At 37.8% G+C, this 144,179-nt stretch overlaps 2 protein-coding genes and 1 pseudogene across 2 annotated transcripts; all 3 read left to right on the top strand.

The window, feature by feature from the left end:
- Positions 1 to 54,831: 54,831 nt before the first annotated feature.
- On the top strand, positions 54,832 to 55,928 carry LOC118850958 (annotated as a pseudogene).
- Positions 55,929 to 63,250: 7,322 nt separating this feature from the next.
- Positions 63,251 to 64,532, top strand: LOC118850539 (S-formylglutathione hydrolase-like). Its single transcript, XM_036760003.1, has one exon. The coding sequence runs from the start codon at positions 63,366 to 63,368 to the stop codon at positions 64,212 to 64,214; it is 849 nt and encodes a 282-aa protein (XP_036615898.1). The 5' UTR covers positions 63,251 to 63,365; the 3' UTR covers positions 64,215 to 64,532.
- Positions 64,533 to 68,395: 3,863 nt separating this feature from the next.
- LOC118850957 (contactin-associated protein-like 2) lies at positions 68,396 to 143,803 on the top strand. The gene is made up of 6 exons (XM_036760568.1): positions 68,396 to 68,427; positions 76,923 to 77,032; positions 77,104 to 77,274; positions 121,714 to 121,932; positions 142,877 to 143,113; positions 143,796 to 143,803. The coding sequence occupies exons 1-6, from the start codon at positions 68,396 to 68,398 to the stop codon at positions 143,801 to 143,803; spliced, it is 777 nt and encodes a 258-aa protein (XP_036616463.1).
- Positions 143,804 to 144,179: the final 376 nt, after the last annotated feature.

Genomic DNA, 144,179 nt, shown 5'->3' with positions numbered 1-144,179 from the left:
ACAGGTAGCTAGCTAGCTAGCTAGCTAGCTAGATAGATAGATAGATAGATAGATAGATAGAATAGATAGGTAAGTAAAAACAAAATACAGGCAACATAAATACAAAATACAAAAAAAAAATTGGAGAAGAGGGAAGATAATCAGGAAAATCCTCAAAAGGAGAAAATTCCATATATGGAAGACAGCTTATGCAAAGGAATGGTTGAGACAGACATTTGGGGAAAGATAATTGTGAGATGGAATCTAACAGTCAGGTTTCATCTCTAAAACCTAGCTGATTGCCAATCCTCAGATCCTCAGAGAGCAGGCAGGCACTCACTGAATGCTCCACAACTAATTTATAATCCATCTGTGTGCACCAGTAAATTACTCCTGCTGAGGTGTGTTGCCTCTTCTACTCTGACTTTCTTCCACTTTAGTAAGGCCCAATTAGCTAGTTCTGCTAGATCCTTCTGGAGTTCCCCTTAATCCTCTCTAGTCCTGGCTAATTTGAATAATTCTGTGTCATCAGCAAAGACTTGACAGTTGGGCCTTAGCAGAATCAGAAAGTGGAGTTGCAATTAGGGTTCCCTAATCACTGTGCTTGTCTTTTTGTTGCAAGGGAAAACATCAGAGCCCTAACTAAACGAGGGGGGAATTATCAGTTTGTCTAATATGCCACATTTTAAAATATTCAGGGTTAGTAAAGACTCTAATGTTAGGTTTTAATAGTTGCCATACATTATATCCTGGTGGACACTATTAAATATTCTGGATTTAGACATTTGCTTGCCAAGAATGGTAGAGGCCTGGAGAAAGCAGATATACAATGAGAACTAAAGGATAAGGGATTGTTCAGCTGTTGAGATTTTGTGTGTGTGTGTGTGTATGCGTGTGCTGGTTCATGAGACTACATGTGGTGGCTTGTTTTATTCCATTGTTTTTGGCTCCTTCTTGAATGTTCAAAACTAATAGCTTTAAATACAGAGCCCTCTGTGATTTCAGAAGGATGTTGCTGCATCTGACATTTTTAAAAAACAGATGGCAAAAGCAACAACAGTAACTTATTTTTGCCATTTAAGAGATGTGAAGATTGAAGCTGAAAGTGACTATGGGGTTTGTGCAAGGTCATAGTGTTGGTTCATCCCTTGGTTGGTTTTGGTGGGTAATCCAGGTATTTTGTTTGCTTTTCTTTAGTAGTTACGTAGAGTTGATGTTTCTGACTTGCATTTCCATTTTTGTTTTGTTTCGTATTTTTGGACCAGCCAGTCACCCATCTGCAAAGAACACAAGTACAATTATACAAGTACAATTCTGTTACCCTTGTTTTAGACAGGAGTAGCCTTTGGCCATTAATTGATAAAATCATTAACACCACTACTACCTCCCGTTACTCCTCTCTCTCTCTCTCTTTCTCTCTCTCTCTCTCTCTCTCTCTCTCTCTCTCTCTCTCTCTCTCTCTCTCTCTCTCTCTCTCTCTCTCTCTCTCTCTCGCACACACACACACACACACACACACACACGCCCTCGTACTGACTCAAGTTCTTCAGTCGAAGTAAGTTAGTTACTCAGGGAGTGATCATTTAACATTATGGAATCCCTAAGGCAACATTGTGTGCATTATAGTGGCAAGATAAATTATATCCCATCTGTTTACACTGCCTATGTTACTCCAACATTTAATGCATGTGGTAGTTTGGTACAGTAGAAAGAGAATTAGATTTAATGCCTTAACAATTGGGTTCAAATCCCATCTCTATTTCTTACAACTTGCATGATGCTGTAAGGAGGTGTTTAGTCTCTCAGGACTAAAACAAAAGGCCACACTTGAGAATTTAGAAGGCCACATGGTGGCCTTAAGGCTGCAGGTTTCGAACCCTTGAACTAGGGTGATTGCCTGGTCCAGCCTCTTGAGCCCACAGCCAAACTTGGCAGCATCATATTGAATCACATGTTGATTCTTTTTAACCTATCTGACACAAGGGAAATGAGGTGATGCTAAAGAAGAAAGAAGGAGGCACCACTGAATCCTGTCATTTTGGAGATCTCGTGGCTGCCTGAGTTGGAGTACTGCAGTATGTGCTGACACATTTAACTATGGAGTCCAATGTAATTCTGATAGAGCCAGTAGAGAAATATGATGATAAGGAAAATGACATCTGGTAGAAGGGAACTCATGAGAGCATAGCCTCTATCTGCAGTGTTATCTGCATTATCTCCCCTAAAAAGGTGAGCAGCATTCTTGCCTCATTCAATTTTAAGGTCCCTTCTCAGTGATTATTCAGAATGCTTAAATCGATGAACAGGGTACTAATCTAGGTGCATGTCCTAATACGAATTATATATTTTTCATCCACATTTTTTCTAGCGTGGATGCTTAAAGCAACCTTTCACATTACTAGGAATTTCTCTGTGAGTCTTTCTGATATTCTAAGGTTTAACAGAATCAATAAAATGTCACCTACAAAAAGGAGTATTTGGAGAATCTCGCTATAAACAAGGAATAATTTTTTGTTTGGTCTTTATACAGGATACCTTCCATGAAAGTAATGAATAACTTTGGTGAATAACTCCTTCCCCTTTTTATGCCCTCACTTGATATCAATACTCAGAAACAAGTATAGTTATCTCTCTAGCCAAATCTGTTGTGGAGTTGACAAGGGCTGGTGTTTGCTTAGAAGTCTTCTTTTAATAAGGGCAATATCTGAAATCTTTTCCATTCTTTTACAATCTTCCCTTCCCTGAGCTGTCTTGAGGTCCAGCTAAAAGTATTCAAATGTTCACTAATTTTTAAATTATTCAAAAAAGATACACACACACATACCCAAATAAGATCAACCAACCCACAGATAATATGATATGGTTACTATAGACAAAAACAATTTCAATGAAATATTTTTACTTGTTTAGAAATATTTTTTTTGGCCCATGTGTATCTGGCACATTAGAGTGAGCAATAACAAACGGAAAGGCCAAGTGATACATTGCTATCCATGGAAAGCTAGAAGACAGCAATACTATCTCCCTAGGGAAGTCTTCTAGTGTATCCTGTACATACTTTATGGAAGACTTTCCGGAGTATGTAGAAAAGAATCACACGTGATGAGAAAGTATGAGTGGATTATGATCTATATTACTGGTGAGAATCTTCGGATTTGTTCATTTGCTGTTGCAAAGACCACAGAATGGTAGTAAAATTGTGGGCTTTTTAGGAAAATCATCTGACTTCTCTGCCCTACCCCACCCCACCTATATCCCCAAACCCAGGCTAATCAAGTTGAGTACTACCTTAACAGCCTGTATGAAACAGTCCAGCATCGAGAATTTTGGCTTCTCCTTGTTAAATGACATAAGTGAATTCCAGGCTTTGTAACTGTGTTTGTAACTGTGTCTTCATTCAGTCTTTATGATCTCATACTGCAAAATTTACTCATCTTGTAAGGCCCACCAAGTGCATACTTCTCAACTCAAGGCACTATGGCATGCTGGGGAATGGCTTATTTAATTTCTCTTGTACTGTTTTGGGAATAGTAATGAAATTTCTTAGTAGTTTGCTTGATATTTGCTCAGATCAGTCCTGTGTGTTATAAGCTCTATATTGCAAGTTCTTCCAGAGAGAAAAAGGACAATGAGAGATAAATAGCTAAATATAGTTTGGAGTATATTTGTCTTGGAGTCATTGACCTTAATACTTTATTTTATGCTCTTTTAAAACCATAGAACATTATATTTTTCATTCTTGCAGAGTTTCTGGTTCCTAAATTTAATCTGATCTCTTCAAAGAAAAATATCTCTAAGCATAAAGCTAGGTGGCACATTGGATAGAGTGCTGGGCCTGGAGCTGGGGGAAAAGCTGAGTTAAAATCCAGCCTCAAACTCTTACTAGCTGTGTGACTCTGGGCAAGTCATTTAACCCTGTTTGCCTCAGTTTCTTCATCTGTAAAATGAAGAGAAGGAAGTGGCGAACCACTCCAGTATCTTGGCCAAGAAAATCCCAAATGGGGTCACAAAGAGTCACACAGGACTAAAAGACTGAACAAGATATTTTATACATACATAATATTATTAATGTTGAGACAACTATTTTTTAATGCTTAGTCACCTTATCCAAACAAAGCACTGAAGGTGTAATTTGTATCCTTGGTGATATGTACATAACTGCATGGTCACTTAGCTCAGAATTAATGATGACCTTTGAGATCTTCTCTAACTCAGTTTCTAATTTTTTGATGCAATCAAAGATTCATGGAGGTAGTAAAATATTGAAATATAGATAGATGGATATAAATATAAACACACACATGTGTATATTTCCATGTATAGTTGGTGTGGTGATGGCTGATAGAGAACCTATGTTTTCTTGATGTTAATTACTAGGCAAAAATTAGGAAAAGCAGCAGAGAATGGATCCATACTTTGTTACATCTCAGTCTCAGAGGCTGCACTGAGTGCACAATCAACTGTGAACAAAAAACCAAACCCCACACAGGAGGAGTTTAATGGCATTCTAAACCTCAGCTTCAGTTGGCAGTTCAGCTAGAGAGAGTTTGTCTTCAACTGAAGTATATGGTCAATGGCTTCAGCATAGCTTGACGATAGTCTGTTGAGAACACTATGGAAGTGTTCAGCCCATCTCTTCTGAGACTGTTTCCCCTCGACCCCTTCACCCTGATTTCAACAGTTTAAGCTTCTGGCAGATCCTACTAAGCTAGAAAAGGTTTGATATGAGAGTACTGAAATACCTTAGACCAGCTCACTGGATATAGACAGGATCATCAGTGAATGAATGACAGGTCTTTTTTTAGCTACAATAATTAAAAAGGTTTTTCTATTACTACTAAGCTAGAGAGGGTGGTACACTTTGTTACTGGAGGTAGTATGCATGCAGGTGAAACTGTGGACTTTTTCTTGCATTTGAATATATCCAACTCAATGTAATAATTCATGCTTTAATAGTATTTTACTGTACAGCAAGTAGTTCTTTTATTAATAAATCAAAATATGGAGTACAGATTTAGGACATTTTCTTCAACCTGATTCCTATCCTGGGAAATGCTTACACAACTTAACTCTAGCTTGGTAAATGCTTACTATAAAATGATTGGCCTTCTACAGTATCCCCAAATAGAGAATGAAAAAGAATGTAGGTTATTTTTACTTCCTGATTCTTAAAGCTGAAAGCCCTTAGTGGTCTGGGTTGTTTTTTTTTTTTTGAAAGCTAGGATATGTTCAGAGTACTAATAAAGTCTTCATATTGTCCAAGAACCAAAACTTAATGAAAAGAACCAACTTCTACTTTGGGAGGATACGTGTGAATGGTCATACTTGTACATGAAAAAAAATTGCAACCTACCAACAACCAAAATATATCTGGCAGTCAGAAGGGATGTAGCAGAAATCGCCAGTGTGAACAAAGAGGGTAGTCTAGTAGAAAGAGCAATGGGTTTGAGCCAAAAGATCTGTGTTCAGTTTTACCTCTGACATTTTAAGTTATTGAATTAGTGAATGAATGAATGCAAAAGCAATTATCAAGCACTTCTTGTGCACTATGCATTGTGGGGACACAAATACAAATACAAATACAATCTTTACCTTCAAGGAAATTACACTATGATGGGGGAGGCAAAGTATATAGAGGAGTGTTAGAGCCAGAGAAGGATATTTTGTTTTGAGAAGTTCCAGGGGTGATGAATGGAACCATAAGGAGCCAAGTTGAATTGACCTAGGCTGCAAAACTGGGAAGAGATTGGGGGTCAAGGAGGGGAAGCAGGAGGTAGGTGCATGGCGATATGAACTGAGTTGCTTCCTTTGCCAAATGAGAGGGTTACTAGATGATGTCTGAGGGTCCCTTTCAATTCTAAGTCCTATGAATCCATAAGAATAGGGCAAAGAGGAGGAGGAAAGGTCAATAGCAGAGGTACTGAGAGAGAATGAGTTCTTCCATTTCTAGGGCAAGATATGACTTTTTAAAAAAAATAATTTTACCTGTGAAACATCTATGTGAAGATGAACAAGTAACTTAAACCTCCCCCGAAACTCATAAAATTGGATTTTGAAAACTGGTAAGACCTATTTCTGAGGGTTGTTGTGAAAAAGATACTTTGGAAATACTTGTGTTAAATGGTTATGAGTCATTTTAAGTAAATATTTCCTTTTGATGCTTTGATGAATCTCATTAATGTAGATAACCTTCCTGTAGTGTAGATAGCATGTGCTATAAAAATCTCCTTGACCGGCCCACTTATAGATTATTGAATGTTAAAGCTAAAAGGGAACATAGCATTGTTTTTTTCCAGTCTCTTTCCCTTGTTTCTTTCTGCTCTACTAGTAAAAAGTAAGGTCCTTGAGGATAGGAACAAATTTCAACTTTGTCTTTCTATCTCAATTGCTTGGTACAGTGCATTGCACATAGTGGGTGTTTAATAACTAATTGAATTGATGGAATCATCTGTTTCATAATATTTTGGGATCATAGAATCACAGAGTGAGATCTAGAAGGGGCCTCAGAGGAGGCTCCCTAGTCCAGTCTCATTTTACAGATGAGGCATCTGGGAGATCAAGTGACTGGCCTAGGGTCACACAAGTAAACAGAGACAAGATATGGACCCAAGCGGATTATTCCCCAATACCATTCTGGACTTCTGTTGAATTTCATTATGCCACATCTAGGGTATTGATTATAAAGTAGACACTGCCATTTTTCAGCTCCACAAAATCAATCAGTAAACATTAAGCACCCAGCATGTGTCAGCACTGTGCTAAGTGCTAGGGTTGCAAAAAATTTTAAAAAGAGGCAAAAGATAATTCTTCAGGGTGCTTACAGTTTAATGGGAGAGACAACATTCAAACAACTATATAGAAATCAAGCTGTCTACAGGATATATAGGAAATAAAATGAGAGGAGGCCCTGGAATTAGTCCGGCTAAAGGTCATGTCTCATGTCAAGGAGAAATGCAAAGAAATACAAACACAATTTTCCAAATATAATCTGGACTACAGCAAACTAATATTCACCATCTGTACACATAGAAGCAACCAACTTTTACTGCTTACATGTATGTAAGCATTTTTCTATTGTATGGTTTCAAGAAATTATAACCTGCATTTTATCTCCTTTGAGTGTCCCAGTAACTCTATGAGTTAGGCAAGGTTTTAGGCGTCTCATTTTGCATTTGACGAAATGGAAGGTCAGAGAATGTGAATGACTCGCTTAGCATCACAGAACCCACATATGTCCAAGCTGCTTTTTCTGATTCCTAAAGTCTAGCACTCTTTGCACTACATCATCCTCATAGAAGAAGTATAGAAAATGGAGACCACACACAAAAACAGTCAAGCTTTCTATCTCACTTCCAATTCAGAATTCTCATAGCCCCAAATAGAAGTATCCCCCCCTCCCCGCCCACTGATTACATATTTTCCACCGCAGAATCGTTCTAGCAATTTCTCTATAGTGACTGAATCTCTGGGGTTACTGAGTAAAGGTTTAATCAAGAGAAGATTCTTTGTTCTCCAGGCCACAGTGGCTTTGTTTCTGCTGTATAATCAAAACCTCTTTCCCCTCTAGGATTGAACGAGTATTCATTCTTGTGTAAACAGTTAGTTCTCAGTTTCCAAAGCAGGTACATTTCTCCTGAGGTTTTTTCCCTTGCTTTAAATTTACTTGTTGACATTTAGTTTCATGTGTAGCCTAATAGGAAATTCAGGACAAGTAAAATTGAACCACATGCCTACAATAAGTTTTAAAAAAGGGCAGGGGATTCCATTTAATTTAGTAAACATAAATGAAGAAAATAACCCTCTCACTTTTTGACTCCATCCTTTTGATGGAGAGTAACCTAGTTTCACTACCAACTGGAAGAGACAGTGTTAGACAGATAACACACAGGAGGCATGGAGGCTTCGGACTCCAGCCTCTAACAGGTTCACTCTTGATCTGGTCAGACAGGAAAGACAGCTTCAAAGGGGTTAATAATAAGCTTATTGTAGTCTAGTTTTCTCTAACACAGCATTGCTAATAATGGAAGCATCACAACCTCCTACAGAATTCCCTAATCACCCTTCTCACAGGGTCTGGCAAGAAGGGGGGACAACTGTTCCTATGTCTCGATGGGGTCAATCGAGAGAGGCACAACTTGTGCATCCCCTAAATCTCTTCAATCCTCAATGGGGGCCAGTCGAGGCAAACACAGATTCCCTCCTCCCAAGCCTTGATGGGGGCCAATCAAGGCACACAGCACTCCAGCTATGCATTCAACCATAAAGGTTCCCCAGCTCACTAATTAATGCCTACCTGTTTTCTAGGGCATCAGACAAAAAAAGACACGTTACCAGCAATAGCCTCACAAGTTTACATCACTATGCCCTGTATCTCTGTGCAGTCACAGTGGATGTTCACAATTTCAGCACACATGTTTATATCATTTATCATTAAATAATGCTGCACAAGTGTGGTAAAGATGTTTTGAACCATGAGCCTAGGAAATTGAGCTTGTTATGGCTATGTATCCTGGGAAACTGAACTTTAAGAAATAATAACAAAAATACACCATACACACACTAAAATCCACCTTGCACTAAAACTCACCTTACTGACCGACACAAATGAAAATGACACAGGTCTTAGTAAGCATTTATTAAATGTGTACTACACGTCAGACACATGCACTAGACATTGGGGATACAAATGCAAAGAATGAAAGAACCCCTACTCTCAATGAACTTATATTTTAATTGAAAAAACAACTAAATTATTTAAGTGTGTACAAAATAAATATAGAGAATAAATACAAAGTAGTTAAATAAAAGGTAGTTTGAAGGAGGCATTAGTATTTGAAGAGATCAAGAAAAGCTTCAGATTGAAGGTAGTATTTGAATTTCATCTTAGAGGAAGAGTCATATAGGGAAATGCAAGAAGCAGAGTAAATGGAGGATGTTTAAATTAGCTCAAGTAAGAAAGAAACAAAAGAACTTTTGTCCGCAGAGTATATGACTGATCACCTGGACAGAAAGAGGAAATAGACAAAGAGTTGAGGAAACAAGTCATAAGCCAGGCAAAGAACCATGATATAATAGTAACGGGAGGCTTCAAGTATCTAGACATTTGTTGCATCTCTGTTTGTGTGATTCACTTAGTCAAAATGTATTTATTAAATCCTTTACATGCATTAGGCACTTGGATAAGTGCTAAGGATACAAGGAAAGGCCAAAACACGTGTGTCCTCCAGGAGTAGGTGGGGACAGACAATAAGCAAAGAATTGTGGACATACAATATGTATAGCGTAATCTCAGACAGAAGGTGCTAGTAGGCAGAAATGTCAGAATCAAGAACAGCTAATAACTCCTTGACTTGTTTTAATGATTTTCATCCTTCAAAATGTGAAGGAAACAAGCAGAATTTCTATATTAGACCTAATTGTCACTAACTGGGAGGAACTGATCACTCAAGGTGAAATGATAAGCCCCTTGGGCAGAAGTAGCTCTTTCCTTCTAGTGTTGATGATAGAAAGAGAGAGGGCAGCAGCAGGATGTAGACTAAAGCAGATTTCAGAGTGTTCAGAAGGATAGGTAGGATATCATGAATTAAAATTCTACAGGAGAAGGCAGCCCAGAATAGATGGGGAATTCTCAAGAATAAAATTCTGAAGATAACAAGGGAAGCATTTCCAATGAGGAAGGCTAATAGGAGTTATATAAAGAGACTTATGTGTTTGCAAAGGGAATTCAACGACTCACTTAGATCTAAAAATGACTATGTACAGAAGATGAAATTCAGAACAGGTAACAAAGGATGAATATAAGAGTGTGGGCATAGGCTGGTAAAAATGGTGACAGTACTACTAAAAGTCAAAATGAGCCGAAGATAGTAAGAGAAGTCAAAGACAATAAAAAGGGATAAAGGATGATTAAAGAAGGGAGAGGACCCCTTTCACCCCTTTGACCCAGCAACACTACTTCTAGGGCTATAACCCAAAAATATAAAAAATATTTATAGCAGCTCTCTTTGTGGTGGCAAAGAATTGGAAATCAAGGGGATGTCCATCAATTGGGGAATGGCTAAACAAATTGTGGTATATGAATGTAATGAAATACTATTGTGCAATAAGAAATGAGGAACAGATGGACTTCATTACAACCTAGAAAGACTTATATGAACTGACGCTGAGTGAGGGGAGCAGAACCAGATCATTATACATGATTACAGACACATGTCTCTGTTAGGACTAATTTTGATAGACTTGACTTCTCTCATCAATACAAGGTTCAAAGGCAGCTCCAAAAGACTCATGATGGAAAAAGCTATGCAAACCCAGAGAAAGAATTATGGAGATTGAATGCAGATTGAGGCAAACTATTTGCTCTCTTTTTTTTCCTTCCTTTTTGGTTTCGTTTCTTCTTTCTCATGATTCATTCCATCAGTTATAACTCTTCTTTACAATTGGAGTATTATGTAAATAAGTTCATTGTCAAGGTATATGTAGAACCTACATTGGATTACATGCCCTCTTGGGTTGGGAGGGGGGAGGAGAGGGAGGGAGAGAGAGGAAATTTAGAACCCAAAACTTGTGGAATTGAATGTTGTAAATTAAAAATAAAAAGAATTATGGAGTCTGAATGCAGATTGAGGCGAACTATTTGTTCTCTTTTTTCTTCCTTCTTTTTGGTTTCATTTCTCCTCTCTCATGATTCATTCTGTTGGTTATAATCCTTCTTTATGACTGGACTATTATGTAAATAAGTTCAATGTGAAGGTAAATGTAGAATCTACATTGGATTACATGCCGTCTTGGGGGAGAGGAGGGAGGAGAGGGAGGGAGAGAAAATATGGAACCCAAAAACTTGTGGAACTGACTATTGTACGCTAAAAATAAAATAAAAAATTAAAAAGGGATAGGACTGTCTCTTGGGGTAGAAGGAAAGATGATAGCTGAGAATAGAAATAAGGCAACACTGCTTACCTTTTTCCTTTTACTTTTCACTGGAAATGACAAAACAAAAATGGCTACCAGAAAGTTGATGTCTAAGATAAGTACACTAATTCATTCAAGTAAGTTGATAGTATGCAAGTACTTAATGGCCCTTGGTGGATTTAAGTTACTTGGCTATGCTTTTGAGCACCTAAAGAACTGGTTAAGGTAACTGCTTAGTCAACCAGTGATATTTGAAAGACTAGGATAAGGAGAGAAGAATTATAGAACTGGAGGAGGGGAAATATTGTCTTGCTTTTCAGAAAGGGGAAGAAGAAAGTTTTCAAACTACTGGCCAGATTGCTTCATCTCAATTCCTAGGAAAACTCTAGATTGGTCATTAAAGAGTTGGTTACTAAATGTCTAGAAAAAAACTAGTGATTACTAGGAACTTTCATGACTTCATCCAGAAAAGTTCCTTTAAGGTAACTTTATTTCTTTATTCAACATGGTTATAAGGTAAAGAGATCAGAAGGATGCTGCTTATCTAGACTTTACCAAAGCACTTGATAAGGAATTCCAGCTGTTCTTGTAAAAAATAAATGGGGATTAGATGGTAACATTATAGATGATTTTCAGCCTGGTTGAATGGATAAATTCAAAGCCCTGACCAATCAAAGGACTTGTGATAAAGAATGTTACCTACCTCCTGAAGAGAGATAATGAATGAAATATGCAGAATGCGACACATTTTTGGACCTGGCCAGTGTGGGAATTTGTTTTGCTTGACTATATATCTTTGATACAAGGGTTATATTTTTTTGTTAAGGGTAAGGCATAGAGGAGAAAGAGAATAAAATATTTGGTAATTTAAAATTGAAAATTTAATTCTTAAAACAGTAATTATTAATGGTTCCATGTCAACCAGGTAGGATACCTACAGAATGAGTACCTCAGAAGGTGGTGGGTCTGCCCTAATTAGAGATCTTTGAGCAGAAGCTAGTTGGGCATAGGGTGGTAGAAATCCTTTAACTATAGGTTATTCCAGCTAGCTGCTGAGATCTCCTCTCATTCTAAAATTCACTGTTTCTATGAAAAATAAATAACCTAGCACTTTCTCAGAATTCATGAACTGTAGCAAAGTAGACAGATGCCTACCAGGGTGAACATAGAGAAGATGACCAAGATAGTGAAAGTATTTGAGTGTGCATCATTGGAGGATCATATGAAGAAATAGAGGATTTTCATCTGGAGAAGAGAAGACTTAAGGGAGATATGATAGCTGTCCTCAAGAATTTGGGGGTCATATGAGTGGCCAGCAAGCCCACCTTGTGTTTAAACAGATGAAGGCTTCTACCAAAGAACTGAAATGCTTAAATATTAGGGATTCATGAATCAGGTAAGTGAAAAAGAAAACTACTAATTATATTCTGTCCTGAGAAGCCTCAAAGAAAGAAGGATAAAATCCAAACCATGAAATGACCATCCACTCATTTTTCATCTCCTTCTGTCTAAGATCTGAAGCTGTTTAATCATTCAGTGACCTGGTGCCAGGCTTTAAAACATTGTCATGTGAAAAAGAAACTAGGCTGTTCCTTTTGATTCCAGAGGGCAAAATTAAAAGCAATAGGCAGAAATCACTGAGTTAGATTTAGATTGGACGTAAGGGAAAAAAGTTTCCTGACATTTCGAGCTCCCCAAAAGTAGAACTAGCTGCCTTGAAGGGCAGTGAGTTTCTGCCATAAGATAACTTCAAACAGAGACTGGATGCCCATTTATCAGGAAGAGATTCATGCTTCAGGTAAGGTTTGAACAAGATGATCCCTGAGATTCTTTTCAGCTTTGAGATTCTTTGCTTCCTGATACCATTAATCTATAACACATTTTCCCCATCCCTAAGACTAAAGGAATGAGGGGCTGGAATCTCACTTAAAAGCAATTAAAGTAGAGAAGAAAAAGAGGTTTTTTTTTTCCTTCTTGTTCTGCTCTGCTGGCCTTTTCTGATTACTTCCTGTACATATAATAGTGTTAAAATGATCATGACAGTAAATTAAAGCTTGAGGGAAATATAGAATAGAGGTCTGGCAAAATGTGGAAGAGGTGGCATGTTAATAAGTGACTACATGTAACCCTTACATTCCATATTTTTTTTCCTGTCCTTCATTGCTTTGGGGTTATCATTTAAATTTTTTTAAAAAAATAAATGCACAAGTAGAAGCAATATATAAAAAGAAAAAGGTCTCATTTAGCTACCTTGAGCAGTATTTTATTTTATATCCAAGGTCAAGTCTACCACCACAACCAAATGACTCTTCTGGAGCTGAAAGCACCCCTGGGGCTTTTTAAGTCCATTTCCTTACCTTGAAGCTAGGCAACCCAGACAGTTCCACTCAGGTCAGTAGGGGTTGTTTGCAAAGATTCTTGAAAGGGAGGGAGGTTCCACAGTTGTGGTTAGCAGGGAAGAGAAGAGGTTCAATTTGAAGTCATTGTGTTAGGGAGTCTATAAAAAGACAGCTGGGGTCAGGAGACTGTATCACTGAGGAGGCTATGTCTGTTTTGTACTTAGAGTTATGGCTTGGAAAAGGAAGTGACTGATCTTTCAAAGGCTGCCAGTTTGGAAGACCCAGGAGTCTAGAGTGAATCATACAAAAAAGGCCCAACTTTGGTTATAAGACACTGGGTGTCATGATATGCCTAAACTGGGCCCAGGCCAGGGATGCCTTATCTCAACTGTCACATACAAGAAGGTGGAAAAGAGAGAGATTTCTCCTGTTAACAGGTAGAAGCCTGGATCCCAGACTTTCTTCCTTTCCGTCTCAGGTTTCTCTGACAAATCCCCTGTTATTTACTCTGTCTGCTATGTTGAGTTGGAATAAGCAGGATCCAAGTTCAAATTCTGCCTCTGAAGCTTTCAAGCATTAGGAAATCACTTAATCTCTTACAGTCTTATCATTCTCATATAGAAAATGGGCATAATAATATATAAAATGCTTTGCAATCCTTGAAACCCTATATCAATGCTACCTACTCTTGTTGTTTTTGTCCCGTTAGGTTGGGTATAAATTGTTGTCTCAAATGCACAGTTTAACTTTACTACAGTGAGGCAAAATCAGGGCAAAAATGCCTGGCAAGTCAAGAATACCAATAATCCAGTTTTACATTGTTTAGTCAGATTTGGCCTGGTTAAAATTTTTAGCCCAACACAATATTGTAGCTAACAGCTGAAATGTAAAACACTTTAAGCCCCATGTGTCACTAGCCACTATTCATCCCTCAAGTTCCTTTGTTTGAGCTCCAAGTTCTTCCCTTTGGTTTCTAGCCAAACTGATGTTTACAGCAAAGCTCGGTCTCCTCTCTGAGTTCCATGACATCCCCTGTGCTCCTTGACTGTTTCTAAATTTTCTGTCTACCTCCTTGGATACACCATGCTTCTCTCTCCATTCCTCTTTTCTTTCCTCCTCTCAGTCATTTTTAAAGCATTTATCCCTCCTCATCAACCATTTCTTTTTCTTGGACCCTGTACCACATTATACCTTTTGGGCATCACCTGGTCACAGTTGGCCTAGCTGACAACTTTTATTCCTTTCAAAGTCCACAGTCCAAAGTTCACCATTTTTATTTACATCATTATTATACACATTGTGGACAGATAAATTCTAATAAGTTACCTGCTGCACTTCAAAGAAAAATCACAACACATATTTACATTATGATAGCTCTCTGTGTTGGGGAATCTATCTTCTCTAAATTCATCTTTGGTAAGTGAGACATTCTGTAAAGGCAGTAGAAAGTGTCTTAGGAGTCATCAGGACTAGATTCAAATTCTCCTTCTAACACATCAGCTTCTCAACTTGACTTTGACATATCTGGGCCTCAGTTTCCTCGTCTGTAAAATGAAAGAGTTGGACTAGATCAGCAGTAAAGAACCTGTGGCCTTAAGGTTGCAGGTTCCCCACCCCTGGCCTAGATGGTCCAACTCTGATGTCCTGTCCAGCTCTATGTCTATATTGCTTTATTCCCTGGCACATAAAATTTTGGGTGTCAGACTGGTTATATCACCAAAACATGTTTTGGTTATATCACCAAAACATGTAGAAAACCTTGTGTTAACAATACATGAAAATGTGTATGCTCCCTAGACAAGTCTCAATATTAGCTTCTAAGTGAGGCTTTATCTGCTAAAAGCATCTATTTGTTTGTGACATTTTAATCTTTGATATTTTGACGGGATACATATTCCATCAGCCTGATGTACTGCCACCTCCCAGCATGACACAGTAGAACTAATTCAGGATTAAATGTGACTATAGCCCTTTACAATTCCTACAAAACATTTAATGGCAGTTTGACAGTAACCCTAGGAAGACAAATAGTCAGCACACTCTGATTCTCTGATTACAAGCCATTATGAAATCATTACTGGCCATGCTGAAATAAAATACCTTTAAGGTATTTTATAAGGCTTCCAGAGAAGCAAAACATGTTTGATATGGGAAACCCACTGGGGACTTCCTCATTGTTTGTTTTCCTTCTGGTATATGCTGAGGGTCTGCCCTTTTTTGTGCCAATATTTTACCTGTTAGCCAAATAATTTGGATTATAAAGTTTTCATAAGTCACTATCTGTGGCTTTCAAGGGCTTATGGACCATTTTCCAAAGGAAAATTACATATGGTAGTTTCATGGTTTATTTTTACAATGGGTTCTTAGCTGATGTTTTGCAAGGAAAACAGACAACTTTAGATGTTCATTTAGATATAAAAGGGAAGACTTAGGGGAGGTGACAGGTTCCCCCCCAAAGGAGATTATGTGACCCCCTAGTTGGTTATGTGACAAAGGAGTTTCATTCTGTAGAACAGTGAGCTGTGCCCAGGATAAGATGCTATGATTCTATTGGAATTCTATTAGATACACCTTCCCCTGCAACATGTGGCTTATATTAAAATGAGTGGGGCCTATGATTGAGGTTATTTCAGTTTATACCTCTCTAATTTTTCCTTTTAAAAGGATCTCATTTTAGAGATGCAGCCTATATTTTGGGAGTGGTCAGGTGGGGCTGGTCTGGTCCATGGAAGGCAACATGCTGGGTGCTGAGAATACAAAAATGAAAACCTCTATAGCCTAACCACAAGGAGTGTAACAGTGTAGAAAGGGCATAAGAAATGTCATTTGTATGAGAGCTTTAGTACAAGTTAGAATGAAGTAAGTTTGTAGGAAAGATGAAGTAGAGTAGGGATTAAAGGATAAAGAGATTACTTCTTGATGAGGATCAGGGAAAATTACATAGTGTTGGTCAGAAAGATCTGAGTTCAAATGTGCCTTCAGACACTTACTAGCTGTGTAACTATGAGCAAATCATTTGACATGTTTGCCTCACGTGCCTCAAGTGTAAAATGAGAAAATGACAACACCTACCTTGCAGAGCTGTTGTGAGGATCAAATGAAATGTCATTTGCAAAAAGCTCTTAGCACAGTACCTGGCATACAGTAAGTGCTATATAAATGCTTATGTTCTGCCCCTTCCCTAGGTGACCTAGTAGCTTCTGGCAACCATAATAATGCCAGACTTAGTGTGGAAACTTGGTCAGTGTAAACCACTGCAGCTCAGTACACCTCAAGGTATGTTCCAGTTTCAGTCAGCCTGAGAGCAGTTTACAAGGGGACACCACTCTTTGGGCCTAATTTCAGATTGCTCTCCATAGTCTTTCATAGTAGTTTCTCATTATCAGAGACTCTTAGCATCAGCAATTTAGGCAACAGCAACAGCAACAACAGCAATAATAGCTAAAATAAATATATACGTACACACACATATACATACGTATGGATATACACACAATATAGGTATATATGTATGTGTGTGTGTATCTTTACCTTACATACATTATCTTGTTTTACTTGTATAACAACCATGATAAATATCTATTCTTGGTTTTATTATCCCTATTAATAGATGGCAAAGTTGTGGCTCATACAGTCTTAGAGACAGTATGGTATAATAGGAAAAGCACTAACTCTGTAGTCAGAGGACTTGGTTCAAGCCCCATACACTACTTTAAGTATATTACCTTGGGCAAGTCTTTTAGCTTCACTGAGCCCCCAGCTATGATAACTGTAAAATGAAGTGATTGCATAAGGTGGTCTTTGATATCCCCATATCTATGATTCTATGATACTATGAGTTAACAAATTAGATATTTATAAAGCATTTAGCATGGTGTCTGGCACATAGTAGGTGTTTAATAAATGCTTGCACCCGTCTGTTGTTATAACGCTTGTACACATAAAAAATGCAACATTCCTTTTTAGTTTAATGCTATTTATTTTTTGCCACATTTTAAATTCCAAGCTGTCTCCTTCCCTCCTTCCCCATCCCAAACTAGTGAAGGCTACCGTTTGACACAGATATATAGATAGAGAGAGCTATCCTTGTACATACATATATATCTATATACACATGTAGATATAGATATATTTATATACACACAATATATGTATATTGTATATATGTGTGTATGTGTGTGTATATATTTGTAAAACTATACTATGCATAGTTCTATTTATCAGTTCTTTCTCTGGATGTGGATAGCATTTTCCTTCATAGTTGATTTGAATATTTATAAGACTCAGTATAGCTTAGTAAGTTGTGCGCAGTTATCCTTCAAACAATACTGCTATTACTGGACCCAACTTTCTCTTGATTTTTCTCACTTCACTCTTCATTTTTTCATACAGGTCTTTCCATATTTTTCTAAAATTAACCTGCTCATCATTTCTTAAAGCACAGTAGTATTCCATCATAATCATATACCACAACGTGTTTAGCCATTCCCCAATTGAATTCCCCTCCATTTCCAGTTCCTCGACACCACAAAGAGAACTGCTATAAATGTTCTAGAACATATAGCTTCTTTTCTTTTTTCCCTGATCACCTTGGGTAACAGACCTAATAGTATTTTTGCTGGGTCAAAGATTATAAAGAGTTTCATAACTCTTTGGGCCTAATTTCAGATTGCTCTCCATTATGATTAGATCAGTTCACAACTCCATCAAGAGTGTATTAGAATCCCGATTTTTCCATATCCCCTCCAGCATTTGTCATTTTTCCCTTCTATCATTTTAGACAATCTGATAGGTGTGAGATGATATTTAAAAGTTATTTTATTTTGCATTTTTAATCAATAATGATTTAGAGCATTTTTTCACATGATTGTGTGCGTGTGTATCTGTGTGTGTATATAAAATCTTTGATTTCTTCCTCCAAAAGCTACCAATTTGATCCTTTGACCATTTTCTCAATTGGAGAATGATTCATATTCTCATAAACTTGATAAAGTTCTTGATATATTTGAGGTGTGAGATCTTGGTCAAAGAAACTGTCTATAATTTTTTTCCAAATTTTCTGCTTTCCTTCTAATCTCAGCTACATTCTTTCTATTTGTACAAAACCTTTTTAACTTAGTGTAATTGAAATTCTCCATTTTGCACCTCATACTGCTCTCTATCTCTTGTTTATTCATAAATTTTTCATCCAACCATGAGTCTGATAGGTAATATTTTATTTTATTTTAATTTATTTTAATAATGATATCTGCCTTTATGTCTAGGTCAGGTATCCATTTTGACCTTATCATGGTAAATGACATAAGATATTAGTCTATACCTAGTTTCTGCCAGACTGCTTTCCAGTTTTCCCAACAATTTTTACCAAATAGTGAATTCTTATCCCAAAAACTTAAACCTTTTAAGTGAAATAAAGAATACTTTAAAAAATATAAAATGCCTAGAGTAACAGAAAAGGAAGCAGATTATCTAAATAAACCTATTTTGGAAAAAGAAATTGAATAGGCCATAAATGAACTTCCTTAGAAAAAAAGCATCACGACTATGGATTCACAAGTGAATTTTACGAAGCATTTAAAGATCAATTAATTCCAATAATAAATAATCTGGAATAATACACAAAGAAGGAATCCTACCAAAATCCTTTTATGAAATAAATATGGTGTTTAATACCTAAACCAGGAAGAAGAAAAACAGAGAAAGAAAATTATAGACCAATTTAATTAATGGATATGGATGCAGAAATCCTAAATAAAACACTAGCTAAGAGGTTACAACAGTATATCACAGAGATTATACTGGGTGATTATACCAAATGAGATTTATACTAGGAATGTTGGGATGGTTTAACATAAGGAAAACTATTAACATATATTAACATAATATTAACATATCAATAACAAAGTAACAAAAATTATATGTTTATATTAATAGATGCAGGAAAAGCCTTTGACAAAATACAACACTCATTCCTACTAAAACCACCTGAAAACATAGGTCTAAATGGATTTTTCCTTAAAATGATAAGAAATATCTACCTAAAACCATCAGTAAGAATTTTTTGAAATGGAAATAAGCTAGAAGCCTTTCCAATAAGTTCAGGAGTGAAATAAGGATTCCCATTATTACCAATATCATTCAATATTGTATTAGAAATGCTAGTAATGGCAATAAGGAAAGAAAAAGAAATCAAAAGAATCAGAAGGGGCTATGGGGTAAGAAAACTACCTCTTTTTGCAGATATTTTGATGACATACTTGGAAAATCCTAGAGATTCAACTAAAAAGCTAGTTGAAACAATGATTTTAGCAAAATATCAGGATATAAAATAAGTCCATATAAATTACCAGTATTTCTGCATATCAACAAAACCTTGCAAGAAGAGATATTAAGAGATATCCCCATTTTGAATAACTCTAGACAGCATAAAATACCTGGGAGTATTCCTGCCAAAAAAAAAAAACCAGGAACTACATGAAAATAATTATAAGACAGTTTTTATACAAATAATGTCAGATTTAAATAATTGAAGAAATATTATTTGTTCATGGGTAGGCAGAGTCAATGATATAAAAACTACGTAAACTTACCTACTTATTCACCACCATCCCAATTAAATTACAAAACACGTTATTTAAATTGCTTTGCCAACTTTAAAGTGCTATTAAAATACCATCTATGGCTAGAAAAGTAAATCTGTCTATTTGCTATTCTAATTTTCCTATTCAAATACAGATTTGAAGTTGTATTTTCATTACAGGTCAAGGAAATAAACATTTATTAAGTCCATGTTATTTTCAAAGCATTTTATCTGAGAGTTACAAAGATAAAAGTGGCAGTCCCTTCCTTCAAATAGCTTACATTCATCTAGGAGATATAACAGCCATGTAGGTAAACAACTGAGACAGCTACATGATGTAGTGTATAGAGTACTGGGTCTGAAGTCTGACGACCTGAGGTCAAATTTGGCCTTGGACACTTATTTGCCATGTGATCTTGGTCAAGTCACTTAACCCTGTTTGCCTCAGTTTCCTCCTCTGCAAAATCTGCAAAATAAGCTGAAGGACATAGCAAACCACTCTACTATCTTTCCCAAGAAAATCCTAACTGGAGTCAAGAAGTCAGGCACAACTGAAAATGACTTAAAACCAACAAAAGGTAAACAACTAAAAGGTGATTTGAGGGAGAAAGTTATAACAGGAGTGGACAAAGGAAGGTTTTATGAAGGAAGTAGTGCCTAGACTGAACCTTGAAGGAAGAAAAGACTTTTGAAATGTAGAGGTAAGGAAGGAATACACTCCAGACATGAAATTTATACAGATACCCAGAGAGAGGAGCACCATTTTGGTCTTAAAGTAGGGTGTGGGAAAAGAAGTATTCTCAAATAAGAATGGAAAGGTAGGTTCAACCAGATTGAGGAGATTAGCTTTTGTCCTAGAAGTAAAAAGGAGCCCACAAAATGTTTTGAGCAAGAACATACCATTATAATAATAATTGACATATATAGCAGCTTAAAGTTAGCAGAGTGCTTTGCATGTGCTAGTTCAGCAATCCTCATGACATCCCTATCAAGCTGGTACTACAGAGTTTATCCATTTTATAGATGAAGAAACTGATGATCAGAGAGGTTAAGTGACTTCCCCTGCCACCGAGCTAACATGAGTAAGAAGTGGACTTCAAACACAGCTTTGTTTGTCATTCTTTCTACCAGTCTGGGGGAAAGAAAGAGAGGACAGGTGAAAAAGTAGCAGAATTTTGAGGCAGAGAAATGGGAGACCAGGAACTGTACCATGTAGATGGTCTTGATTTTCTTTATAAAGTAGGGAAGAGGTCTTTGCTGAAAAACAACAGCACCCAACAACATTAGGGGCTCAACAAGAGAGGTGAAAGTTGACAAGCTAGGAAATTAGAGAAAAAGCAGTGAGGGCTTAGCCAACATCCTGGTTTCATGATTTTCTCTACCATAAGCCAGCGGCAGATTAGTTGGCAAATCATAAGATAGAATAAAGAGGTGAGGAATTCAAAGGTAGAGGAATGCATACATTTTGGCTATAGAGTAAAAGATTTTGAAGAGAACAGAATGTAGGATGTGAATAAAATATAAGCTCCTTTGGAATATAGACTTTTTTTCAAATAATCATCTTTCTTCCTGTAGAGGAGGCCTGCATAACTTACAGCCCATGGCTGCTTGCAATCTGCCAAAAGATTTCAAACAGTTCACAAAAAATGTAGAGTTGACACTGTGCACTGTCATTTTTGTCATGTGACCTGCAGTACCCACCCATCATCAGTCTATCTCTAGTCTAACCTATCTGCAGCCCTTAGAAGTTTAGCCTATTTTAATTTTGACCCATACTTACTACCAAGTTGTGCAGGTCTGCTCTAAGACAGTATGTTGCCTGTAGTAGATGCTTAATAAATTCTAATTGGACTAGTTTGGAGGAGAGAAAAGTGAAGCCACAGTAGTGGTGGGATAAACAGGAAGGTAATTATCCTGTGGTACTAAAGGTCTTATGATGAAAAAGAATCATTTTATGAGAAAAGAGGCAGAGGGAGAGATGGAAGGACAGGAGATTATTTTATAAATGCCAAATATGAAATTAGAACAGGCATATTTCATCACACTTTAAATTAATAGAAAATTCTATTTTTACTACTGCATGAATCAGTTTCATAGTTCAGAAAATATTTCTTTTTCTAAGGATGATTTGACTTTTTTATATTTCTTTAGTCAGTGTTAACTTGGACTCAAACTTACTGTACTTTCACTTACAGATCCAAATAGTGAAAGTACATAGTTCAGTTCTATAGCCATGAAAAATAATACTCAGTTCTTATAAGATGGTAAAGCACCTTTCATCTCAGGAGTTAAAGAGTCTTTATAAAATCATCCTGTTAGTCTTCTGAGACAAGTGGTGTAATCTCTACCCTTCAGAGAGAAAATCCAAAGCCCTGAATAGCCTTGATCTGCAGTCACTGGAAGACCTGGGAATGGACCTGAATTGTGTTCTTTCCCTGGGATCAGCTGACCCTCAGCATCTACTTTTCTCTTCATTCTGCTCTCTTGAACCTGTCCCACCTCTAGCCCTTATGGGGCAGACTCACTTGGAGGAAATTCTCTCAGATGGCACTCAGTGAAAGTGCTCCGATACCACTGAACACTCCTGATCAGATCACTCAGGATAGAGCTGCAAGTGCCTCAGGCTCCAATACAATGTGGCACTTTAGCCAAAGGCACAAAGACACCCTGAGGGGGAACACATAAACCACTTACTATTGGCTGCCTACCCTGAGGTGTTGGCGGACCAGGAAAACCCACAGATACCTACGGGAAGGAAACATCCAGGAACCTAGAATACCACAGCTACATCGCCCTTTTGCACTCCCAAATGCCTCCTCCTTTAGCCGTTTGTGCCCCTTCTCCGTCTCATCATTTAAAGTGTCCTAAGGAACTGGTTTCAAAATATTCCAGTAAATGAGCAAATTGCCCTTCCCATCTGAATCCTGAATATGCTGGTTTTTCTCTCTAGATAAAAATGCAAGTTTTTCTCAGTGCAGTAACCTGCCCTTTCTCCCTTCCTCATTCTACTGTGCTGCTCTTAACACACTGTGCCAACACAAGTTTTGCTCCATGATATCCACCTGATACTGATTTCAAATTTGGCGGGGGGGGGGGGGGGGGGGGGGGGCGGGAGGGGGGGGCGGGGGAAGGGAGGGTGAGAAGGGAACATATCTGTAATTTCATTGGTATAGAGAACTCTCAATGGGGATGCCCCCTCTACGCACATGTATGGACACATCTTTTGCAATTTATAGCCTTTGAGAGTTGCTTAGGGCACTGAGGAAATAAGAGACTTGCCCAGGGTCACACAGTCAATATGTGTCAGTGGTGAGATTTGAACCCAGAGGTCTTCCTGACTCGGAGACTGACTCTATAACCACTGTACCACACCGATTCCCATTTAGTTATTATGGTCCTCATTTATCAGATAACGAAATGAGGAACCAAGAGGCTGATTTGTCCACTAATCACAGAGTTAGTGAATGTCTGAAGATTCAACTCCAAGGTTCTTGACTTCAGTCCTTCGCTGTATCCACTACACTTTTTACCTTTCAAACAACAGAGTCATAATTAGATCATGAGACAAAAGTTTGGCTCCAGAAACTGAATTTAGAGGGAGCTGACCTTGTTTGTAGTCAGTAAGAGAAGAAAAGAGCTCATTTTAACACATAGTCAGCAGAATAATTAGCTAAAATAGGAAGCTAAAGCATGGTGGTGGGCTGGAGTGAATGTCTTCCTTCCTTTGTCGTGCTCCCTTTACCCCTCTTCACCTGAGGGGAAGCTTTGTGCTTCTAAGCGTGATTATAACAATTCCTAGTTATGCATGTGTCAACCAATTACTCTACCAAGTGAACTGAAGCACTGAGATATCGGGCATTACTGACTTAAATGCTTCAGTGACTTGTAAAAGTTATACCTGTTTCAGAACCCCCAGCTACACATTTTTAAATGGCTTTCTTTGCATAACAAACTCTTTGTTTAATGTAAATTGGTACACACTCCAGAGATTTATTCCCTGACTACTTTCTTACTTATTCTTTTAGGGATAAAAGCCCCTAATGTGATCAAATTTGGTGGGGGAAAAAATCAGGTATTTTGTTCCATAGTGTCATATATTAAGAATTAAACAAAATCCTACTTGTTTCACTATTTTGCTTTTCAAATCTTTCTGGACCATTCTGTCCTCAAACACTTAACTAACTATATGGCCCTGAACAAGTCACTTAACCACTGTCTGCCTCAGTTTCCCCATCAGTAAAATGTGGTAACAATAGCATTTATCTCTCAGGGTTGTTGTGAGGATAAAATGAGATATTTGTAAAGCACTTTGCAATACTTAAAGGGCTATATAAATGCTGGTTATTATTATTATTTCTCCAGTTCATCTTCCTCACAGCTGCCAAAATAATTTTATTAAAGTTCAGGTCTAATCATGTTATCTCCTACTTCACTCAATACATTCCACTGGCTCCCTATCACTTCAAGGTTCACATATAAAATACTTTGGCATGACCCAGCCCATTCCTACCTTTTCCAGTCTTCTTATATATTACTCTTGTTTGTACCGTCTGTGATCCAGCCATACTTGCTTACTTGCTATCTTTCACATACTTGCAATACTTTTTTCCTCCCGTCTCTGTTCCTTTCCATTGACTCTCCTACATTCCTGGAAAGGTCTGCCTCCTTACCTCAATGTCTTAGAATACCTGATTTCTTTCACATTTAAACTCAAATGCCACCTCTGCAGGAGGACTTTCCTCATCTCCTGCATGGTACAGCCTTCCTTTCTCAGGTTACTTTTGATCTACTCTGTGTATATATCTGTGTATATATCTAACTATATGCTGTCTAGAATGTAATCTCTTTGAGGGCAGGGACTACTTTTGTCTTTTTTTTTTCAGCACTTAACACAGTGCCCAGCAGGGTAGGAAATTAGTGTTGATTGGTTGATTGTATCTCGGCATCAAGTAGGTCAGAGGAATCAGTCTCACTGACACTCCACAAGCTGTCAACAAAACTCCCAGGTGGTCTGAACCAGATTAAAATATAATTGGTAAATGTGAAAAAATAAATTAAAAATACAAAATATTGTATAGGCAATCCTAGGTGTATTTTTAAGAGATTTGGCAGCTTGGTCTGGTAGAAAGAGGGAAAGGATGACCTTGAACTCAATAGCTTAAAACCTAAGATTCTAAATCTTATCTGCTACTAACTGGTTGTGTAACCTTATGTAAATAATGTAAATTATGTAAATAATTTCACTTCTCTTGGCTTCTCTTTCCTTACCTGTAAAATGAGGTGCATCTGAATATATAATCTTTAAGATTCCTTTTTAGCTCTAAAAATTTTCCACAGTGGGGTGGTAGAGTTTTTCCAACACTAAAAATGTTACATTACTGAAGAGCTATTAGAAACATGCTGATATTTTCAAAGGGATTTTCATCAGTGTTCTTTCTGTATGCCTACAGAACAATGTTCAAAGAATAATGAAATAGAACTTTCTTCTGAAATGGCTGATAAGAGTATAAATTGGGTTCTCTACCTTTTCATAAGCTATTTCAAACCAAGATGAATGTAAAATATAAAGGTGAATCTTGCAAAGTCATCTTATTTCAGTTTACATTACCTACTTTCTAGTTGAATATTTTGGTTTGACATATACCTACTACCTACTACCGCAAACATGTACACGCACTTGTGCACACACACATATGTGCACATACACACACACATTTGCCAGATAGACTGATTATAAACGGTATTACATCTTACTTTCTTCTTACTCTTTACCTTTTGTTAACAAAAGGAAGAATATACTTAAAATTTCTGTTAATTTAATAATAATACATCCTAACAATGCCCATTGAATTCAACCAGAGATTTGTGCTATGGAGTATTGTCTATATAGTTACTGTTATGTGTTTTTTTTTTGTTTTGCTGTCTTCATTCTACATGATTTCTTACTTCTTCATCTGTTATTCAGAATTCTTCATAGTTTTCATTTTTTTGCAGGGAGAAGGCAGGGCAATTGGGGTTGAGTGACTTGCCCAAGGTCACACAGCTAGTAAGTGTGTCAAGTTGTCTGAGGCCAAATTTGAACTCAGGTCCTCCTGACTTCAGGGCTGGTGCTCTACTCACTGCACCACCTAGCAGCCCCAATATTTATTGTTCTTTATGGCATAATAGTCCCTTACAGGTGTTGTAGAGAGGGGTAAGTTGATAAGGAGATGTCTGATTAGCTGATTTCTCTTCCTCCACCCCAACATTTAGTGGCAGACCACCCACTCACTGATGGCTAAAGGAGCAGCCATGACACTCATTGTGTTCCCTTAAAAAGTCTATTAAAATGCTGTAGCATATGTGTTCAATATTAATATTGACTCATTGTCTGAGGTCTTTTAAGCATAATGGAGTTTCCCTTTTTATCCCTACTGATGTCAATTTTTATTTTTGATTTGTCTGCTAGCATGATTTTAACTCCTGCTTTTTGATTCTATGTTTGTCTTTGCTTCTTAGATATATTCTCTTAAAATATTGTAGAGTTGCAGGGTCATAGAACTGGAAGGAACTTTAGCAGCTTGCTACTCCAACCCTCTCATTTTACTTAAGGGGAAATTGAGGCACAGAAATGCCAAGTGATTTCCCATAGTTTTGTTTTCTTTTGTATTTTCTAGTCTCTCTCATTTTACCAATTAACATTCAAAATTATCAGAATTAGGTTTATATTTTCTTTATTTCTTTAGTCTTTTTTTTTACTTAAAAAACCCACTTATTTCTCACCAAAATTAATTCTTTGTCCCAGTGATTAGTTTTACTTAAACTACTTTGGTGCAAACATATTCTCAAAAGCTCTACCCACCCCAGCCCCCATCTTGTTTGCCACTCCTTTCCCTAGTTGTGGAATTTGAATTGTTATCAATTTCTTTTATTTATTTATTTTGTTGTTGAGTCATTTTTTGGTCATGTCCAACTCTTCATGACCCCATTTGAGGTTTTATGGGCCAGGATACTAGAGTAGCTTGCCATTTTCTTCTCCAGCTCTTTTTACAGATAAGGAACTGAAACAAACAGCGATAAATGACTCACCCAGGATCTCACAGCTAGTAGTGTCTGAGGCTGAATTTGGACTCACAAAGAGGAATCTTCCTGACTCCAGATCCAGTATTCTAGTCACAGTGCCACCTAGCTGCCCTTTATTTAGTTAGTTACCTATTTCTTCTCTCCTTTTTCATCTTCTCTTCACCTTTTCAGATAAATGGTTAATTTAAAATCTCCCCTCCTCTCCTCCTTTCTACCTTTTTTATCCTAGCCTTTTATTTTCATCTTAGTTTTCTTTTTTCTATGCTTTTTTCTTCATTTCTTCATGTAAGCACTGAGAACTGTTACGCAATATATCATACTAGACATACAGAAGGATTCTAATATAGTCTCACTATTTATAGCCATTAGCCTTTTGAAGTATCCATAATAAGACATTCTCAATTAAATCTTTATGTCCTGGTTCCATCTGACTTGTTTTATTTGTTTCAATCCTAAGCATTAAGACCTACATTGGATTGAAAAGAATGACAGTAAATCACTTGTCAGCTCCTAATAAGAATGAATATGAATTTTTGTATTTTTAAAAGAGAAAAGGCAGAAGTATTTTGGTATCAGAAGCATATACTGGATCTGACATTTTTTGATGTACATTTTTATGATCAGTGTAGGGCTGTGGATCACCTATTAGACTTAAAGTTGGAAAAACTGGATTCAAACCCCATCTCAGACCTGCTGTGTAATCCTAACAAGCCATTCATGCTCTCTGTGCCTCAATCTTTTCAGCTGTAAAATTAGCAGGAGAGAAGTTATGATCTCTAATATTCCTTCAGTCTCTCCATCTATGATCCTGCAATCTAAGTGTCCCTTAGAGTGGTTTGGAGAGTGAATAAGATAATAGAGTAGGAAATGAGTGTGAAAGTATAAGGTATCACCATTACTAATGCTACTAATGCTGCCATAACCACCATCAGCCATTAATATTTATTAAAGTCTTATGGGCAAGGGAGGAAAGACAGGAAGTAGAGTAATGAGCTCTGGATACCAGCAATGTCTTAGCCTTCTATTCTTTGTGGAAGTATATAAGCAGGAAATTTTCAGCAGAGAAGACTGTCAAAACTCAGTTTAAATGCTAGTGAAACTCATAAAGCATGAAGTTTGTTAAACTCTGAAATTTTTAATTCTATATTAATCTTTGCAAATTTTGGCCATTTGTCGTGTTCTATTTTGTATTGTGGTTCTTTGCACATATGTTATAGCTCCCTGGAGACTGTAAGATCCAGGAAGTCAGGGTTCAGTTCTTATTTTTTCCTATATCTCTACCAATACTCAATATAGTCTCATGCATGTATCAAATACTTAATAAGCATTGATTAAATGGAATGGTAATGTTTGCTTTGTTAGCTCGCTTTAAGTATGCTATAGGAAAATGTATCCAAAAAATAATTAGTACCATAATGTAGATAAGGCACATAATAAGAAACCTTGAAATGATGATGTTCATTTGCTCTGGATCATAAATCCATGTTGATCAGAATCACCAGATCTCAGGGTTGGAAGGAGCCTTGGAAGCCATTTAGTTTAGCTGATACCAATACAAGAATATTCTCTATGACCTTCCCAACAAGTGGTCACCCAGCCTCTACTAAAAGATTATCTAATTTAATTGCTTAAATAGAAGCTGTAGTTGAACACAAATTTAACTCTTTGTTCTTTTTTTTCCCCGTTATAGACTCTGCAGCTAACTAGAGCCAGCAGCAATCTCACAAAATTAACTTTATTTTTATAGGATATACGAATAGCATAATTTATGCCACAATTACAATGTGTACATATGTGTATATATACACCTTATGAGTTAAATTATTTTTTATTTTTAAATAGTATTTTATTTTTTCCCCAATTACAAGCCAAGATAATTTCTAGCATTCATTTTTACAAGATTTTGAGTCCAAATTTCTCTCCCTTCCTCCCCCCCTTCCTAAAATGGTAGGCAATTTGATAAAGTTGATACATGTGCTATCATGCAAAATGTATTTCTACATTAGTCACAGTTGTGAAAGAAGAAACATCAAAAGAGAAAAATGAAAAGAATAAAATATATGAAAAATGTGTGCTTCAATCTGCATCCAGAATCCATCAGTTCTTTATCTTGATAAAAATGGCATTTTCCTTTGCAAGTCCTTTGTACTTGTCTTGGATCCTTGTGTTGCTGAGAAGAACTGAGTTATTCATATCAAAATAAAATGTTGTTGATACTGTGTACAATGTATTCCTGGTTCTGCTCATTTAATTTTGTATCAGTTTGTACAAATCTTTCTATGTTTTTTTCTGAAATCTGCCTGTTCATCATTTCTTATTGCATAATAGCAATTGATAGACATCTCTTCAATTTCCAATATTTTGTTACCACAAAAAGGACTGCTGTAAGTTTTTTTGCACATGTAGGTCATTTTCCCTTTTTTATGATGTCTTTGGGATACAGACCTAGTGGTGACATTGCTGGATCAAAGGGTATGTACAATTTGGTTGCCCTTTGGGCATAGTTCCAAATTGCTGTCCAGAATGATTGGATCAGTTCACAACTCCACCAACAGTGCATTGGTGTCCCAGTTTTCCTATATTTTCCTCTGCATTTATCATTTTCCTTCTCTGTCATATTAGCCAATCTGATGGGTATGAAGTGTTAGCTCTGAGTTGTTTCAACTTGCATTTATCTAATCAAAAGTGATTTAGAGCACTTTTTCATATGCCTATAGATAGCAATGATTTATTCATCTGAAAACTGTCTGTTTATATCCTTTGACCACTTATCAATTAGGGAATGGCTTGTATCCTCATAAATTTGACTCAGTCCTCTATATGTTTGAGAAATGAGGTCTTTATCAGAGACACTTGCTATAAAGATTGTTTCCCAGCTTTCTGCTTTCCTTCTAATCTTGGTTGCATTGGTTTTGTTTGTGAAACACTTTTAATTTAATGTAATCAAAATTATTTCTTTTACATTTCATAATGCTCTCTATCTCTTGATTTGATCATCAACCTGTAACTCGCTTAACTTATCCTTTAAGAATCTGGATGCTATCCCACTTGTTGCATGCCTATTTAGCATTGATATTACTTCCTTGTCTATGGTACCTTTTAGCAAGATGTAGTTTCCTTCCTTATGTCTTTTAATTAGGTCTCTTTCTGCTTTTGCTTTGTCTGAGATTAGGATAGCTGCCCCTGATTTTTTTTTTACTTCAGCTGAAACATAATAGATTCTGCTCTAGCCCTTTACCTTTACTCTGTGTGTCTCTCTGCTTCAAGTGTATTTCTTGTAAACAATGTATTGTAGGATTCTGGTTTTTTACGCACTCTGCTATCCATTTCTTTTTAATGGGAGATTTCATCCCATTCACATTCACAGTTATGATTGCTAACTGTGTATTTCCCTCCATCCTATTCTTCCTCCTGTTTGTCCTCTCTTTCCTTTCACTCTTTCCCTCCTCATCAGTGTTTTGCTTCTGTCTACCACCTCCCCTGATCTGCCCTGTCTTCTGTCAGTTCCCCCGTCTGCCTTTACTCAATCTCCCTTCCTACTTTCCTGTCCAGTAAGATAGATTTCTACATTCAACTGATTGTGTATATTATTCCTCATTTGAGCCAATATAGATGAGGGTAAGGTTTAAGCAATGCCCATCACCATCTTCCCATCTTCCCAACTACTGTAATAGGTCTTTGTGCCTCTTCATGTGAAATAATTTACCACATTCTACCTCTCCCTTCCTTCTGTACCCAATGTACTCTTCTTTATCATCCCTTAATTATTCTTATGCCATTCCCTCAAATTTACCTTATACTTGTCCCCTCTGTGTATGCTCCTTCTAGCTGTACTATTAGTGATACAATTTTTAAGAATTACCAGGATCATCTTCCCCTGTAGGGTTTTAAACAGTTTGGCTCCATTGAATCTCTCATATTTTCTTTGCCATTTTTACCTTTTTAGGCTTCTCTTGGGTCTTAGTAATGGAGATCAAATTTTTTGTTCAATTCTGGTCATCTTCTTATGAAAGCCTGAAATTCTTCTATTTTGTTGAATGACCATTTTTTTTCTCTGTTGGAGTATTATGCTTAATTTTTCTGGGTAGGTGATTCTTGATTGTAGTGCTAGCTCCTTCTGAAATATCATGTTCCATGACCTCCAATACTTTAATGTTACAGCTGCTAAGTCCTATGTAATCCTGACTGTGGCTTCCCGATATTTAAATTCTTTTTTTTACCACTTGCAGTGTTTTCTCCTTGACTTCATAGTTCTATATTTTGGCTGTAATGTTCCTTGAAGTTTTTATTTTGGGATCTCTTTCCTTAAGTGATCAAAGGATTCTTTCAGTGCCTATTTTGCCCTCTGATTCGAGGATATAAAAGCAGTTTTTCTTGATAATTTCTTGAAAAATGCTTTGTAGGTCCTCCTTTTGATTATGGATTTCGGGTAGTCCGATGATTCTGACATTGTCTCTCTTGGATCTATTTTCCAGGATGGTTTTTTTTTCCCATGAGGTATTTTACATTGTCTTCCATTTTTTCATCCTTTGGAATTTGTTTGACTGATTCTTGTCTTATAGAGTAATTAGCTTCCACTTGCCCAATCCTAACTTTTAAGGAGTTTTTCTGAATTAGCTTTTGTACTTTCTTTTCTCTTTAGCCAATTTTGTAGTTTCTAAAGAGCTATTTTCTTCAGTGAATTTTTGTATCTACTTTTCCATTCGGCCAATTCTACTTTTTAAGGAGTTGTTTTCTTTTTCTAAGCTATTGACTCTTTTTTCACAATTCACTTGCACCACTCTCATTTCCTTCCCCAATTTTTCTCCAGCCTCTCTTATGATTTTTAAGCTCCTTTTTTTACCTTTTCCATGAGTTCCTTCTGGGCTTGAGACCACTCCCTGCTTTTCTTTGGGGTTTTGCCCATAGGTGTTTTGACATTGTTGTCCATTTCTGAGATTATGTCATGGTCATCCCTGTCACCAGGGATATCTGATTCTTTTTGTTATTGTTTTTTGCTCATTTTTTTGGCCTGTTTCCTTTCTTTTAAATTTGATCTCTGTTCCCAGGGTGGAAGCAGCTCTATCTCAGGCTTCTTTTGCCAATGACTACAGGCTTGGCTATTTACCTTGTGCCACATTGATATTGCCCTGAGGCCTGCAGAGGACCCTCATGTCTGGTGCTGTTCTGAGGGGGTAGGGTGGAGGGTAGCTGGTGCTGCTGGAGGCCCTAGAGTTCTGGCAACTTACCTGGTGCTGAGCTGGAGTCCTAGTGGTGGTGTCTGGTGTGTACTGAGCCCAGTGGGGTGTTTCTGCATTTCCTTGGGGCAATACTGAAGCACTTGGCAGTCTGACTGTTGGAGGCTGCTTGTGTACCCAGGGCTGTGCTGAAGCATGTGGTGGTTCTTGGAACTGGAGTGTACTGGTTCCCTTGGCTATGCTGAGGCACCTGGGGGTCCTGGTATTGGTATTTGTAGCTCCACCACACTGGAGCCGAGGATCTCCCACTGGCTTGGAAAGGTGGGGCTTGCAGGGACACTTCTTGTCCCATACTGCCCTCTCCTTTTACACATGTGAGGCAGATCTTTCTTGCTGATCTACCAAATTTCTTAGGTTCAAGGATTGTTTCACCCTGTGAAATCATTTTTTGCTGGTTCTGCTGTTCCAGGACTTGTTTTGGGGCACTATTTTATGATTATTTGGAGGTGAATATGAAAGAGTTAAAAGAGATTTACTGCTTATTCCTCCATCTTGGCTCCCAGAAGTTTATTACTTTAAAATATTTTTAGGCCTACATTTCAAGTTTAAAAAAATCTCTTGAGAATCAGAATAATGCTGCTGATCACTTGGCTTTGCTTAACTAGCTGTGTGAGCTTTTCTTCTCCAGGCCTTATTTTGTTCATCTGTAAAATGATGGGGTTGGCCAAGGGGACCTCTGAGTTCCTTTCTAGCTCTCAGTCTATGAACCGCTTTTCTGTGTTACAATGAGGAGGCTAGGTTTGGGGGTTAAAAGTAAATGATCGTGATATAAAAACAAAAGGCAACAATAAAACTTCCATAAAGAATTGAAGTCGTATCGATGAGCAGAGAGAATAGCCTAAGGATAAAGGAGCAAGCAGGTTACTGTGTTTCTGCTGAGGAGGAGAAAGGGCTCTAAGAGCAAGGTCCCTGTACCTGGCATCCATGAATGTGCCCTCCCTGTATATGGTCTACAAATGTCACACATTGTTCACCCTTGGTTAACGGTATGGCTGGGAGCACTCTGGAGTAGAACAAAGCAAATCAAAAAAGCTGATACCTCTAATTATTTTACTCATAGCATTGCCCAGATCCTCTGGTGCCTCCTTACTTTCCATTCTCATTTCTGCTCCTCAAAAATCATTGATAAAAATGGGAGTTCCAGTTATTCTGCCACCCAGAATATAGTTGTTACATTAGCCAAGTGATTGATTAAGAATAAATCTGGTTTCTCAGAGATATCTGGGAAGGTAAATTGCTTCTTCTGAATACTAAGACAGGTATGGGTATCACTCTCCTAATGTGAAGCAGAAAACTAGCATATGGTCTCAAGAGAAGGTGTGATAGAGTGGACAAAGTGTTGATTTTGGAGTCTGAAAGGTCTTTGTTCAAATCCTGCCTCTAACACCTATGAGCTGCATGACCATGGGCTTCATTAACCTCTTTGAGCCTCAGTGACCTGATCCGAAACAATCGGAATAATAATACCTATACTGTTCACCTTGTTTATGTAAGGTTCAGATAAAATAATATATGAAAAGTATCAATACAAGTTATCATTTGTTATTGCAAAAGATTCATTCTTTTGTTCATAATGACTGTTAACATCATAAAACCATTCAAGTGGCAACCAGGGAATAGTAAAATAACTATTTTCCATATCAAGTCAATTATCACAAATCTCTGACATTTTTTTAAAAGGATTTACAACTTTGCATATTATATAAATTATGGGCTTTACTGTATGAGGAAAGTGCTCTTTAATAGCATATCATGGAGTTTTTAAAAATTGGTTCTTAAACATATTTAATATGAAGAATTAATATAGAATATTTGCATTGAAACATTTATGCTTTGAGTTCTCTATGAAACAATACACTATCTATATACCATGTGGGAATCAGTTTTCATAGGTACAATACTTATTCACCATTAATTTCATCCTTTTCTGCATTTTTTTATGCCTTAGGTTGTAAAATGTTTTCAACATGTAAGTTACATCCTTATGATGTAAATACATCAACTATATAAATACTATAAAACACTTCAACTGAATTAACAGGGCATTTCAGCAAAACAACCCATTTGTCTGATTCTTTTCACTGGCTTTGATCAGTTCACTAAAACTGTCAGTCATTTTGTAATAATTATATAGCATTGTTATTAATGAATGGACATTTTCCAATACCTTAGAAGACATTTCTCAAATTTTTCTGAAAGTCATTATTTCTCATTATATCTATCTATCTATCTATATATATATATATCTATATATATATATATACACACACACATATATATATACACACATATATATACACAAGTGTGTGTATGCATGCATATTTGTGTATCTATAAACATGTGTATATATGTGTATATGTGTACACAATAGATATTTATATGTGTGTATATATCTATCTATATGGATAGATAGATATATACACACATAAATTTCTTTGTTGAATCTTTGCTGGTCTGTCTAGCAAAGGATTTATAATTGAAGCATCTATTGATTGGCTTCATTTGGGGCACATTAAATGGGGAGTTGGGCAATTATCCAATTACTTGATCAATGTTGACTACCAGTGGACATGATCAATGTCAACCACACAACTAATTCCCATTTTCAAATGGCTAATGCTTCATTGTAGATGGCATTGGAGAGTGAAAGGGGGTGCATGGGTTCTCAAAGGATATGCCAGCAGATCCCGAATTCTGTCAGACTGTCCCACGCTTCAAAGACTTGGCTTAAATAACCTATGATAGACTGTGCATTTATCTCTGAGAACTTGTAAAGCTCAGCTCCAAGAGACTCAACTTGATCACTGGCTGATGAATTTTCCAGCTTTTCAACTGACAAAGAACATTTATTAAGGCATTGGGTGGAAGCAGAATGTGATCTCCTTCACACAGAGGAATATTAACAACAACTAAACCCCATGTCCTTGAGGTTTCAAAATATAAGTAATTTCTACTACAAGGCACACAAGAAGTTCTTCTAATATATTTAATGACTGAATGATTCAGACCCCAAACCCATTTTCCCTTAGGAACAAACTTCATTGGTTTTAAAAATTTGGAAAGCATCACATATTTCTCTTCATTGTACCCAACCAGACACAGCTACAGTTTGAAATATGAGCATAATAACTTCAGTTTCAGGAAGATTTCTAACTATATTTTGTATCATTTACCCTGTTTTAATATTTGTACATTAGATTTAATATCTTGAATGTGTTTATACTAGAGGGAGATTATATAAAGAGATTTATATTCATTTTATATTATCTTAATTTTGCACTACTTTTGAAATCTCAGTTTTGTAGCTATTATAGCATTTCTGTTTAATTAGGAAAATAATTATTTTCCTGTAACGATTTTCTTGTATTCTGAGTTCAGAAAGTTGATTTGTCCTTTGATGCTCAAAGTCCCAAAGATCTAGGTTAATCGAAACACTGATTTTTCTTCCTTTTACTTGTATGCAGTTTTTTCCCCATTTCCATCTATTCTTGGGTGCCAGAGATTTTCCTACCAACTTTGTGACCTTATCTGAAAATAACACATTCTGTTTCCCTCTGATCGTTATGAATATGTCCATGTTAGTTCAGATTTTTCAAGTCATTCATTTGCCCAATTTTCATTATAGAGCCAGAGAAGAGAGAGAATCCTCCCTGTACCCAACTCATAGTTTTCTGCTAAAAACAAAAATGAAAAACAAAAGCTAGCATCACGCCCAAGAGAGATTCCCTATGCACTACCACTGGCTCTTGCACTTTCTTATAATAAGGCAAGAGAGCATGAGAGGTATTCTCAGAGATCTTGGCTTGCTAGAAGAAAAAAAATGCCTGGAGATAACATACAGCCCTCTTCCTATTGTGCAGTCCATGGACGTGGATCATATAGATAGGACAAGTTAAACACTGCTCATTCCTAGAGTGCAGGTTCATGAATATCTCATTATTTCATATTGCTGACTCCTTCCCCCTCTCAGCATAAAACCATAGGAGATTTTCTGTCAAACCTCAGAATATTTAAAGTCTTATTGACTGGTATTTAACATGCATCTCTTAGTAAATCTGGAAGATTGTTTTCCTCCAAATACAATAAATATTTGTATATATCTGCTTTGTTTAGACTAGAGCATTGTGCCAGATAATCAGGAATATATAATGTTTAATTACATCATGGCCTTTGCTCTAGACAAAAACTAATATCTGTAATGCTTAATACTATGTAATCAGTGAATGAAAAGAACTCTGAGGGCATGTGCAGCATGATATCTAAATGAGAATTTCTTTACTAGTCAGATCAGTGAAGGCTTCAGGAAGGAGAGATTTGAGTTAGTCTTGAAAGGTGAGTTTCTGGAGAACATCCCATATGAGCGTTAATTGAAGGAACTACAACCTCACAGGTTCTTAATCTCACACTCATGAAACTGTGATAGATGGATAGATAATAAAGAGATGATACTTAGAGACACATATTTCAGTATAATTGGTTTCCCTTGTAATTTTATGCATTTTGCTTTATATATTTAAAGATTTTCTTTGAAAAAGGCATCTTTAGGCTTCCTCAGATTGTCAAAGGAGTACATAACACAAAAAAATATTAAACAAACAAGCCTTGAGCTAGAGAATGTTTAGATAATAGAGAGGACCTTGGAGCATATGCACAAGGCCAGCCTAGCCCTGAGGATGCACTGATTATTTCTTATTTATCCCATCGGTAGTGTGTCTGTCTATGGTTGTTTGCACGTTGTCTTCCCCATTAGACTGTGAGCTCTTTAAGGACACAAACTGTCAGTTGCTTTTCTTCATGTTCCCAGGACTTAACATGATGCCTAGCATATGGTAGGTGCTTAATAAATGCTACTTGACTGACTAGTACTCTAGAACATAGCTTCAAACCTAGATGTGAAAAATTGCTTCATAGCACCTATGATAAATATAGGCCATTAGGCTTTCATTTGGAGTGTTATTGAATAGTATTTAACATGAATCTCTTCGCAGGCTTGATTTTTTGGTTTTTCAGCCTACAGCAGCATAGTAGCAGCAATACATTTTAAGGGAGGCAGAAGTACCTCTGTATGTATAGTACCATGGACAGCAACGTGACTGGGTAACGTTAGCAAGTACTATCAAGCCCTGACTCTGTTGCTAAGTGCTTGCTGGTGATAGATACTAAGAAAGACAAAAACAGTCCCTCATGGATATTACAGTTTGTTGGGGGAGACAACATGCAAATAACTATATATAAACATGCTATATACAAGCTAAATTAGAGACAATCTCAAAAGCAAGGCACTAGTATTAAAGGAGATTGAGAAAGCTTTCTTGAAGAAAGTTGAATTTTAGGTGAGACTTGAAGGAATTTAGGGAAAATAAAAGATGAAGATAAGAAGACAAGCACTTCAGGCATGGAGGATAGCCAGTAAAAGTGCATGGAATTGAAAAATGAAGTGTGTTGCGGGAGAAACAACAAGAATTTTGGTGTTACTGCTTCATAGGATACCTGGAGAGGAATGAAATATAAGGAGGGAAAGAAAACTAAAACGTAGATGGAGCACTATGGTATTATTTCATATAGCATCACAGAAGAATAAATGTTAAAATGATAATTCAGTCATTTAGAAAAGATGAGATTGTTTCTAGTGTTCTCTTACAGAAAGGCAGTCTTGAGTAAAGGTGAGGGCTGTTCTCAGTGTCAGGAAAGCTTAGGTTTGATTTGACCTTTTACACATTAGCAGCTGTTTGAACCAGGCAAGTCATTTACCTCCTTAGTATTCCCAGGCAACTTCTTAAGGCTATAAACTGAAGATCACGTTGAAAAAAGGAATTTCCTCCCTGTTATAACAACAAAATCACAGGTCTGGTCCCCCCCCAAAACAATCCCTGTGTAAGAAGACAATCACATGTATGATAGACTTCCAACAGAATTGTTAAACTAAATAAAAATGTTTTTATTTGAATTCTTACTAAAGCCTTCTTCAAAGTATAAGATAAAGTAATGAATTTCAGATATCTAGAAAGTTCACTTCTGTGGAATATCTTATTTCCCAGTGAAGACAGATAAAGAGGACATTTACTCAGGCATTACTTGCCCCCTGGCTTTAATGTAGTTAAAGCAAATTATGAATTTCCTTTATGTGCATGTGTATGTTTAGTTCTTTTTAGTGAATCTTACTTTCATAAAATCTTGGTAATTTTTTTTCAGCCACTCTTGCTTCAGGTTTAAATTATTCTCACATGATGTTGATTGCCAGTGTATCCTGCATCAAATATTGAATCTTCTGGTGACTTCTCATTCTGGCTCCCAAATATATCTCAGCTTCAGAAAATCAAAAGCAAACATCTTTTTGTCTTGTGCCATCTGGATGATCTCTTTTCTATTTATCCTATTCAAATGACAAAAGGCTTTTAAATATAAAGAAAAATCCCTGATATGAAAAGCATGGGAGTAGGGGGAGGGAAAAGGGACCCCAGGAAGAACAGACCAACCTTTAATGCCTTTTATAAAGTGGAAAGATGTTTGTAACTAAAATTCTCCAAAGATATCTCTCTGTCTCTCTCCTGCCTTTCTCTTCCCTCCCTTATGCTATCCTTCCTCTTCTCTCTCTCTCTCTTTCTCTCTCTCTCTCTCCCTCTCTCCTCTCTCCTTCCTCTCTCTCTCTCTCCCTCTCCTTCCTCTCTCTCTCTCTCTCTCTCTCTCTCTCTCTCTCTCTCTCTCTCTCTCTACCCCCTCTCCTCTCCTCTCCTTTTCTCCTCTTCTCTCTCTTTCCTTCTGCCTCCTCTCTTTTTCCTTCCCTCTCTTTTTCTTTCCCCCTCTTTCTTTCTCCTTTTTCCTTTCCCCCCCCTTTCTTCACACTAAGAAAAGAATAACATTAACTACTTAAGAGAAGGCTTTCAAACTCAAATAGAAATGAAGGTCACTAAACTGTACACATGGATCACCGTGGGCTGTATATTGACTTAGTTTTACATTTTAATATTATTGACATTTTATTGAATTTATATTCATTATTTTAAATATTTCCTGATTACATTTTAGTTTGGTTTTGGCTTCACTCAAGAGTGTCATGGGCCTCATGGGTCTGTGGGCTGCATGTTTGACACCTCTGACTTAAGAGATCATGACATGGGCAATTTTGATTCATTTCCAATAAATTTTCACCAGCAGAAAATTCTTGCCTTAAATCTATATTATGAATAATTTTTCTATATCCTATGATCAGCTGTTCATATTTAGCATTTTCTGTTGGGACTTATTAATTAAAGAAAGGGAACCTGAGTAGTTGATTAGCATATAAGTTTGCTAAAGGATCTGTTTCCTTTTTTTCTTTGCATCCCCAGGACCTAGCACAAGGCCATACACATAGAGGGTACTTAACATATGCCTGCAGAATCTAGTTGAATTATTAAATTCATAGATATTTATTTCTTCAAGCATGGGACATAATTTCAAGATAGCTATAAAAATTTCTAACAGGCTCTCCAGGGCTCCTAATTTCATTGCAATGAATGGATTTACTTATTAATTACCTGAACAAGATATTATTTAATCAACTGAACAATTATCTTTCTACCTACAAGGCAGCAGTGTCATCTCTTCTCCCACCCTCTTTATTTCCTGTCTCTACCCCTTGGAGTACTGTTCTTTTTATAACATTTTTTTTACTTCCAATTGAAGTTCAAAAGAATAACAAGCCACTTTTAAAAACATCTTAAAGCAATTGAAATAATCTTTAGAGATGTAAATCGAAGCTTGGCATTTACCTCCCCGCCTTAAGCCTAACTTACATTGTATTCCACTCACTGAATACTCTCATGTGCTGCCTTACTAAATGCCACAGAAAGACTGATTCTTCACCAACCTGAGTAGTGTCTCCTGAACCACTCTACCTTGGATAACTTCATGAAGTACTCAAGAGGTAGCCGTGTATCAATGTGGTTATAAAATCATAAATCTAGAACTAAAAGGGACCACAGAAGCTATTTACTCCCTCATTTTACAGATGTGAAAATAGAAGCTCAGGGTGGTTGTGATTTATCAAAGGTATACAGATAATAAGTATCAAAGCCAGGATTTGAATCCATATCCTCTAAATCCAGAACTATTGATCTTTCCAATACCCAGTAAGTATGAAGACAGTTTTGATACCATTCCCATTGCTCTTACCCATCCCACTTCTGAATTTTGAAGCAGCAAAGAGGGGAGGCAAGGTTGCAAGAGACCTGAATGAGATGAAATGGGCTAAATTTTACCCAGTGTTAGCATCTTCCTTTTCCCTCCATTTTCTATACAACTCCCTCATTTTCTCACCTGAAGAAGTTACATGCTTAATTAAAGGGGTGAATTTGTTCATCCAGGCCACTAGGGAACCATTGAGAGCATTACTGCCATATTTAAGGCCCTTAGCCAAGAGAAGATAGTCTTATTAATATAAATGTGTCAAATATAGTAATTTTCTCAAGGAACTTTAAAGAAAAATCAAGTTAGAACTGTAATAATATCTGAATTGCAAAAGCTCCATTTTAGAAACTATGTCAAAGAAACTTAGCCATATTTATGAAAAGATAGATAATTTTCCATTTTGGTATCACTTGCTTCAGATGTTCAGTGTGGGTAATAATTCCAGTTTATATCATACTTTACAGTTGAATCAGCATTTTTTCTTATAACAGTCTTCTAAGGGTAGTAGCGCAAAAATCATCCCCATTTCATAGATGAGGAAAATAAACTCAGAGGTCAAATGGCTCAATGAGCTAGTAACTACAAAAGCTGGGATTTCCAGAGTTTTGAATGGAAAATGATTTTGCCTTCTGATAGATCCCATAATTAGAAGCCTTTCCTGCTTGGGCATTCTGAATTTCCCTTCCATTCAATATTCCCCACAAAGTATTTTCCCATATGGAATGATCTCAGGTCTTTTCATTATCTCCTTTGCCATCCTCTGGACACACTCCAGATTTTCTGCGGTTCCCAAAATGTACTTCCCACAGGTGATCCCAGTATTCCAGATGTGATCTGATCAAGACAGAATATATTATCACTTTCCAAACTCTAGATACCAACTTATATAAGTACAACCAAAGAGTACATTATGGTTTGTTAGGGTTTTTTGTTTTGTTTTGTTTTGCTATTTAGTTTTGTTGAGCTGGCAGACCTTTTGAACACAAGCTTCTGGCTAGCCATTTGTTTCCCATCCAGTACTTGCAAAATTGATTTTTGAACCCATGTGTCAGATTTTACATTTGACCCTATTAAATATCTTCTTAGATTCTATCCTCTCACGCTCCTTTTGTAACCTGATGTTGTCATCCAATATGTTAGCTCTGCCTATTAATGATAGGCAGTATATATTAGTACAACCTTGGTCTTCTGTAGATGAGAAAACCAAAGGCTAGAGAGATTAAGTAACTTGCCAAAGATCTCCTAGCTAGCGGTAAAGTTAGAACTAGAACCAAGGTCTCTTAATTCCTAACCCAATGCCCTTTTCTAGATTTTAATAGAGGCCAAGCTCTGTTTTATACATGGAGGACTATTTTGTATCTTGCTTTGTTTCATGAATTGCCATACTCAAAGAATTCATCACCACACGACCAGTGTATAGGCAAGAAAGGTCATGTAGCAGTATTTGCATTCAATATTCACCACAATTACTTTGTTCCAGGGTAATCTCAAAAACAGACAGTGAATAGAAATAGGGTGGTCAAGAGCAAGAGCCTATTTGGAGAAGGAAATGAATTTGATTTTAAGGGTTCTGAGTTTGAAGCGATGGCAATAAATGTAAGTGGAAATGTCCACATTGTATTAGGAGATTCAAGTGATTTAATTGTGGAGATCTGAGGATGGGAAAAAGCCTTGGAGAATGCTGACAATGACAGAGCAGCAAGAGTAATCTGGGAAGAAGACAAAGTGGTCAAAAAAGAACCAATTAGAAGGGTAGGAAGATGCACAGAATAGTATAGGGTCATAAAAGCCAGAGGAAGAGAACTTTTAAAGAAGGTACTCAGCAAACACAAATGTTAGAAAGAAGCCAAGGAGAAAAATAAAGAAATGCTTTTGAAGGAGAATAAGAAATAGAAGCCATTACATTCTATAGCTAGCTTATCTCTTATTTCTTTTGAAAAAGCTTTTCAGTGTTGGGATTGGGGAATAAAAGCAGTTTCCAGAAATGAAGGAGAAAAGAGGTAATGAAAAATGGAGGAAGTATGTTTATATCATTCATTCCAGGTGTTTGTCAATGAAGGGGTAGTGAGAAACAAGGTGGGTGCACAGAGAGTACCTCTTCATACAGGTTTTGCCAGATAGACATGAGATATGCATATTTCTAGCCAGAGGGTGATTTTAATATCATAGGATTTCAATCTGGAAGGAACCTCAGAAAACACCTAGTCTAACCCTCTCTTTTTCCAGATGAAGAAACTGAAGCTCAGAGTGTTTAAAAAAAAAAAACTTTCCCAAGGTCATAGAGTTAGCAAATAGCTGAGCTGTGATTTGAATTTCTACTCTGACTCCAAACTCAGCGTTCCACCTGCCTGGTTCCAACCAGCCTGGTTAAGAAAGGAAGGATTAAAGATGCTTGAGCTAAAAAGGGAGATAATCAAAAGACCAAGGTCCCAGTGAACGCAAGAAGGGAACAGAGTAGAAGTCTCAGGGGGTAACCTTGGAGCCAAAAAGTCATCCTTCTTTCTCTGAGACTGAAGGGAAGGAAGAAAGAATGGGTAGAGAGAGGTTGACTTGCTTTGTTGGCTATTAGCCCTTTCCCCCACCTCCAGCATTACTAAGGGCCGCCAACTCTCTACCTTTTTTAGTATTTCAGGCACACTATATGCCCTCTTCCATATTCATATGATAAAGTGTAACCGCAGCTAGAAGAGAGGAACTGCATACTTCTATTTCTTAAATCACTAATGCTCATGCACGTAGGTATAAAAAAGTCTAAAATTTTTCTAAGTCACAAGGAGAGAGATTTGTTAAACCGATTCAACCATCATGTATCCCATGCCTACTATGTGCCCAGCACTGCAAATTGTTTATAATTTTGAGGATATTCAGAGAAAAATACTTTAAGTAAGACTCTCAATTGGTAATATACTTCTAATGAGAATTTTTAAGACAAATACTCCACCCTCTCTTCTTAGCTAATAGTTTAGTTTTTCAAACCTTATTTCTTACTGCCATCTGGTGGTGTTTTCTTTCAGATTCAAACATGTTGGAGCTTTGCTGAGGTTTCCAAATAGATAATATAAAGTAGTGTGAGACAAGAGGTTTTTCAGAGTTTTAAGATGCTATACACACCAAGTTATCTATAGTTGTATGTACATACATAGATACATATGTATATTTGTGTATATAGAAATGTGTGTATTCTATGTCTATGTGTATATACATATAGACACACACATGGGTATAGATTTAAACATATAGATACACACACAGATTTGAACTCAGGAGGAGAAACTCACACATGGGCAGCTTGGTGGCACAGTGGATAGAGTGCCAGGCCTGGAATCAGGAACGCTCATCTTTCTGAGTTCAAATCTGGCCTCAGACACTTGCTAGCTCTGTGATCCTGGTCAGTTTCTTTATATATAAAATGAGATGAAGAAGGAAATGACAAACCACTCCAGTATCTTTGCCAAAAAACCTCAAATGAGGTCACAAAGAGTTTGACATGACTAAAAATGATTAAATTATATGTATGTATGTATCTATATACATATATGCATTTTATATTTATGTACATATATAGATATATATACATATGTGTTGTACATATGCATGTGCACATCTGGACTCTCCACCAAATCTCCTAGGATGCTTGCAGGTAATAAATAGTTCTCCCCTTTGCTATCATTAAGGAAGCAACATGGATGGAACACTAGAAAAGACACAAGTTTGAAGTTGAGATGACTTGGGTTAAAATCAAGACTCTGTCCCTTATTGCTCATAGGCCCTCAAACTTTCTGAGCCTCATTTTTTTCATCTATAACATGATGGGCTTAGATGACATGACTTCTGACTTCCCTTCCATTTCTAGATCTATGATTTTATGATCTCCTACAGCTTTCACTAGACTGGATTGAAAATAATCCTCTTCTTTATAAAACATTTCCATGTGACTGAGATTTTTCTCTATGTGTGGGGAGAGGCTGCATTTTACAATGTGATTTTGATTTTGTTTTCTACTCCCTTCAGTTCAGTTGATTAGGGTAGAAATTATGTGACTCCAATTCCATTGTAGGGTGACAACAGCACTATAAAGATAGGAAAGGAGCATTCCCATCATAATCATCTGTGTCTCTGTGCCTGCCTACCAAGTCATAAAGAAAGGGAAGAGGAGAGAGTTTTTAATATGAGTATAAATGACCCATAATTGTTGGGATCAGCTAATGCATATGGAAACAATATTGTTTTAGTTTGGCTAAATTTAATTTAAGGCATTTTAGGTAGTACTTCTATGATATGTGTTTGGAAAACAAGCCAGCCCTGATATTAAACACCCCAATGATCCCTGATGCTTTTTATTCAGTAATAAGTCAGTGCTTAGTTTTATGACATCATGTGTTACCCACGACAGTCATTTAGTCGGTCAATTTCAGGGTAGTGATAAAACTGGGAGTAATGGGAGTGCAGAGTTGATGCTCCATGCACTTTGTGAGGGGCAGCCCATAAATTAAAGTTCCCAGGTACACATTCAGTTTTCATTTAATAGCCATTATTAAAAATAATATCAAAGTAAAACTGGACTCTGACCCACATTTATAGAAAGCTAATTAAAGATGTTGGGAACAGCCTGTTTCCTTTGGCTTATTTATGTAAATATATTAAGTATCTGTGAATTTCAGGCAAGTCTGATTTTCCCTCTACCTTCATGCTACTGCATAAAGCAAAGCCAGCTTCATGAGAAAATTGCAATTTTTGAATAATGAACTCCAGATCAAAAATATTTTGTTTAACAAGGAATATGGCTTTGGATGATAAAATGTCAGCATTTTCAGAATAGCTTGTCCTATTCCTAGGAAGCATGAAGCCTCAAAAATTCACTCTTATGAAAAATAACCATACATACACAAACCACACCTATTGGTAATTGGTCCACATCTTCACTAGAGGGCCATAACTGTGCTGAAGAAGAAACACTATGCTCTTGGAATTTTCTTGATGAAAGAATTTGTGCAAGTATTTTGATTTCTTACTTTTTAAAACACCATAAATTCTTTAATAACTTCAAGAATAATTTTGAAGATTGAATCTACATGAGATGTTTCTCTTTGGCTTCTTAAATAAAAGCAGGTTTCAAATTAAATTTCCTTAATAGAATACCTGCCATTCAACAAATTAAATTCAACAGAGATTTCGGTGTGTCCCACATGAAAGGCGCCACAAAGTGGTAAAGAGACAAAGAAAAAAAACACATTTCCTGTTCAAAGAGCTTAAATTTTAATGAAGTTGTGATTGTTGCCCTACAAATGTAGAGAGATCGGTGAACAGACACTCAATTAGTGCTTGTTTAATGAATTGCCAAGTTTCAGTACAGTGATAACAGTGATATCGCTGGGACTGGTAGAAGGTAGGGGCCAAGCCTCTGCTGCTGGTGGCATCTATAGAGCAGGTCTGATTGGTCACTGAGATTGAGTTGGTAGAGTAATGATTTCCAGACAGAAAGGGGTGACTGTCAGGGTTGGGCTTTAAATAGAGGATTATGGTTCTAGGTAAGATTACCCAGGATAATAAAGGCTAAGTAAGATCTAGCTGTTGAGAGGGCATATAACTAGAGTGAAGTGGAAGGCTCCTGTTAGAAAAAAATTGGAAGTAATGAGATCAGCAGTGTTGGTGAGAAGTATGACAATACTTGCTTCTGGCTTTACTTTTTTTCCAAAAACATTTCCCTATCCAGTGCTACAAATTGCAATAAAGATAGTATCAACCCTGTCTTTTAGTGCTTATATCACTCCTTTGGTGGTAACACCAGAGCTCTACAAAATTTGTTTTGGATGTAGAAGATAGCCCTGAAATTTAAAAAATAAAGACACTGTTGTTAAGCATTAGGCACCATAATGTTTGTGTTATAGCAACCTGGAGCTGGAATTTGTTGAGCCTCAAATTGTTCATTATGATGCAATATGTGTTACTTCAAAGGAATCATGATATAACACATAAACAACTACTCTTGGAGTCAGAAAGATGTGGGTTGAAGTCCAGCCTCTGACAAATGCTTCCTACCTGAACCTGACATTTCACTTTATCTCTCAAGACTCCAGGCAACCCTCTAAGATGATAAGCTACACTAGCAGAAGTTTCTCATGGGGAGCTCCCTATAACAATATTTTTTTAGTAGTAATAGTAGTAGTAGTAGTAGTAGTAGTAGTAGTAGTAGTAGTTCAGTCTTTTCAGTCATGTCCAACTCTTTGTGATCCCATTTGGGGATGTCATTTCTTGTTCTAGATACTGGAGTGGTTTGCCATTTCTTTCTCTAGTTCATTTTACAGATGAGGAAACTGAGACAGATGGTTAAGTGACTTTTCCAGGGTCACTCAGCTAGTAAGTGTCTGAGGGAAGATTTTATCCCACATCTTCCCGACTCCAGGCCCCCAGTTGTACCCACTGCTCCATCTAGTTGCCCCCTCTATAACAAGTTAACAATCAAATAAAAATGTTCATCCTAATGGCCTAAATGGATCAACATATTTCTTTAAGTACTTAGGTTAATACCCAGCAGACATCAAGGAGATTAGAATTACACAGATTCCAATATATTTTGAGATTATTAAGGTTTGCCACAGCTTCAACGCGGTAGATGGACTTGGCATCCTTATTGAAGTATACCTCCAGCACAGTCACAATCACAGGCCATTAAAGCTAGAAAGGACCTTGGCCTATCAACCCACTCTTTATCTTCCAGATTTAAAACAAACACAGAGAGAGACAGAGACAGAGAGAGACACACATAGAGAGAGACAGAGACAGAGACAGAGAGAGAACCCCAGAAAAGGTAAATAATGTCCCAAGGCTAGTTAATGTTAGAGAATCATCTCCAGATTTTTTTATCCCATCCTTTTTCAGCTATACTCACTGTTTCTCCTTTCGTCCCACTAATAGTAGAAGAAGTAGTTGTAAAAAGGTTCGCAATGGGGGATGGAAGGCAGAGAGAGTGATGATTAATTAAGCAGATATAGAAATAAATGCTACCTTGAGAGATTTCTCTCTGATTGTTTCTAATTATACCAAGTAAACCAAAATGGTCTCTACTTTGATTTAACATCAGAATTGCTTACAGATTTTTTTTCCAACAACAGCAAGTGGTATTTTGGTCACAGAAGAAAAGTTTGGGTGCTGGATTGCTTTTGAATTATGTGTATAACATGACCTTTCTTTAAATTTTACTGATTTATACTTGGTTAAGCCACCATTTTGTCCTCCTGGAGTTAGTTTCATTCCAATGCTTGAAAATGTCATCTGATGTAATAAGGACATGATTAACCACCTGCATCTGAGAAGTGTTCAGAGCAAGCAGTGTGTGAGAGAAGAGGTGCAGCCGTTTTCTTTGGTTACAAAAAACATCACCAACAGATAAAGAAGGAAAGGCAAAGAAGAGAAACCAGTATTTGCAAGATAAGAGAAGCTTAAAGTAAATCCATTTTCCCTTGTCTTTCCCATCTGTAGTGTGAACTTCTTGAGCACTTGCTGTCTTTTAAATCACATTCTCCTGGACATTTCAATAGAAGTAGTAGGTAGAGGTGAGACCCCTGTAATAAGGACTCTCCACCTCTGTGCTGCTTTGCCAATAAGCCTGTTTGTCAAAAAGTTTAGGAGTGCATATAATGATTGATTTAGAGCTATAAAGGATTACTGAGATAGTAATTCTGTTCTTTTCTTACCATACTTACCATTAAGAGTTATTCTTGTGAGGCTACCACACCCTTCAGGAGTCATATAATCATTAATTCAGAGCTGGAAGAGGCCTTATACATCATCATGTAATCCAACCCATTAATTTTACAGATGAGGAAACTGAGGGCAAGAAAGGTGAAATGACATCCTCAGGGTAACTAGTGGAAGATCCGAATTCAAACCAAATCTCTCGCTCTTTCAATATTGGCTTAACTGCATGAAGAGACCACTTAAAGACCTTCATGACAGCCAAAGTCTTCCCCTCTGTTCTTCCCCTTATCCTGAGTGGATATTGGAAGGAGAGAATAGAAGAAAATATTTAACACGTTTAACATACAGTAGAATATAAAAGGAAAAGCCTGGACAATTTGGGGTCTGACTACCCTCTACTATAATACTCTCTTAGTCAGTTCTATTTTGATTTTGAAATGATATGGGATTGTAAAATAGGATGTTGTGAAATGTCTCCTAACACAGAACAGTAAGGTGGAAAGAGTGCTGAACTTGGAGTCACAGGACTTGATTTCAAATCCAACATGGCTGTTTACTGCCTGTAGACCCTCGAGCAAGTCATTGAATCTCTCCAAGTCTCATTTTCTTTTATGTAAAATGACTGGGATTGGGTCTATGAACTTATGTCTTAAGTTTTTTCTCTCTTTTGATAGCTAAATAACTTAACAAACATCCTTCATTTAGAAGTGTGGCATTTAAGAAGGTTGAGGGACATAATTTTGGGGATTTTATAAGTAATGCCCGCATTTTCAATGAAAGAGCCAGTGGCACTCTTGGTTGGCAAAGGCCATCATGGTGGTGCTCAGGGCTTGTATACCTTTGGAAGAAGGGTATTCCTGAGGGTGCCAATCAACTCTGATTGGTTAAAAATTAATGAGAGAATGAATATTACAGTGAGAGGTTGGACCTGAGCCTTAATTATATCATTTACTTCTAAGTTACCCCCAGCCTTGTGCAATCTAGTCAAAGAATGTATCCCCCACCCAAGCCTAAACAGAAGGGAGTTTCACCTTAAATTAGAAGTCTGATCTAGTTGGGTGGAGTAGCAATACTCAGAATGAGGAGGATTTTAATCCTATGTCCCAACAGCCCTGTCCTAGAGAGAGGAAATGGGACAGGGGAAGCAAGCTGGAGTCCCCTCAATTTTAATAATTGACTATTAACATGAGAAATACTCATTTCTCTCAGAAGGAACAACTGGGAGGGGAATATTGTACTCAAACCTGTGTTCTATTCATTAGCCTTTCTTTCCTTCAAAAACATTTCAAAAGTATTTGTTAAAATAACCAAAATAAGATTCATGTCAAAGATGGAGGATAGAGTTTAAATGCAGTCAGAAAGGAGAATGTTGATTAATGATAATCAGGCCAAAAGTAAGCCACAGATGCTTCTACTTGGTGTCAAAGATGCTGCCTAAGCATGAATAAATGCTTGTAGGAATTGCAGGATAAAAGCTAAATACCAAGTAAATGACCCTCCTTTCTGTCTGCTGCTAGCTCATGTCCTGGGTAGAGAGACCTATTTTCCTTCAAGACTGGAAGTATCAGCTCAGCCCAACTCCCAAGAAATTGTTCCCTCTGGCAGAAAGAGGGAGGCCCTTCATCAAAGTAGAATGAACCACTGCTGTCAGGCTGCTCAACAGCACTGTAACTTGCTAAATTGTTCTGTCTCATGGAAACCAGAAGTGGAAATAAGATAGGTTCCTTGGCACCCCCCAAGCTCTCCCTTCGTGGAGCCTTCAATGTTTCCCTTTCAACAAGCTTAGAATAGTGGTAGCTTGGAGTTGGCCACACCCTTAACAAACAACCCCGGAAGTACAGGGACATAAGAAGTACAGATGTTATTACATATGGCACCCAGGAGAAGCTTCCATTTATCTAGTTGTATCAAATTTTTTAAATGGGAGGTTAGAAGAGGATCACCTACAGCAACCAGGGAACTCTGGAAAATATAGCTCTGTCTTTCTTTTTTTGGTACAAACCTGTGATTTTGTCAGTGTAGGGAACTCCCAGAGTGGAAATTCTGACCACCAGTGAAGACCAACAAAACTATAATTGTTAGTCTTAATTGCCTGGAGTACTTGGTCAATAAGCATCAAGCATTTACTATATGCCAAGCACTTTTGAAGAGATAAAAATACTAAGAAAGGCAAAAGCATAGTTCCTGCCCTAAAGGAGTTTGCGTTCTAGTGGAAGAGACATTATGAAAATAATTATGTGCATAAAACATATATACAGTGTAAATGGAAAGTAATCGCAGATGGAATGGATTTGGGAGAGAGAAAGGAAGAGGGAAGGGCAAGGCTTCCGGTAGAATGTAGGATCTAGGTCTTAAAACCCAACAGGAAGAGCATTCCAGGCTTAGGGATGCCAGTGCATATACACTAAGTCAGGAAATGGAGTATTGTATATGCAGAACAAAAAAAATCAGTATCTTCGGATCATAAAGTACACAGAGAGCAATAAACTGTAAGAAGACTGAAAATGTAGAAATGGTCTAGGTTATGAAGAACTTGAAAAATCATTCAGAGAATTTTTTATTCTGGAGGTAATTCAGAACCACTAGATTTTATAGAGAAGTTAAATGATTTTCTAAAGGTCACACAGGTGTCATCATCAGAGATGCTAGCTCAGCTCTGGTCTTCCTGAATGCAAGGCCAGAAATCCACCCACCATACTGCATTCCCTTTCTTGTGTGAAATAAAAGCCCCCAAAAGCAAAATGTTGCATCTTAAAACATAGGTGTAGATGAAATTCATTTTCTTGCCATTTTAAGTGGATGGTACTTTTTTATTTTAGTAAATCTTATTTCTCCTCTTGGATGTTATTGCTGTGACAAGAAGCTTATTCTTAAAAAAAAGGCAATGATTTGTGAAGAACACACTTGCAAAAACCACATAGCTAATATATGTGCAATAACAAAAAGGACATGCAGATGATTAGAAGAGTGAAAGTCACACCCCAAATATATAGTCTGTAGGGGGGACCACATTACTGTCGAATCAGAATAATCCTTAATGGGATTTGATGCTTCATGGTGGCTAGTGAGGGTCTGGTCTCTCACCTTTTGAATTTCTCCTGTGGAATCTCTCTTCGCACTCTGATTTTTTTGTTGTTAAATACACAGTGGGACAGTTTCTAATATCTTTCAAAAGGTGTGAAATGAGAGTGGAGGGAATTCTCACTTCACTTCAAAGTTAAATTTTGTGAAGTTTAAATGTTACCAAACAGGAGTGAGGAAAGAGTTTAATTCCTTTAGGAATTAAATATTAGGTGAGTACTAGGGTGTTTTCCCCTCTTACTGTGGTTCATTCATTTTATATTAGCTGATGGTAGCACTCAGGTATTCTCAATTATATAGAGTTAAGTGTCTTTTGCAGTTAATCAAGCAAACACATATTGAATGCTTGGTGTCCAATGCTATTTGGTAAATGCCACAGATAAAGGACCTTAGAGTTGAATGAAGTAGACAACATATCCATAAACAAATACATGCATGGTACACAGACAGTAAATGTAAGTAACTTTAGAAAGGCTGTAGAATTGGGGGCATGGGAGAGAATAGAAGGCCTCCTGCAGAAAGTGACATTTGAGAACAAATGGATGAGGAGGAGAACTAGCAACTCCGGTGTGAGGGCCTACCAAGTGCTTTTCAGGGCTGCCTATCCACCTTTTCTGTCCACTCAACTCTAACTTATGGCTCCAAGAAGGAAGATTCATTTGTGGCAAAAGAGAAATCAGCGGAAGAGGAAAAGCATCAATGAATCCTCAGGTTCTTTTTTTTAAATAGTATGCTAAAAATGACATTAACAAAAGTACTCTTTCCTCCAAATTTTGAGGTATTACATGACAATTGTAAGTATGGTTTACTGTTTGAGAAGGATGTTGGAAGACTGAGAAGGTAAAGTGGATTGAAATCAGTAATAAAACTGCATTTCCTCCACACCAAATGTACTTGAAATTTATTCTCATGCATCTGTACATAAATGTCCTTCTGTTTCAGAAACGATAAATACCCATAAACCTCCCATAATGTTTGGCAGAGGTGAAATGTTAGATTGGTTCCTTTAGAATCAATTCATTACTTGGTTAGTGCATCTTCCAGTCTGAATTTTAAAGCCTTTGTTCTTTGTCTGGAGTCCCTTAGGTTGTGAAAAGGTCAGAATGCAACATGTTTCAAAGCGGCTGTACCCCGGGTGGCTGCCAGACTGTGGGGGATAATTACTTTCAAAAGCCAGATTATGCCAATATCCACTCACTCCCTGACATTAGCATCGCACACAACACCATGCTGTGGCAGTTCAAACTTTTCCTTCTTTTTTCATCTCACTTAATCTTTAAAGGTGGTGAAATCCTCAACAAGTTTGATTCTTGGTGTGCAATCCTTTTTCCCCCTTTGATTTGACTACAAAAGGACAATTTCATCTGAAAAATGGAATCTTGGTCCTTGACAATTTTTAAAAGTCTTTAATATCTGCGTGTTTCTTCTTTTATACACTGGTAATTTATTAATTCTTTGACGTCTGAAAAGATCTTTACCTACTAGTGGAAAAAGTTATCAATGCATTATTAAATCAAAGAGAAATTTTTAAAAAAGGAGGTGCCTTTGAGATTTCTTCCTCTTACATAATTTGGGAATCATTTAGTAATAGTCTGCTCCTGTTTGTTCTAATGAACATCATTATATTCAACCATAAATATTTAAGTAACTCCCCTATGCAAAGCAGCATGTTAAGCTGTATACAAGTATCTGTGTGTATACACACGCACACACATACACATATATATATGTACATATATACATATATGTATATATATATATGGCCAAAAACATTACCTTGTATACTCGTGACAAGTATATTACATATACAAACAAAAAAGCACAAAGCAATCCAAGGAGGGAGATAGCACTCACAACTCAAAAGACCCTGAAAAACTTCACAAAAGTCATGAAACCAGAGCTGAGTCTTAAAGGAAGAAAAATGAAAATAAGTAATAAGTGCCATCCTCAAGTGGGAGATGACTGGTACCAATGCAGAGACAGGAAAGAGAATGTTGAATTTGGAGAACAGATGATAGATCAGTGGACCAGAGTGGATAAACTGGGGAGCAATGTGAAATAAGTCTGCAGAAGTCATTTGGAACACATTTATGGAGGGTCTGAAATGCCAAGCTAAAAGGATCGCGTTTTCTTCTAGAGATATTTTGAGCAAGAGAGTGATGTGGTCAGAATTATGCTGTAGGGGAATTGTTTTAGCACTTATTTGAAAGGCTGATAGGAGAGGGACCAAGATCAGGAAAAATTGGGAACATATTGTAATAACAGTCCAGGCAGTGGAGGTGAAAAGTTCCAGAGTTAGGGTGGTACTCATGTGAGTAGAGAGAAGGGAATGGTTATGAAAGAAGTTGTAGGAGTAGAATTGACACTGTTTGGTCACTCATTAGATGTATGTTGAGGAAGAGAGGAGAGCCAGGGATGAGCTGATGAGCTTGAGCTTATGAATCTGCCTAACCAAGGTAGTAAAAATGGGAAATGGGAAAGTTCAGAGAAAATGCGAGTTTAAGGGGGAAAGTAACAAGCTCTGTTTTGAACATTTGCATTTGAGATATTGAGGGATATTCAGATAGAGATGTTCAGGAGATAGTTGGCAATAAAGGACTAAAATTGAGGAGAGGAATTAGAAATAGCAATGTAGATTTGAGGCTGGATCACTGCCTTGTTCTGTCAGAGGAGCTTGCATAGCTCAATGAAATGATGAGCTATGCTGTGCAGAGTTACCCAAAACAGACAGATCAAAGTAGAGAGTTCTGACAAAAGGTGATCCACTGGAGAAGGAAATGGCACACTACTCCAGTAACTGCCAAGAAAACCACATGGATAGAATTAAAATGATAAAGGATATGACACCAGTAGATGAACCCCTCAGGTAGGAAAGTGTCCAACACACTACTGGGGAAAAGTGGAGAGCAACTACAAGTACCTCCAGTACTAATACAGCAACTGGCCAAAAGGAAGCTTGGCTACAGATGCCTCTGGTGATAAAAGGAGAGTTCAGTGCTATAAAGATCAGTATTGTATAGAAACTTGGAATGTAAGATCTACGAACACAGCTAAACTGGGCATGGTCAAACAGGAGATGGAAAGATTAAACATCAACATCTTGGGTATCAGTAAACAAATGGATGGGAATGGGTGAATTTAATTCAGGTGATCACTACATGTACTGCTATAAACAAGAATCCCTTAGAAAAAAATGGAGAGGCTCTCATAGTTAGTAAAAGGGTGAGAAAAGTAGTATTGGAATAAAATCTCAAAAATGACAAAATTAAATCTATTTGAATTCAAAGCAACAATATCACATTCAACATCATAGTAATACAAGTCCGTGCTCCAAACACTGATGTCAAAGAGGCCAGAGTTGATTAGTTCTATGAAGACTTACAACATCTTCTAGAAATAATGCCCCCTCCCCCCAAAAAAGATGTCACAGTTATCATGGGGGATTAGAATGCTAAAGTAGGAAATCAAAAAGATAATTGGGATAGCAGTTAATTTTGGCTTTGGGGCACAAAATGAAACAGGGCAGAGACTGAGTTTTGTGAAACATAACTCTGGTTATAGCAAGCACTCTTTTTCAACAACCCAAAAGGCAACTCTACACATGGTCATCACTAGATGGTTAATATCAAAATCAAATTGATTATATACTTTGCAGCCAAAGTTGGAGACGCGCTGTGCAGTCAGTTAAGACAAGATTTAGTGCTGAGTATAGCTCAGATCATGCGCTTCTTGTTGCAAAATTTTGACTAACTAAAGTAGGGGAAACCATCAGACCATGTGGTATAACCTAAATAACATTCCTTATGAATATGAAGTGGAAGTGACGAATAGATTTAAGAGATTAGATCTGGTACATGGAGTGTCTGAAGGACTATGGATAGAGGTTCACAGCATTGTACAGGAGGCAGCAACAAAAAACATCCCAAAGAAAAAGAAGATTAAGAAAGTAAAATGGTGGCCTGATAAGGCTTTACAAATACCTGAGGAAAGAAGGAAAGGGAAAGGGAAAGATATGCCTGACTGAATGCAGAATTTCAGAGAATAGCAAGGAAAGATGAGGTTTTCTTAAATGGGCAATGCAAATATATACACATATGTGTATACATATATATATATATATATATATATATATATGAAAACAGTAGAATGGGAAAGACAAGAGATACCTTCAAAACATTTAGAGATATCATAAGAATGTTTCATGGAAAAGTGGGCATGATAAAAAAAGTGGTAGGGATTTACCAGAAGTAGAAAAAATTAATAAGAAGTGGCAAGAATGCACAGAAGAGCTAGACAAGAAAGTTCTTAACATCACCAGTACATCTTAGAGAATGAAGTCATGTTGGCCTTAGAATACACTGTTAACAATAAGGCTAGTGAAGGTGATGGAATACCACCTGAAGTTTTTGAACTCCTAAAAGATGATGCTGTTAAAGTGCTGCACTAAATTTGCCAGCAAATTTGGAAAACTCTATAGTAGCCCTTGAATTGGAAAAGATCAGTTTGCATTCTAATCCTAAAGAAGGATAATGCCAAAAAATATTCAAATTACCAAACAATTGCGCTCATTTCACATGCCAGCTAGGTTAGGCTTAAGATTCTACAAGCTAGGCTTCAGCAATATGTGAACTGAGTTAGGCTGGTTTTCAAAGAGGCAGAGGAACTAGAGATGAAATTGCCAACTTCTTCTGGATTTTAGAGAAAGCAAGAGAGTTCCAGAAAAAAAAATTCTACTGCTTCACTGACTACACTAAAACCTTTTCCTGTGTGGGATCAAAACAAAACATGGTAAGTCTTCAAAGAGATTACAGTACTAGACAAGCATCCTTGTCTCCTGAGGAACCTGTATGCAGGTCAAGGAGCAACAGTTAGTACCAAACATGGAACAGTTGATTGTTGTAAGATTGGAAAAGGAGTATGAGAAGGCTATATATTGTCACCTTATTTAATCAACTTAAATGCACAGTATATCATGCAAAATGCCAGGCTGGATGAAGCAAAAGCCATAATTAAGGTTGCTGGGAGAAAAAGGAACCATTTCAGATATGTAGGTGATACCACTCTGATGGCAAAAAGTAAAGCAGAATTAAGAAGCCTCTTGATGAAGGTGAAAGAGGAAAGTGTAAAAGCTGGCTTGAAGCTAAACTTCAAAAAAAAAAAACTAAGATCTTACCAACTTTTCCATCACTTCCTAGCAAGTAGAGGGAGAAGAACTGGAAGCAATATCAAATTTTATATTCTTGGGTTTAAAGATGACCGCAGATGGTGACTGCAGCCATGAAATTAAAAGAATCTTGCTCCTTGGAAGGAAAGCTTTGTCAAATCTGGATAGCATACTAGAAAGCAGAGACATGACATTGCTAATAAAGGTCTAGATAGACAAAAATTTGTTTTGTTTTGTTTTTCCAGTAGCAATGTATGGCTGTGAAAATTGGATTGTAAGGAAAGCTGGGTAGCACAGAATCAACACTTTCAAAGTGTGGTTCTGGGGGAAACTTTTGAGAGTTCTTTTGCCAGCAAGGAGATCAAATCATTAGTACTTAAAATTAATTTGGAGTATTAACTGGAATGTCAAATGCTGAAGCTTAAATACTTTGGCCACATAATGAGAAGACAGGATTCATTGGAAAAGACTCTGATGTTTTTCTCTTTTTTTTTAGAGGGGGGAAGGCAGGGCAATTGGGGTTAAGTGACTTGCCCAAGATGACACAGGTAGAAAGTATGTCATGTCTGAGGCCAGATTTGAACTCAGGTCCTCCTGACTCCAGGACCAGTGCTCTACTCACTGCACCACCTAGCTGCCCCTAAAGACCCTGAGGTTAGGAAAGATTGAAGTCAAAAGGGAAAAGGAATGGCAGAGGATGTGACAGATAAATTGTGACATAGAAGCAATGGACATGAACTTGGACAGACTTTGAGAGATAATGGAGGATAGAAAGGCCTGGCATGCTGTAGTCCATGGATGGGGTTTTGAAGAATTGAACATGACTCAATGATTGAATAGCAACTGAAAAAAGTGAATTTGAGAGTCTTCTGCTTAGAGAAGATATCTGAAACCACTGGAATTGATGAGATGACTGAGGGAAAGAAACATAGAGAATGAAGAAAATGTCCAGGCACACATAAGCTAGGGATTTATTATCATTGTTTTTTTTTAAAATGGCATTTTTTTTTCATTTGGAGCTAAATTTCTCTTCGCTGCTGAGCTTTATTTCATGGTTGAACCCCCAAAAAAAACAAATTAAAAAAAACCAGAGCCTAACAGCCAAGTTGTGCTAGTAGATAACATCATCTGATTCTGAGTTTTGGTCCTGAAACCATAGTGTCTGTGAATAGGACACATGCATACAGACATTTCCTGTAATGAAAATCACAGGAGGGAAGTTTGATTTGTGTCATATAATTGTATAAGTAATCTCAATCCATTACCTTACAATCTGGAGCAGTTTCCAATTTATACATCCACCTTTTTTTTTCTTACACTTTATTCATATAATGGCTTTGTTATAAAATATGTTTTTCTGGGCCCTGGAGGCTTTTCTGATCTATCGTAATACATAAGGGCTGCCTGACATTTTGCAGTATTGCATCTCTGATGCTCCTGATGAGTGGGACTAAAAGCAACAAGGTCTTTTATGGTTCTCCCACTGTCATTCTCCATTTCAGCAGGGCAAGATGTAAAGGGGGAAATTGATGGTGCTAGAACATGAATTTCAATCATGTGAAAAGACAAGAAGATGAGAGGCAAAATGGAATGTAGTAGAAAGAACAATGGCCTGGTCCTCAGGAGACCTGCGAATCTAGTTCCATCTCTGACATTTACTAGCTGTGTAACCTTGAACATGTCACTTCCTAGTCTTTGGTTTTCTCATCAGTAAAATCAGAGCGGGAGAGAGGATGTGCACACAGTGATCTCCTATTTCCCTTTTTCTAGCTTCCACTTAACATTTTGTGATTCCGTGACTCTAAGAGATAGATAGAAAAGGGGAAGCCAGTAAAAAAAAAGAGAAAGGAAATCTAAAGGCTGGGAGTCTAAAGGACTGTTGTAAATTGCTATTTATTGCCATGTTTGTGATCCTGTTGAAGGTAATGGCTCACATCTGTGGACAATGACAGGCAATTTTCAGAGGTAAATCTTAGTCTCCAAATTATAAAGGACCTTCGAGGTCATCTTGTCCAATGTCCATTCCTGAAGCATGAATCTCCTGTGAAATTCATTTCAAGTGGTCATTCAGCCTCTACCTGAAGAACTCTAGCGACAGGGAATTTATTATCTCCTTAAGCAGCTATTTCCACTTTAACACAGTTCTAATTATGTGGATGTGCTTCCATATAGAGAGCTAAAATCTGGCTCTCTATAGTTTTATCATATTGGTCCTAGTGCTGCCCTCAGTGGCCAGGTAAGGTAAGGCCTAAAATCTATTCCAGAATAACCCTTCTAACATCTGAAGGCAAAAATCCTACCTACCCTAAATCTTCTCCTCTCTGTGTGAAACACCTCCACTTCCTTCAGTTGATCTTCACATTATCCATTATTTCCAGTCCCCTGTCCATCTTCCTTTGGATGCACTCTTGCTTGTCAGCATCCCTCCTAAAATTTGTCCCCTGAAATTGAACATTACACCTACAGAACTGTTTTTTTTATTTAAGGAAGGTGACAATAATGTTTCCTGTTATCTGTTCAATAAAGAAATGCTGAGCATTCTGAAAGACATAAATAACCACAAAGCCAAGGAAAATCTGCATAATGAAGCTAGATAGTGACATCTCATGTGTGCGCAGCTTCTCTGGCATTGGGAGGAAAGTTGAGATCCCACACTGTTATAGATTTGCTGTCTATTTCCTCCTGTCTTTCATTTAACTTTTCCTATAAGAATTTGGATGCTGTACCATTTGGTACGTATATGTTTGGTATTGATATTATTTCATTATCTCTTATACCTTTTAGCAAGATGTCTTTTCCTACCTTACCTCTTTTAATTAGATCTATTTTTGCTTTTGTTTTGTCTGAGATTTGAATGCTACCCCTCCCTGCTTTTTTTTACTTCAGCTAAAACATAATAGATTATGCTCTAGCCCCTTAGTTTTGCTCTATGTGTCTCTCTGCTTCAAGTGTATTTTTTGTAAAGAACATATTGTAAGATTCTGGCTATTAATGTACTCTACTCTCCACTTCTCTTTTATGGGTGAGTTCATCCTATTCACATTCACAACTATGATTACCAACCACGTATTTCCCTCCATCCTGTTTCCCCTGTTTATCCTTCTCTTCCTCTCCATTTTCACCCTCTCTCCTCAAAAGTATTTTGCTTCTGACCACCACCTCCCACAATATACCCTCAACTTTATCATCTTCTCCCTTCTTTTATCTCCCTCCCCTCCTACTTCCTTGTAGGGTAAGATAGATTTCTATACACAATTGAATGTGCAATGTTATTCTCTCTTTCAGCCAATTCTGATGAGAGTAAGATTCAAGCATTGCCAGCTACCACCACACTTCTTCCCCTCTTCTGAAAAAAAGCTCTTTCATGCCTCTTTTTTGTGAGATGATTTACCCCTGATTCTACCTCTCCCTTCCCCCTTCTCTCAGTACATCCTTCTTTCTCACCCCTTAATTTTTTTTTTGTTTTTTAATGTCATCCCAACATAGTCAACTCACACCCATGTCTTCTTTCCATATATACTCCTTCTAACTGCCTTAATAATGATGATGTCCTTAGGAGGACAAATATCATCTTCTCATTTAAGAATGTAAACAGTTTAACTTTAACCTTGTGGAATCCCTTATGACTTCTCTTTCCTATGTACCTTTTTATGCTTCTCTTGACTCTTGTATTTGAAAGTCAGATTTTCTATTCATCTCTGGTCTTTTTATCAGGAATGTCTGAAAGTCATGTATTTCATTAAATTTTTCCATTTTTCCATTTTTCATTCCATTTTTCCCCCAGAGGATTATACACTTTGCAGGATAGTTGATTCATGGTTGTAATCCTAGCTTCTTTGCCCTCTGGAATATCATATTCCAAACCCTCTGCTCCTTTAATGTAGAAGTTGCTAAATCCTGTATTATCCTGACTATGGTTCCACAATATTTGAATTGTTTCTTTCTGGTTATTTGCAATATTTTTCTCCTTGACCTGAGAGTTCTGAAATTTGGCTATAATATTCTGAGTGTTTTTATTTTGGGATCTTCTTCAGGAGGTGATTGGTGGATTCTTTCAATTTCTATTTTACCCTCTGATTCTAGGATATCAGGGAAGTTATTCTTTATAATTTCTTGGAATGTGATGTCTAAGCTTGTTTTTTAATTGTGGCTTTCAGGTACCAATGATTCTCAAATTACCCCTTCTTGATCTATTTTCAATTTCAGTTGTTTTCCAATGAGATATTTCACATTTTCTTCTATTTTTTCATTCTTTTGATTTTGTGTTATTGTTTCTTGGTGCCTCATGGAGTTATTAGCTTCCATTTGGCCAATTCTAATTTTTAAAGATTTTTTTCTTCAGTAAATTTTTGTACATCTTTTTTCCATTTTTGGTGCTTTCTTTACCAAGTTGTTGACTCTTTTTTCCATTATTTTCTTGTATCACTTTCATTTCCAATCCCAATCTATATCTTTTATTTGATTTTTAAAATCTTTTGGGGGTTCTTCCTAAATTCTATTGGGGCCTGAGAACAATTCACATTTTTCTTTGAAGTTTTAGATGTAGGAATTTTGACTTTGTTGTCCTTTTTTGAGTTTGTGTTTTGATCTTCCCCATCACCAAGGTAATTTTCTATGGTCAGGTTCTCTTTTCTGTTGTTTGATAATTTTCCAGCCTCTTTCTCAACTTTTAATTTTATGTTAAAGTTGAGTTCATCTCCTGGGGTGGAGGGGACATTGTCCCAAGCTTCAGGTTTTCTGAGCTGCTGTTTTCAGAACTAGTTCTGGGGGTCTATAAATTTTCCAAGGTGATATGATCTCAGGAGAGGCATAGTCACTACTTTCCCGGCCTGTGCTATGATCTGTGAGCAAACTGAAGGACTCTTTTCCACCCTGGACTGTGACCAAGGTCTCTGCTCTCCTGTGTCTATGAACTCTAGTGTGCTAGTGCTCTTCCTTACCTTAGGACTACAACCTAGGCCTACTTCCTGGATCCATATATAGGCAATGCAACAGAATCCTATCCCCAACTCCAGTAAAAGGGTTCCCTAACCACTTAACTAACCATCTACTGTCTGTGGACTGAGAGTTCCAGAAGTTACTCCTCTGATTCAGTTGTCCCCAAAGCCTATTGATGACTTTCCAGGGTATATCGTGTACTGGAATGCATTCCATTGTCACTACCTTTACTATTGACACTGTAACTCATCTTGAAATGGAAAATTGTTTAATTCCATCCTTTTGTTGGTTCCTCCAGAATTCATTTTGTGACATTATTTTGAAGTTGTTTGGAGAGGAATTTAGGAGAGCTCAGGTGAGTCCCTGTTTTTACACCACCACCTTGGCTCCACCTAGGAAGTAGGCATATAATGTTTACACATATAAGTAAATACAATATAATTTAAAGGATAGAAGAGAGAACAAATAACTAGAAGAATCAATCAGTTAATATGCATTTATTAAGCACCTGCTCTGTTCCAGACACAATGCTAAGCAGTGGGGATATGTAGAAAGTCAAAAGACAGTCCCTGCACTGAAGGAGAGTGTAATCTTATGGGGGAGGCAACATGCACAAACAAGTGATATATAGGATAAATAGGAGATGATCATGAGAGAGAGAATTAGAATCAAGAGAGATCAGGAAGGGCTTTCAGTGGGTGAGTTGGATTTTAGATGAAACTTGAAGGAAGTTAGCAAACAGAGAAGAGGAGGGAGAGCATTCCAGACCAGGGAGACAGTTTGTGAAAATACCCAAAGCAAAGAGATGGAGTATCTTGTTTGAGGAATAGCAAGGATCAGAGAGACTTCCTATCAGAGGTGGCACCTTAGTTCACTCTTGAAGGAAGCTAAGGATTCTAATAGGCAGAGGTGATAAGGGAAAGGATTCTAGGCATATGTAGTATTCCGTGCAAAGGCATGAAGAACTTGGAAGAAACCTGAAAGTAAAATGACTTTCTAAAGGTCATATTTCTATGTGCTCACAAGGAACAGTTGCCTTGATTTCCAGTATCTTGAGCAAGTTACAGCATCTTAAAAGTTATCCAGATTGACATGAATAAGGTTTCTTTAGAGGGTAAGGACTGTTTTTCTCCCTTTCTTTGTATGCCCAGCACCTAGCACAGAACCTAGCACATAGTATAAGAACTTCAGCACTGGTTGATCATACTTTTAATGTTCTCATAAAGCACTCTGCTATCTTTGCCAAGAAAACCCCAAATGGGGTCACAAAGAGTCAGATGCAACTAAAATAACTGAAAACAACGGAACCCTAAAACTCTAATATATTCAATGCTCTGTTTATGATTATTGTTGCTATTTTTATTGAGTTTAACTTCGAACCCTAAAACACATAGCTTGGTTTAGACATGAGTAATATTAGTGATTAGAGTATTTTTTTAAGGTTTTAGGGAGGCAATTTTAAAAGGTCACCATGCAAATCTGAGTCTATTTGTAGAGAACCCTTCATCAATAAAAAGAAATTACTTCCTTCCTTAAACATTTTTTTGGCAATCAGGTTAAGTAATAACAGTTTTGTTCATCTCTAAAGACTGGTTTTATGGAATAGGCTAAACTCACTGATCCGTGCCAGACAAACTCCTCCCACCAGAGCTGGATCGTTCGCTATTATAAGTCCCTAGTTCCAGGCACACAAAATAACACAAAATTAGCATCATGTTTCACAGTTGTTTCCAAATTCCCTTTTAAAGAACATGTAATAAGGCACATGATCAGTTTTAAACTATTTTAACCATTTCACCTTAAGCTATCTAGAAGAAGCAGTAGCCAAGTTGAATATGGCTGCTTCTTGAGATTCTGTATGAAATGTGGAAAGGATCCTGTCTGCCCAAACTGGATAAAACATTATAAATGTTATACACTTGGACCCTCACCCCTGATGAATCCTTGGCTATTGGTTCTTCTGCTAGACCTGCTCTGCCACCACATACCATAGATTGGGGTTCTTCACCTGGGGTCCACAGAGTCACAAAGCGTCCATGGATAAATTTCAAGGCTGCCACAAATTTGGATGAAAAAGAAATCACAGCTCTCTCCCCGCCCCTTGCCATCTTTATTGCCGTATACATCGACCTAGGATCATACACCTTCTGTCAGTTACCTTGTGTCAGTGAGTGGGAAAACAGTAGCAACTGAATAGCAAAGAAACTATGGCCTTGAAACAGATTTCCAGCAACAAGTGCTTTGAGGGGTTTCAGAAAGTGTATGAGCATGACAGTGTGGAACTAAAATGCAAAATGAAATTTGAAATCTACTTGCCACCAAAGGCAGAAACTGGAAAATGTCCTGTACTTTATTGGCTGTCTGGTTTAACTTGCACAGAACAAAATTTTATCACAAAAGCTGGTTATCACCAAGCTGCAGCAGAACATGGCCTCATTGTCGTTGCACCAGATACCAGTCCACGTGGCTGTAATATTAAAGGAGAAGATGATAGCTGGGACTTTGGTACTGGTGCTGGTTTTTATGTGAATGCCACCCAAGAACCTTGGAAAACCAACTATAGGATGTACTCTTATGTAATAGATGAGCTGCCCAAGCTGATAAATGCCAATTTTCCAGCTGACCCAGAGAAGATATCTATTTTTGGCCGTTCTATGGGAGGCCATGGAGCTCTGATTTGTGCTCTGAAGAATCCTGGAAAATACAAATCTGTGTCAGCATTCTCTCCAATCTGCAATGCAGTCCTCTGTCCTTGGGGGAAAAAGGCCTTCAGTGGATATTTAGGATCAGATCAAAGTAAGTGGGAGGCATATGATGCTACTCATCTTGTGAAGTCTTATCCAGATTCTCAGTTGGACATATTAATCGATCAAGGCAAAGATGACCAGTTCCTTAAAGATGGGCAGTTACTTCCTGACAATTTTATAGCTGCCTGTGCAGAACGGAAAATTCCAGTTGTTTTTCGATTGCAAGAGGGATATGATCATAACTACTACTTCATTGCAACTTTTATTAATGATCACATCAGACATCATGCAAAATACTTGAACGCATAAAGCTGCATATACAAGCAATCTCACAATTATAAAAGTTACCATGTAAACTGAACTCTTGAAAAGATAGAATTACACATGAAAAATTACTGCCTATGAACATTCACTTATGATTTTTATCAAAGGCTTGCCACCTTATGAATAAATATATAATAAAATCAAGCAATCTGATTCCTTTTTGTTCCTTGTAGGTGCCCTGGTAGAAGATATGTCATAACCTATGGGCAGTTTGAAATCCTTGTAAAATTAAGTTTAAATGATCACAGATTATGTAAATGATCACAGTTGACTGTAAAGAATACAGTGATTCAGATGTATTTGGGGATGGTAAAATTTGTTGGTCATTGAGTGTATGAGTTCTTAGAGAACTACATTATGGGATTATATCTAAGTAAATGAATAAAGAGACTTAATGCAAAAAAAAAGAAAGAAAAAGAAATCACATCTTTATTTTCACTAACTTTTCATTTCCTTTGTGTTTTATTTTTATTTTCTATGTATTTTATTTTGTGCATTTAAGACCATTGTTTTGAGAAGGGCTTCCATAGGTTTCACCAGCCTGCCAAAGGGGTCCATGACACAGTAAATGATGGTTGGGTTGTATTTGAGTGGCTCATCCCTGAAAAATCATGCTAACTTCTTGAATCAGTCTTTAATATAAAACCAGACTTAAAGATGTAAAAAGCAACTATTACTTTATGCTAATAGGGAGAAAATTAAATTAAGAAAGCAATTTCTTTATAAATATAGGACCTCCACAAATAAATGCAGATGAAGAGGCAAACAGCACCTGATCTATTGTTATATCTAACATATAGGCCGTGATATTCAATAGGATAACACCAAGAATATTGACATTTCTAAATTTTAATGGTCCTCTTCAAATTTGGCATTTATATTCAGAAAGTTAGCCTTTGTGTGATCTTTTGTTCAAATAGGTATACTTACAGCTTAACTTCTCTATAACTCTGAAGTCAATTGTTTTCCCACTCTAAGAGTAGCCAGTTTTTCCAGTGGCAGGAATCACATTTCGGATCATACACTTTCCCAAGCCAAGCCCAATAGATATTGTTTAGTGCTAGCTAAAAAAGACTAAAAGAAAGCTTTGAGGAAAAGTTTAATATGGGGCAAGAGACAGGGAAGACTAGATTTAAAAGAAGCCAACAATAGAAGTGTAGAATTGTGCTATCTACTTAGGAGTAGTTGAAATTTAGAAATCAGATAATGGTACAGCCTTCTACCAAAGTGGGGAACCAATAAAAACCAGTGTGATATGTCTCAGGAGCAGACCTAGAATGCTGTTCTATCCTAATCAAGATAGGCAATTGGAAGAGCCAGATAGAAGAGTCCAGATTATTTAGTGAATAGGAGACCTTGAAAGGACCCCAGAGAAAATGGTGTATTCTAGGTCTAGGATATCAAGATAGTAACAGACCTGGATACAGAATTTACTTGCTTCAGATGACCAGACAGATCTGGAACTGAGGTTCTGGATGAAGCTAAAGTTCTAAGTTGAAGCTAGACTCTGAAACAGCAGTCTATGCTTGTAGTTGCCTGTCAGTAAATAATATGTGCCTTGATAAACTTATATTTGTAGTGAAGAACTTTTGTGCACTCTAGACATCTGATCTGAGAATGTATTGGAAAAAAATATCTTGCTGCTTGAGAGTTGTACAGCCCAACAAATTAAAGTTGGGTGGGCTACATTCTTCAGATGGTCTTCTTAAAGAAGTAACTCCTCAGTTCTTTGATGGCAGGATGACAGCAAAGCAAACTTTTTAAGCCTAGTTTATTATGACAAAATATGCCAGTGTTATCACAACCAAAAAATTCTCCCCTCCATTGCAATTAATTTTTTACATCTTTCCAGTGGCTTAAGGATTTTCTTTTGTTTTATTTTTCCTCCTTCAGACTATGTCCTTTAGATCATGCCCATTCCCCTTTGATTTATGCTTCCTTCATTGTGGATTGTTGGCACATCCCATGTTCAGTCAATCATTGAGAAAGACACAAAGCTATTTTCACATAGCATGAGATAATCTTGTGGAATGAATAATGTGCCAGTAATATATTATAACAGTATAACTTATTAATTGAATCTAAGTGAACTTTTCTTATCACATAAATCTGGTTTGTTTTAATTCTACTTTCTATAAGCTTGACCTTAATATTCTACTCCAGAAAGACAGACAGATATGTAGAGATATATAGAGATGACTATATGTACATATGGATGTATGTGTGTGTGTGTCTATATATGTCCATATACATAAATATAAATATACAGGCCTACACATATTTATACACATACACACTGTTTCTGAATTGTGAGATTTCAGGTATGATGATTTGGTTTAAATTAAAACAAATTTTTTTTCTCTACAGCAAACTCAGTCCTGTTCAGGCAGTTCCCTTGGATTCTACCTATCATCTCTCTGTCAGAAGTCCCCTCACTAAGTCTTTCTCAGCCTAGAAAAATCCCCTACAATATCTGTCTGAGCACACAATATTCTGTAGCCTTTCCTTACCAGTCTTTCTGGTCAGCTGTTAGACTCTTTTCTGGCTGCTTACTGAAGCCCTGAGATCTAGATCAGATCATCCTGCTTCCTACTTCCTCTCAGTATGCAGCACTCTCTACAACTATGTCCTGCCCTGGCTCAAGTTTGGATGAAACAATCTCCCATCAACAGGAAACCAGTATTTGTAAAATAGTAAACAGTTGGGGTGAGGCAAAAAGGTAAAGGCTTCTATCTCCCTCTCCCTCTCTCTCTCCCTCTCCCTTTCTCTCTCCCTCTCCCTCTTCCTCTCCTTCTCCTTCTCCCTCTCTCTCTCCCTCTCTGTCTCCCTCTCCCTCTCTCTCTCTCCTCTGTGTATTTCTCTGTCTACATACGTGTGTGTGTTTGACCCGCCTTTATTAAAGTATTTTAGATTTAAAAACAGGCCCTCAGCTGTTTCTCTCCCATAAAGCCACCCTGAATTTCCCATTTGTTAGAGCTCTCTCCTTCCTAAAATTTCCACACACTTTATGTATTTATGTACATCTTGTATTCTCCCAGTGAGTAAATTCCTATTTCACATTTGCATTTGTATCTCTAGCATATAGTGCAATGCTTTGAATATTGTGGATACCTAATAAATGTTGGCTGAATTCACTTATTGAGTTTTCAATCTGGAAAATTATTTGGGACATTAAAACTAAACGTATTATAAGATTCTTCCACTAATTCCCAAATTTTATCTTTAATTCACATTATGTAGTCCAATGTGTATCAAAATATCAAGGCAAGTAAGCAAGAATCTATTAAATACCTAATATAAGCCAAGAGTTGTGCTGTGTGCTGGAGAAAAAAGGGAAGGCAAAAATAGGCCCTGCATTCAAGGAGCTCACAGTATAATGATGGAGACAACATGAAAACAACTATGTAAAACAAGATACATACAGTATCAACTGGAGATAATCTCAGAGAGGAAGGCACTACGACTAAGGGGAATGGTGAAAGGCTTTTTGCAGAGGGTTAAATTTTATCCAAAATTGGAGGACTCTCAAGAAGCTAAGAGGAAGAAGATTCCTGGCATAGGGGACAGCTACAAAAAACACACATACACACAGAGTGTAAGGAGCAACAAGGAAACCAGTTTCACTTGACCGAAGAGGAGTAAGATATAAGAAAATTGAACAGGCAGGAAGGTGCAAGATTGTGAATGACTTTAAAAAGCAAACAAGATTTTATATTCGAGACTTGAGGTAACAGGGAGCCACTGTAGTTGATTGAATGGGGATGGAGAGTACCATGGGCAAACTTGTGCTTTAGGAAGATCACTTTAATAGCTGAGTGGAGGTTGGACAAGAGTGGGGAGAGACTTAAAGCAAGGAGAACAACCATAAGGCTACTGTAATAAGCCATGTATAAGGTGAGGAAGGCCTACATCAGATTAATGGCTGCATGTCTGAGAGAGAAGGGAACATAAAAGAGAAATGCTGAGAAGGTGGAATCAGCAGGGCTTGGCAACAGATTAAATATGGGAGGGTGAGAGAGAGTGAAGAGTCAGAGATGACGGTCAAGTTGTGAGCCTTGGTGACTTGGAAGATGGTAGCAGTATAGTGAGAATAGCAAAATTCAGAAGAAAGGAGGGTTTGGGGGGGGGAAGGAAAATGAGATAGTTTGGGACCTGTTAAATTTAAGATGACTGTGAGACATCCATTTGGAAATGGCCAGTAAGTAGTTGGAGATTCAAGAATATACATCGGTAGAAAGGATAAGGCTGAATAAATAGATTGGGAAATCATCAAAATAGAAATAATAATTGATTCCATGAGAGCTAGTGAGATCATCAAGTGAAATAGTATGGAGGGAGAAAAGGGCCCTCTATTATTAGCATGATCTTGATGAAGATCCAGCAAAGGAGATAGAGGAGTGGTCAGGCAAGGAGAAGTAAAACAAGAAGAGAATAGTGTGTAAAAAAAACTAGAGAGAAGAGGGTATACAAGAGAACAGGGTGATCCACATCAGAGGCCAAAGAAAAGACAAGAAGAATAAAGAAGAGACCATTAGATTTGACAATTAAGGAATTATCAGTCCCTTGGGAGAGGGCAGAATTCATTGAATTATGAGGACAGAAGTCTGACTACAAAGAGTTAAGAAGAAAGTGAAAAGAAAGTACACAAGAGCAGCTAGTATTGATGGCCTCCTCAAGAAGTTTAGCCACAAAAGGGAGGAAAATATAAGATATATTTGTAATGCCAGAAAAAGTACAGAAAATACAGACAATAACAACTAAAGCCCACATATGACTGATCACAGCCTTTAACATCAAACCCAACATCTCCACACTTCAGCTGCATATATTGAGTTTAATAATAATTCATAGTAATAATTCATGTTATGGCTGACTAGTACTACTATATGATACCAAGGACAGTTCCTATGATAGCCTGCATTGATTCAGAATAGGATGTCTCTCTCTCTCTCTCTCTCTCTCTCTCTCTCTCACACACACACACACACACACACAGACACACCTCTCTCTTCACATATATATAATTTCATAATTTTATATATTATATTATTTATATCTACATAATATATAATATATTTATATATATAGTCAGCATATTGCCAACTATATATGTTTATATACAAAATTTCATCATTTCTGACAGCTCAGTAATATTCCATTACATTTCTGTGCCATAAATTGTTTAGCCATTTCTCAGCAGGTAGGTAATACCTTACTTTCCTTATTTTCCTACTATGAAAAAAGTTACTAAAATATTTTTTTACATATGGGTCCTTTTCTCCTTTGTTTAATCTCTTTGGAATATATGCCTAGTAAATGCTTTGAAAATACTAAAGCATTATCAGGATGAGTTATTACTTGGACATTTATCTATTTCTTTAGGATGTATATTTTGTGGTTCATTTAATAACAAAACTTGCACTAAAATCTTTAGAAGTCATTTTAATCAGTAGTATTGACCTTCAAATTTAATATGAAATCCACAGTTTGTGCTTTTATTGATTGGATTTATATATGTCTTTCCTTCAAGTGGCCCAATGTGTTTTTCAGCATTGACTGCTAACAGTGTATTCTTCATTCCTTAGCCACATTGTATGTATAATTCAAATACATATAAACACATATAATACATGCACACACGCTTTGATGTGTAAAAATTATAGAGGTAATGTGGATGGAGTACTGATCTGGGAATAAGGAAAACCTGGGCTTGAATCCCTTCCCTGAGACTGAGTACTTAGGGAACCTTGGTCAAGTCCCCTTCAGACACTCTTCTGCTTAGTCAAATCAGGCTTCTTGATGTTGCTTTCACATGACATCCCATCTCTAAACTCTGTGTGCTATATTGGCTGTCCACCCACTCCTTAAAATCACTTCCTCTTCACCTTTGCCTCTTAGAATAATTTTCTGCCTTCAAAGTTCAGCTCAGAGACCACATTCTTCTTGAGGTCCTTCCTGCCTCCCCAGCTCTACTGTCTCCTCCCACCCCAATTACTTTGTACTTATTCATATACATCTGATATATACTAATATTAGTATATCCTGTTGATAGAATCCTTGATGGAATGCAGGTTCCTTGGGGATAGGAATTGTATATCCTCAGAGACTGGCACTGTGCTTACCAGGCACAAAGTAGGTGTTTAATAAAAGATTACTTATTGATTAATTGATTTGACTTTACTCCTTTTGGCCCCAGACAATTTCTTGTGACTTCTCTGCTAAGTCACAAATTATTGGTATCTGAGTTGGTGAGTTGGTGTAGGAATTTCCACACAAGGAAATTTCCCCTGCTGATGTTGACAAAAATGACAGTTCTTTCCCATATACATGTGGTCAGCCTATGGGCCCACCAATAAACATGCTACTTTTCTAGATATTATTAGTAATGAATTTATCAATTAATCTAGAACAGCAGTGGGGAACATACAGCCTTGAGACCCTCTAGGTCCTCAAGAGTGGCCCTTTGACTGAGGTTCCCCACCCCTGATCTAGAACATATAATCTTTCATATAGGACCACACTGACAAATTGAGGAAAGATAGCAAGTACCCAGTGTTCAGTTTCCTGTTTGGATCCATCATTTGAAGGAGAAGGAGAAGAAGGAGGAACAGAATTATTGTTATTATTATTATTATTTAATTGATACTTATTGAAAAACGTAACAATGTTAGGACCATGATCCTATTTCACTTGCCTACTCCAATTACATTTCTCTAGGTTTTAAAAACCAGAGTAAGTGATACTTAAGATGACAGCCTTTCAGTTGCACTGCCCTATTATACATAAATTCATTCATTTATACACTCAGAAGCTACGTAGTACTTACCTATTCTGTTCAAAGCATTATGCTTTGGGGTAGATGTGTTGTTCGATCATTTCAGTCGTGTTCAACTCTCCATAATCACTCTCAGGGTTTTCATGGCAGAGATACTGGAGTGGTTTGCCATTTCCTTTTCCAGTCCATTTTACAGATGATGAATTGAGGCAAACAGGGTTAAGTGACTTGCCCAGGGTCATATAGCTAGTAAGTGTCTGAGGTCAGATTTGAACTCAGAAAGATGAGCCTTCACATAAGTGTACAGTAACTACTAAGCAGAATCATTTTGGGCAAAAGACACATGAAAGAGACAAAGTGTCATTTAAAGTTTGAGGAAGGAACAATCATAACATGGGGATCACTGACTGTGAATTAGGTTTTGATGAGAAAGCTGCCTATTTTTAGGAACTGACTGGGACATAAATTCATAGGCTTATAGGTCTAGAACTTGAACAGACTTCAGAGACCACCTAGTACGTTTTACAGGGGAGGACACTGAGGCACATGGAGGTTAAATGACTTGACTAAGGTCACCCAGTGCAAGATACAGTATTTTAATCCAGAGCCCCTGTTCTTTTCCCTTTACCCCCTTGCTCCAGCAAGATATTCTTGCCTCTGTCTACTAGCTTAGAATACAACATTCCAGAGGGCAAAGGAGCTAGGATTACAACCAAGAATCACCTACCCAGCAAGACTGGGGGAAGGGGGAGGAGGAATGGACATTCAATTAAGTAGTGGACTTCCAAGAATTTTGAAGAAAAGACCAGAGTTGAATAGAATATTTGACTTTCAAATAAAAGACTCAAGAGAAGCATGAAAAGGTAAACAGGAAAGAGGAATTATAAGGGACTTAATATTCCTACACAGAAAGATGATATTTGTAACTCATAAGACCGTTCTCATTATTAGAGTAGTTAGAAAGTATGTGTGTGAGTGTGTGTGTGTGTGTGTGTGTGTGTGCATATACATATATACACACACACGCACAGAAGGTACAGGTGTGAGTTGAATGTGAAGGGATGATGTAAAAAAATTAAGGGCTAAGAAAAAAGAATACACTGGGAGAGAGAGGTAGAATGGTGTAAATTGTCTCACATAAAAGAAGCAAGAAAAAGCTTTTACAGTGGAGGAGAAGATGTAGTATATGAAGAGGAATGAGCGAACCTTACTTTCATCAGAATTGTTCAAAGAAGGAATAACACACACAATCAACTGGGTATAGAAATTGATCTTACCCTACAGGAAAGTAAGAGGGAAAGGGGGTAAGAGAAGGAAAGTGTGGTGATAGAAGGCAAGGCAGATTGGGGGAGGGAGTATTCAAATGCAAAACACTTTTGAGGAAGGACAGGGTGAAAGGAGAAAGAGAATAGAATAAACAAGGGGGGTATAGCATGGAAGGAAATACAGTTAGCAATGTGAAAAAAAATTTGAAACATGTTTCTCTGATAAAGGCCTCATTTCTCAAACATATAGAGAACTGAGTCAAATTTATTTTAAAAAAAGAGCCATTTCCCAATTGATAAATCATAAAAAGATAGCATCAGTTTTCACATGAAGTAATCAAAGCTATCCATAGCCATATAAAAAAAATATTCTCACTATTGATTAGAGAAAGGCAAAGTAAAACAAGTCTGAGGTACTACCTCATACCTATTAGACTGGCTAATAGGATAGAAAAGATAAATTATAAATATTGGGGGGGATATAGGAAAAATGAGACATTAATGCATTCATTCTGTAGAACAAATGGGAACTATGATTAAAGATCTGTAAAACCATGCATACCCTTTGACCTAGCAATACCACTACTATGTCTATATCCCCAAAGAGATAAAAACAAAAAGGAAAAGGACCTATATGTATTAAAAAATTATAGCAGCTCATTTCTGGAGGCAAAGAATTAGAAATTGAGAGGATGCCCAATGGCTGAACAAGTTGTGGTATGTGATTATGATGGAATACTATTGTACTATAAGAAATGATGAGCAGGATGCTTTCAGAAAAACTGAAAAGACTTGCATGGGCTAATGCAAAGTGAAATGTATGGTTTAAGTAATAGCAATATGCAAGATGATCAGCTATGAATGACGTAGCCATTCTCAGGATTACAACAATCCAAGACAACTCTGAAGGATTTATGATGAAAAATACTATCCATCCCCAAACAAAGAACTGATGGTGTCTGAATACAGATTGAAGTATCCTTTTTTTTTGCTTTCTTTATTTTTCATGAGTTTTTTTGTCTGCCTTCTTTTACAAAGTGACTATTATGAATATATTTTGCATGACTACATATGTATAACCTATATCGAACTGCTTGCCTTCTCGATGGGGGTGGGAGTGGGTAGGGAGGAAGGGAGAAAATTTGGAACTCAAAGTTTTAAAAATGAATTTTAAGAACTTTTTTTAACATATTACTGGCAGAAAATAAAAATAAACCACTTAAAAATTAAAAAAAAAGAAACCAGTCATAGCACTGAGAAGGATACACTAACCATTTAAAGCTAGAGGAGATATTCAAAGCCATCCAGTCCATCCATCTCATTTTACAGATGAATAAACCAGGGCCCAGAGAGGATCAATGATTTCCCTAAGGTCACACAGCATCATAAGGTAGTTAACTCAGTATCTGGGCCATTCTTGGTGCTGGTACCCTGTGCCTGGAATTCATTCTATTTTCTTAACTTTTCAATAGCCTTAAAGTTAGAAGAACATCTGCTTTTCTAATATGTAGCCCAGCTGTACAAATCAAAAAAATGCCTACCAATAATGTACACAAGCAGTAATGTAAATAAAATCATGGAGAATGAAAATGGCAGAGCTAGTCAAGACACTCTCCAGAACTCAGCAGCCTTCACATTTATTAATATTTATTGAGCAATCATAATATTCAGGTCACCATATAACAGCGTGACTTGCAAAGCCACAGGTGGTATCTGTCCTTATTCAGTGAAATTCTACATAGCTGAAAGGAATAGTTATTCTGTTTACTTGGAGGGCTTTGTGAGTGGCAGAAAGGGTATTTTCTTGGTTCTTTTGCCATGGACTGAATAAGCAAGTGGCTCTAGGGAACAAAAACAAACATGTTTTAATATGGCTTCCAAATTCCCCCCTGGGCAGATGGACACACGGCCAGTCTCTACCTTAAAGGGCTTTCATTTTCTGGGGTTTCTGGACTTTTATTAGTCTGCCCACATCTATACCTTGCTTTTCAGGGTGGGGGGGAAAGTACTAAAATATTGATCTCCACTTACGAAACTCCTCTAGTGTCCTCTGTCTTCCAGTATCTTTAATCTTCTTTAGCCATTTAGGCTCCTAAAGAGAATGCTGTTTAAAAAAAAAAACTACTTTACAAGATTACTTATCAGTTTGCATGCTATATCTGTCCACCCATATACTTTACCCCAGTTGAATGTAAGTTGCTTGACAGCAAGAACTGTTTCTCATTTTGTCTTTCTGTGCTTGGCAAATGGCACAATGACTTTGGTGCAGTAGGATTGAGGTGGGAGAAAGCTAGAGTCCATACCTCAACCTAGGTTTTCTATATATTGTTCATAGAAATTATTTAATTTATAAACTCCTTCTGAAAAAACATGGAATGTTGCTGGGACTCCAAAGGGTAATGTGTCAGAAGGTAACATTCATTTGGAAATTTTATTCAGATGATGGTATGGTATCATGGAAAGAAGGAGGTTAAGATTCCGATACCAGGGCTGCTACTCTGTAAATGTGAATATAAGAATCAGACCAGTTTAGATCTAGAGCTAGAAGAGACATTCCAATTTAGCTCACTCATTTTACAGATGAAGAAACTAAGGCTTAATAACTTACCCAAAGTCACACAAGTTAAAGTGACAAAAAAAGGATTTGAACCCAAGGAATCTAGTGCTCTCACCATTGTACCACATTGCCTCTTATTTACTTTGTCACTCTGAATCTCAGTTTCTTCATTTATAAATTACAACTAATAATACTTGTACTTGTTAGCCCAAAGTGTTCACTTGACAATTAAATAACATATTAAATGTGATGTACTTCATAAAGTGAAAAAATTAATGTCATCTATTCTTGTCATGTAACTCACTTTGCCTCCCAGGTCTCTGAGATGTAAAATGAGTAGATTGGACTGAAGAGAACCACACAGGCTAGAGAAGTTGACTGTCCATGCTAGGGCATACTAAAGGACCTGATTTATACAGTCTTTGTTAGGCTGAGCAGTATCAAGGAAGGTAGGAATTAGTCAGTTTGGACAGGGGCTGTGGTAGGTAGAAGACACAGAGGTTGAGATGTCCAGGGCAGTGGATCAGAAAGAGCTAAGATTGAAGGAGTTCTGTGCTTGGGTAGATCATTAAGATAGATTACTGTGACAAAGGCTAGCATCCAACTGTATCTACACCCTAGAGGATACATGTGTCCAGGGGGGGTCTAGCCATTGGTATCCCTGTCCTCTTATTCATCATACTTGGTTTTGTATCCTTGAAATGTTGATGGTATTCAGATGGCTTTGTTCTCTAGGTGGAATTTTTTTTCGTTTTGTTGTTCTTGTTATTTTTATTATTATCATCACCATCACCATCACCATCATTGTCATTAGCTAGCAAAGCATTTTACTTGTATCATCACCTTTGATCCTCATTTGAACCCTGTGAAGTAGGTACTACTATCCGCATCTTACAGTTGAAAAAACTAAGGCCCAAAGAAGTTTACCTTGACCAAGGTGGTCTAGCTAATAAGATTCTGAAACACAATTTGAACTCAAGTTTAAATCTAATACTCTGGTCTGTTCATCAAATTATGATGGGCTTAATTCTTCTGAGGTCCAAACTTTTTTTTGGAAAGGCAATTGGTGTTAAGTGACTTGCCCAGAGTCACACAGATAGGAAGTGTCAAGTGTCTGAGGCCAGATTTGAACCAAGTTCCTTCTTATTCCAGGGCTGGTACTCTATCTACTGCACCACCTAGCTGCCTCTGAGGTCCAAAAATTTAATCCCCATCACATTCTGCCCCAGGCAATTTTTGTTTCTACTTTCAATGAGAGGTTCTCATTGTCTAATATGAATTAGGGCACCCTAGAGGATACATGTGTCCAGGGGGGCGGAGTCTAGTCATTGGTATCCCTGTCCTCTTATGCATCATACAATTAGTCTTCTAGAAACCCTATGGCTCCTGAAGCAAGGGTAAGGGCTGATCCCAGCAATGTGGTACCTGACCTCTAAAGGCCCTTCCAACTCTCAAATTGTATTTTTCATGATATAATAGCCAGTAATATTTTCCATTACTGACAGCTTTACTTAGCAAGTTTTTCAATGTTTCTCTGATGGACTTGGTCGTTTCATCCTGCCACCAATTCAATAGCAGCTACAACCGAGATTACTCAGTGCTTGAGGAATATCTCTAGGGACAAAGACAAACAAGAGTGGTGATACAGGAAACATAAATGTTTAATTTTGGGGTTTGTACTGAAGTATTTTACAAGAAATATTTGATATGAATAGAATTCATTTTAAGGCAAAACTTTCACATCGTGCATGTGTATTGGATTTTTTAAAAAAACATGGCTTAGGTGTGGATAGAAACTGTAAAAGAAAGCTAATAGCAATCGATGTGGGCAGACAGTGCACTCTTTGGAGGAAACATGCAGAGGAAACCTACTCTATAAATATAACAAATAATCAATAATGGTACAAATTGTGGATTTTGTATAGAATTTGAAGGCTTACCCTTCTGATTAAAATGACTTCCAAAGATTTCAGTGTGTAGTTTTGATATCGATCAGACCCCAAGAGGTGCAAATTAAACAAAGGATTTTGCCCTGCAAAAGTATGTTGAAAGCCAACTATCACTCTTCTGCAAAACATTTGTCATTTTCCCTTTAGAAAGTCAAAACTGTGTTTGCTTGTGAGATTTGGTGTCATCAGTGTTAAGAAAGATGAAGCAGAACGTGGGCTCCTTACTAATGGAGAAGATTTACTGGAGCTCCAAAAATGTACGTTACTTAGATCCTGGCTGTGTATAGCCCCCAAATTAAATAGATTGTCTTTTCCCTTCCTTCCATAGGGAACTACTGGAATGCTGCCTCATTCTTTACACCATCATCCTACCTTTACTTCTCCACTTTCCAAGGAGAAACAAGTGCTGACATCTCTTTCTACTTCAAAACTTCAGCAGCTGATGGAGTGTTTCTGGAGAATCTGGGGAATACAGATTTCATCAAACTTGAGCTGAAATGTGAGTTTATTCTGTTCAAAACCCCCATCAATAACCATGGGAAACAGTGTTGGTTGGGGGGGATGCCATCATTCTGGTTCTGTGCTTACAGAAAACTTGAAAAATACTTATTTTCAATCTCTGTGGAAACTCAAGTGATATTGAGGTCAAAGTGACTTAGCCACGTTAAGTTAAAGTGAAGAACCGGCATAACACTGTAAATAGATTTAAGAAAGGCTTGAGTTCATGTACCATCTCTGCCACATATTAGCTATGTGGCTAAGAGAAAGTCATTTAAACTCTTAGTGCTAAAGCAAATCTCTAAACTATAGGTGAACAATGAGGAAACCCAGGCTTGAGAAGGATAAAGTATTTGCTAGATGTCACAACAGGTACCAAACATCCAAGGCAGGATTTGAACCCAGGTCCTTTCACTCTAGAATCAGCTCTTTCTTCTGTACCACATTGCCTCTCAATCAACAGCAGTAGAGAGAGTTTTCCCAGAAGAAGTTCCTTGTGCTGTAAGCTTATGGATCTGGACCAAAATCCAAGCTCTAGTATGGTGCTAATAAAACAAAGATTTGATGGAAAATTATTTTCTACTGTACTGTTTTGGTGAATCCCAAGCCTGTCTGGGTGCTTCTGGATATCTGGAAGTATCTTGATATTGAGTCACTTCTGTCACAATGTACAATCACACAATCACATTTATTTCTCAAAACCCTCCATATTCAGAGGAGAAATGTGATGGTTCCCTTTTGCTTCTGAAATAAACTACAAAATCCTCAGATTGCTATTCAGAACCCTTCACAGGTTAGTTTCAGGTCATTTCAGTCATGTCCAACTCTTCATGACCTCATTTGGGGCTTCCTCAGCAAAGATACTGGAGTAGTTTGCTATTTCCTTCTCCAGCTCATTTTACAAATAAGGAACTGAGGCAAAAAGGGTTAAGTGACTTTCCCAGGGTCACACAGCTAGTAATTTGTTTCAGGCCAGATTTGAACTCAGGAAGATGAGTCTTCTTGACTTCAAACCTAGAATTCTATCCACTGTGCCACCTGGCTACCCCATTTATACATTCTCCATTCCAGTCAAATTAGAATCCTATCCATTGTGCAAATACTACATTCAATTCTCCTGCCTCCATTCCTTTTTATAAATGATCCTCCATCTCTGGAAGGTAGTCCTTTCTCAACTCTACCTTACTAATGAAAATCACTTTTTTATTCAAAACACAGTGGTTTTTTTTTTGTTCTGTGTTCAAAATACAGAGTGTAGTAGATAACATCCTGGGCGTGGGATGAGGAATCCTTCCTCAGACACTTACTAGCTATATAATCCTGGACAAGTCATTTAACCTGTCTGCCTCAGTTTCCTCATCTGCAAAATGGGAATGATAATTGAGCAGCTACCTCCCAGAGTTGTCGTGAGAATAAAACCATCTATGTAAAGTACCTTATGAAACTTAAAGAACTATCTAAATGTTTCCTATAGTTATTACTATTATTAAACAACCTGGGTTTTACCTCCTCTATGAAATCTGTCATAATTCCCTCAATCATTAGCACTTTCTCCATCTTGAAATCATCTTGCATTACATTGTATATGGCTGCATCCAACACTGCACACTAACAAGAGCCCTGACCTTGGAGTCCCCGGACCTGAGTCTCCATCCTATTTGTGCTGCTTCATATCTGTATGACCTTGAATACGTCTCTAACAACTCTCTGGACCAGAGTTTCTTCATGTGTGAAATGAGGAGGTTGACCAGATAGTGTCTCTGATCTTCCTAGCTCTCAATTTTTGCTCCTCAGGTGTGTCCACCACCACCAGCAGCAGCAGCAGCAGCACCACTACCACCACCATCATCACCATCCCAATAGGAAGTAAACCCCTTGAGAACAAAGACTTCTTACTTTTTCAGTTTTTGAATCTCTAGGCCCTAGCATAATTCCTTGCCCATGGCAGGCATTTGGTATTTGTTGAATTGTTGCATGAATTGATGCGTGAATTGTTGAATTCACTTAAAGCCAATTGCAAAGCTATCAAAATGGAAGTTAAAGGGGTAAAAAGCATTGAAAAAAATGAAAGTCAAGCACTGAAACTGAGATGTCAGAGAAGATTTTAGAGAGGAATTGGGGAAGGGCAATAGAAGAACAGGAAGAAAAGCAATTTAAAAGATAGTTTGAAAGTTACTGGAAAACAGAGTATGACTGATTAGTTTGTGGTCAATTCTTTTTTAACTATTTCTCATGGTTTTCGCCAACAAAATATGTATTTCTGCTAAAATAAGTGATTTTTTAAATGTCTCCGTGGAATGACTTTGAAATTAATCAAGTCAAAAGGATGGGCATAGAGACTAGAACTGGTACTGTGATTTCATTGGTACAGAGAATTTCCAGGTAGGGGAAACTTTCTACCATTGCAGATCAACTCTTTGTCTGAAAATTATCTATGAGAGCTCACTATAATGCTCAGTAGTCAGAGCCAGCCAGTATGTCAGAGACAGGACTTGAACCCAGATTTTTCTGATTCTGAGGTCAATTCTCTATCCAGAATTCCACCACTATTCAAGTGAGTCAAAAATCAAGTCATATACTCATCTTTTTATTATTGCAGAAAAAAATAGGTTAGGCTGGGAATAATGAACAATATTTTTTTTTCTTTTTCACAATTTAATGTCTTTATAAATAGGATCAAGGAATCTGTGTTTTCCCTGGTACGGGTACTCACTCAGCCAATGGAGCAATACAATCGCTGATAATAATAATTATAATCTCATTTATATTGTGCTTTAAGATTTCTAAAGTGTTTCACTAGTATTATCTCATTTGATCCTTACAACCCTGGAACGTAGGCACTATTTTTATCCCCATTTTAGAGACAGAGAAACTGATACAGAGAGAGGTTAAATGACTCACCCAGGGTCACGAGGCTCATAAGTACCTGAGGCCACATTTGAACTCAGTTCTTCCTGATTCTAACTCCTGTGTTTTTTCCACTGCAGTTGAGTCACTGGTCTTCTTAGTTTACTGTGGCTAAGAAAAAAAATTCTTCCCTCAGTAGGCCACCTTCTGATGATGCATTTCCTTACCATCATCCCTACCTAAACTGGGCTTTGGATGACAGTTGCCAAGCTAGTATTTGAAGCTTTTCTGGTTTAGTAGACCTTGCATTCCACTGACGTAGCTTTGGAGAACTAAGGGTCACGATGAGGCCTTGGAGTACTGGAGGTCCGATGGTGATGAGGCAGTTTTAAATTCCATCTGTTCAAATTGAAGGATAGGAGGAAATGAAGCCACTCTCTAAGAAGAAAAGATATTAGAAAGGGGTAAGGGGCACCATTTGAAAAGGATGTTTTGAAAAGAGTGGTAGAATAGAGAATAAAGGCAGAGGCCCTAAATAGGAAATGTAAGAAAGTCATATGTAAGGGGATAGATAGCACAGAAGGGATATAATCATAAAATAGAAATGAAAGGATTGGATTTTTAAAGGTTACATGAAATAAAAGAGTTGAGGCTAAACAGAGAGATTATGTGGCATGTGCTGCATAACAAGTTGTTGGCCAGAGCCGGCATAAGCCCAGCAGAAAATTCAGGGGAATAAAAGAATATGCTTGCACAAGGGAATTGTTCATTCAATCAGCAAACATTTGTTAAATGTCTACTGTGTGCCAGGTACTGTGATAAGTACTGGGGATACAAAAAGAGGCAAAAAACAGTCCCTGCTCTCTAGAATCTTACATTGTAATGAAGGAGATAACAAATATATACAAAGCAAAGGATATAAAGGATAAATAGGATATAATTAACCAAGGAAAGGCTGGAATTAAGAATGGTTGGGGAAGGCATTCAGTAGATGGTAGGATATTAGTTGAGATTTAAAGGAAGCCAGGAAGAGTTAAAAGAAGAAACACCTGATTTCTAACTTTAAAATAGTTTGGAGCTTTTTTTGGTTTGTTTTGGATCAGTACAAATTTATGTTGATGTTGGCAGAACTATAAATTTGGTTTGCTTATAAACTATAGATAGCACCTTGCTGGGGTGGGGAGGGAGGGGAGCGGGAAAGAGATGAAGAAAAAAAAAAAGGATGATAAACTTTAAAAGGATAAAGGCCCTGTAGGGTAACAGAGATCTCATGGCTACTCTTCCAAGTTTGTATCACGGTGCCACTTCCCATATATTTTGTGGACTGGCCAAACTGGTCTGGTCTCTAAGCCCTAAACCCTCTGTATTATCTGTCAGGCCCATCCCTTCATTTGTGCCATTCATTACACATTATTTGCCCTCCCCCTTTTTACCCATTGAAATCCTATTCATCCAACTGAAGACCAACTGAACCTTCACCTTTTCTGTGATGCTTTACCTGATCTCCCTAGTGAGTAATGCCCTTTCTTCTCAGTGACTTCACATTTTACTTTGTTTTGCCTCTTGCTAGTGCTAGATAGTATTGTGCATTATAGTTATCTGTGTTTATGTTTTATCCCTGAACTTGATTATAAATCTCACGAAGTTGGAAATTGTGTCTCACCTAAGTTTTATATTTATTCTGGTAAATAATAAATACTATAGGTGCTTAATAAATGTTTGTTGTGTGAACGGATGTAAATCAAAGAGAGGTACAGAGTGCTCTGACAGGTCTGAGAAGGGAATAATCACTTTTGGGAGTGGAGGTGAAATGGGAGAGGGAGCAGAGAATGATAGATAGGTAATTATGCATTTTGGTAATTCTATACATGTCCAGATAGGTATCCAGGTGGCAGACCTGGCATTCACATTGAATCTTAATGCATCACGTTCTTTCCTCTATACAGAGTTGCCTCTCAGTATGTGTACTATTATAAGTCACTGAAAAAACAGTTAAGAACAACAGAGTACCAGATTCAATATGTGTCTATCTGTCATCAGTAAACAGACAAAACTGTCTCATGCTGAACAGTAAAATCCAAATATGGAAAGATCACTCGATTTGAAGTCAATTCACTTTCTGAGCCTCTGTTTCCCCATTTTTAATGAGATAGTTGGATCAGATGCCCTTTTCAGCTCTAAATCTATGAACCCGCTACTGTTTTTGTTATGTCGTCTGTATCATGTAAGTCTGTGCTAGAGTTGTAATGATATTGGAGAGGGCCGAGGCAGTAGAGCATATGTTTACACTTGCAATTCCATAATAAAATCTTGTTCATTTCCCTTTATGAACCATCTAAAGAGATACTTTAAAAGGTTCCCCAGGCCTCTTGTAAGATGAAAAGTCTTTGACACACAGCTGCTGATCTCACCACATGTAAGACTCAGATTTTCATTTTATCCTATACCTAGATAATCCCTGCTTTACATTTAACCCAAGTTTGTGACATTCAAGGGACAAATCAGATTATCTGCTAGTCTATCCTTGAGGTTCCTAAAGCTGCTATGGCTATGAGGAGTTAAAATGTATTTTCAAAAGTTCTGTGAAATCAAGAATATCAGATGAAAAATCATTATTATATATCATTTCCATCGGAGTTCAGAAAAACACAAAGATAGTTGCCTTATGGGTAGAAATGTACATTTTGAGATTTAAGAAAAAGCTTTTCAGTGTAAATGATAAGAAGTGCTTTCATGAAGAACACAGTGATAAAATGCTGATAAGAGCATGGCTGGGGCTTTTGGCTGGCCCATTTATCAAGCACTCTCTGCTGACTCTTCCTTGTCAGGATCCATAGAGCAGTTGGCAGAGATGGAGAATTCTCTCCAGCCCATTTTCTTCTTTACATAGATCAGTAAATCTAAAGGACCTAATTGTTATCACTGCAGTCAGTGGACAACCAAGATGGTTCAGGAGGAGGTAGCTTTTGGTGTTAATGTTTTTGGATTTCTCTCCTTTTGCTTTTAACTCCTTATTTTTCCTGACCTCACCTTCTCTTAGGAGTTCAATTTTTATTTTCCTCCTTAGACTTCCCTCTCTAAAGTATGGTTTTAGCCTACATATTTTCCTATGATGACATTTCTCTTGATCATTTACATCGTGCCCTTCTGTCAAAGAGTCCAAAGCACACTGCATTTCTTACTAATGAGTTATATTCCAGTATGTTCATGACATTCATCTCCACATTTTAAAGAGTATAGGGGAATACACATGCACAGGCAAAAAAGAAATTATAATGATTCACATCCTCAATAACAGTTGCATTTAACACTTTCTCTTTCATAAGGATTTATATCCCAAATGCTTACTATTTACCATTTAGATGCAGTATTCTACTAAATGAAATAAATCAAGAGTAAGATCGATTGTATCACAGGTTTAGAAGGGACCTCAGAGGCAAACTAGTATAACCCCTTCATTTGTAGATGAGAGAAAATGTCCACAAAAGTTATGTTACTTGCTCAAGGTCACCCACATTAAATAATTCTCTTTTATCAACTACAAAACTACCACACAGTGATATTTTGTGTTAACTACAGAAGGTCATAAAACCAAGCAATGGTGGAACTACTGGATTCAACTCTAATCTTAGTGTCTTGAAATTGAAAGAGTTCTGACTGTCACACCAGGATTTCAGTGGCTTGTGAGTTAGGGAAGGTAAGGCAAAGCTGGAGGAATAAAGGGGCATATTAAAATCAAGGAAGTTTTCTCTTCTTCAGCTTAAACAAAACCAATTCCTTCAACCAATCCTCATGAAGAAGGATTATAAGTTCCTTCACCATAATGGTCATCCACTTCTAGACACATTACAGATTACCTTTCCTGAAATTTGGTTCCAGGAAGGTTTTTGCTTATTTTCTAAGAATTAATTAGATTGTTTTATAGCAAGTCTGCTGGTTCTTGGTATGGTTCTCATTTTTTAACCATACTCTTCTCTGTGCTTTAAGCTCCCTTTTCATTGCAGGCTTGAATGACTGGTCCTTGAAACACTTGACTTCCTCACATCAATAGTGCAACAATATCTCTACCAGTAATTGACATATGCTCTTTTTTTAGAAGCTACCTCTTTGGCACATTTCCATGGAGTAATATCCATTCTTAAAAGCCACAGATTGAAAATGCAACAAAAGACAACAATGAAATGTGTGTGACAAAAACTGAACGCTCAACTCAAAAGAGAACTCTGTGTGATTATATATGGAAGCCAGCCAGGTCTATCTGGTGAGTCATCATAAGTTAGCCTAGTAGTGCCTATGTACATTTATGCACACGCATACATAAACACATACACATGCGCACACACACACACACACACACACACACACACACAATCATCACTTTCCTGAAATGAAACCATATAAAAATTATCATTTGTCCCAAATAAATTCATGTGCCACTCTGGGAGTCAGGCGAACCATAGTCCTAGTTTTATTAATTAAGTTGTAGGGTATTATACCAATTTTGACTTCAGTTTCTTTATCTGTGCCGTGCAGAAGTTAAACTATGTGACCTTTAAGGATCCACCAGCTCTGACGTTCTATGATTCTATGAAAGATCTCCATTATTGAAACGCTGAAGCAAAAAGGTCAAAATTTGAACACCCAGTAGTTAAATACAATTTAGAATCAATGAGGGATATAGGCTGTCAGGAACAAGTATATTTCTTGGCAAGAATGACTTGAAAAAAATGTAAACTTAAAATTGAAATTGAAACATATTGGAAGTGGAAAGCAAATGCCATCTCAAGCCCTCCTCCTTCTGGTCCCTGCCCCAACATCTTCCCAGGACTATACTTTGCTACAAAAGGCAGCATTTTATTGGATTTAGTTCGGGTCTTAGATGGGTTCATTCATATCTAATCTCAAATATGTAATAGCTGTGTGACCATGCCCAATTGCTTTAGTTCTATGAGATTCAATTTTCTCATCTACAAAGTGAGAAGAATAATGCTTATAGTACTTCTCTCACACTGGCCGGTGTGAAACTCAAATGAGAGGAAGTATATAAAACACTCTGAAAACTTTAAAGTGTTATATAAATGTTAGTAATTATTTTTATTAAGTAGAAGAAATAGACCACTCCACCCTGAGTGCCAAACTGGTTGGATTTTTTTTATTGGTCCATTATGTAAATATTAGAATTTAACTATCCAGTTATATATAGTCGGCACTCTGGTTTTTGCAAAAGCAAATGTAATTCTTTTTCTTCCAACTTCTGCTGCACTGTGTAGCAGACTTTCATGTTGACAGAGACTTAACTAGGGTGGGGGCAGCCAAAGCTTTTCCCCAGAGCACCACATTTAAAGGATTCTGAAAGTACACACAGTCCTTGAGCAGGAAGAGCAGAGCACCTAGTTATCAAAAAGAATTAATTAAAAATAGGAAGCTACCAGATGGGCTGCTTTCTCACCCCAGTTGAGTGCCTTCCTGGTGCTCTAGATTTGAGGGTCTGTTTCATGTCTTTGTCCTAGGTGGGGTTTTTGCTGCCCCTGGTGGAAATATTGTGAGCTACAATTCTGCATGTGGACAAAGTTTCAGCCTTTCAGCTAGCAGGGCATCTCTAAGTCAGAACATTGGCACTTAGCTACACTTAGTTAGCAGTATACCCTGAAGAAACCCTTCAGGAGGATACACTCTTTTAGAAAGGAGAAGAAAGTTAAAAACATCCATTTCCAAGATGTATCCTTCTTCAAATGATTCTGAGGAATATTCAGAGGAAGATCCTGTAGAGTAAATCAAGGCTGATGAATCAGAAGAGTCGACAAATGGTAATCTACCTTCTGCTATTTCTGAACTAGAACAGCTCTGTATATTTAAAGCTTCTTACACTCATCTCCATGAGGAATGGAAAATTCCGCTTTCCTGTGCTATGATGCCTTTGTAAAGCAATGAGGACGAATCAGGACAAATTTCAAGTTAGTTATTCAGCTGAGTTTGGTGGCACCTGGTTCTTATTATCACTGTTGTTTTTCACCACGGTAAAGAAACTGATCATCAAGTTAAAATAATAAGCATTTATTAAGTGCCTAGTACTGGTGCTACATATTGTGGGTGTAGACAAAGGCAAAAAGAAAGCCCCTGCTATCAAGTAGCTGATAGTGTAATGCAGAAATTATATGCAAACTATGTGTAAACAATATAGAAAGGCTAAACTGGGGGTGGGGGAAGACATTACATTAAGGAAGATCAGGTAAGGCTTCTTGTGATTTGGGTTGGGACTTGAGGAAGCCATGTTGAGGAGAGAGAAAACTCCAGTAATGAGGGACAACCAGAGAAAATGCACAATTGGGAAATAGAGTATATTGTATGAGGAACAGAAAGGAGGCCAGTGTCACTGGACTACAGAGTAGTAAATGAGCATGAGTAAAATGAAAGAAGGAAGCTAAGAGGGAGCCAGGTTATGCCAGTCTGTATTTTATCCTAAAGGCAATAGAGACCCACTGAACAAGGGAGAAACATGGTGGAAACTGATGAGTTTGGCAGCTGAGTAGAAGAAGGATTGGAGAGAGGAGAGGAAAGATGCAGGAAGAACAATTGGAAGGCTACTTATAGTCCAGGTGAGAAGTTAAGCAAGAATGAAGAAGATGATTGTGATATGAGTGGAGAGAAGGAAACATAACAAAGATGTCTGTGTAAGTAGAAAAGTACCAAACTCTTGGAAGTGAATGGATATAAAGGATGAGTGAGAATGAGTGTAAAAGCTGACTCCTATGTTATGTTATGGACTTGAGTGACTGGAAGTAAGGTGGTACCCTGTATAGAAATAGGAAAGTTAAGAGGAAAGGAGGGTTTAGGGGGAATAATTAAAAAGTTCAGTTTGGGACCTGCTAGGTTTGATATGCCAATGAGACATTCAATGAGGAGGTTTTCAGCATGAAATTTGGGAATGCCTGGCTAGAGCTCAGAAGGGAGATGAGGGTCAGATGCGCAGATTTGGGTGTCATCTGCATAGAGATGATAGTTAAATTCATGGGAGTACTGAGAGATCCCAGAGAATGAAGGGAAAGGACCCAGGACAGAGCTTTAAGGTATACAAGGATAGATCATACATGATAATCTTGCAAAGGAAATAGAAGGATAGTTCAGACAGGTAAAAGAACAAAGAGAACACCTTGTAATGAAAACCCATTGAGGAAAGAATATCAAAAAATGGTGGTGGAAACCATTGTCAGATACTGTGTAGAAGTCAAGAAGGAGAAGGACTAAGAAAAGACTATTGGTTTTAGCAATAAAGAGCTCATTGGTGATGCTTGAACAAGCCATGTTAGCCAAGTGATGAAGATTGAAGCCCAATTGCAAATGACATTGAGTAAAGCCAAAGAAGTGGAGATGTTGAGCTTAGAGTGTAATTTATAGCAGTTTGTCTCTCAAAGATGGGAGAGATATAGGATGATAGCCTAAAGGAAGGGTTTTTTGTTTATACAAAGAATAAGGGAGAGTTAGGCATATTTATGGGCAATAGGGAAGGAGTTAATGCAAAACAAGAGACTGAAGTTGAGAAAGGCAAAGGGGATAATTGAAAGGGCGAGATTTCAGAGAAGACAGGAAATGTGTGACTTTTTTCCCTTTGCAATTTCTATCACTGTGATTTGTTTACGTTTTCCTACAAAGCCCTTTTCATCATACCTATGTGAGGAAGTTAGTACAATTGTTATATCCATTTTAAAGGTAAGAACATGAAAACTCACAGAGTTTGTGACTTGCCCAAGGTTACCCAACTAATAGATATCCAACCAGATATTAGAAGTGATCCAATCTCTCCTAATGACAATTTCACAATGCAAACATTCTCTATGTTAAACAGCCCTGTTTGCCCTCTAGTGACAGGAGACTCATGATCCTGTTTTACTGAGATTGCCCATTTCTTTTTCCTTTTTTTAAAACCACTGTAATGTTAGAATCTTTATGTTCTTATGCCAAGTAGTCCCTGCCAGTCTCTGACACTTCACAGAGAAGTCATTATCACTGAGTATATCCTCAAATAGGCAGATAAATATCTGCCCATTCTTTGTATCCTTCCAACCTGTCTACTATGGGCTTATCCATCTCTCCCCACAGGATTCCACGGGACTTATTAGCCACCCCACATATCTCTCTATTTATTTGTATTTGTTGCAAGGTAGGTATAGGATTCACTTAGTATATATTTCTACTCCATCTTTCTCTGGTGAAATTATATTCTGAGCAGGTCCAAAACTGTGCATGTCATAGGAACAAAGAATTTCAGAGTTGAAAGAGACCTCAGTAACCAACTAGTCCAACCTTTACCTGAAAAATAATTAACTTCTACAACATATTTGAAAAGCAGTCATATAGCTTTTGCATGAAGACCTCTTAGGAGGAACTGCCTCTCAAGATAGCTCATCCTCCTTTCCTATGACTGTAATGATTATGGCCAACCTTATTGTAGGAAGCCTCTTTGAGCTCAGTTTCTCTGGTCATCAGATACCCAACACTGCACTTAAAGCGTTTCCACTCTGTTGGCACCTCCTAGAATATATGAGAATAGCCTTCCAGAAATCAGACCCACCTCTACAACCTGATGAGGCATCAGAGTAAATATTATAATAGTAAATCCCTGCATACTGCTTCTCAGGGCAGATGATCTGTTAATGGTATCCAAGTCATTTCATAGAATGCCTCCATTGTACATGGTGCTATGTTACTATAAAGAAATGTTCTAATATTCCTGCATCATTTGTTTTTGCTTAGGGAAATTCATACCCGTACCCTTTCTTTTGTTCTGCCTCAACCTCATTGAATCATACCTTCTCTGAAGTACTTGTTTCTTGTTAGGATTAGCCAGAGCTTATGTTACATGGGCAGATTCTTTGAGAATTCAAAGTGCTCTCCACACAGTTTGAAGATATCAGAGTCAGTCAAGATTGGTGCCACAAGCTTCCCATGAAAAGATGTCTTAGAAAATCAGAAAGACCAAAACCTAAGGTTAAGTAACCTTCCTCACTATATCCAACCTGCATGAAAATAGGAGGCATCATTTCCCCCAAAAGGAGGAAGAAATCTAAGTTGATGAGATCATACTCTTAAATAATCAAAAATAGTTCACACTTACATAGCACTTTATAGTTACAAAATATTTTCACCTACATTACCTCAGTCAACCCTCAAAATAGCCCTGAGAGCTAAATAGTGAAAGTATTCTTTTTCATTATTTTATTTTTCAGTTAATAAGTGTTTATTTTCTCTCCCTCCTACTGCCCTCCTCCTCTCAGTGGTATCAGTGAGGAAATTGAGACACAAAGTGTGACATGCTGAAGGTCTTGTGACCAGTAGGCAAAGATAGGAACTAAAGTTTACTGCTCTTTCCATTCCTCCATCCTGCGTACTGGGATAATCCAAAAAAATCATAAGCTCTAGAGTCAGAGGGCTTGGGTTTGAATCCCACCTCTGACACTTATTACATCTGTGACCTTGGGCAAATAATTTAACCTCTCTGGGCTTCCATTTCCCCAAGAATAAAATAGGGAGGTTGGGTAGATGGACTCTAAGGTCATTTCCATCTCTAGATTTAGGATCCTATGAACCAAAAAAATCTAAAAGTGATGGACAGGAGAAGGAACTTGCCAACAAAAAATATGTGGATGCATAAGTTAGAAACTTAAAACAAAACTCCTGATGCATAAAAGGGCCACAACAATACCATAAAAGGAATCCTCAACCCTGGATAGGAGGCACCCCTGTTGTGGAAGTCTACATGATAAAGAAAAACAAATAAAAACAAAGAGTAACCGACTAGGAATCAAAGGACCCGAGTTCCAATTCTGTCTCTGCTGCTTAATGCCTGTATCATCTCGAACAAGTCACTTAAACTCTCTGGGCTTCAGCTTGCACATCTATAAAAAGAACATATTGGATTTGATGCCCTCTAAGGGTCCTTAAAACACACAGCTAGCTAAGTGGCACCCTGGAGAGAGTGCCAGGCCTGGAGTCAGGAAAATTCATCTTCCTGAGTTCAAATGTAGCCTCAGACACTTATTAGCTGTATGACCCCGGGCAAATACCTTAACCCTGTTTGCTTCAGTTTCCTCATCTGTTAAAGAAATGCTGGAGATTCACTCAAGTGTCTTTGCTAAGAAAATCCCAAATGGGGCTTCTAAGCTCAACTGAAACAATTCAGTAACAAGACACCTTTCTGGGCTACACTCATGGCTAAGATTCTCCAAGCTGCTGCAAGGATATCTGCAGTTCTGCAGAGTTCACATCACAAGGGTCATTGCTTAGCCCACCCCTACTGTTTCCAAGTGCTGGTCTTGGTTGGGGCAAGTTTTAAAATGAAGAACCCACATTTATACAACACCTAAACCTTCGAAGTTTAGAAAGCACTTTCTTTTCAGCATCCTATATGACATTATTCTTCATGGGCCCCATAAATACTTATGTTATTGTGTGCTATCATTTTCTGTTTTTATATCCTGCTTCCCCTAGACTGTGACCTCCTCCAGGAGTCTGGGACTATGTCTGGTATAAACTTTTATCACTGCCAAACCCTAACACCATGCTCTGCACATAGCAGGTGCCTAATAAATGCTTGTTAAATCTGAAAGATGAATTTGGTCATTTGAGTTATCCCCATCTTACTGATGGAGAAATTTAAGCACAGAGATATTGCTGCTTGCCTATGGTCATTTATTTCGTTTAGTCATTTTTCAATTGTGTCCAATTCTATATGAACACTTGTGGAGTTTTCTTGGCAAAGATACTGAAGGAGTTCACCATTTCCTTCTCTAGCTCATTTTACTGATAAGGAACCTGAGGCAAATAGGGTTAAGTGACTTGCCTAAGGTGACACAGCAAGCAAGTATCTGAAACAGATTTGAACGCGGGTCTTCCTGACTCTAGGCCTGGTGCTTGATCAACTATGCTACCTAGCTGTCCTATGGTCATACAGTTAGCAAATATCAAAACTAGGCTCAAAGATCCCAAGAGAGGATTAGAGATTTGGAGCTATGGTTAAGAGATTGTGCTTTACAATGGAAGAAAATGGAGCCCAAAGTGTTGGAAGTGACTTGCTCCATAGTCATACAACTAGTCTATGCCAGAGCTACAATTCAGATATATGTCTTCTGACTCCACATTCAGTATTCTTTCCCCAGCCGTTGCATGCTGCCTCTCCAGGTGCCAGGGAAGTCTTCGATTCAAGTTAGAGTAAGTTACTGTACCATTACTAACATTGGAGAAATGATTCAGGCTAAGGCTGGCCCTTGGGACCAATTAATTCAAAACCTGTGAGATACAGATTGAAGAAATCAGGGGGTGGTGTTGAACTTAAATATAGACAGTGATGGGTTGATTTCTTGAAATTGCTGGAAACCAGGGAATAACTCAAATAGTTACAGACAACTATGTTCTCAGTGTAGTCCTGCTTTACCAAGCTGTCGGGAAAACACCATGATTAAAGCCTAAAATATAAACATAAAACATAAAGTCAGCGGGATGCAAGGAGAAAAACTCCTAAGAACATATTACAAGTGAGGATCCAGGGGAAACACACCATCTTGAACAAAAGAGGTACTGATTTTTAGTATCTATCTTGAGAGGAGAATAATAGACCCAAAAAAGATAGAAAATACAAGAGGAAATGAAATCATACAACTTAGCATTCCCTAATTTGGTATGCAGAGTTGTCCCCTCAGGACACAGACCTTGGGGTTTCAGTATATAATTATATTCTTTTGATATGTCTTCTGAAAGAGTTGGAGGGAAAACTTGTTTGCATATCCACTGTTCCATCCATTGCACCAGTTTTCTTTCTCCTATAGCCCATCTCTGGCTTGCAAACAAGTTTGCAACCCCAAAGTTAATTTCTAAGTTATTTGTTTAGAAATCAAGTCCTGTTTTCATGGACAATATGATTTAACCAAAGGAATATGGGACTTTGAAGTCAGATACCCTGTGTTGGAGTCTCAGTACCAGGGTCCCCTCAGTAGTGACTGCCAGAGTCCTATCATCTCTGATGAAGACACACTTCATTTTGATTCAGTAAATATTATTAAGTTCCTGCTATGTACCAGATTGGTGGTGGTTGTCCTTCACTCTCAAAGAGGACCAAAATGACTTGATTAAAGTGAAGTATAGTGTGTCCAACCGTGGCTAATCAGACCAAAATGAGCTCAGAATGCTCTACCACGGATCAGCCACAAATAGTCCTTGTGAACGTTTGGGGTGGGTTCTCAAAATCTGCATGTCTTGCATGTCTTTTGAGCTACTTCAATTCTGCCTCACTCATAGAGCATAGCACCTTCTTTGACGAGGGTATGCCTTGAGAAGTGTCCTTGTATCACTCGTTCTGACCACCATGTCAGTGTTTGCCTATATACCAGATACTTGCTAGGTGTTGGGGGACAGAAATTAAACTGTACCTTTCCCCACGAAGTTTATGTTATATGGTTCCTGGAATTACCTGGTTCAATAATAAGAGCTAAGTACAGTAAACCCAATGTTCATCTTCAGCAGTAATGTGTACTGCCTCCCTCCTGGAAGGTACTCTGAGGGTGACAATTTAGCTCCTAGAGAGCTAACTGCTACTTCTGTCATGTTTCTGTTCCTTTTGCATGCCTTTACACCAAGAATTTGGTGCTGATTACTCTACAACGATTCTATCCCCCATCCACTGGTTCCCCTTCCTTGTTTTGTCCATAGTTGGCTACATTGTTGATTCCATTACGAAGCAGGCTGTGTACTATACGGATTCAGTTGGACTACTAAAAATGAATAGGCATCCTGAATGCATCCAGACTAGGCATCTCCTCCAACCCACAGTGCTCTGGATACTAAGCATCAATTCCCCTCCTACACTTTTGGCAGAAAAAAATATAAAAACTTCAGGAGCTTTTCCTCTTAATTACTATGTTGGGAAGCTAACAAAGCATCCATCTCAGGGCTTTCCACCAGAAGATATTGTCAAAAACATCTCCTCTTGGCTTTGTGAGATAGCTCAATCATCACCCACCAAGCCCTTTGGCGCATCTGCAATCCCAGGCAGTTTGCAGTAGAGTGGGATGCACGTGACTTTCCCAAGGAGACACATAATACAAAGAAGCCCAGCCACCTTCCCCAAAGCTACTTTGCTTCAGTACCTATGTCTCACCTATTCCCTATGTCACTTTTTCTCCTTTCTCTCAACAAGGTTGGCTCTAAATTCAGCAGCCAATATAGAGTGCTTTTCTTGGGATTTTGATTGAGCGACAGGAGAGAGAAGTAAGAGGATAGATTGAAGAAATGGCAGGATTAAGCTAAGGGTTTGTTTTTGTCTTTTATCCAGGTAGGTATTACAGTTGACATAGCACTGGACCTGTAGTCAGTCCTGTCTCAAACACTTAATGAGCTATGAAATCACGGGCAAGTCACTTAACCTCTCTCAGCCTCAGTTTCTCAGTTTTCTCATCAATAAAATCAGAATAATAATAGCTCCTACCTCCTAGAGTTATTCTGAAGATCAAATGAGATGATGAACTTGTTTTGTACTTTACAAACCTTAAAGCATTTTTTAAATGCTAACTTTTTTAAGCATGGAGGAAACAAGCATGCTTATTGATGGGAAGGAGAGAAACAATAGAGAGACTGAATATGAGAGAGGATCAAAGTGTTACAAATAAAGGAATGAATTTAGGAACACACCAGGAATTAAGGGCGTAATGGAGTCTTCCACTCCCACAAGCAGAAGGGCAGGCTACCTTTCTTTCTGAGACTAGAGAAAAGGAAGAGAGTAGTTGTTTAAGCCATGATGGGGGAAAAGCAAGAAAAATAAAGGAAGTTTTTAAAAGTATGCTTCTATGTGCCCTCAGAGTTCATCAGTTCTCTCTCTCTGGAGCAGTAAAACATTTTTCATCATGGATCATTTGGAATTGTCTTGGATCATTTTCTTGATCAGAGTAACTAAATCTTTCATAGTTGATTATAGTTACAATATTGCCGTTGTACAATGGTGTACATTATTGTACAATGTTCTCCTGGTTCTGTTCACTTTACTTAGCATCAGTTCACATAAGTCTTCTAGGTTTTTGTGAAATGATCAGGCTCATCTTTTCTTATAGCACAAGAGTATTCCATCATAATCATAGACCACAGTTTTTTCAGCCATTTCCTAATGGATAGGCACCTGCTGTAAGTATTTTTGTACATATAGGCCCTTTTCCCTTTTCTTTGATCTCTTTCAGATACAAGTGCATGTATAATTTTATAGCTCTTTGGACACAGTTCCAAATTGTTCTATAGAATGGTTAGACCACTTCGCGACTTGGCCAATAATACATTAATGTTCTTATTTTTCTACATCCCGCCGCCAAAAGTTGTCATTTTCCTTTTCTATTATGTTAGCCAATTTGATAGGTGGGAGGTGGTATCTTAGAAATGTTTTAATTTGCATTTCTCTAATCAATAGTGATTTTTAGAGCATTTTTTCAAGTAACTATTGTTAGATTTAACTTATTCTTTTGAAAATTGTTCATATCCTTTAATCATTTGTCAATTGGTCGATGGCTCTTATTTTAATAAATCTGGTTCAGTTTTCTCTATTTTGGGGAAATGAGGCTTATATCAGAGACACTTGCTGTAAATTGTTTTTCCTAATTTTCCACTTTCCTTTAAATTTTGGTTGCATTGGTTTTGTTTGTGTGAAAACTTTTGCATTTCATATACTCAAAATTATCTATTTTACTTTCCATGCTTCTCTCTCTCTCTCTCTCTTGTTGATCTCTTTTAATCTCTTCCCTAATTTACTTATATCAGCCTTTACGTCTAGACTATTTACCCATTTTGACCTTATTGTGAGATGTTTGTCAATGCCTGTTTCTGCCAAACTGCTTTCCAGTTTTTGCAGCAACTTTTATCAAATGGTTCTTGTCACAAAGGCTTGTATTTGGGGACTTGTCAAATACCAGGTGATTATGGTCATTTATTACTGTATATTGTCTATCAAATACATTCCACCGATCAACCACTCTATTTCTTTACCAGTACCAGATAGTTTTGATGATTACTCTTTTGTAATATAGTTTGAAATCTGGTACTGCTCGTCTGCCTTACTTCCCATCTTTTTTTCATTGATTCTCTTGATATTCTTCACCTTTTGTTCTTCCAGATGAATTTTGTTATTATTTGTCTAGTTCTATAAAATAATTCTTTGATAGTTTGATTGGTATGGCACTGAGGAGAGTAGTGTTAAAAAAAAAGTGGTCTACATAGTGAACTCTTTATCTCCCTTTCTCCGTATCTCAGAAGTGTTCTATATCTTTGCCCGTCACTTTACTTCCCTGAGTGTCAGTTACCTCATCTATAAAATGGGGATGATAATACATGAACGTCCAACCTTATGGGATGTTATGAGAAATATGTTCAATAAAATATAAAGGGATATATGTGAGTTACCATTACATATATTTGTTTACCATCACGTGGCTAGTTAATGTTGGAGCCAGGTGCAATCATAATCATGGAGGTCAGAGAGTTGGGCTATTGGAACAAATAGACAGCAACTCCTGCCAGTGGTCCTAAGAACGGCATCAGAATTTCTCATCTCTGAAGGCTATCTATAGGTAGCATATAAAGGAAGAGAGAAGCTAAAGATTTAAGCAGACTTTCCTAAAATGGTCCTTATAATACAGGAGGGATGGGTTAAAGGACGCAAATAATGAGTTTCTTTTAGCTATTTCCTTGCCTTCAACACATTTCTTAACCCCTTGGAATTGATTTCTTAGGGAGATGGAAAATCATTTTTTAATGTTCACTGTGTTAAAGTGATATGAAGAAGTTTTTTTTCTGAAAAACTAATCTATCTACTCCTAAGTGGCCATAGTTGGATCACCGTTCTCTCTTTTCTAGAATGCTTCTACGAGGTAGCTAAAATAATTTTCTTAAAACACAGTCTGAACATTCAGCTTCTTTGCTCAAAATTCTTCAATCTTTCCCTATGGACCTCTAAATAAAATTCAAGCAAACCGTGGATGCCCTTGAGGTTGTGTCCTGGGCCATCTTCTTTTCTCTCTTAGTCATCCTGATCAATATCTTGCCACTGGACCCAGATGGCTCCAGAGGAGAAAGTGAGGCTGGTGACTTTGCATGGCCCTCCTTCACTTAAATCCAATTCATTTGGAAGTCATGGTCTTGATGTCATGGTCCTCTTCAAGAACAAAGAACAAACAACAATGCTCTAAATAATCCCATCAGATCCCATGATTATAGTTATTTTCTCAAAGCAGAGACCTCTCAAAGGGATATACCTAGCTCTAATCTCTGTCTTATAGTTCTCCACCATCAACTGTTCCCTGGACATTTCCAACTGGATATCACATAGACACTTCAAACTCAACATGTCCAAAGTGGAACTCATCATTTCTCCTAAATACCTTTGCTGTGTTCCACACTTCGCTATTTCTGTTGAGGGCATCAGCATCCTGCCAGCCAGAATGGCTCTTTATTTTTGTATTTCCTATTGTACTCCCCAGTAAAAAAATTTTTCGGACCTCATGTGTCTTTCGGAGCTTCTTCTTATAGAATGCTGCTGTGCCCATAGGGTTCATGAATACAGCTATATGATGGATGCCTTAAGTGAGCACCTGTTTAAGAACAAACAAAACTCTTTTTTTTAAGATTTTGTCCTTTGCAAACCCAGTTTCAGTGGCTTAGAGTATTACTATTGAAATAAAATTCTTTCAGGAATTAAATCTTGCCTGGGAATTCTCCGTTCCCGATATAATTCTGTTGTATACCAGCTTCTAGTTTGGCAAAGAACAGGTTCAAGGAAAAAGTCCCATTTTCTGCACTTGTATTTTGAGTTACAGAGTCCCAGTTAGGAGAACTCTTATCTTCATTAAAAATGCCCTTCCAAAGATCTGTGTCTGGAGTTTGATGTGAGGAAGCTAGGCTTGATGACGGGTTAGGAAAGAATCTATTTTCCTTGTTTCTGGGGATGATACGACTAAATTTGGTTTTCTGCATGTCTGGATTTGATTCCTATGACATGAATTGACATGAATACCAAGTGACTTCTCCTGGAGAGTCACTGGTGCTTAGAATTCTGCATGGTCTTCTTAGATAAGTGTAACCCGAGCCAATGAATAATAGAAACAGTGTATTTCTGTCAAGTGTAATTATAACATTGAGCTATGCTCGTCATGCATTCAGATTCATGTATACATTAGTTTAAACATTGGAACATGCTGCTCCTTTAGACCTTCGAGGATTATTCTTTGAAAAATATCTTGCCTGCCCTTTTTGCTAATTATTTTAATCAGAAAAAAGTATTCTAAAGGTTTCTCTTCACGTTAAAATTAGGAACTTCAGTTTTTGACATTTCTTTGAGACCCTATATTGTGCCTTGTGGTAGGGGAGGGAAAGAAGAAGAGTGTTTTAATTTCAAATCTGGTTTTAAATTCCATTTCTTTTTTCTGCAATTTCCAAAAAACTAGCTACCTACATTTTGATTAATTCTTCTAATGAAAATTACTCGGAATTATGAAACCAAATTATTCAGCATGCCACCAGCTATAGAAAAGGCAAATATAATCCTGTGACATTTTTCCTTAGCATTTTCTAAAATCATAACATCAGAGATTTAAATATTGAAAGGCCTTTAGAATCTATGTAGTTAAAAGATCACAAACCTGGAGCTGGAAGGAACCTTAGAGGTCTTTGCTCTGAGACTTTATTTCCTCATTTTGTGAAATAGGGATTATAATACTTGGACTACCTACTTCATGGAGAATTAACAATTATATCTTTTTTCTTATTAAAATAAATAGGAAAAAAGGGCAGATAAGGTTTTATTAATGAGGAAAATGTTTAATGTTAATGAGGTAAATATATAAATGATATAGAAGTGTGAGATATATGTTATAAGTAAGGAAACTATGGCCCAGAGGGATTAAATGATTTCCCTAATGATAGGGAGTAAGTAGCAGGGTTAGAACTTGAAAACCTATCTTCTGATTCTATATCCAGTACTTCTTTCAATGCATCATGTTTATTAATCTCATTAATTTCCAGAAAAATAGCCCTCTACCATTAAATTGTCTACTATGCCTCAAATCACATCTTGAATGATATAAGGATCTATAAATTCAGTGATATGGGTACCCCCTTACCCAGCAGAGAATGCCCAGTCTGCTATAACCTTAATAGACAACCTTCGTAAGTTGTTGACATTGAAAAACTCAATTCTCTATAGTCAGTCTTTTGGAGGTGAGCCTTGCAGAGCTTAGCTAGGCTGGAGGACAGACATGAAATTTGTCAGCAGGCCAGAACTTGAAATCTTTCCAAAGTGATAGGCCCTGCTGATACTTGTTCACAGCTGTCATAGCTTTTAGAACCTAGGGTTACATCTATGCCAGTGATGAATCATTGGATTTGGACTTTAGGGGAGGTTCAGAACATTATAGACACATATATACATATTTCTATATGAATATATGTGTGTGTAAGTACACTATCTATGTTAATATAAACATGCACATTTGCAAATATGTATGAACATATGAAGTATTTAAAAGTATAAAAATCATTCTGAGCTCATGGACCATACAGAAACAAGTGGTGGACTAAATTTGGCTTTTGGGCCCCAGTTTACCAACCCCTGCACTGGAGGAGCTTCTGCCCTAGGGCCATATTCTCCTAATTTGTGCCCACATCTGCCTAATTACTATTTTAACCCTACCCACCATATTTCATTTCACTATGTCCTTGCCAGCCACCTCACTCATAGCCTTGCTAACCTCCTTGCCATTGTATGGAGGTTTACCCTTTTTTCTCAGCTCCTTAGGATCACCACATCTCTACCATTGTACTTGGATGGGTTATATCAATGTACTACTCTGTGGCCCAACCATCACTGTAATTTTCAGGTCCAAAATGCCCTTATTCCCCTAAGTGTATTGTCTCTTCGATTATAATGTAAATTCCTTGAATACAAGCATTATTTTTGCTCTTGTACATGTATCATCAATGTTTAGCACAGTTCTTTTACATGTATTTGTCCAGGGGGAAGGAAGTCTTTAAAGAACATCTTCACACATTTAGAAATAGTCACAGGATCATAGGACAGTTGGTCTCTTCTCTTTCCTCTTGTTGTCTCAACTACCATTTAGGTGTGCAGTGGCTGAGCAGTGAGGATTTAGGCAAGTTAACTCTCCATTCCTTTCTTGAGAATCAGCCCCATTATTCAACAAAAGTAATAATAACTCCAATTTATACAATACTTTAAAGTTTATAAGATACATTCTGCATGCCAGCTTTATGAGAAAGGCACTATAAAGATCATTATCTTCATCTTATAGATAAGGAAACTGAGATTCAGTGTGTTTAACCTTCAACAAAAATTACACAGCTTGTATATAGCAGAGCTAATATTGGAACACAGACCTTTTCCCAGTGAACCTTCTCATATTATGCTATGCCTGATGTGTTTTTTACTTTGTGAGAAAATAAGCGACAACACAGTTCCTTTATATAAAATTTAAACCTATGCGATATAAATTATAGAATTTATAATTCACCATTTGGCATCATTTTTATAGAACCTGTGGTTTTATTAATATAGGGAATTCTTGGTGAGGAAACTCTTTCAATGCAGATCTGTGACTTCTCTTAAACTTAGTCTTAAATAATTTCCTGGGACCCAGAGGGTTAATTGACTTGTCCAAGATCATACAACCAGGATGTGTCAGAGGTAGTCTTCCTGACTCCAAGCCAGGCTTGTTACTTGGAGTATCTTAACAGAGACATTAAAAAAGAAAAAGAAAAAAATCTAGTCTGAACATCATTCTGGAAGAAGAAAATAAAATCATGTGGGGGAGGTGCATTGGGGGCAGAGCCAAGATGGCAGCTGAAAAGCAGGGACTTGCCTAGGGCTCTCCCCCAGGACCCCCCAAACACCAATAAAAATGGCTCTGAACAAATTCTAGAACTGCAGAAACCACAAAATAGCAGAGGGAATCAGGGCTTCAGCCCAGGACAGCCTGGATGGTCACTGGGTAAGGTCTATCACGCATGGAGCTGGGAGCAGAGCAGAGCCCAGCATGGACTGCGCCTGGACCAACCAGACCAGAAGCCAGGCAGAACAGGCCTTAGTGCCCTGAATCAGTGAGCTGGGGCAGTTACCAGACTTCTCAAACCATAAACACCAAAGACAACAGAGAAGGTTAGTGGGACAAGCTGTGGGGGACAGAGTGAAAGGAGTTCGCGGTTCGGCCACCACCCCAGGGACAGTGGGGGTGGTGCAGCTACAGAACTACAGCTGCAGTTGCTTCTGGCTCCAGGCCCACTTGGTGGGAGGAATTAAGTGGCAGATCAGAGCAGGAGTGCAGAGCCTGCTTAAGATCTAAGTCCAGTCTGGGTTGGCGGTTCTTGGGGGAAGAGGAGCGCTGGTGTGGCAGAGCTTGCTGTATAGAAATAGCTCTGAAAACAGCAGCACATCCCCTCAAGCTTGGAACAAAGTACTCTCCATTCCACAAGCAGTCATACCCCAATGAAAAACTCAAGAGTCAAGTTGTTGGCTGGGAACATGGCCAGGCAGCGAAAACAGACTCAGATTCAGACTCAGACTTTGGATTCTTTCTTTGGTAACAAAGAAGACCAAAACATACAGCCAGAAGAAGTCAACAAGGTCAAAGAGCCTACAACAAAAGCCTTCAAGAAAAACATGAACTGGTCTCAGGCCATGGATGAGCTCAAGAAGGATTCGGAAAAGCAGGTTAGAGAAGTAGAGGAAAAATTGGGAAGAAAAATGAGAATGATGTGAGAAAACCATGAAAAACAAGTCAATGACTTGCTAAAGGAGACCCAGAAAAACACTGAAAAATATACTGAAGAAAACAACACCTTAAAAAATAGACTAGGGGCACCTAGGTGGCGCAGTGAGTAGAGCACCGGCCCTGGAGTCAGGAGGACCTGAGTTCAAATCCGGCCTCAGACACTTGACACATGTACTAGCTGGGTGACCTTGGGCAAGTCACTTAACCCCAATTGCCCTGCCAAAAAGCAAAAAAAAAAAAATAGACTAACTCAAATGGCAAAAGAACTCCAAAAAGCGAATGAGGAGAAGAATGCTTTGAAAGGCAGAATTAGCCAAATGGAAAAGGAGGTCCAAAAGACCACTGAAGAAAATACTACCTTAAAAATTAGATTGGAGCAAGTGGAAGCTAATGACTTGATGAGAAATCAAGATATTATAAAACAGAACCAAAGGAATGAAAAAATGGAAGACAATGTAAAATATCTCATTGGAAAAACCATTGACCTGGAAAATAGATCCAGGAGAGATAATTTAAAAATTGTTGGACTACCTGAAAGTCATGATCAAAAAAAGAGCCTAGGTATCATCTTTCAAGAAATTGTCAAGGAGAACTGCCCTGATATTCTAGAGCCAGAGGGTAAAATAGAAATTGAAAGAATCCACCGATCGCCTCCTCAAAAAGATCCCAAAAAGAAAACTCCTAGGAATATTGTCGCCAAATTCCAGAGCTCCCAGATCAAGAAGAAAATACTGCAAGCAGCCAGAAAGAAACAATTTGAGTATTGTGGAAACACAATCAGAATAATACAAGATCTAGCAGTTTCTATATTAAGGGATCTAAGGGCTTGGAATATGATATTCTGGAGGTCAGTGAAGCTAGGATTAAAACCAAGAATCACCTACCCAGCAAAACTGAGTATCCTGCTCCAAGGCAAAATATGGATTTTCAATAAAATAGAGGACTTTCAAGCTTTCTCAGTAAAAAGACCGGAGCTGAATAGAAAATTTGACTTTCAAACACAAGAATGAAGAGAAGCATGAAAAAGTAAACAAGAAAGAGAAATCACAAGGGACTTACTAAAGTTGAACTGTTTTGTTTACATTCCTACATGGAAAGATGATGTGTATAATTCATGAGACCTCAGTATTAGGATAGCTGAAGGGAATATACATATATATGTATATATAGACAGAGGGCACAGGGTGAATATGAAGGGATGATATCTAAAAAAAATAAAATTAAATTAAGGGATGAAAGAGGAATATATTGAGAGAGGGAGAAAGGGAGAGATAGAATGGGGTAAATTATCTTGCATAAAAGTGGCAAGAAAAATCAGTTCTGTTGGGAGGGAAAAGGGGGCAGGTGAGGGGGAATGAGTGAATCTTGCTCTCATCAGATTTGACCTAAGAAGAGAATACCATACACACTCAATTGGGTATCTTACCCCACAGGAAAGAGGGAGGAAGGAGATAAAAAAGGGGGGAATGATAGAAGGGAGGACAGATAGGGGAGGAGGTAATCCAAAGCAAACACTTTTGAAAAGGGACAGGGTCAAGGGAGAAAATTGGATAGTATAGGAAGGAGCAAAATATAGTTAGTCTTTCACAACATGAATATTGTGGAAGGGTTTTGCATAATGATACACATGTGGCCTATGTTGAATTGCTTGCCTTCTTAGGGAGGGTGGGTGGGGAGAGAAGAGGGGAGAGAATTTGGAGCTCAAAGTTTCAAAAGAAGATGTTCAAAAAAAAGGTTTGCATGCAACTAGGAAATAAGATATACAGGCAGTGGGTCATTAACATCTTTCTTGCCCTACAAGAAAGTAAGGGAAAAGGGAATGGGGGGGACTGGGGTGACAGAAGTGAGAACTGACTGGGGAATGGGGCAATCAGAATTTATGCCATCCTGGAGTGGGGGCGGAAGGTAGAAATGGGGAGAAAATTTGTTTTTCAAACTCTTGTGAAAATTAATGCTGAAAACTAAAAATATTAAATAAGTAAATAAGGATTTTTAAAAAACAAAATAAAATCATGTGATTTAAGAAGGCAGGTAAGAGTAAGGTAAACTACCTACTGCAAGACTAATAAACAGCAGGGCAAAAAAAACTTTTTTAAAAATCCATTTTGTAGAATCCCACAATCTCAGAGTCTAAAAGCACAGAGCCTGGCACATAGGAGGTGCTTAATAATGTTTACTGATGAATTTGTTGATTGATTGACCCCAGAAGCCATCTAGTTCAGTCCATACATGAATAAGTATCCCCTCTACAACATACTAGACAAGTTGATCACCCACCATTTGTTTGAAAATTTTTAAGGAAGAACCTAGTGATATAGAATTAGAGAGTCTCAGAATTAGAAGTGACTTGCAATTCCAGGCCCCTGCCCAGTGCGTGAATCTCTACTATAATGCAACTGCAACAACTAATTGTAGTCATCTAGTTCCTGATTAAATGCCTTCAGTAACAAGAGACTGACTACTTCATGATGCAGAGCATTCCACTGCTAGATATCCCTAATTGGCAGAATGTTCTTTTCTTAGATTAAGTCAACATCTGTCTCCTTATGACTTCCACATTTCTCTCCTCACTTTACCTCTAGGGATAAGCAGAATATGTCTAACCCTCCTCTCACATGACAGCCCTTTGAATATTTGAGGATATCCATCATATATTCCCCCTAGTCTTCTTCTATAGGCAACAGAAAGCTGTGTGATTTGGATTCTGGACTGTGGGAAACTCCAAAACAGTATAGCAAACAATAGAACTCTCCCTAGCAATTTCGACCTTTGGATAATTTTCTGCTGCCACCAAATTTCTTCTTTAAAAAATTATGTCTTGGATCCATGAGTCCTACACCTGCACCCTACTTTTCCTTGGGTATTCCTACTCATTCCCCCTGTAGGTAACATTATTTTCAGCACCACCTTTAAAGACTTTAACCATCAAGAGTGCGAGGACTATTTTTACAGCATGTATAGAGATCCTAAGGTACCATCTAGCCGTAGGAAGTTATTACAAATTATATGTTTTTATTATTTACTTCAGCTTGACACAAATTAATACAGTAGTCTAATACAGTGATGTCAAACTGAAATAGAAACAGCAGCCACTAATCTGTACATAAGGATCCCTGTGGGCCACATATTGACTTCAAAAACCATACACTAACATTATCTATATTATAGTAAATTTTCACTTATCATATAAATATTTCCTAGTTACAACATTTAAATCTGATTCATTTTGTACTCAGGAGTGCTGTGGGTCACATGGGACTCTTGTGGGCTGCCTATTTGATAACTCTGGTCTAATCTAATGATTTTCCTTATATTTCATTCCCAAAATTTCTACTGAGCTATTTCCTTCAGTACTAGTCCTCGGAGATACCAGATCCTTCTTCTTTGTGTTCTCAAGGTCTAACCTAGCTTTATTGAACATGTGATTTCTGGAGTCACCTGAGCTATGAAGTAGAATGTCCTTGGTCCCACTCATAAGAATCTTACCAAATTAGTCTCCTCCTTTCCTGGCACATAGCCCAAGGCACACAGCTAAGACGTTTCTATCTTCCTTCACTCAGTCCCTTTCCCTTTCTAGTTAACTCATCCTTTCTCATTCCCTATTCTCTATAATATGGCTTCATTATTCTTTTTTATTATTTTTTCAGACCTCAAACCCAGTAAAGTCCACATAATAAATTCAAGGTGTTCTCATAAATCCATAGAGGAGGCTAAAATTAGATTGATTGAATTTTAAAATACAGTCCTTTAATTTTATGTGGCTTTTGATATTATTCCTTTGCTTTTTTCCTCAGTAGAAGACTTGATTGTGAAGATATTTTAATAGCCTAAACAAAAAGTTTAAAGGTCAATACATGTAAAAAAAATTTTCATAAAATCAAGAGGCTATCAGATACTGGTGTTTTAAAAAGTCATTTCATAAAGCTGATTCAGAAGCTCCAGCTATTTCATTGAAGGAATTCCAAAAGACTTTGAATAACCTATCATTACCAAAGTTTTCTCTTCTGTTTATATATTTTTATTTGACTCATAAAATCTTATTGTCATTATTTCCAAACTGGAGCTGCAGCAAATTGCAACTATGTTATTTATCCTTCCTTGCCTCCAAAATCTTAAGCGTTTGACCCATTTAGTTGTGTACTTTTTACTGAGAGAAGTGAAATATACTAGGAAAGGCACTGGTTTTAATCCCAGTTTCTGCCTTTAAGTATGTGACCCTCAACAAGTCAATTAACATCTTTGGGCCTTGGTTTTCTCATCTGCAAAACGAATGAAGTAAAGAATTGTATGGATTGATGCAGCGTGAAATTAGCAGAACCAACAGAACAATGTACAAAATGACCTTAAAACTGTCAACCTAAATAATACAAAAAGGAAGCTAAACTCTAAGTAACCAGGATGACCAATCTGAGCCTTGAAGAACCTGAGCAAACACCTCATTTGGTAGAGAAATGGGAACCTCTGGGTAAGGAATGAGATATGTATATGCATAGGTGAAGGGATGTGTGTGCGTGCGTGTGTGTGTGTGTGTGTGTGTGTATACACCTATCTCAAAAGATGATGAAAAGGAATATGTAGTTTAATTCTGGATAATTTGAGAGGAAGGGCACTAATACTTAAGGGCAGCAGAAAAGACTTTATGTAGCAGATGGTACATGAGGTGTGTCTTGAAGCAAGAGAGGATTTCAGTGAGATAAAAGTAGGGAACGAGTACATTCCAGGCTTGAGGTCAGCCAATACAAAGGCCTAGAAACTAGAGATCGAGTATCACATGTGAAGTTAGTTTCTCTAGATCTCAGTGTAATAGAAGGGAGCAATATTTGATGAGGATGGATAGAAAAATTAGAGCCAGTTTGTGACAGGCTTTAAAGACAAAATAGGGCATTCCATATTTATAATGGCAAGCAAGTGGGACTTTTTGTTGTCTTTTGTTTTGGAGTGCTTCTCAGCGCTAAGGCAATCAAGTGCCTTTGACTCAGTCTTGCTTTTGCTTGTAGGAAGGCCCACACCCTTTTGCTAAATAGGTCACTAGAGGTATGAAGCCCTCAAGAGGTGTGGAGCCTTAGAGAGGTATGAAGCATGTGATTTGACCAAACAAGACTCTGGGTAGCTGTTAAAGAGCCCCCCAGCTTTAAAAACCCAGATGTTGGTGCTTCTCTTTCTGGTAACTGTGTATGTATTGCTATGGTCAAACAGATAGAAGCCTGTCTGCTGATTTGTGTTATTTTGCTCTGTTTGTATAATTTCTGCTTGCAATTTCTGTTTGTATTTGTTATGAAGTTCAGGGTGCTGACTTTTTCACCCTGAACTAAGTGAATGATATATGTATGTTTGATTAAAGTGAGATTGTAAACTCCTTAAAGTTGCTTTCCTTAGAAAAGCAGATCAAAGAACCTGTGCTAGCAGCCCTCCTATGTGCTGGTATTATTGGTCTTACGTAGCCACAGTAGCTGCAAGTAGCATTGTTGTTATACTATTCTAGGGACAATAGGAGGCTGCTGGAATTTGTTGAATGAGGGAAATGGCATGGTCAGGTGTATGCATAAGAAAAATTACTCTGGTAGCAATGTTTAGAATGGACTGGAAAGATGAGACTTGAGGCAGAGAGACCAATCAGGAGTTCACTGCAGTAATACAGCTGAGAGATGATAAGAACCTGAGAGAAGAGGTCAGAAGTGAGAGATATTGTTTAGCTGGATAATCTAATATTTAGCAAGCAAATTGGTATATGAGGTGAGAGAGAATAAGGTGTCAAGTATAATGCCAAGGTGACAAACATAGAAGACTGGAAGAACTGTGATGCCATCAACAGGAATAGATGAGTTTGGGAAAGGGGTAGGTTTGGCAGGACAATTAATAAGTTTGGTTTTAGGTATGTTGAGTTTGAAATGCCTCCCACACATCCATTTTGAAATATCCATCAGGCAATTAGTGATACAGGTTTGAAGCCTAGGGCAGAGATTAGGGCTGTAGATGCATAAACTCACGTATCTGAAAATTATCAGTATAAAGATAATAATTGAACTCATGAGAGCTGATTACATTACCAAGAGTATGAAAGGAGAGAGGGGAATAGAGGACCTAGGATAGAGCTATGGAGAAAATCCATAGTTGGGGGTATAATCTCAATAAGGAACCAGCAGTGGAGACTGAGGATTGATTAGCTAAGAGCCAAGGGAGAACAGTACCATAAAAACTAGGAAAAGAAAGAATACCCAGGAGTCAACAGTGATAAATGCACTGGGCAAATCAAGAAATTTAAAGCTGGAGAAAAGACCATCAGATTTGGCAACTAAGAGATTATGGTAACTTTTAAGGCAGTAGTTTCAGGTGAGTCATGAGGTCAGAAGCCAGACTGCAGAGAGTTGAAAAGTTACAAAAGAGAAAGTGGAGGGCAGATTTTGATAGAATTTTGGATGATGACTTGAGGGAATAGAAGGATATGATGAAGAGTAAGTTCTTAAGGATGGGGGAAGACATGAACATGTTTGAAGGCAGTAGATAATCAACCAGTAGAGAAAGGCTGAAAATAGCAGACAATGGGTAGATGATTGAGGTTGTAATCTGTTGGAGAGGATAGGAGGGGATGGAATCAAGGGCACATGTAGAGGAGTTACCATGACAAGGAGAAGGGCCACCACCTCATTTTCAGATAATGGAGTAAAAATGGAGAGAGTAAAGAAAGGTGTCAAGAGGTTTTGAGATGAAGAGAATGGGAAAAAAGGGAACTCACTTCACATAGCCTAAATTTCCTATTTAAACTAAAACTATTTAAAAGTACACAACATACAATAGTAAATGGCCTTAGTAATCTAACATTTGTTAAACCCAAAGAGACAAGCCAAGATAAGATCAAAATGGCTAAATGACCTAGAAATAAAGAATGATATCATAAGTAAATTAAGGGAGCATGGAAAAAGTAACTTATCAGATCTATGGATAAGAGAAGAATTTTTGCCCAAACAAGAGATAGAGTCATGGGAAGTAAAATGGATAATTCCGAGTACATGAAATGAAAAAGTTTTTGTACAAACAAAACCAATGCAGTTCAAATTAAAAGGAAAGTAGGAAATTGGGGGGAAATATTTACAGCACGTTTCTCTGATAAAAACATATATAAGGAACTATGCCAAATTTCCAAAAAAAAAGATCTATTGCTCAATTGATAAAAAATATGAAAAGGTCATTTTCAGAAGATAAAATCAAAGCTATCAATAGTCACATTAAATGCTCTAAAGTCATTATTGATTAGAAAAATGCAAAATAAAACAACTTGGAATTACCACCTCATACTTATCAGATTGACTAACATGACAGAAAAGGAAAATGGCAAATGCTGGAGGAAATGTGGAAAAAACCTTTGGTGGAGTTGTCAGCCATTCTGGAGAAATTGGGAACTATGCCCAGAGAGCCATAAAGCCACACATACCCTTTGACCCAACAATACCACTGCTAGGTCCGTATCCCAAAGAGATCAAAGAAAAGAGAAAAGGACCTATATGTAAAAAATATTTATAGCAGGTCCTTTTGTGGAGGCAAAGAATTGGAAAATAAGGGGATGTCCACCTGTTGGGGAATGGCTGAACAAACTGTGGTCCATGATTGTGATGGAATACTATTGTACAATGTGAAATGATGAGCCTGATCATTTCAGAAAAACCTAGGAAGACTTATATGCTCTCCTGGTCACTTGCTCACTGATGCAAAATAAAGTGAGCAGTAACACCGTACCCAGTAACAGTAATATTGTAACAATGATCAACTGTGAAAGATTTATCTACTCAGATCAATGTCAGATCCAAGATAGTTGCAAAAGCCCCATGATGAAAAATGCTACCCACTTCCAGAGAGGGAACTGACGAATTCTTAGTGCAGGTTGCAGCATACTTTTTTCATCTCTTTGATTTTTGCAACATGACTAATATGGAAACATGTCTTGCATGACTTCACATGCATAATTGACATCATCTTACTTTCTCAATGGGTAGGAGAGGGGCATAGGGGAGAAAGAAAAATTTTAAAAACTTTTTTAAAATGTTAAAAAATTAAATTTTTTTACATAATTAAAAAATAAAGTTAAGGTTCAGGTCCTCCTTTGAAAAAGAGAAAGTGCAGTGTGGAAAACTTGATAGGAGAAGAGAATGTTTCATAAAATTTTTGTGATGATTGAGGTAGGAAATCAATGAGAAAAGAATAAAAAAAACTTTCCTTGCTCCAATGAGTGTCTAATTGAAACCAGATAATATGCATTTATAAGGTACAATCCAGCATTGTTGTGTGACTTTTTCCCACTCCACACAGAATTATGGAGTAAAAGAAGAAGGGGTAGGTGATGGCAATAATTAACAGCTGTGTTTCATAGAAGTATGAAGTATGATAGGACAGTTGGAGGCAATGGATTCCAAATCAGAGAATAGTGAGTGCAGTGTTGAATTGGCTAACTATGGGGTTAAAATTGGAAAGGAAAAAAAATGAACTCAGAACAGGGGTAATGGCCTGTGAAAGTACTAAAGGGTGTATTGATTAGAGATCTCAGTGAAGGCAAAGTATGGGTTAAGGGAGAAATGAAGTGATGGGGAGGTTGTGTTTAGAGGAATGTCAGTATTTTTTATTCTGGAAATGGAGCACTGTGACAGTGAGATCCGGTGTGTGATCAGCTCTTTGTGTGGATGAAGTGAAGTGAAGGGATAGATCATAGGATTTCAGGAGACTGAGGAATTCAGAGGTTAGGGAATTTGAGGGAGCATCAAGGTAAATATTGCAATCTCTTCTTTTAAGCTTAAGAGTTGGGGAAGAGATGAGGATGTTGAGCCAGGTGCTAAACTTCTTCAGAAGGCTAGAGAATGACCAAAGGATAATTTGGATGCATGTAAAATTTTGATACTGTAAACTTCAGAGAAGCAGAGATTGCTATGTGACCACAAATAAGTCAGAAGTTTCTCAAGGAAAGAAGGATGATATTTCTGGGGCAAGAATATGATAGAGATTGTTAATGACATTTAACAAAACCTGCCTTCTATTGACATGGCAGATATCATCATCATCATCATTATATTTAAATTCTTGAAAGATCTGGGATTTTATCAGTTCATATTCTTTGGTGATACAGTTATCAACAACTCTGACTTGGTTTTAGAGAGCTGCTGTGGCCAAAACACATACACGAGCACACATGCACACACACACACACACACACACACACACACACACACACACATACACACACTTCCCTGCAACCATCATAGAGGCAAGAGTTCTCTAAACTTAGCTAGACTGGCTTTGGCTGACAGTCACTGGGCCAGACCTTGAAGCCTCTTCATTTTGTCAGGACCTGTTAGAATTTGCAGTGTTCAGGCCTTGCTTCCACAAAATTCAGGTCATCCACGCTTAAGACTAAGATTGTTATTGTTATGTTGTCACTGTTATCATGAAAGAAAATAAAAAGAACAAGAAAAATATGGTATAGTGGAAACAGTTGGGAGTTTCAAGTTGGGGGGGCCTTGTTTCAAATTCTATTCCTTTATCTTGCTTCCTGTATGACCTTGGGCCAATGTCTGACTTCTTAGTAAAATGAAATGATGACTTTACCTCTCTGGTATCAGTCTTGTCCAACAGGACTGGAAAGCTTCTAAGATCCCTTCCAGCTCAACATTCATGAAAGAAAAAGGAAAATTATCCTCACAGAAAAATTTTCCTTGCTCCTTGTAGGGTAGCTTACTTCCTAAATGCAAGATCTTGTGATTATTCATAAAATTAGCCTGAGCGTATGATAAATTGTTAGGTCTTGAAATAGAGTCAAAATAACTCTTTTCACAGTCGTGTGAATTCTCCAACCTCCTCTGAAGGGTTGTTCCCTTTCTGTCCTTATATATCTATTTAAATGAGCATATGTATCCTGCACTGAGCCAGAGGGCTATCTAGTGTTTGCTTTGAAAATTAGAGGGTGAATTCCAAGGGCTACAGGGGGCTTTACCCTACACTCAGGTTTATTTATCACAGCCTCTTTCCTTCCCAGAATTCTAGCTAGCACCATCAGCATTGTCTCCTTTCCTTAGCGTCTCAGGTGCCCACTGAAAGCTCATTTTCACCCTATCCTCCTACACCTTCCTGTTCTCAACTCATTCGACACAAGCTATCCCTCTCTCCCCTCCCAGATCAAACTTTAGTTCAGAGGAAAGCCATATCCTTCAAAGCTGAAATACAAGGGAAGTGTTGCTGTCAGTCACTCCTATTCAATAGCATGAGAATTTTGTTACTCTCTGGTTTTTTTCAGAAAGCTATAAGGCTTGAGAGATGATAGGAACTCTCGATGGCTTGTAAGATTGTTAAACAGTCTGAAAGCCACTAAACTATTTTAATTGATTTTTTATGACCGTGGACTTCTCCAGCCTGCTTTTCTTTTTTTTCTCTTTGCTAACTTCTTTTCTTCATTCTCTCCTTTTCATTTCTCTCCTTTTTTCTTCTCTCCTTCACCTTCATTCTCCACCTTGACTGCCAGTGAAATTGCAGCTGTTTTTAGCACTCAGGAAAAAAAAAAGTTTTCCAATCTAATCCATCGTCCAAATTTCCTGTATTTGTCACTCAGTATTTTAAGCAAATTGTAATTTGGAATATGCCCTCACTGAAGTTAGAAAAGAGAGTACATACTGCCACCTGCTGGGATTTTACTAGAATCTAGTAAAGATTTTGTCCTATTTCTAAAGCCATGTCTTATGAAATACCTTATCATAAATTGACCAGTGAGGTCACAGTTTCACCTTATTCCTCAGCAATTTCTGTCATGCAGATTACCTCCAATAATTATTCAGACTTTCTTTCTGATGCCTTATCCTTTTTTTAATGATTCAACCAGTACCGTATACAAATATTTCATTAAATTAAAGCTTTTTCTCCCTCTGATTCTTCTTGAATCATAAAAATAAATTACAGAAATATAAAGGCAACTCTAAACAACTTAGCTCTGGCAGATTTAACTGTAAATGTTGAAGTCTTCATTTTTCCAATGAATGAGAAAAAAATGTATTTTCATATATAAAACAAAGCAATGATTCTGTCTGAAGCTAGCAGAGTAAATAATAAAGTTCTACTCTCCTTTCCTTCCCTTCATCTCCCTCTTTCTACCCTCCTTTCCTTTCCCCAATCACTCTCCTCCCCTTCTGGACAAATGGAAAGAATACTTACATTACCTACTTCCCAGGGTTATTGTTAGAAATATACTTTGGGAAACTTAATCTGTATTTGTCAGGCTCTTTCTTATTCATAATAGCACTAGAAGAGAGAGGGTTTAAATCCAGCTACTTAATTATGTTGGTTGTGTAACCTTAGGCGAGCCACTTAAGACCTTAGTGTTCCCACGCAATTCTATATAACTTTCAGTTATAGATGAGTTGCAGTTCTTCACTGGTGGAAGGAGTTTCTCCCTTGGAATCTCCCAACCCTCATGAGATTAGAGGTCCCTATTCCTCCTCATGCCATTTCTCCAAATATAAATGAGGTAGATTTCCTTGGATTGATTCCTTCTTCACATTCAGATTTAAGGGAAGAATTACTGAAATATAACAGGGTCATAGTTGCCATCTTTTCTTTTGTTATGGAGAAGCTTTGATTAAGGCTGACTGGACCAGCACAGGGACAAGGAAAGTAATGTGAGAAGCTGGCAGGTATGGTTGTTTTCTAATACCAGCCAGAATGCTCACAGTTTTTCCAGATGTTGACAATTTACCTGTACAAGACCTATACAAGATTTCCTACCTGAGGGAAAGTTGTTGAGTAAAATTAGAGTGGTATTTATCACTTGTAGTCTTTCCATAAGGTTAAATTCAATTTATTCCTTTTTCTCTTCCCCTGATGACACATGATATCCAGAAGAAGAAGCAATCTTTCCTACGCATCCCAGAAATCCTTGTTTGTGTGGCTCTTACAGGTTAATGGGCAATAAAAGTTAATGGGGTATACCTGGAGAAGGGGAGAGTATCTGCTGACACAGTTCTCATTGCAGGAACATAAGAAGGAAGGAAACAAGCATTTATTAAGCGCCTACTATATAGCAGGTGCTTTGCTAAAGCACTTTACAAATATCTATTTGATCCTCACAATAGGTGGGTAGGTGCTATTATTATTATTCCCTTTTATAGTTGAGAAAACTGAGGTAGATGTCTGGGTCTGGATTTGAATTAAGGCCTTCCCAAATCCAAGGCCAGACACTCTATCTCCTGTGCTACCTAGCATGGTGAATTCAAAATCCAGGGCTCTTTTCCTTCCTTGATTGGGTCAGCAACATCAAGCCAGATGTTCTTGGTCCATGAGCTAAGTTATCAGCTCTTTATACTTTGAATACCTAAGAGCCTAGAATTAGTGGTCTCCAAGGCAAATCTTCTGGATGTCACCAAGGTGACTCCAAGAATGGCGGTTCTCATAATGGAGGTGAAAGGGAAGCAGTTATGCTAGGGTTTTTACATAATTTACATAATAACTTGTCCAAATCAAACCTTCCTTGATAGAATTAGGGTGTATTAAAATTCTAGATGGAGGTAGAGTGGTATTACAGATTAAACTGGCAAGTCAGGACATGTGGTACTGTGGAAAGCATACAGAATTCGGTTACCAAGTACATGGATTTTAATCCCAACCTTTCCCCATACTAGCCCTGGAGCCTTGGGCACTTCAACCCCCTACCTGGAACCTGTTTTATTATCTGTAAAGGAATTTGACTTGTTGATCTTAAAAGTCTTAAACTCTATGATCTATCACACTGTGTCAATATGGCACCAACCCAAATGAAAAGAATTTTGAATTTGTCTTCAACATAGCAACTGAGAATAGTCATAACTTGTATTTGTATACATGGACATGTAGATTTCATTAGGGTATATAATAGGAGAATTTAGTTTCTTTTTAAAGGTGAACATTTATCAAATATTCCATCATTAAAATACTATTTTTCACATCAAGAAAACTAAACTATAATTTATTTTCATATAAAATTTTTACTTAAAAATACAAAATTTTCAAAGGTTTCTTTTAATCTAACCTTTACCTTTACCCTAAAATGCAGAATAGCCATTTCTTTATTTTCTTGGATAATAAAACATCTTTCCAAGTTGACCTTGCTCTCCTTATTTTGTACTTTGCCATGAAGAACTAATCATGGAATTTGATACCTGGTGACCACAGGTGAAACTTTCTAAAATTTAAAATTTTAAGATTTTTCCTTCTTTGCCTGTACCAACTAGTGACCGGGGCTGGGAGAGGAGTCACGGAAAACAGAGTGGGAAAGTTTTTTAATTTATTTTTCCCTAACCTAACTGCAAGTTTTTTGCAGTCACTCAGAATGATAGAGGGACTCAGATATAGGGCACAGGAAGGAGGAGGGCAGACAGCTCATCTGACCCCAGCAATTACTGGGCTTTGTCAAATAGCTCTGGCAGTGACAAAAGCAAGGCAGCACTATGCACAAAACTTGCAATAAAACCATAGAGGGTCAATCCCTGGACTAGTAAACATCTGACACACTAGAATGCCTCCTTTTTCCTTCCACACCAGAGACCCAAGGAAAGAGAAAGAGAAAACTAGTGCAGAAAGAGGAGAAAGAGAGAATCCCGGTGATGACAGCTGCAACAACTCCACTGAGACTCATAAAGATGGTCCAAACCCCTGGCAGGTTCTAGAGAAGGCTGTTGGCACATCAGGGTTTATTTGGGTTGCCCATGAAATAATCCATAGTATATACCTATATTTATGTAGCACTTATAAGGTAGGCACGTAGAAATTCATATACCTCATATAGACCTTAATATAGTCACATACGTCACAAGAATTTAAGCTGCTTATCGCAGCTGTCTGTATCATGGCGTCCAGTTTTCTCTCATTCTTTTTTTAAACCCACTGCAATCTGACTTCTAACCTCAACACTCCAATAAAATTGTTCTCTCTGAAGTTACCAGTGATCTCTGAATTGCTAAATGCAATGGCCTTTTCTCAGTCCTTATCTCTCTTGCCCTCTCTGAAGCATTCAGTGACATTCAGCCTCTTCTCCTCCAGGATTCCCTTTATTCTGTATTTTATGGCACTCCTCCATCTTCATTCTCTTTCTACATATCTGACTCCTCTTTAATTTCCTTTATTGGATCATCATCAATATCCTGTCCATTAACTGTGTGTGTTCTCCAAGACTCTGTCTGGGTTCTTCTCTTTGCTTTATGTACACTCTACACTGGTGACCATATCAGCTCCTTATGGATTCAGTCATCATGAATATTCAGACATGTAGACCTAATCTTTCTCTTGGGCTCTGGTCCCACATCACCAAATTTTGAAAATTTCAAACTGAATCCCACAGACCTCTTAAACTCAGTACTTCTAAAAGAAAATCCTTTAGTTATATCCCCCAACCTCCTCTCTTTCAAAATTTCCGATTACTGTAAAAGACATTACCATTATCCTCAAAACCTCAGTGTTATCCTAATCCACTTACTCATTCCAAATATATAATCATTTGCCAAAAGTTATTATTTCTATCACTATAGTAGCTTTCATATGTCCCCTTCACTCCACTCAAACAGTAATTCCCCTCATTTAAACCTTCAGCACTTCTCTCTTAGACTACTGCAATAGCCTTCAAATTGGTCTCCCTTCCTCAAGTAGCTCCATAATCCAAACTCTTCTTAAAGTGCAGATCTAACCATGCCACTATTGTTCACAAGAACAAACCTGAAAATCTGAAATGGTTTTAGAAAGAAATGTATTAGGTAGTTTGGTAGAGACAGCGCCAGAAAGAAGAGAGGGTTCCCCCAACAAGTCTTTATGAGGTTACACTATGTAGAAGTCAGACAAAGGTATATGGACATTTGCCTGATTGACGTCACATAAGGACTAGGTAGTCAGCAAGTAAATCACCCTATTCTGGGAAACCCAAAACACAACTTTTGGGTGGACCCAAAACAAGTACTGAGTGGATCCTAAACATTCCTTACAGCCAACCAGTTTCCTTGGAGCATCTCTGAGGTCAATCTGACCTCTCAGTAAGTTTTTGAGTTAGCCAATTTTTTAGCCACATTAAAAAAAAAGTTCAAAAAAGGTTCAAAGATAGGTTGAAACAATATTAAAAATGATAAATAATCCACACAACCCTTTTTTTAGAAAACCCCAGAACTTCCCCATTAGCTCAATAATCAAATAAAAATTCCTCCAATTGCTATTTAAAACTCCATATAACCTGTCTCTAGGCTACCTTCTAGGCTTCTTACACACTACTCTCTTTCACCCTCTTTGTGATCTAGTCTAGGGATTCTTAATTTTTTCCACTCTCGACCCCTTCAGCATTTCTTAAACTTTGGGTCACAACCCCACATGGGGTCCTGAGAGTCTAAGGAAAGGAGACAGTGCTGAGGGTGCTAGCTAGAATTTCAGGAAGGAAGTTTTTTAAGAAGAGCTGATTAGTCATACTGGCCTATTTGTTACACTCCACACATACAAAATTCCATCTCCTATCTCCATGCTTTCGCACTGATTGTCCCCTCATATGCTCTCCCTCATTACTTCAGACTCTTGGAATCCCTGGTTTCCTTCAAGACTTAGGTTAAGTACCTCCTTCTATATGAGACCTTTCCTGATCCCTCTCCTCCTCCTCAGCTCTGGTGACTTTTCCTCCAAGATAACATTGTATCTGCTCTATAGATATTTGGCACACACCTATGTTTGTGTTTTATATGTACAAATATATGTATATTTTGTCTTCCCCATTAGGAGGTAAGTTCTTTGAGGGAAGGGACTGCTTCACTTTTTTCTTTATATCGCTAGCATTTAGTTGAGTGTTCGATACCTAGTAGGTACTTAATAAATGTTTGTTTGCTTCAGTGATCAGCTGCCTGCAGGGAAAGTTTTTGTTTTTGTCTTTGAATCCCCAGTGTCTAGAACAATGTCTTGTACGTATGAGGAGCTTAATGAGTATTTGTTGAATTGAACTGAATCTCATTGGATCCTCACAACCACGCAAGTTGGTGTAGTAATTTTTGCAAGTGTTTTGATAGTTATTGTGTGGTACCACATAGTTAGAAACAAACTCAAATTAAGATCTTCTGGCTTCAAGTCCATGTGTTGGCAACCAAAAATGGGCTCCTTAGCACTTAGTCAACAAGTGCCCTTGACTAGTTTGGCTTTTTCCCCTGAACTGAATGCTGTTTGTATGTTGGACTGGAGTAAGCTTGTCGGCCCCTTCACCTTGCTTCCCTTGCTTAAGCTGATGGAAAGAACCTGTGCTTTCCCGGTCAACCCCTTCACCTTGTTTAAGCTGATGGAAAGAACCTGTGCTTTCCTGGTCAACCCCTTCACCTTGCTTAAGCAGATTGAAAGAAGCTGTGCTTTCCCGGGCGTACCTTACACCCCCGCAGAAGCCGGATGGTTAAAAGCAGCTCCCGTTGGAGCCAGAGGCTGCTATAGCCACAGCCACAGCCACAGCCGAAGCAGGAGCTGCCAGTGGCAGAGCTGACCTACGGGAGGAAGCTGAACAAGGACTTCAGGCCAGTGGGTAATCTTTTTACCATAGAGGGGGAAGCATGATTTTGCTTTATGCAATCATGCTTCTCTGTAGCCTCCTGGTTACTCTTTCAAGGCATACTTATTGGGCCTGGAAGTTTTTGATCAATATATCAAAATGGGGTTGCTGGTTCATGGGTTGGTTACTGATTCTTCTGCCTTCTACTTTGAGAGTTTCTTATATCCGGCGATTCCGAACCTTTCAGACATGTATATGATCCTCTTTGAGATTATAAACTCTGCCCTCCTAATACAGTCCAATAGTGTCTCTGCTGCACCACAATGACTCTCAGATGACATTTCAGGAAGGATGGATGTTGAGAAGTAATAAATGTCATCATGAGTCTCCTTTCACAAACTTGCACACTTTTTCCAAATCAGCACATCTTCATTGTTGGAGAGAATTCACCAAGGCTAAAGGAGATTAGGGAAATTTGTCAGTCTTTAATCGCTTAATGGTTTTTGGCCAGTCTCCAAAGAATACTTTTGTTAATAAAAAGGCAATTTTTATGACTGCTTTGGGGGCACTATGGAGACAGGCATAAAGATTGTGATGTAAAAGTTACATATATATATGTGTGTGTGTGTATACACATATCTGAAATCTACAAAGTAAAAGTAATCCCATTATTCACATTCAAGGCAAAAAGTCATGAGCTTTTGGAGGTAATGATTGGTATTCATTAATATAGTCTAGTCAAAGTTGGACAGGAAAAAACATATGATAAAAAATTGAGTATTCCAGTTGAGAGAGAGCCAAGATGAAATAGTGGGATTGGTCTGTGGCCATCTATTTATACAACTACCTTCAAGTCAAACAAAAAAAATTTAGCCATTACCCTACTGAACAAATATCCCTCAACTCTACAGAAAATCATATTTTTTTTCTAATTCTTAATAAGTCCTATAGAAATATGGAAGTATACATAGTATACTAGAAAGAATATTGTACTTGGAGGTACAAAATCAAATTTTCATCTGGCCCTAGTTTCCCTTTTCTGTAAAATAAGGAGGTTGAACTAGACGAAGGGACTCCAGTACCTGCCACCTCTAAAATCCTATGATCTTCAAATAAAACATTAGAGCTTCCTTTAAGTTTCTGATGAAATCCCACCTTCTGCAAGAAGTGTTTCCAGATTCCCCTTAATGCTAATGCTTTCCCCCTGATGATCATCTCCATTTTATCTTATTTCTTTGAGCATAGCTGTTCATGTATTGTCTCCCCCTATTAGACTGTAGGCTCCTTAGTAGCTGGGACTTTTACCCTTATTCTTGTCCCTAGCACTTAGCACAGCAGCTGGCATCTAGTAGGCACTTAATGCTTGCTGACTGGCTAACTTAGGGTAGGATTAAGCAACTGAAATTTAAGACTCAGGCTAGCCCAATTTACCCTATCTGCTATGTTATCCTCAGACTCCTGGGAAGTAAGTGGCTGTAGCTAAGCCCATGTGTAGACTCAAGAGGGAATCACAATTCTAAGTGGTAGAGCTCAGCAGGGAAATGCCAGCAAATTTAGGACAAGGTAATCCAAGGATGGGGCAAAGCCAGATACCGAGGTTCAGGCATGTGTTGAGACCACAGGGAAGATGGACAGGAGAAAACAAGGTGCGAGAAAAGAAAGGAGTAGCCCCCAATTGTCAACATGTTATTGATGTTCAAAAGGTTCATATAGCTATCTCTCATTCTCCAGTTTGATGCCATTCAACTTGGTGGCAACTAGGTCACCCAGGATCCCAACTTTGATCCTTAATGAGGCTCACCATCTCCAAATACCTTGTGCCTTAAACTTTTTTTCCTCTGATCCAGAGGGAAAGTGTAGCTCTCCAAGATGGCCAACCTTCTGCTAGATAACCTTAAAAATTTATGTGAATGGCTGATAACACCTTCCTTGGACCATTGGATTTGGGGCTAGAAAGAACTTAAGATCATCTAGTCCAGGGATCTTGAACTTTTTTATATGATGAATCCCTTTGGCATTCTGGTGAATCCTATGGACCCCTTTGTAAGACCAATCAGTAAGTGAAAAATCTTTTCCACTCATTAAGTAAGCCTCAGGTGAGGCCAATAAAGGGAAGCATGATTAGAGGCAGGCACACACCCTTTCACCAACTTGATGTGAGGCCCCAGCCCACACTTTGTGTTAGTTAAGGGTGTGGGCATGAAGCACTCAGGGCTCTAAGGGTTGTTTCTAAGACCAGAACCAATGGTATGTACACTGAGTTGTAATCAATCGGATGCCATCTGGGACTGGATAAAAAGAGAGCTTACAACTGAGAGCAGCAGAATTCAGAAGCAGACATCAAGAAGACATTGAGGCAGCAGACACTGAGGGAGAACCACCATTGAGAGAGACTACAGAGTGGAGAGTGCAGAACAAGAGAGTTGTGGAAATCAAAGAACAGAATCTACAGAAAGCTACAGGAATTGGAATTCAGCCCAAGGAGAAGAAGCAGGAACTCAGTCTCCAGAGCTGCAGAAGAGAGTGCTGAGTTGAGAGTTAGGATTCGTGAGTGATTGTTTATAGGAAGGCTCTAGCAGGGGGGAAGGTTATAGGATAACTTGGCTCCTCACTATGATATTGTATTATAATTTCCTTGTTACTACATTGAGGTGGACTTACTGGTTTTGGAATATAATTGCTACTATATGGAATTGGAATTACTGGTCTTGGGATTGGATTCTCTCATGTTTAAATAAATGTTAAACTTCTTCTGCCATCTACCTAGAGAATTTCTTATACTTAGAGATTCCAAACCATTCAGGTATGTTTGTGGTCATCCTCAAGGTCATGAATCTTGCTTTACTGATATGCCTTCCTCAGAAAAAAAAGTTTTGAAATGCATAAAATAAAATACATAGGATTAAAATGAAACCAATTATATTAAAGTTTTCAAAAATATTTTTAAAACAAGTACACAAACCCAAGGTTAAGAATCCCTGATCTAGCCTAGCCTTCTCATTTTGCAGATAAGAAAACTGAGACTCAGAAAGATAAAAGAACTTGTCCAAAGCCACAGAACTACTGACAGAACCAGGATTGAAACCCAGGTCTTCTAACATAGTTGGATAGATGACAGAGACAGATTAGATGTAAAATAGGCAAGAATTGTTGACAACGAATAAAGGTAGGGATTTGTGAAGAAAGAAGAAGACATCAAGTTTCTTGTCCTGGCAAACTGAAAGAAATGCACTACTATCGACATAAACAGGGAATTTAGATGGAAGTTCAGATTTGGGAAGGAAATAATGAATGTTTACTGATAGCTCTCTGGCCCTACCTCAACTATGTCCCCTTTAGAAAGTTCAGTGTTGAGATCGTATTGTTTATATGGTTATATTGTTAACCTATTGGTTATATATACTCTATGTTATAAGTGCTGTTGGTTATATGTGATTAAATACAGAGGGAAGTATTATCAAATCTTCTACAGAAATCCACGCTGGTCATGTAAGCAAATGATCATTTAGACCCATACTCTCCCTCAATACCCATTATCCCAAGATTCAGACAATTGTGTTATAATGAAAAAGCTCTGAAAAAAACTTTTTTTCATGGCCTCTGATATTCGTTCAGTGCAAAAAGGCACCAGAAGAGCTTTAATTAAGTACCAGTCATTGGAGAGCATCCCAATACAAAGGAAGGATAGATGTCTAAAATCCAGGAAAAGATCAAATGATAACATTCACCTGCATGAAATACCAGCTTTAGTTAGCTCAGAAAAAAAAAATTACATGACTTCAAATTGCTTCTGTCTGTGAATTTTTCTTAAAGCCAGTATCCTGGGGGTGGGAGAAAGGGCGGAGTGTGCAAATGTGATTCATAAAAACCATGAGATGAAACCCCAAGGAAGATGACACCCGAGTGCAAAGTTATGTCTTTGCTCCTCCTGCCTGACTTGCCCTCCCTATCTTAGATCTATGGGGTAATGAAACAGATTCTCCCTAGACCCAGAAAGAATATTTAAAGCTTTTGCTAAACATGAGAGTCTGATTCTCTGGAGCCATTCAGACTGCTTATTGACCGATAAAATCATCTGAGTTCTTATAACCGGGCTAAGGAATCAATATAGAGCAATGTTCAGATTCCAGCTCATGACATACAGGTCCCCAAATGGCTACTAATAATTTTAAAACTTCACAACAAGTGGCAGGTTTGTGCTTTCAGCCTGTCATTATCTCTTTATTGAGAAATCTCTTCTGTGTGCCGTATATGAGCACCAATATTCACCTTCCTTCCTGTCTGTCTGCTATTCCAGCTGCCACCGAAGTGTCCTTCTCCTTCGATGTTGGAAATGGGCCAGTGGAGATTGTCGTCAGGTCTCCCTCTCCACTCAACGATGACCAGTGGCACCGGGTCATTGCTGAGAGAAACGTCAAGCAGGCAAGTCTACAGGTGGACCAGTTGCCACAGCAGGTGCGGAAGGCACCTACAGAAGGTCACACACGCCTAGAGCTTTACAGCCAGCTGTATGTAGGTAAGTAACAGGAAAGTAGCATCACTTCTCTCACCCTAGGCAATGCAAATGGCTTCAAAACTACAGAAAATCTCTTCTCTCACTTGGGCGATTTAGGTACAGATATTTCTGTGAATAAGAGAATTAACCCTTTGAGGTTTTTTCCCAGTTCTGTGATTCTCTGATCTTTTAGGAGACAAGTAGTTGTAATATTTGTGCAGTGGAAAACACTCCTGGCTTGGAATCAGGAGATCTGCATTCAGATCCAACCATCTCTTTAATTTACTATCATTATGAATATGGGCAAGTCCCTCTCTGTTTACATATATAAAAGCCTCAGTTTTGTATATGTAAAATGGGGATAATAATAATGGGTGTTCATGTAACACTTCAAAGATTCTTCATGTACTTTACGTGTTTAATCTCATTGGAGCCTCTTAACACCACAAGGTATGTATGATAGGCTTTATTATCCCCATTTTGTGAAAGAGGAAATCAAGACACAGAAAACTAAAATGACTTGCCTATCATCACACAGCTAATAAGTAGCAGAAACAGATTTGAACCAAAGTCTTTCTGAGTCCATCTTTCTACCACAATCCCATGCCACCTTGTACTGTATCCTTCACAGAGCTGTGTGGGGAAAAAATGTGCTTTGTATATGTCTGAATGCTATTGAGTAAGCTCTTAATACCAATCAAAAATGCACCTTGAAATAGGTGCTTTATAAATGTGTTGAATTCATTTGAATTGAAAACCATGCTTCCTTCTCTTGGAAATAAACAGAAACACATCTATTTGCCCATCCCTCACTAGAGCTGATAAGCAATAAAAGGCTTTTTACTTCTCTTTATGTTATTTCATTGGATGACCAAAAGGGCTATACATTGGATAATAAATGTAAACAAAGCTGAAAAATGTGGGCACCTTTATAAACATCATACTCCCAGAGGACTAGAGCCAGCCACATAGGTTAAGTTCAGATACCAATGCTTTTGTCTATATGGGGGAGTGTTCCCCAATTCAGTTTCTCTTCCAAATCAGTATAAAATGAGGCCAAGTCAAAATCTATTTCCAAGCAGCGATTCTTCAAGATTGCTTTCCAGAGTAAGAATCTCTTGGGAAATGAGTAGTTGTCCATTGAATGGAAACGAAGGATGTTTGAGACACTCTGGTGAATACTTGTAGAACCTCCCTGAGATTCCCAGATGTTTTGCAGCTGAAGCTTAACTGGGCCAACTGTAAAAGTTTACTATCTCAGTCCACTGCAAGAAATTCTGAGATTTCATTCATGTTGTTTTTGCTCCAACAATATAGATCAGAACCCATCCACAGTTGCCCTTCCTGAGTGACTCTTGGCCATTCAATACCACCAAATTTTAAATGATTTCTAGCTATAATTCCCTCCTACTGATTAACACAGAAAAGTTCCTGAGTCACTCAAATTTCAGGTCCTTGGTTGATTTTCCAAAATAAGGACATATGAAGTATTTTTAGAAGGTTGTATGCTCAATGGACAAACTCCAGTTCAGACAGCTCTTGTTTTACATAAGTACAGGCCTCTACATAAAGCAGTTTTTATGTAATGCAAATTTTCCCTTACCCATCCACTTCACTTAGTCTGGATAACAAAGACATACACAAAAATAATATTGTTAGACAAGTCATAAAATGTACTAAAATGCAGGTATATTAAATACTGTGCCATAATTATGAAATGAAAGGTAAAGTCAACTATGAAGCATGTAATGTTAACATAAGTGTACAGTATGTTACCCCTTCCTCACCCTCTTCACCTAGCCGTCATCACTGCTCGTTGGCTGTGCAGCACTTTTTATGAAGCTATGGAGAGATGTTTGGACAGTGGCTCTCTTTTTTTCATTGTATGTCTGATGTTAGCAAGCAATAATTATCTCAGCTAGTCTTTGAACTTTGAAAAATCTTGAAATATTTGGATCCATATTTTCAATACCAGAAAAAATTTCATTCTAACGATGAAGAAGCCAACTGTTTAATTGTGAACCTTTTTGGTTCTACCATGTGTCCTGAAGCTTCCTTTCCTTCTGCACCTTTGCAATTAGCAACTCAATCAGATCCTCATTCAACAGTTCTTCCTGAGTCTTAATCAACTCTTCCACCTTATTCTCTTTTTGTCTTGTTTTGGGTTGGTTTGGTTGGTTGGGCTGGGTTTGGGTTTTGGTTTTTTTGTTTTTTTTTTTTTGAATGCAGATTTCTTTCAGAGTTGTTTATGTAAAGTTACATTTGTACAATGTGAATTTATGTGAAGTGAGAACTGTCTGTATGGACTGGTATAACAGGGATTATAACTGCAGTAATGATTGAGCCCTTCTGATCCATGGTTACTATAATTAAAATGGTAGCCTCTTAGACCTACAGGCCCAGGATGTCAACAATCAGATCACCCTGGGGTAACTGGCTCATGCTATCCAAATTTGCATAGAGCTAATGTCTAAAATAACCATTTAGGATTCTAGATTAAAATAGACCATTGACTAGAGTACTCTCTGGCATAAGATACCTCATCAGTAATAAAAAAGTTTCTTAGTATAGGATTCTATAACACAAGGAATGAAATGTCTTTTAGGGATATTTCTGTTTCTTTTTTCAAAGTTTTATTCAGTGCTTTTGGTTTTGCATCATAGTCATTTCTGGGGGAACAAAAAGCCTCCTTCCCTCCCCTTTCTGTTTAATTCCTCTCTCTCACCAAGAAAAATAATTGATAAAACACATGATGCAGTGACCATGTATAATAATAATGTACATAACATTCTGCCTAAATTGTCCCTATTTTTCTGCTCAGAGTAGAGAGGATTGCTTCAGTCTATTTTCTGGGATCATTTTTGTTTTGTTTTGTTTTTAATTGCTTAGAGCTCATGTAACGTAAGGAATATTTTCCTCAAACTCTGGTGGCTAGTAAGCCAACCATCTCCAGGCAAGTGTGTGTGTGTGTGTGTGTGTGTGTGTGTGTGTGTGTGTGTGCGCTTTTGGGGGGGGGGGGGAATTGGGATAAAAATTTGAAATTCATAGTCACTGTATATTTAAAGAGGCTTTTCCTTCAGTTCAGACCAACAAGCATTTATTAAGTTCCTACTGTATATTGGCACTGGGAATTCTAAGATGGAAATGAAAAAAAATATCCCTGTTTTCAAGGAATATATTTTCTGCTGTTTTTTGAGATAAATGAAAAAGAGATACATGAGGAATAAGGTATAAGACCATTACTGGATTACTAAGCTAACATATTCCTTAAATATTGCGCTTGTAAGGTTTTATAAAGATTGACTTTTGCCAATAGTATCCACGGCAGTGCTGACATCAGTAGTCAGAAGGACCTGGGTTCAGGTTCTGCTTCTGGCACATCCCAGCTGCAAGACCATGGCCAAGTCACTTAATTTCTTATTGCCCTCAGACTACTCTCTAAAACTTTAAATTAGAGATGAAGCCTAAGGAATCTTACTTACACAGATATGGACCCACCCTTAGCCCTCGCCAAACAAACAAGTAGTAAAAGGTTTCCCAAATAACCAGGTATTGCAGGGAGACAGAAGATTACAAGGAAATAAAAGGTCAGGTGACCTTTTCAGAAATGTGTGCCCTTGGGGACACAGTATTTATCCTTATGCAAACAGGTTGGATGTAATTAAGCTTAGCATAGTCACTATTATGCTCTCTTCCTTTTTTTTTTCCTTTACATAATAAGTCTGACCTCTTAGCTTTTAACTTCCTGATGGCTTTGGGTTCAGTATTATCCCCTTGAGGCAATCCTGACTGGACTTCTCCTAAGAAGGCCTCTCCAAATTTTTCCACAGCAGTTAATAGTCTACAAGAGAACCAGCCCCACTTGTCAATCAGTTCCCTGAACTATGAAATCCAGTTACACAAAAGCAAACTGTCACAAACTATTGAACTGGGAATCAGGAGACAGAGTCTAATCCGTACTCTGCCACTGTGTGACCTACAGCAGGACACTTAACTGCTGAGCCGGAATGGAAGGCCTAGAAAAAGTCACTCCTAGGCAGCCAGTTTCTTCACTTGTAAAATGAAGAGTCTGGACAGGGATCATCTTTAAGATCCCTTCCTTCCCACACATTTTGCACTTTTAAATTAAATGAGGCAGAGGTTCATGTGTCTTTTCTGCTTATACACTTGTTCTTTTCCTTCTCTTTCTCTCTTCTTTCCTCTCTAAATTTTGATACCTATACCACCTCTCCAACACGGTGCCTCTTTTACTTACATTTCTTTTTTTTTTTTTGAGGGAAGGCAGGGGAATTGAGGTTAAGTGACTTGCCCAAGGTCACACAGCTAGTAAGTGTATCAAATGTCTGAGGTCACATTTGAACTCAGGTCCTCCTGACTCCAGGGCTGGTGCTCTACCTACTGCGCCACCTAGCTGCTCCTTTACTTACATTTCTTGATTAACTGATCTGAAAGTGGATGGTTTTAGCCATCAGTCACTAGATGAAGGTGCACTGTTACCCAGCATACCTTTCAAAGGAAGAGGTCATCATCCACTTATGTGCCACAAATACCATAGTATCTAGCCACAAGACACTGCTATTGATAAGGTATCACCCCCTTTGAAAATGCGTAATAAAAGAAGAAAAAGGTAGTGCCAGCTACACATAATCTTAGAGGCAACGAGAAAACATCATTACAAGGGGGATAGCTTGAGGTTATGGCAAGCAGTGGGAGTTCAGTTCTACAGTTCTTTCTTCATAGAGAAGAAAGTAAGAGAAATTTTTAAAAGCCACAAGGAGAAAATGGTTGCTGGTGTTTATCCAAAGCTACACTCAGGACTTTTCTGTGTTCTGTCCTATAATAAGCAGCTAGCATATGACTGGTTCCCTGGATGGCCTGGCAGTAACTCGCCCATCACACAGCTTTCCCTCGTCATAGTCCAGGTGCTGAGGCTCACATCTCATGTAGGCAGCCATGGACCAGATTTCTTTACAGGGTTAATGAGCAGCAGGCATGCCCGTGGTCATCACATAAATGAGACTGATAACATGCTGGATTCAGCTAAAGCCCCTTTTGGTTGTAAAGTATCTCAGGGAGCTCAGAGTATTGGCAACAACAGCGGCAGTGATAGGACTGTGAGAGAGGAGTAGCACGGCTGTTGGGAACCCAGCTTCTGGCATCCCAGCTGGGGACCCAGGCTACTGGTCCAGAACATGACAAGACGGGCAGCAGGTGTGGGCACTAATGGGAGGCAGTCTGGGCATGAGTCAAGGCAGACAGTGCAGGATCAGGGGCATTGAAAGGCAGAAGAAAAGGGGTCAAGATAGGCAGAGGCAGCAAATCAAATACACTGAGCAAGGACTGTAATCCACTAGGTCTTTCCTTCAGAAAGAAGATAGGTTCCCTGACAACATCTGAAGTCATTTTGGAAGCTGTTTTCCTTAGAGCCTCAGATCTGCTTAGTTGGGTTAATATTCCATCTGAAACTCTCCAGCATCTAAAGGGGCTTTATTCATTTTTATGCCTGGTTTACTTTAAAAGGCAAGAAGGAATCATTTTTGATGTCTGATGGCATCTGGTGCCCTTATTTCTCCCATTTCAGAGGCAGGATTTGTCCTGGGGCTAGAATACTGCTGATAAGTCAAGATCCTTTGATGGACTGAGAAAAAAAAATAAATTTAAATCAACAAATATTTATTAGGTGCCTACCAAGTGCCAGGCATTGTGCTAGATGCCAGCGATAAGAAAACTAAACCATAGCAACTCCTGACCTCAGAAGACTTGTGTTCTGCTAAGGGCATACATAGCCTGAGTGCCTACCTATTTACATGACTTCCCAATTGGAACATGGGCTCCTTTAGGGCAGGAGCTGTGTTTTGCCTTTTTCTACACCCTCAGAGCTTAGCAAGTTGCCTTGGTACATATTAAACCCTTAATAAATGCTTGTTGACTGACTGACCAACTTACTAAGGCATAGGGCGGAGCACTGAATCTATGATTTCATTAATGGAAGGAACTCTCAGATGAGGATATGTCCTCTGACAATGCAGGCAGAAACATTCTCTTCAAAATACAATCTTAGAGAATTGCTTGAAGGATTAAGAGATTGAGTACCTTGTCAGGGTCACACAGCCAATTTTATTCTGGCTTCAAGTCTTGTTCTATGTCTACTAATGCCACCTGACTTCTCATTTGCTTTAAAAAAAAAAAGGCAGCTAGGAGGTGGCTCAGTGGATAGAGCACTGGGCCTGCCCTCAAGAAGACCAAAGTTCATTTTTGGCCTCAGACTCTTAGGAGCTGTGTGACCCCGGGCAAGCCCAAGCCACTTAATGTGTATGTCTCGGTTTCCTCGTCTGTTTGTATAATGGGCATTAACGATAGCACTTTCTGCCTCAAGGATAAAATGAGACGGGTTTTCAGGTGTTTTGAAAACCTTAAAGGTTTCCAAGTGCTATCTATTGTTTTAGGAGAATTCAAAATGATGTGCCCTAGCTTCAAAAAGGGAAGAGTGCTAATAACCAGGAGATGGAAGATGGGAGGGGGATTGGGAAAGGCCTAAGATGGCAAATGAACTGTGCTCTAAAGAAAGCTTGTTTGTTGTCATTTAGTCATCTGGGTCACATCCATTCTTTGTGACCCTTTTTTAGGATTTTCTTGGCAGAAATACTGGAGTGGTTTACCATTTCCTTCTCTAGCTTGTTTTGCCAACGGGGAAACTGAGGCAAACAGGGTTAAGTGACTTGTTCCGGGTCATACAGCTAGTAAGTGTCTGAGGTAGGATTTGAACTCAGGAAGTTGAATCTTCCTGACTCCAGGCCTAGTGCCCTATTCACTATGGCGCCACCTAGGTGCCCCATCTACAGGGGCGCTAAAGATGCTTTATACCAGGCAGAGGTAAAGAAGCAGAGCAAACAACTACTTGCAGAATTATTATGGCTTCTCTCTGAGGCCAAGCTTGGCTAGAAACTGTGTAGGAGAACAAGAGCTGCCAACCACACCACAAAGCTCTGTTTGGTCAGCTGCTCCTCGGGCATGCTGCATTCCAAAAGAGGGAATGGACGTTTGCCATTACCATGTCAAATGGCAGAGGGAATGGAAAATCAGACATTTGTATGCAAGAGAAGAAAGATGGGGCTCCGTGGATGTGAAATTCACCCAGTTCTGTGTAACAATGAAATAGCAACTTCTAATAGCTGAACAAGTTTGGGATAAGGGCATGCAGTCTCACGTCTTCTGATTAGAAACTGAGAGAAAGTGTTTGTATTCTGTTTTCCATTTCCTGTGTACTGACTCCCAGGTGAGTGACTGTGCTATCAGAATAGCCAAGCTGAAAATAAAAAATGAAACACCTCCCCACCAGAATTTGGCTCCCTGCATGAGGGCCTTGCAACAGATCTCTAGCATTACAATGGTAAGGTTGATATAGGCCTGGAGCATTTATCGAAAGAAGGGGAACAAAATACACCAAACCCTTTCAACAGAATAGGACCATTTTTTGAGGGTTGGGAGTTAATACAGGGTGAAATGTTAGTTCTAAGTCCACTTCTTTTATTCCCTCATCTCCAAAGCAAAATTCCAGCACCACCTTTTATTAAGCGACTATTCTATTCTCAAACCATCTACATTTTTTTCCTTGTCTTCATGAAACTTACTCCTAAATCCTTTTCTCAGTTTGAATACTGCTTGATTTCCTTTGGGATTTTTTTAAAAAAATTCTATAGCACAGGATAAAATGAAGACTGAATGCAGGTAAACAGCAAGAAATGTGCTTCTCACAAGCTAAGATTACATGAGAACCCACATTTCACACCTGTCTCTGCACAAACGTCCCCCTCAGTGCCAGTGGTACCAAACCAAGAGCCCCTCTGTCTGAGCTTGGCTCATGGGCTCCAGCTGAATAGGAAAATAGTCTTTCTCTCTGCCTGCTTCTCTTACCTTCCCTCTCAAAGTTTGCCATTAATAATCAACTACCAATTAATCAGAGGGAGTGAATGAGGATTCTAGCCACTCCTGGGACCAATTTGTAAAATACCCTGCTTTCCCTTGGTATTTGGAGTTATTAAGTATTCTAAAGAAGCAAAACTAAAGAGGGCAAAAATATAAACGTCATATGGTGAGCTGTGTACACTTTTACTCTTGACTATGTAAACCTCAGTCTCATGCAGTACATCTCCTTATCTCCCTCTCCTCCCATACTCCTTGGGTCCCTTGGGTCCTATCTTTTAATAGTTCTTTGTGTTGGGGATTTTCCCCTACAAAACCTGGTGCTTCAACTGACAACTTGATTGTTTTCCATTTCAGTGTCTGCCACTCAGTCTCCCAATTAAAATCTGTTTCTTCCCCAAGACCAACTACCATAGAATTGCTTTCACTCTTAGGTGAGGGATGCTCTTAACCCCTCCCCCTTCCTTTGCTTTCTTACAGCTCAACGACTCTGTCATTTGACAACTCAACAAAGTCAATAAACTCTTTACAAAATTAGAGCTGCTTATCTTATATTTATGCATTTTCAAAATACATAGTTTAAACAGAAGTAGTTTTTCTTTTAAATCAAAGATTTCTTTCCTAGAAATAACAGAATTTTAGTGTCAGAAAGCATAAAGCTTAGCACAGTACCTGGCACATAATAGGTGCTGTATAAATGCTTATTACTTTCCCTTCCCCTGATACTGCCACTATTTTACAAATGAGAAACTGAGATCCAAAGGGATTGAAAAGATTTGTCCACAGTTGCTCAGCTAGTAAGTGGTGGGCCAAGGACCTAAATTAATTTCTTAAACTATAGACTCCTTGAGGGCAGGAACCATTTGTTCTTGTTTTTCACATGCTGAAGGATATAAAAGTTGGGGTGATAATTTAGGGGGAATTTTATAGTCTTTCGTGTGGGCTACCTCCATACATGTATTCTACCTATGTGTATGCATTCTGGCTATTGCATGTGACAATCAACAAACTTCTCATTGAGATAATTCATCTCCTGACTTTTATGACCTACCAATGCCAGGTGTTTTGCACATAGTAGTGTGTTTACATCTAGATTTCGAAGGTGTGAGTTTTTTTTAAAACCTGTAGAAATAAATATTCCCAAGTTGCACCCGTGGGTATGAGTACTGACTGGGCCACCAAGGAGTGTACATTTCAGCTACAGATCTGAATGAGCTCCCATTGCAACAGTATTCTGAATTGTCTACATAGAAGGCATTGTTCTACACAAAACTTACCTTCCAGTAAATCTAGAAAGCAATTTTTCAATTCATTTGTAAAATAAAATTTTAGTTATTTAGTTTGGATGTAGACATCATATGAGTTACTTCCATTTTGAAACTGCTCTTTTCTTATGACTTGAAGTCCAGGACCCCCCCCCTCCTCTTTTTCTATAAATTGTACGTTCCTTTACCCAGGAAAATATTGTCTGGATGTTAAAACCAGTCTCATCTAAGTTACTCTTAGATTTATGCCTTTCTTGTATCTATACAATGAGATGTTTAAATTCAGACCTTATAGAAAAATCTGGACCTACCAGACATCCTGACCTCTCTAGCATGTAAACCTTTTGCTTCCTGTAGGGTGATGTCTATAAGATGCTTTGGTTCATTGAATGGGTGGAGATTGTCGTAAAGAAAATAGTTCTCTCTAGTTTGCCAACTAATTTTAACATTTTTTCTTGTGAAAATGAATCTCTTTTTTATTCCACAATAGTCCTAAGTTGATCAATAATCAAAACTAGAAACTCTCATGTAGTGAAATGCTATAATGAAAACTATTCAGAATCGGCATACATGATTGGTACAAGTCATTGGAGAGGGATTTGTTGTGCCAAAATCTCCCTTTTGATCTATCCAAAAGATTGCAGGAAATGCCACTTTTAAATGATGTTTTGCTGTTGTTCACATTCAACTCTTCATGACCCATTTAGGGTTTTCTTGGCAAAGAGAGTGCAGTAGTTTGATATTTCCTTCTCCAGCTTATTTTATAGTTGAGGAAACTGAGGCAAACAGAATTAAGTGATTTCCCCAGGGTCGCACAGCTAGTAAATGCTTGAGGGCAGATTTGACCTCATGTCTTCCAGACTTCAGGCCCAGCACTCTATCCACTGCCCCACCTAGCTGCCCTTGCTTAATAAATGTTTATTGGTTGATTAGCTCTGAATTCAACCAGTCTTAGATTCAAGACACAATGCAAAAAAAAAAAAAATTATTCTGTCTTTTCATTTTTCCCTCCAGTATCTCTGCTTTTTTGCTAAGCCCTCAGCGTGTGCTCAATATGTACATTCCCTCCTGATTCTGAAGAGATTTTGCTCCCACATAGTTGCTAACTGCCTAAGGCCTTTAATTTTTCCCTCTATACTAACCTTTTTCAATCTGACTTTAAAAATACAAGGGTTTTGCTTATTTAAAGCCAAAAAAGGTACTTGATTTTTTTTCCTGACCAAGATACAATCATTCTCTCCTTCCTCTCTTTTGCTGCCAAACTTATTTCACTGCCTTATTCCATGCTTATCTATTCTACCTACCCACATCACAAGGTTACTGTGCTTAAAGAGCTTTGCGAACTGGAGAAAATCACACAATTGTGACTTATTATTAATATGTCTACTGTGTCTGCTTTCTCACCACCTGTCCCTTAGCCCCCTGCAATCAGTCTTCTTCCCTACCATTCCACTGACAGACGACTTTTAAAACTCATTTGTGATCACCAAATCCAAAGGCTTTTTCTCAGTATTCTTTTTCAATGACCTGGCTATAGCATTTGACTCTATTGGCCTCCTCGAGATTCTATCTTCTTTTGACTTCCATGCAACTACATGATTCTTATTCTCCTCCTACAGTTCTGAGTACTCCTCCAATAGCTTTTCCTCCTTTTTCTGCCCCCATGTTATATGTCCTCAGCTCTATGATCTTCTCTCTCTAATCTCCTTCCTTCAGATAAATCATCCTTATGTTTCAACAATCTCTTCTCCACTGATGACTCCCAAATCTGTTATCCCTAGCTTAGAGCTCTGCCATTGGCTCCAGAGGCAATCCATACCCAGTAATTCTAAGGATTACTGAAGGAAAAAAAAAGATATAGAATCAAATTATAACAAGGTTAGGAGTACAGTGGAGCTAAAATTAGGAAAAGACACAGGACCTATAAAGGAAAAATGGAAAAGTCTATTTTTTTCCTAGCAGCTCAAGGTGTGTTATGAATAGCCAAAGCAAAGTTAATTAGAGGCTAATTGCCAGAGTGTATCTCCTTCAGATCCAGAGACACATACAAAAAACGGTGCTGCCCAAGGTCCTACAAGAAAGCAACTCTAATGCAACTTCAAAGAAGCTTTTCAGCAAATCAGACCTGTGGAAGGTGATTCCCTAAGTTACTATGATTACATTTGACAAAGGAAAAATTTTATAGGTGGCTTATAAAATTAACAAGGGTACATGTTAGTATTCATTTTGTTTCATTTGTAATGTTGCTCTGAAAATGTAAATCACAAAAATTGGGTAATATTGCTTAGCTGTTTGTATTCAGTTTCACAGAGGAATGCCCTGTGTTAGGGAATACAGAGATAAATAAGACCCTGCCCTCCAGGAGCTCAGCCTCTGATTTGATTAGATCACTACATTTTCCCATATTCCTTCATAGTATGGAAGAATCGACTCCAGAATTGTGAGGGCTACTTTATTACCCACACAGCCTTTTACCCTAAGCAGTGGTAAAGAGCCCAAGTGCTGTGTAGTTTCTCAGTAAAGTGCTCTTAGCTGGAGTGGAAGATCCCACAAGCAACAATAAGGGGCCAGGGTACATAATTAATTACTTTGAGGCTGGTCTGTTTGCTTGGAATTCACAAATCCTTCCTGTCCTGTATGCTGAGGCAAGGAGAGATACCATGCAGAAATGAAGATAAACTCACCAAAAATCAGGAAATGCTGTCTGAAGAAATTCAGTCCAAGAAATTGGATTTTTGAGAAGTCCAACTCAGCACTCTTTGTATGTGAAATGCATGTCAGATGATACTTCCTATTGTTGGGCTTCTTAGGGAATCATTAGTCAATCCATTTCAGTCTCCTTACAAATTTGCACTGAATTTGTGCAAGTCAATCTCCTCCTTGCATTTTTCTTCCAGAGATTTAGGACTCCCCTGAATCAAGGTTTAACCTGGATTAAGTTACTAAAGTTAGAACTTTAGTAAATTTTCAGTTCACTCCCAATATATGTGATATTGATCATTATCTTGGGTCTTTTTGCTGTGGTTCCTATAAGCAGTTCCCATAGTTCTTTATACAAAGAGTGGTGATTAAGTCCCATTTTTTTTAAAAAAAATTCTTGAATGTATGAATAAATGAATGAATGAGGGCAAAATTCCCTTAGTAAAGACTGGAAAAATTAAGCAACAACTAAGAAGACTGTTAGAAGCTTAGGATCCCTCAGAGCAAGAAAGATTTATTACTCCAGCACAATTCTTGTTTATTATTCTTCCCTTTATTGATCCCTTAAATTTAATACCTGCTGTTTTTATTTTGTTTCCTCAATCCTCTGTAATAATTGACTGTGATGTCATTCATTATAGATAACCACAATGTTTTGTAATTATTTTTAATTGCAATACTTGAATGCCAAGCCATAAGATCATTAATTTTACAAATTAAGTTCAGATTTTCATCTCATACAATTTTCATAGATACAATTACTATTCATATAACTCTTAGTACAGAGGGTGAGCATGGGCTCTCTATTGAAAATAGAAAATTGTAACTGTTGCAACTAATAAAGGTTTGTGTGACCCTGTTTGATATTTTTTACATGAGGATCCAGAATTTGAATTTTTGACACTAGTTACTCTAGCAGATTCATGTACTACACAAAATGAAAAGTTGAGAACAATCAATTAATGATGTAATTTTAACTATAATACATTCAAATCATTCTCAATTGAATATAGTGATCATCTTCCTGTCAGAATTTCTCTTTATGTCAATCAGGGCAGTGGTGGCAAACATTTTCTTTTCTGTCAAAGGCCACCTGCATTTAAAAAGAAATAGCCACTTAGTTCAGTTCACCTATATTTAAAAAAAAACACTAATAGTTCCACTTCTCTATTTTTTAAATTAAAATCAAATAACAAATCAATGTTTGACAAAATCAACAACTAAGAAATATACTTCAAGTCTCTGATAAAGGAAGTTTTTTTTTTTTAAGTATGGGGAGAAAAGAGGGCTGGAAGAAAAGGAAGAGTGAATAGAGTACCGGCCCCAGAGTTGGGAGGACCTGGGTTCAAATCCATCCTCAGACACTTGATGCTTACTGGCTATGTGACCTTGGGCAAGTCACTTAACCCTGATTGCCACAACTCCCCCCTCAAAAAAAAAAAAGGGAAGAAAGGTGACAGAGATAATAAAGACACAGTTCAATTCAGTAAGCATATATTACATGCCTTCTCTGTGTATTTAGGATGATAGAGTTAAAACTGGAAGGGAGCTCCTAGTTCTCATTTTACAGTTGAGGAAACTGAGGTCCAAAGAGTAACTTACCCAAGGTTCTGCAAAGTAATGTCGTCCCAACTGGTAGACCCAGGATTTGTTCCCTCAGGGCAAAGAAGTTCCTCACAGACGACAATTGTTTCAGTTTTGTCTTGGTATCCTCAGTACCTGGCCCACAGTAGGCATTTAATAAATGTATATTGAAAATAACCCATCACGACTCTGGAGCATTTGACAATGCAGCATGCCTTCTGCCTTTCAGGAGAGATAGAAATCTGTGCCAACCACTGAGGATGAAAAGATAAAACCTGAAACAATCCTTGCTCTCAAGAAGCTTACAGTCTACTAGAGTATACTGATAAGTACATTGATAAATAAATGTAAAGTTTATACAAAGTATATACAAAATCGTTGGGGGGAGGGGGCACTAGCAAGTAGGTTACACACAAAAGGAGCAACCAAGAGAATCATTCAGAGGATAAAGAGAGAGCTAGGTATATACCCAAGAATGTAGAAAGACAAAGACACAAAGATGTACATGCAGAAAAACACTGAGAGTAACATATATGTATATGGACAAAGAGAACAGGAATACACAGAGAGGCACATAAATATGAAAAGGCCTTCAAATGGAGAAAGGTATCAGGAAAGGCAACCAGGGAGACCTAGTATGTTTGGTGGTAATTGTGCTCCCGGCACTCCCTTGGCTAGGATCATCAGAGGCAGTTATTATCTATTGTCCCTCCCATTTTAAATGCCAGTGATCTAAACAAAAAATTCATAAAACCCTTTTTTAACTACAAGCAAAACAAAACAAAAATAAAAACTTTTATTTTCAAATTTCAAAAGTTTCTTTTGGAAATCAATCTGTGTTTGCTTCACCATCAAGTTCTGATGGAATGAGTAGGGGTTTAGAAAATTCCTTTTGAGATTGAGAGGCATTGAGCAATTTACTAGCTTTACCCTTTGACCTAAAAAAGCTACCATATTGCCTTATCCTTGTTCTCTGGACTATCAGAGCTGCCCCTTCTATTCTACTTGCAAGTCTCAGTTTGAAATCAACATTTATTTCTGTTCTGAGCTTTTCTTTCCTTCTTGGCCCCTTTTCTTGTCCCATTCCCACTCCAATCAAATCCAATTTTTTTGGTCTAGCTGGGACCTATTGTTGATGAGAGCCCAGAAACAACAAAAGCCCAGTAGGGGGATAATACCTTTAGAAATAGATGGTTAATTTTTTTTCCAAATGTTGTTAGCCCTGTGAAGACACAACTGTATAGGGAAAATTTTTCAAAGACTATTTTGTTTTACAGTCGTAATGTCCAATATTGTGTTTTTGCAACTATAAGTTTATCACGCCAGAGTTTCCCTAAGGCTATCTGACAGCTTAGCTTGGACAAGGGCTCCCTGGTGTGTCAAAAACAGGCATATAATTCTCCCACACACTTCAGACCCCTCCAACAAAAGAAAATAGCTTCTTCAGATCATGTTGAAGCTTTTTTAAAAAGACTGATTCAAAGATATTGACAGCTTTGGATAGCTAGCAGCCAGAAACATTACACCCATTCAAGCAATTAAACATCTTTAAATGACATCTCCCTTATAGCAGACAAGGACACTAAATTGTTGGAGGCCACCAAGAGGGGGGACAAAACTATAACTGACCTGGACTGCTTTTTCTAAGTAGAGACTTCAGAAAAATATAGAAATGCCTTTATGAAGAGTAACTAAATTTTATGCATTATTATGTGATCAAAGGGCAAACAAGGCCAGGAATATCCATTGAAAGGAACATGAACAAACTGCTCTAGCTCTAGAAGATAAAGACCTAACTAAATTTATTATTCTATGATTTAAAAAAATAAATGCAACACTTAGATTTTTTAAATGGGTAAACAGTACGAAGATTTATTATAAAAGTTTGGGTTGGTTTTTTTTGTTTTCTTTTTAAGAAATTACTTCTACCAGAAGTCTGGAGCACATGACATTCTTGAAATACTCTACCTTCCTTATTCAGAAGTCACTTTATTCTTTGCTCTGAAAAGTAGGAGACATCACATCTATGTCAATCAAATACTCCAATGGATCCATGATCTCACTGATTTGAATGTCCTCTCCAATAATGCAACTCAGTACCTCAGCAGATAGAACACTGTGCCTGGATTCGGGAAGACCCAAGTTCAAATCCAGCCTCACACTCAATGATAGAACAGCTAGCTGACTCAATGGATAGAGTGTCAGGCCTAAAGTCAGGAAGACTCATCTTCCTGAGTTCAAATTCTGCCTCAGACACTTACTAGCTATATGCCCCTGGGCAAGTCACTTAACCCTGTTTGCCTCAATTTCCTCACCTGTGAAATGGACTGGAGAAGGAAATGGCAAACCACTCCACTCATCTTTGCCAAGAAAACCCCAAATGGAATCACAAAGAGTTGGATGTGACTGAAACAATTGAACAACATTTAATGATGGTGTTATGCTGGAAGTCACTTAACCTCTGTCTACTTCAGTGTCCTCAACTATAAAATGAGGATAAAAATAACATATCTGCATCCTAAAGTTGTCAAAGATCAAATCAGATAATATTTATAAAGCACTTAACATGGTATCTGGCACACAGTAGGCACTTAATAAATGCTTATTCTCTTCCATTCACTTCCTTTCACAACCTAGCCATGCTTCCTCATCCTGGGGGTCTCTTGTCCGAGTCTTCCCATGAGTACATCACAAGAGGTCTACCCAATTTGCTGGAGGGCATTTTTGCTTTCCTTTTACCTCAGAAGGATAAATAACAGGGAAGAGCTCTGGCACTCTACTCATCTTCTTTTACCTTTACCATCTGACTAGTCCATTTTTTTCTTCCTAACAACCCATTCCTCAATGACATATTTTACTTCACTCATAAAACATCCCTCATTGGTCATATGTTGCTGCTTGCTCTAAACCACCATATATACTCTTCCATTGCCCTCCACAAACAGTAGTCATTTTTAATACTTCAGCATCATGTATACCATGACCCATTGCTGTAGTGCATCCCCATCAAAATGTTAGCATTTAAAGGATACACCTTGGCTTTCATAGAAAGGTGGCATCCTTAGAGGAGCTTTGCAGTTCCCCAAAGGCAATCCAGCCCTCTCTCTCCTTTTGAAATGTCCTTCCAGCTTGCTATCCATACTGTAATGTTTGCTGATGGACAAGTGTTCCTTCAGATTGTCCATTCACACGCATGTTATGATCTGAGGAAAACATCTTCTTTATAGTGATTTCAGATCTCTTCCAAGAGGTCGTACACTGTTCTAGGCATTCGTCCAGTCAGTCCATGCCATACACAAATGTAAGCATTACCATCTACAGTAGGGTACTTAACCTTTCTTGTGCCCTGGACCTCTTTGGCAGTTTGGTGAAGGCTACAGACCATTTCTCAGACTAATTGTTTTTAATTCATAAAATGAAAAATGTCAAATTACAAAGGCATTCAGTATGTTGAAAGATAGTTACTAATATACATATGTGTATGTATAGCATATACATTTGTATAGATATAGATAGACAGGCAGATAGATATAGAAAGAGAAGACAAGAGATTAGGAAGAGAGGGCGAGAGAGTATGTCAAGGATCCCAGGTTAAGAATTCCTGATTTAGAGGGAATCCTTCAACTTGGACTCTGTGAAGAATCTCCCTATTTTATGCTTCATCTAGAGCATCATCAGACAGAACTATTTCTGTTTTCTTGCTATGTCTTTCAAAGTCTAAGATTTTTTTCCCTACTGTTTTGATATTACATTGATTCCTTAATGCATTCACAACTGTGTTGCCTCCAACGTGGTTCTCTGCTATGTATACTTGGTCCAGTCCAGCTGCTTTCCCCATTATATTATTCTTGCTGTAATTTCCACCTTTCCTATAACCAATGAGTAAGTTAACTAGCATTTATTAAGTGCCTACTATGTGGCAGGCTCTGTGCCCTGTGGATACAGGGAAAGGCAAAAACCTGTCCTTGCTCTCAAAGAACTCACCGTATAAAGACAATGGGCAGGGTGTGGGGAGAGGGCAGGGTTAGACAACATGAAAACAGCTATGCACAAGACAGTGCTTTTAGGGTTCTAGTGTGTTAATTCCCCTTCCTTTAATGGATAAAACTACTTGCTGTAATAACTTTATAAATCCTTTCCTCTTTTCTTTTATTTCTTGACTTACTAAACTTTTTTTAAATTGGTTTTCACCTCCATTACTTCTCTTTGCTTTATAAAATGACACTGCTCATGATCGTCTGACATCCTCCTTATTAAGATTTTGCTAATGAATTTATATTCTAATTTGACATCATCATTGATAGTCTAATCAAATTGAAAGATTATCTGGCTTGGAATTCTCTCTTCTCCCCTCTGATACTTAGAAAATCTTTATTCTCCTTCATGTAAATGAGTTTGTACTACTATCATTTATTCCCAGAATTCTTGACTTGAAATCCATAAACTTGGTTTTGTTGTTATTGTTGTTGTTTTAGTATTTTGAAAACTGTTTCTCAGGAGAATTGATTTCCTTTGTAATCCTATATGTTTTATTTTATGCACTTAAAAATATTATTCTGAGGGGTCCATAGGTTTCAGCAAATTGTCGAAAGGGTCAATGATGCAAGAAAGGTTAGGAATCCCTGGTTTATTCAAAGGCTACCATATACGCTCACCAGTTATTACAAAGAGGAATCCTTAATATAATTTTTAAAACAAAATGATTACTTTTTGGAAACAAATCTAGCCAATTTTTATTAATCAAGTCATCGACCAAGACCAGGAATTTCATTATCTAGCTACGTGGTATTTTTCCTTTTTTAATTAAAATGTTCTCTTAAGAAACCCACATTGAAATAAAATAGGCCACAAAAAAACATGTTACTCCTTTGAGGAACCTTTGGTTTCAACCATTTACATCTTCTCTTCACCAACTAATTGAAACCCTCCACACCTCCTCATCCTGCAAAATTGGAATTTTACCACACAAAGGTAAGAGCTATTGCTCAAAATATTTTCTCACGCAAAGCGCTGGCCCAAATTTACTATATTACAGGAGTGTGAAGCAGCAACAGCATGGAATCAGGAAGACCTGGGCTCATATCTTACCCTGGCAAGTCACTTAACCTCTCTGCTTCATTGTACTCATCTGTAAAAGGAGGGGGGGGTTAATGCAATGTCCTCTAAGGTCCTTTATAGCTCTAAATCTTCAATCTTATGCTTTCCTCTTTTTTTTAGAAAAAAATGGCTCTCTAGCACCCCCACATTTCTGATCTAAACAAAACCATGGAGCTGGAAAGTATTATGCAGGCCGTTTCAAAGTGAAAATGTACTCTCTTCAAGTAATCCCTATGTCCTTATAGCCATAATTAAATGCTTTTTAAAAAGACCAACTTGAAAGACCATCTCTAAAAATGGCTTTCAAAATGGAAGCTCATCCATATGTCAGATAGAGTTTTCCATTATAGGATAAGGTAATGAAAGAATGACAGCAAATCACCCCACCTGGTCAATTTTAACTTGCCCAAATTCACACAGACGTTTATAGTGATCCCTTTCCAAACCAAATTCACTCTCATATTTGAAGAGAAATTCACCTAGATTCCTCTAGTTCAAAGAGCTATTTCTGGGGAGCTCATATGGTAGAGGATCCAGTACAATCCTTTTTCACTCTGTCCTTTTTATTTAGAGGCTTATCAGAATGCCCAGAGCCTAATTTTAACTGGAGCTGAGTTAAGATTAACTCCAGAAAACAAATGCTAAATGTTGTCTTTTACATGTATCCATCACTTCTAGAATCTCTCTCCTACCTGTTGCTATCTCCTTTCCTTCTCCCTCATTCCCTCTCTCCCTTTTCCATCCATTCCCTCCCACTTCTCTTCCTCCCTCCTTCCCATTCCCCTTCCTCGTTTCTTCTTCTTCTCCTCCTTTATACCTCCTTCCTTTGCCCTCCCTCCCCCCTCTCCTTCCCTTCCTTACTCTCTCGGTCTTTCTCTCTCTGCCTTTCTCCCTCTAGTCCTATTTTTCTCCCCAGCACAATTTCTCCACCTAGCCATTTACATATCTTTCCTTACACAGTTCAGGCATCATGGTTGTGTCTTTGAGCTTAGGTCTGGGACCAGGTAAAAATATATGATTGCTTTCTTAGAAATTCTAATCATTTCATAGGATCATGGAATTATAGCTAGAAGGCACCTGAGATGTCATCTTACCCAATCCTATCCTATTACTGAGTCCTAGGGAGGTTAAGTGATTTGCCCAGGGTCCTTGTAAGTGGCTGATCCAGGATGATAGCTTCAGTTATGTTAAATATTATATTGAAATTGACATGACTTGTTCTATGAAATTTTCACAGAAATGTTACCTATTCCATGTTCAGAAAATCACTCTGCAATATCATAAAAGGGAATCATGTTATGGCAGCTAAAGGTCTGGCACAACAGTCAGAAATACCTGGGTTTAAACCCTGCCTCTGATATATACTGACTATGTGACCCTGAGTAAATCATTTTACTTTTCAAAGCCCCCACTTAGACTATGTAAGACAAATTGCTTATCTCTCTCGCTGTAGACTTTAATACCATGAATTCCTCACACCAATGAAATCACAGATCAGGCTCAGAGATTTAGAGCTAGTAAAAAACATAAAGGATCATCTGTTCCCATCCTCTCTTTTGATACATGAGGAGACTGAGGCATAGAGAAAATAAATAATAAGTCAAAGGTCAAATGGGTAGTAAGCAGCAGAGTTGGGATTTGACCTGGGTTCTTTGTCTCTAAAACCAGAACTCTTTTCACTCTTTTAAGTTTTAATAATAATAATAATGTCACCTCACTTTATAGATATAATTATACTCATTCTTTGTTCTATAAATTTTTGACTCCAAGTTAGAAAACCTAAACTGAACTAATAAGAAGTGTAATGCAGTTAGCTTCCTTCTACTTAAAATTGTAAATTTGGACCAAGGACAAGATGCTGTAATGTAGAACGAGAAGAAGGAGCTTTCTAAGGCAAGTATCCAGATACCCAGTCTGGTTTCTAGTACATTTGTGCCTTCTGACTAATTGACTTTTTAACTATGCTAATATATTCATGTCTCTCTGCCTTTTTATTTTTCTTTTAGTAGATTGTGCTATGGGATTGAATGCCTAAGATTAAAGAGCAAAGACTCACAGAGATTTTTTTCCATCCACCTTCCTATAGGAAACCAGACTTGACATCCAAAACAGCTTATAAAATGTCTAGATATCTCCAAATATTTTATTTCAGCTGCAAATTCAATTGCCTCTCAAAAGAGGGCCTTTTTTTTAATTAGGTGCCACAGCCTAAGGGGGAAAAGCTTCAACTTAGTAGATTTTGACAGAACCAACTTGAAAGTAAGAATGCTAGGATTCTCTTAACATTCTCAATTTATCTTCTACCACAGTTGTTCAAGGCATGATTAGCTCTGTGAGGACAGGGACAATAATGAAGCTTATTAAATCTGGTCTCTCTCTCTTGTGTTGTCTCTCAGGTGCTGCAGGAGGCCAGAGGGGATTTCTAGGTTGCATTCGCTCCCTTAGGATGAATGGGGTAACTCTTGATTTGGAAGAAAGAGCAAAGGTCACTCTAGGAGTGAAACCTGGGTGCTCAGGCCATTGCACCAGCTATGGAATGTACTGTGAGAATGGAGGCAAGTGTGTGGAGAAGTACAATGGTTATTCCTGTGATTGCTCCAAGACCGCCTACGATGGACCGTTTTGCATAAAAGGTAAGATGGGACTAGTTGCGATTGTTGCTGTTTTTCCATGCTTACTATTGTTCTTCTTCATGGGCCCAAATCACCCATTTGGTGAAATAGAGTCAGCCAGTCACAAATGGGGCTTGACCTGGAAAGGAATGGTGCTCAAGATCCCACTACTGCAATAGGTATGAAGTTAACACTTTCATCATCTTCATTATCTAGTAATCCTCACAAAGGAAATAGTTGTACTTAATTTCTCTTAATTCTCTTAGTTCTCTTAATTTCTCTCACATTCTACTAGACACCTGACTTGAGTATCACAAACTAAATAGCCAGTTCTCACCCTGTTGATGAATGGTACAATGATTGACATCCAAAAGATGGCTTTAAGTTTGACTCTGACATATCACTGAGGTGGGGGGTGGGGCAGTCAGGATACCAAAGAGGTAGCATGGTAATGAAGTAAATAGAATTCCGGGCTTGGAGTCAGGAAGAGCTAGGTTGGAATCCCACCTCAGACACTTCAGAGATGGCCTGGGTGAGCCACAACCTCTCTAAATCTCAGCTCACTCACTGTAAAATCGCAGGGATAATAGCACATGCTTAACAATGCTGTTGTGAGGATTCAGTGAGATAATCTATGTACAGCACCTTCGGACATTATATAAATGTCTGTTATAGGTGTTAATTTTGTTGCCATTCTTTGTAGCTCTTTGACCTAAGTTAGTAGTAAAACACATGTTTATGTCTGTCTTTAATGCTTCTGGGCTATGAGTCTGAGGTCAGTTTAACCACTTAAAAGCATCTCATTAGGTCTCCTCTTGAGAATACCTAGGTCTTGTGAGTGAAAACACACATTTTTCTAAGAGACCCTGACCAAGTAGACAATCCAGGTTCTCTGCTAATGGTCAAGCAGACTGATCATGAGTGGTCCTCTAGTTTCTTAATAAATAGTTCCTTTGACTCTATATTGTAGTCTTTCTTTTTTCCATTCCATCCTTCATACCATTTGTAGGATGATCTTTTTTTCTTGGATCAATCTGGTAATATTATTCAGTTTGTCAAAAACCTTCAGTGGTTCCCAACTGCCTAT

Source organism: Trichosurus vulpecula, chromosome 5, assembly GCF_011100635.1.
Source record: "Trichosurus vulpecula isolate mTriVul1 chromosome 5, mTriVul1.pri, whole genome shotgun sequence".
Taxonomy (NCBI): Eukaryota; Metazoa; Chordata; class Mammalia; order Diprotodontia; family Phalangeridae; genus Trichosurus; species Trichosurus vulpecula.
Note: the sequence above shows the minus strand (reverse complement) of the source record. Positions and strands in the feature narration are given on the sequence as shown.

Bases quoted from the DNA above. Each gene is read 5' to 3' on its own strand.
- LOC118850539 (XM_036760003.1), top strand. From the start codon at position 63,366: ATGGCCTTGAAACAGATTTCCAGCAACAAGTGCTTTGAGGGGTTTCAG.
- LOC118850957 (XM_036760568.1), top strand. From the start codon at position 68,396: ATGACTGTGAGACATCCATTTGGAAATGGCCA. The intron at 68,428-76,922 runs GTAAGTAGTTGG...TTTTCCCTTTAG, and splicing joins CATCCATTTGGAAATGGCCA to AAAGTCAAAACTGTGTTTGC. The intron at 77,033-77,103 runs GTACGTTACTTA...TTCCTTCCATAG, and splicing joins TTTACTGGAGCTCCAAAAAT to GGAACTACTGGAATGCTGCC.